Source organism: Sus scrofa, chromosome X (genome assembly GCF_000003025.6).
Source record: "Sus scrofa isolate TJ Tabasco breed Duroc chromosome X, Sscrofa11.1, whole genome shotgun sequence".
Taxonomy (NCBI): domain Eukaryota; kingdom Metazoa; phylum Chordata; class Mammalia; order Artiodactyla; family Suidae; genus Sus; species Sus scrofa.
The window spans coordinates 19,939,312-20,083,490 of NC_010461.5; the positions used below are offsets into that span (position 1 = coordinate 19,939,312).

Below are 144,179 nucleotides of genomic sequence, written 5' to 3' on the forward strand. Positions count from 1 at the left end.
CCCAACCAAAGACTGATTTAGGTCAGGACCTGAATGTCCAGGAGCTAGCCTTGCAAAGGTCCAGGGCAGGGTTGCTCACCTCTGGCACTAATGACATTTGAAGATGGATCATTCTTTGTTGTGTCCTGTGCATTGGAGGAAGTTCAATAGCATATCTGGTCTCTGTCTACAGTATACTAACTCTCCTAAGTTAGACAAACAGAAACATCTCTGACACTGTCAAGAGTCACCTGGGGGGTAGAATCACCTGAGAATCACTGGGCTAAGGCAAGGCATTCCTGGCAGAAAGAACAAGGTCCCTGGGCTGCTTGGCCTTACCGGTTCCAGCTGTCCCTCCCTCTGGGTCAATCTGTCAACTGTGCCAATTGGCAATAGACCTTAAAGATGAAAAGTGTAAACAAGGAAGTGGGAATCCTTCCTGGTTCAATGCTTCAGCATGGGCTGCACTCCTTCCCTTCTCACAGCCTAAAACTGGGGCCAGACAGTATCAGAATACCGGAGGATACAGAATCGAGCAGGTACCACAGGTCTGGGCTCACTTTAGGGCATCACTTCCATGAAGAGGACCCTCCCAGCAGTTCACCAAACCCAGAGAAGGGCCAGCCAGCCACATGGCTATCATTCAAGGTCAGATTTTTAGTTGCTTTTAGCCGCTATCTTGGTTAATTGGAAAAAATAAATGTAAACAATTCTACCTCAAATTTTTATCATGTAAACTCACCATCTCTAAATACCACCTGCTTCTCAGAAATAGGTTAATAAAATTAAATAAGCCACAAATAGATATAATTGAACTCCCTAAGTATATTGATTTTTACTACTTTTTGAGAAATTCTCTCATTTTCATTTCAGAGACTATGAACATGGTAATGGACAGAACAGTGTTGGGGCAGAGTATAAGGGGTGTTGCTCAGGCAATATAGGACAGGTTTTTTAACTTTTAAAATTGTGATAAAAAATTACTATCTTAACCATTTCTAAGTATATATTTTAAGTTCAGGAGTGTTAAGTACATTTACATTGTTATAGAAAAGATCTCCAGAATTTTATTTTGCAAATCTGAAACTGAACCCATTAGACAAGAACTCCTCATTTCCCCCTCATCCCAGTTCATGATTCTTTCTGTTTCTGTGAATTTGACTATAATAGTCCCTGCTCATCGATGGAGGATACATTCTAAGACCTGCAGTGGATGTCTGAAAGAGCAGATAGGACCTAACTCTAAATACAGGTGTACTTCGTCTTATTGTTCTTTGCTTTAATTGTACTGTTTTTGTTTTTTAACACATTGAAGGTTTGTGGCAACCCTGTGTCAAGCAAGTCTATGAGAGCACTTCCAAGCATTTGCTCATTTTCTGTCTCTGTGCCACATTTTGGTAACTCTTGCAGTATTTCAAACTATTTTATTATTATTATACTTGTTATAATAATACTTGTGATCTGTGATCTTTGCTGTTACTATTATAAAAAATTATGATTTGCTGAAGGCTGATGATGGTCAGCTCTTTTTAGTAATATTTTTAAGAGTATTTAAAAAAATTTTTTTTTGTCTTTTTGCCCTCTCTGGGGCTGCTCCAGTGGCATATGGAGGTCTAATCGGAGCTGTAGCCGCCGGCCTACACCAGAGCCACAGCAACGCAGGATCCGAGCCTCATCTGCAACCTACACCACAGCTCATGGCAATGCCAGATCCTTAACCCACTGAGCAAGGCCAGGGGTCAAACCCGCAACCTCATGGTTTCTAGTGGGATTCGTTAACCACTGAGCCACAACGGGAACTCCTTTAAGAGTATTTTTAATTAAGGTATGTACCCTGAGTTTTTAGACAAAATGCTACTGCATTCCTAGTACAGTATAAACATAATTTTTATGTGCAGTGGGAAACCAAAAAATTCATGTGACTTGCCTTATTGTGATATTCACTTTATTGCAGTGGTCTGGAACTGAACTCTGAGGTCTGCCTGTACTGTACTTGAACATGAGGACTGTGGAAGACAGTCTGGTAACTGAGGTGGCTACTAAGTGATTCGTGGGCAGTTAGCATATAGAGTGTAGATAGGCTGGATAAAGGGATGATTCATGTCCTAGGTGGCATGGTGTGATATTTCATTACACTACTCATAATGGTAATCTATAATTTATGAATTGTTTATTTCTGGAATTTTCCATTTAATTTATCTGGACTTTAGTTGACTCTGGGTAACTGAAACTGCAGAAAGTAAAACCGTGTATAAGGAGGTAACTACTGTCCTTTAGATACCATATCAGTGGAATCACATGGTACTTTTGTGACTGATTTATTTCAATTAGAATAATGTCCTCAAAGATCATCCATATTGTATAGCCTGTGACAGGACTTCTTTCCTTTTTAAAAATAATTTTTTTTGTTTTAGATTTCCTTCTTTTTTAAGGCTGAGTTATATTCCATTTTTGGATATAGTATATTTTATTTATCCACACCTTCTGTTGATGCACATTTGGGTTACTTCTACCTCCTGACTATTGTGACTAGTGTTGCTATGAACATGGGTATGCAAATACAGAATCTTTTTTTTTTTTCTTTGGCCTGCAGAGGCTTAATGTGGGATCTCAGTTCCTAGACCAGGGATTGAACCCCAGCTGCAGTAGTGAAAGTGCCAAGTCCTCACCATTAGGCCTCCAGGGGACTTTATTAAAACATCTTTATTGAAACCAGGTCAACACGCTGTACAGTAGAAAATTGACAGAACACTGTAAACCAGCTATAATGAAAAAATAAATAAATAAAAAATAAATAAAACATCTTTATTGAGATATAACCCACAAACCATACAAATCACCTGTTTAAAGTGTACAAGTCAATGGTAATCCATATATTCAGAGTTGTGCAACCATCACCAAGTTTAGAACATTTTCAACACCTCAGAAAGAGAACCATTAGGAGTTCTCTTGTGGCACAGTGGGTTAAGGATCCAGAGTTGTCACTGCAGCAGCTCGGGTCACTGCTGTGGCATGGGTTCAATCCCTGGGCTGGGAACTTTAATGTGCCACAGGAGCAGACAAAAAAAAGAAAAAGAAAAAAGAAAACCATTACCTGTCACTCCCTCTTCATGCCCCATCCCATGATGGTAGTTTTATGTATCAACTGGGCTAGACTACAGTCCCTAGGTATTCAAACGCTAATCTAGGTACTGCAGTGAAAGTTATTTTGTAGGTGTATTAAAGGCCATAATTAGGATGCAACTAGAGATTCTCATACTAAGTAAAGTAAGTCTGAAAGAGAAAGACAAATACCGTATGATATCACTTATATGTGGAATCTAAAATATGGCACAAATGGAGTTCCCTTTGTGGCTCAGTGGTTAATGAACCCAACTAGGATCCATGAGGATTTGGGTCCAATCCCTGGCCTTGATCAGTGGATTAAGGATCTGGCGTTGCCAGAAGCTGAGGTGTAGTTCACAGACACGGCTTGGATCTGGTGTTGCTGTGGCTGTGGTGTAGGCCGGCGGCTATAGCTCCTTTTGACCCCTAACCTGGGAACCTCCATATGCCGCAGGTGCAGACCTAAAACAGCAGGGGGGCATAAATGAACCTGTCTACAGAACAGAAACAGACTCACAGACATGGAGAACAGACCTGTGGTTGCCAAGGAGGACGTGGCAGGGAGTGGGATAGACTGAGTTTGGGGTTAGCAGATGCAAACTATTACATTTAAAATGGATAAGAAATGAGGTCCAATCCTACGCTATAGAACAGGGAACTACATCCAGTCTCTTGTGATAGTCCATGATGGGAGATAACATAAAAAAACGGTGTGTGTGTGCATCTGTAGGACTGGGTCACTCTGCTGTACAGCAGAAAGTGGCACAACATTGCAAATCAACTATACTTTTTTTTTAGGTGTTTATTTTTTCATAATGATTTTTATTTTTTCCATTATAGCTGGTTTACAGTATTCTGCCAATTTTACACAGCAAGGTAACCCAGTTACACATACATGTATACATTCTTTTTTCTCACATTATCACGCTCCATTATAAGTGACTAGATATAGTTCCCAGTTTAACATTATTTTTTTTGTCTTTTTAGGGCCGCACCTGCAGCATATGGAGATTCCTAGGTTGTGGGTCCAATTGGAGCTGTAGCCCCTAGCCGACGCCACAGCCATAGCAATGCCAGATCCAAGCCGTGCCTGTGATCTACACCACAGCTCACAGCAATGTCGGATCCTTAACCCACTGAGCAAGGCCAAGGATAGAACCTGCGTCCTCATGGATACTAGTCAGATTTTGTTTCTGCTGAGCCATGACAGAAACTCAACTATACTTTAATATTAAAAAAAAATGTAGAGAAAAAAAAAAAAGCCAGCCTCACAATGGAACTGACATTGAAACAGGAGTTATAGGAAGAAACATGTCCTTGACAAAACCATCAAGTCCTTGAATGAAACCAACCCTGAGGCCTGAACTGAACGTTCCTGAATGTTTAACTAATAAATCCCCTTCACTGTGTTAAAAAAAAGTCCATAATTATTGACTCTAAGTAGGCTTGATTCAATCAACTGAAAGGCCTAACAGTAGAATTAAGGTTTCCCTAAAGAAGAAATTCCACTTATGGACTGCAGCTTCAGCTCATACCTGAAAGTTCCAGCCCACTCTTCCTGACGGCCTGCCATATGCATTTTGAACTTGCTAAGCTAAACCCTACAATCACCTAAGTCAAATTCTTGCAATTAACCTCTCAATATATACCTCTTACTTGTTTTGTTTCTCTAACGGAACCCTGATTGATATACTCAACTTCACCCTCACCCTCCACAGCCCAAAGCAACCACTAAATTACTTTCTGTCTCTATGGGTTTGCCTATTCTGGACATTTCAAATAAATGGAATCATATGTGATCTTACAACACAATATATGACTGGTTTCTTTCACTTAGCATAAGGTTTTAAAATGTCATCAATGTAGCATGTATCAATATGTCATTACTTTTCATGGCTGAATAATATTCCACTGTATGAAAAAATATTTTATCCATTCATCTGTTGATGGACATTTAGTTGTTTCTACTGTTTGGCTGTTACAGTAATGATGCTACGGTCATTTGTGTACAAGTTTTTATGACCATGTTTTCATTTCTCTTTGGTATATACCTAGGAACGGAATTTCTAGGTCATATGATAACTCTAGGCTCAGTATTTTGAGGAACTGCAGGACTGTTTCCTCTACTTGTTACTGTCTGTCTGTTTCTTAATTAAAGACAACCTAGTAGATGAGAAGTGGTACCTCACTGTGGTTTTCGTTTGTATTGTCCTAATGACTAACGGTGTTGAACATCTTTTTTATATGTTTATTGGCCATTTGTATACCTTCTTTGAAAAAATGGCTGTTCAAGTCTTTTGCCCAGTTTTTATTTATTTTTATTACTTTTATTTTATTTTATTTCTTTTTTGCCTTTTCTAGGGCCACTCCCTCGGCATATGGAGGTTCCCAGGCTAGGGGTCTAATCGGAGCTGTAGCTGCCGGCCTACACCAGAACCACAGCAACATGGGATCTGAGCCACGTTTGCGACCTACACCACAGCTCACAGCAACGCCAGACCCTTAACCCACTGAGCAAGGCCAGGGATCGAACCTGCAACCTCATGGTTCCCAGTGGGATTCGTTAACCACTGAGCCACGACGGGAACTCCCCAGTTTTTAAATTTTTTAAAAATTTATAGCCACATCTGCAGCATATGGAAGTTCCCAGGCCAGGGGCTGAATCAGAGCTGCAGCTGCAGGCCTACACCACAGCCATAGCAACGCCAGATCCTTAATCTACTGAGCAAGGCCAGGGATCGAACCCACAACCTCATGGTTCCTAGTCAGATTCGTTAACCACTGTGCCATGACAGGAACTCCCATTCCCATGATCTTACCCCGACCATGGCTGATGGTCCTCCATCTGGCTTGTTAGAGGCTAGTTCTTAACCCACTGAGCCACAACAGGAACTCCCTTTTGCCCAATTTAATTGGGTTATTTGTCTTTCTATTATTGAGTTGTAAAAGTTGTTTATATATCTGGATGCAGTCTCCTATCAGATACATGTCTTACAAATATTTTCTACACTCAATGGGTTGTCTTTTAATTTTTTGATAGTATTGTCTATAGTACTGAAGTTTTTAAATTTTGAAATAACCCAATTTATCTATTCTGTCACTTGTGTTTTTGGTGCTGTATCAAAGGAAGCATTGCCCAACCAAGGTCATGATTTCCCTCCTTTACCAGGATTTATTCCTATGTTATCATTTGAGAATTTTGGTTTTAGCCCTTACATTCAGGTCTGTGATCCCACACAATCTAAATGTCTTACCTATTTGTTAGTGCTTTCCCAGGGAAATATTTATGGCACCATCGAAAGACAAACAATTAAACTATTGTGTTTAAAACAAAATGTGCAATGTGTGCTCTTTAGCATTCTGATCTAGGCTGAGAACAATATTTGAAACGAGCTAGTGCTCTCTGTGGAGGACAAATAAATACTTTCATAAGTACGTCACTTTTGAATGGAGTGCAGTTTATGACCTATTTACTTATGAACTAGCTCAAACAGCTTGCCTCCATAGCGTGAGGGAAGGAAGAAAGACTCTATTGTGAGAATCAGAAAAAAAAAGAAAATCCAATCACTAATTTGGTCTACATAAGGGAGCTTAGAGTTTTCTGTGGCCCTCAAAAAATACTTTTTGCTTAAGGAAGACAAAAACTTTTTTAATGTCTCATGACCCGGAAATATATAATATAAATAGTCATTTTATTTATGTCTTTTTCTCTAAAGCAGAGGGGAAGATGGCACTACGTAAATAAAATCATCTCAACATGCTCTTTCAGGGGATCCTCAAGATTCTGACACATTCAGCAATTCGCTGAGACGATGCACAGGACTCAGCATACAATTATCTTATGTGTGTTTATCACAGCAAAGGGTACATGTCAAGTCCAGCAAGTGAAAAAGACAAGGGCAGAGTCTGGAGAAATGCATGCACGAGCTTCAGAGGCTCTCTTCCTCTCAGCCTGGAAAGGATACATGAGCAGCAGAAAAACCGCAGCAACACATGTGCAATGCTTCTGACTTAAGGAAGCCCATTATAGAGACTCAGCACCCAAGGTTTGTTTGTTTGTTTGTTTGTTTGTTTTGCTTTTTAGGGCCGTACTTGCAGCATATGGAAGTTCCCTGGCTAGGTGTCAAATCGGAGCTACAGCTGCCAGCCTACACCACAGCCACAGCAACATGGGATCCAAGCCACGTCTGCGAATTACACCACAGTTCATGGCAATGCCAGATCCTTGACCCACTGAGCAAGGCCAAGGATCAAACCTGCATCCTCATGGATACTAGTCGGATTTGTTTCTGCTGCGTTGCAACGGGAACTCTAGCACCCAAGGTTTTTATTGGGGGCTGGTCACACAGGCAGCTCCTGCCCATGAACTACCAAAATTCATGGTCCCCAGAAGGAAATCAGGTTATTGTCTTAAATCACATCGTTTGCAAAATCTATGTGACCTGACAGAGCAGAGCCTGGTGCTCTAGCTTTTATTAGCCTGGAGAACTTTTGAGAAGCTGAGTTTCCTAAGGGCCAACCTTGCAAGCAGGCCTTTCTCAAGAAGGCAATCTTGGGCCTGCTATGTTAACTCTCTTCTGCATAGAGGCCATGGAACTCATTCAAGCTCTAACTTGAAATTTACTTAAGGAAACATTCAAATTTGGTATCTAGTAATATTCTGATTTTGTCATCATTTTAGTGACATGAAGTTTATTCAGTCTATGACTTAAAAATAAGTATATTACAAACAGTAGATATCATATGGTACATGTTTAAGCTAAGAGATTTTTATTTTTATTTTTATTTTTCTGCTTTTTAGGGCTGCAGGTACAGCACATGGAAGTTCCTAGGCTAGAGAACTTCCCACAGCCATAGCAATGCGGGATCCAAGCACCATCTGTGACCTATACCACAGCTGGCAGCAATGCCGGCTCCTTTAAACCACTAAGCGAGGCAAGGGATCAAACCCTCATCCTCATGGATACTAGTCAGGTTGGTAACCACCGAGCCACAGTGGGAACTCCCTAAGCTAAGAGATTTTTAAAGGACAGTAGCATACCTTACGATGCAAACAGGTAGTAATTTTTTAAAATTTATTAATTTTTTTTACATCCATACCTGCGGCATATGGAAGATCCTGGGTTAGTCGAACTGCAGCTATAGCTGCAGGCCTATGCCACAGCCATGGCAACACAAGATACAAGCCACATCTGTGACCCATGCCAAAGCTTGAGGCAATGCTGGATCCTTAATCCACTGAGTGAGGCCAGGGATTGAACCCATATCCTCACGGAGACTATGTCAGATTTTTAACCTGCTGAGCCACAATGGGAACTCACAGATACTAATTTTAAATTGAACACATCTATTCATTAAAGCACAACCTGCAGGATCCCAACTGGTGTTACTCCTATCCAGATGTTTAAGTTCCTATTTATACTGAAAGTAATAAGACATTAAATCTTGTCTATATGCAATGACATTAAGGAATGAGCTAGAAGAGTACATCAAAGGTGCCTCAAAAAAGCTAACTCCTGCTGGACCTGCTGGGGAAGGTGTTCCAAGGGGAAACAGTGATCACACAAAGAGAGCACAAGTTAGGTCCTAACGGAGTAAAAGTAAAATCATCCATCCAATGTTTTCTGTTTTACCAGGCCTGTTTCCTCTGATTACTATTCTTCCTTCTCTAAAAATCTTAGTGTATACACACAAAAAAGGTAAAACCACTGCCTAGGTACATTATATTCAGGTTTTAGACAAATATCCTTGGGTGCTTCTTTGAACAAGACCAATATACAGAATCAATATCTATTAGATAGTTAATCTCTATGTTATGATGCCGCCCTATAATTATTCTGATTGTTTTGTGTACTAGTTTTGTCTTTGCATATGAATTGTAAACTGTATTTCTCCTCCCTGCCTACCATAACAAAATATCTAGACCATGCACTCAACGACTGCTTAATAAATCTAAGAGGGAAAAGTTATAGGGCTTGAAGGCCTTTACAGAGTACCTAACACATCACCTCTGTTTTTAGATTTGGTAGTCAGAAACATTTGAGTATACACTCTCAGATTGGTGGCAGTGAAACAAATCCAATACCTATGGATATCTTCAAAGGCTTGATTGAAACAAGAGTTCACTGAACATACATTTTGCAATGTACACATCAATGCATTAGGTCAGCACCGAGGAAACACTAAAAAGGAAGATACTTGCCCTGGCCTCAGGGAGATTATAGTTTTACTAGAGATCAGGTGTGAACTAACAAGGGTAGAATATACATGAAGCCATAAGAAATCTGGAAAGTGATCCAGGAGTTCAGAGAAAAAAAGGTTTTTATATCTGGAAATTCACTTCTTGAGAACTGAAGGGTGATGGTGAATTCAATTTAACAAGTTAAAAAGGGTTTGCAAGGGTGCAAGGTTTTCTTAAAACTCACCTCCTGCCTAGAAACAAGTAATAAGAAGAGAAGGTGTGCCAAGGGGAAAAGAGCAATCACACAAAGAAATCTATTAGTCATGAGTTAAGCATCTTTAGCTCAATGGGACCACAAATAGCCAGTAACACATAGTGAGGAGTAGAAAACAGTGCCATGTTTGCTTGACAGGATAGAGGGGAGGTACAGAGACACGTTCTCCTCCCCACCCTCACCAACAGGAAGCAAGTGAGGCGCATAAAGTGGGGAAGGCCCTGAGAGCAGCATGGTCACTTCCAGTTCTGAAAAGCCTCAGCAAGGCCAACAATAAACTGAGCAGTTTCTGCTTTTCTTCACGGAAACAACACGACTTCCTATTGCAGAGAACATGCCTCCAAATGCATCACAGCCTCCCTTTTGAGCAGTGCTGCAATGGAGCGTTGCATTCCTGACAAAGAACTCAGAAAATCAATCAGATATATGACCCACAAAATGCCACAAAGACACACGATAACCATCTCAAACTTTAAAAAATGGCGAGAAATGTATCATATTGCATTCATTACAGGAAGGGCCATACTGGACACATGGAACCAAAGTTTACAAAGTCAATATGAGACTTTTGGTATTATCTTCCTTGCTTTTTGTAGAATTTGTTTTTAAACACTTTGGTTCTTTCTATTTTTATCAATGTGATATGAGACTGACTTACAGACTGACTTTGCCAGTGCTGAGTCTGAATACCACTTCACAGTGAGGAGGGTGGGCAGGGAGAAGAGTCATTTCCTTCACTTTTCTTTTGCTTTCAAGTGTCACATCTAAAGTCCAACAGCTAAGCTCTCATTTCAAGAGGCAAACGGTTCCACCAAGTCTACTGCAAAAATAGTCCTATTATCTCCCTCTCCCCAGCCTTTCCTTGTGTGTTTATTCCATTTTAACAATCCCTTTCTTCTTGTCTTCCTAGGTTTTAGGAGAAAGTAATGTATGTATTAAGACTATCATTACCAGGAGGCCATTTTCTCATAATTTAGAAGAGATAGGGAAGATAAATTAGATGGTGGATATTTAAAAGCTGATCCTTTCCCTGTAGGGAACAAAACCATTTAAAATCACTCCTCAAACACTCCAGTTTGAGGTCACTAACAAAATCCCAGGATTGTGTCTTCTAAGCATTTAAAGGACTCACTGTGACTTCACTTCTGAGTGTGGGCATTGGTCTTTGAATACTATATTTTCCTCCATCTTTGCCTATTGCTTGTGCTCCCACATGCCTTGTACACTCCCAAGACAGGCTGGCACTGAAGGGAATCTTCCAGATGCACCTGAAAGGAGAGCTTACAGACTGACTTTGCCAATGCTGAGTCTGAACATCACTTCACAGTGAGGAGGGTGGGCAGGGAGAAGAGTCATTTCCTTCACTTTTCTTTTGGTTTCAAGAGTCACACCTAAAGTTCCAACAGCTAAGCTCTAGAACTATGAAGATAAAGGCCCTTAAATGTGAAACACAGATGACTCACTCAGCAATGTAAGTGAACAAAATGTGAAATAGTGGAACGTTTGTTCATGAAAACAAACTTTTCTCCCACTGAGAAATTTTCTTGGCTATCATTTCATAAACCTAAATAAGCCTGAACTTTGGCCATGGCTGGAGTTTGACCTACTTGTACCTTTAGAACTATGCGCTGGCTAATTATTGACTTGAAATCTAAACCTCCCAGAAGGGAACAAGACATCAGACAGGAGGTGTACAAGCTGAAAACCAAAACCTCAAGCAAGCTTCTTTCAACCAGTGGTGAACAAAACCACAGACGCAAATATTTACTTTTAATTAAAACTGAGCCTCCGATGAGGGTTTAGTCCCACAAATACACTGCTGGTCCCTCTGACACTGGTTTTTGTATTAACTTGGGTGAGTACAATGAATTAAAATGAAAACTTACACTCATGGTAAATTCCTCAGCTTACTTAAATAAGCATGAATGCTGCTGGTCACAAAGAAAAATGTTCCTCTAAATACCCAGCTTTTCCCAAAAGATACGTGCAAAGTGGGTTCATCAAGATAGGACAATGAGGAAAACAATCTCTCTTTTTTTGCTGAACTCAAGCATTCTGAATTTTATCTTTAAACTAATGAAATCATTAATACTCATTAGATGGCCTAATTTTAACTGTCATAGATTTGTTATTTAACCACAAGCAAGTTGCATTTTATATCTCTATATGTGAACACAGGGATTTTACCTTTATTTTGAATTTTCTTTGGGCCACTTGGGTATAATACTGTTGATCCTTTAGGGAAGTGCTTTGCATTACATGGGCCACTAGTGGGCGGGGATCCAGCACTGCACTTAGGACAAAAGCTGCTAACCGAGCAACCCAGCCAGGCACCTGCTACTCCACTGCTCAGGTGGGTGGTCCCTCAGGTGGCCTTGATTCTTCTAGCTACTAATTATTGTGACTATGTCCCAAGGTGTAACACAGGTGATAAGACTGATGAAGGCATTCTTTTAAGTCCCTTTTTGTTCCCATTGAAACAAGGTCTTTTAAATCTTGATTTTTGATTCTTGGGACACATTACCACAGAACAGAACATGCCACATTTGTCTTTTCGGAGGAGCTTAAATCACTCTGTATGGTAGAGAATGTTCCCTCTAAAGCCCTGAAGTTGTTCAAATAGAACTATCCTGATTAAGTTTGAGATAAACTGGATTGAGAGTCACTGTCTTATTGTAAGAAAAAGCGGTCATAAGAAACAGAATAAAAGGTGTAAATTTAAACAGAGTATTATCTCAGGATAGAGAAAAACAGAGTACAAAATACATGGAGGTCAGGAAATAATCCAAGGAAGGAAAGATATAAAATAGCACTTTGAAAAGTATAAAGAGCTAGGGAAATGCAAGATATTATAATATGCAAATTTTATATTCTCTACAGTTCAAAGTTCATGGAAGGCATGCAAAAAGTATTAAATACCAAAAAAACCCAAACAAACAAACAAACAAAAAAAGGCAGCACGGGATACAACCAACCATGAAAGGAAAAGATCACAGTATAAAAGCAACTGAGTTCCCTTGTTACCATAAATATGGCCAGAAACTACTAGGCACTGGCTCCATGAGATGCACTCCCATCTTCCCCTTCTTGCAGGGGGGTTAAGAGGCATTGAGACAATGTTTCAATATGATGAAACTGTTAAAAACAGAAATAATACCTTTCCAGTTGGGAGGTACTGAAACACCTTTTGACTGATGACCTCCAGAGCACACTGTGGTGGGGGCCATTCATTCTTTCATCTTCTCTCGATCAAGCAATCTCCAGAACGAGGAGACTTGTGGATTCTCTACCTTCTGGAGGTAATATAGGAAGCCAAGCGAATGGGAAAAGGCTGAAATAATAACAGTATATTTATAATGAGATATTATAATTTAGGCACAGCTTTAATATATTTGGAGGGTTGATATGGTAACACAAAATTATTTCCATATAAAAGGAAATAAAAGATTTCTGGGTCCCTAGGCAGATTATTTTAGGGACAAATATGCTTCAGCTCATTAATTCAGTAGCAAGGCTGGCACTATTCCTGTCATCTTGGCTCTATCAAGTGTTTTTAACATTAACATGTGCATGTTCCATCTGTGTATTACTGTCTTATCAATTGCTATCAGTTCTGGAAGGTAGGTCAACAATTTAGGAATTAAATTGATGCCGCAAGAATACAAGGATGATTTGTAATTTTTAAGTCTGACTGAAATTTGGAAATTCTCAATTCTCTTTCATATATTGTTCCCCCTCCATCCTTCCTGGCTGGCTGACAAGTCAAGAGACTCCTGCTATTCTCACTAGCACTGGAAAGATGGAGTTCAATGAGGACACAGGCGAACACAAGGCCTACATACAGAGAACCTACACACACAACCACATACCATTCCTCCACTGGCAGAGGCAGAAACTACTTCATTTGTTACACATTCCCTGCTGGCATTCAAAAACCAGAAGATTAGAGAAGCTGGGAGGCACTGGCATACAACAAGGGTCACGGTCACTGTTTTCTTTTGTGTGTCTTCTAATCAGGGTCAGGTAAACTTACTTACAATTTTGTTCATTGTGCTGGTCATCGAGGTGTTGTCTCTCAGCTCCAGAGCCACTCTTCTCAACTCAACCTCTGGAGATTGCCAGCTGATACGGCCCTAAGAAGACCGAATGGTTTTCTTTAACAGACACACACCATGCACATACCGCATACACACGTACATGTACACTCAGACACACACACCATACACACACACAGACACCAGATACACCTCAACTGTCACTTGATAAATAATATCAGAAAATAAAGAGCAGTATGACTTTCTTTTTTAACTTAGAATTTTAATTATATACATAAATAGCAACATGAGAACAAGGAGTTCTAAGGCTTATACATTATCTCTAGGTGAAAGAATTTCAGATTAGTCCTCTTGTAGTATGGCATCACCCAAGATAACAAAAAAGGCCTAGTATACTTTTTCCTGAAGAAGAATGCCAATTTACTACATTCAGTAATGACTTCTCTGCCATTTTCCTGTAGAAATACTGGTTTACCGTATGGAGTTTCCAATGTTTACCTATAACTGAAAGATAAAGAAACATAAATAAACAGTGTCCCCAAAATAAAAACAGCTCTAAAATTTTGCATTTTGAAAATTCTTTTAAGTTTAAATAGAGAAACCGCCTCAAATATTTTTATTACCATTACATGACCATGAGGATCACAATGAGCCAGAGAAAACTATAATTATTCCCATTTTATAAACGGGTACTCTAAAAACCAGAAAGGTTGTGTGTTGACATCAACATTACATGCAGATTCTCAACTGGCTATGTATGTCATCAATAATTAAACAGATGGATGAATAGATTAAAAATAAGTGCCTAAATGGCACACCACATCTCTCTCCTTCTGAAAACCAAACAACTACATTTCCATCCATGTGCTGGAGGAGAGCATGATTATATCATTGCTAGTCTGACGCATAGCCTTCCTCACATCACCCTATCATTCTTTTCTGGAATGAAACACACATCAATACAAAGACATGACGAAGACAAACCGATTCTGTTCCAGATTGCTTTTTTCCTAATTTGTAATGAATCTACTTAGCAATTAGAGGTTTATAAATATTTTAGAGGCCAGTGACTACTCACTTGATATTTTAATGTAAAACTAAAAACTCTTAAACTTGTAAACCACTAGCTTACCTTTTCTATCTCAGTTTCTTAATCTGTTTTGAGCTTCTCTAAAAATTCAACAGATCTACTGCATTGTTAAAAAAAAAAACCTACAAACTGCAAACAGTCTATATTAATAAGGATTCAACAGATCATGGTAGTACATACTAGGAAATTATTAGGAAACTACAGGTGGAAAGAATACCGAGAGAGAAAGATGTACATGACATATTAAGTGAAAAAAAAAAGCCAAGAAGCGAATTCACTCATTCATTCAACACAGCTAAACATAGCACTGGCTACAAAGTGTTCTTATCAAAAAATCTGATTAAGCCTTTAGATCCAACTATCAGTTTAAGGGAAATACAAAGAGAGGAGCCAAGAGATAAACAGAATGACACTAAATGGATGCACTCAGTCACAGCCAGAACATGGAAAATTCTAAAGGACAAATAAACTGTTTTTCGACAAACAGATGGTAAGTGAAAAATGAGGAAGGAGGAACTATTACAGTTTAAAATGGACTTAAGAGACTCATAAATCAAATGCAGTGGGCAGATCTTGGTTGGATCCTGACTCAAACAAACAACTGTAAAAAGTTATTAATGAGACAATCAGGGAAATCTGCATACTGTCTGCATATTAGATGATATTATAGAATTAGTGTTAATTTCTTTAAGTGTGATAATAAAATTATAATATGGGCCTTCACAGAGCTCTCAGTATACTTGCAAAACAGTATAAGAAATATGACCTCATTTTGTCAAAAACCCAAAAGCCTGTATGGATGCATGTGTGCATGTGTGTATATGTGTGTTATACATAGAGAAAAAAGTCTGGAGTGATATACTAAACTATTTTTTTGTTGTTGTTGTTTTGCCTTTTCTAGGGCTGCTCCCTCGGCATATGGAGGTTCCCAGGCTAAGGGTCTAATCTGAGCTGTTGCCGCCGGCCTGCGCCAGAGCCACAGCAACGCGGGATCCGAGCTGCGTCTGCGATCTACACCACAGCTCATGCCAACGCCAGACCCTTAACCCACGGAGGAAGCCCAGGGATTGAACCCGCAACCTCATGGTTCCTAGTCGGAGTCGTTAACCACTGAGCCACGACGGGAACTCCAATATACTAAACTATTAACAGCAACTACCTCTGGGAAAGGAATGGAGGATGAGCGAAGCTTTAAAAATATCTAAAAAAATTTGTGACAAATATGCATTAATTTTATAATTTAAAACTACATCTCTAATACAGAATTTTAAAAAAATGAATGAAATCAAGGTGGTGAACACAGTACAATGAACTCTGGCCCTGAATATTTTTGAAAAATGAAGTGGATATTTACATAGTTTCCCTTTATTTTGTGGCTCATTGCCCTGGTAGAGAAATAGAACCATTTTCAGTATAAAGTCTTTGAAGGACATGTGTGGCTTCCTGCTTGTTTACCCTCTAGTTGCCCTTTTTTTTGTTTGTTTGTTTGTTTTGGGTTTTTTTTTTTTTTTTTTTTTTTTTGGTCTTTTAGGGTTTAACGAACCCTAGTTGGGTTTGTTACTGCTGAGCCACGACGGGAAGTCCCTCTAGTTGCCCTTTTAATAGCACATATGATACACACCTAGTCTCTCTCTCCAGAGGTGCCAATTCTGGGGTGGGGGCCTAAGCCTCTGGCTTTTTAACAAACTCCTCAGCTTAACCTGCATAAGAAAATTTGAGAAATGCTAACTTGGGGTTACTGTATGAAGGGCTGTGATATGACAAAGGATCTGGATTTATTTTCTGTGACCCCTCTAAGGCAAGAACAGGACCATGTGTAGGAGTTATAAGGAAACATATTTTTGCTCAGTATAAGAAACAGCTTCCTGTGCACATTTCATTGACCTGCCTTCTCTTGTATATGTGAGCACTGTTATTTCTTATGTGCTATACAAATAATTAAAGGTTCACTAGCAGTATAACTATATAGTAATGCTGCCAGTCCCCTTCAGACAAATTTAAAAAAAAAATTCAGAATTAGAATTATGTGAAGGGAGTTCCTGTTGTGGTTCAGTGGAAACAAATTTAACTAGTAACCATGAGGATGTGGGTTCGATCCCTGGCATTGCTCAGTGGGTTAAGGAACTGGCGTTGCTGTGAACTGTGATGTAGGTCGCAGAACCAGCTCAGATCCTGAGTTGCTGTGGCTGTAGTGTAGGCCGGCAGCTACAGCTCCCATTTGACCCCTAGCCTGGGAACCTCCATATGCTGTGGGTGTGGCCCTAAAAACACACAAACACACAAAAAGAATTATGTGGAAAAGGGAAATTCAAGCACAATTACTGTTTTTTTTTAATAAGGTAAAAATATCTAGTCCCTTAAATGAAGAAACTAGACAGAAGGGAGAAATAAGCATTAATAAAGATAGCGATGAAATGGTTTGGGAAGTTCCCGTCGTGGCTCAGTGGTTAACGAATCTGACTAGTTACCATGAGGTTGCAGGTTCGATTCCTGGCCTTGCTCAGTGGGTTAAGGATCCAGCGTTGCCGTGAGCTGTGGTGTAAGTTGCAGATGCAGCTCGGATCCCGCGTTGCTGTGGCTGTGGTGTAGGCCGGTGGCTATAGCTCCAATTCGACCCCTAGCCTGGGAACCTCCATATGCCGCAGGAGTGGCCGAAGAAATGGTAAAAAAAAAAAAAAAAATGGTTTTGGTGAACTTAAAAAATTAATCAGATGGAAACCAACGATCAGATTTGTTCAATTCGTCTATCTATCAGTGTTCTTCTGCTTGTAGAATTGCTTAAATAAAATGCCATTCTACATACCATTCTGTATGTGCCTGTGCATCTACTTTAGAAAACATTTTTTAAATTAAAAAAAAAGAGAAAGAAACAGCTTCCTAAAAATTAGAACTGCTCAAAGATGGCTGCCCTGTGGGATGCTTTTCCTATCAGCGGAGGCCAAAAGGTGGGAACACACAGAGCTACAGAGGATTTATGCTACAGGTTGGGGGTTGCGTCAGATGATCCTTTACAAATTCTAAAACTCTATTACCTCTCTGGGTCTCCAAAAATATGGAGACAGGTTGAGGAAGAAAAACCCAGAGCTTTTATTTTTTTATTTTTTAGTCTTTTTAGGGCTGCGCCTGTGGCATATGTACATTCCTAGTCTAGAGGTTGAATCAGAGCTGCAGCTGCCAGCCTACATCACAGCCACAGCAATGCTGGATCCAAGCTTCATCTGTGACCTACACCACAGTTCATGGCAACACCAGATCTTAACCCACTGAACAGGGCAAAGGACTGAACCCACATGGCATAGGCCAGTAGCTGTAGCTCTGATTTGACTCCTAGCCCAGGAACTTCCAGATGTCACACCTGTGGCTCTAAAAAAACAAAACAGGAGTTCTTGTCATGGTGCAGCGGAAACTAATCTGACTAGGAACCATAAGGTTTCGGGTTCAATCCCTGGCCTCACTCAGTGGGTTAAGGATCCAGGGTTGCCATGAGCTGTGGTGTAGGTTGCAGACGCAGCTTAGATCTGGCGTTGCTGTGGCTGTCTGTGGTGTAGGCTGGCAGCTGTAGCTCCGATTAGACCCCTAGCCTGGGAACCTCCATATGCTGAGCGTGGTTGCAGCCCTAAAAAGACAAAAAGACAAAAAAAAAAATTACACCTATGAATTCCCTATCTCACTTACTTTAGATATATAATCTTGAGCTTTTCTGCAACACTCATGCATTCAGCAAATGTTTATTGAATGATTACTAGATGAACACAAGTGTGCTTACTATAGTGAAAGAGTTAAAAAAAAATAAGCCTAGAAAATAATGGCAGGAGTTCCCGCTGTGGCACAATGGGATGGGTGGCAACTCTGGAGCACTGGGACACGGGTTCGGTCTTCGTCCCAGATGGTGGGTTAATGATCTGGCGTTGTTGCAGCTATGGCATAGGTTACAACTGCAGCTTGGGTCTGATCCTTGGCCCGGGAACTCCATATGCTGCGGGGTGGCCAAAATCAAAGTATGGCATTTTTCAAATGTTTGAACTAGGTTTGTAGACAAATCTCAACTTTGAGCTCTAGCTTGTCTAAAAAATCCAGGTACTTCTCAGGAACACACAATTAATAAGTTATGGCACTTAAGCCCACAAATTAAAGATGGAATGAAATATCATCTTGACCCTTATGTTTCCACATGAAGTTGAAATGGCTGTAATTAATTAAATTAAAGACAAGTCATTTCTGTTGGTGCTAATAATGCTAAAAATGAAGAGTTCGCTTGTTCTTTACCTGATTTAAACGGGCAGAGCGTGGAGTATTCTACTTATTTCCAGGTGGATTCTTCACATTTCCTGGCTGGTAAAACAAAAAGTAAGAATTTTCTTTTAAATAATGATTTTTATTTTTTTTCATTATAGCTGGTTTACAGTATTTGGTCAATTTTCTACTGTACAGCATGGTGACCCATTTACACATGCATGTATAGATTCTTTTTTCTCCCATTATCATGCTCCATAATCAGTGACGATATATAGTTCCTAGTGCTCTACAGCAGGATCTCACTGCTTATCCATTCCAAAGGCAATGGTCTGCATCTATTAACCCCAACTTTCCAATCCATCCTGCCCCCTCCCCCTTCCCCTTGGCAACCATGTGTCTATTCTCCAAGTCCATGATCTTCTATAAAAAGAATATTAATGCAGTTGAGAAGAAACAGTGAAACTTCTAAAGAAATAGTTTACCATCTCCAACTGCACATCTTCAGTATTTGGCTGAATTTTATTTAATTTGATGCAAAGTGACCCATATCTCTACAAACTGAAGGAATTACTAGGGCTCCCTGAGGGCCCTGCCATAGAAAGTGACTCAGGCACAGAGTCACAGAGAGCAGGAAATAAAGCTCCATTAAACCTCACTACGGATATTCAGCCAACAGTTGATTCTATAAAAAATCCAATCAATAGTGAAAAGATTTCTACTTTTACTACTTCATGCCACTGCCATTGTTACAGAAGGTTTTACACCTATGGCAATGCTTCCTGCAGGTATGTAGCTAAATATATCATCCACCATAGGGGCCAATCACAAAACATGTTTACTCTGAAAGAGTTTATAACCGGCCAACACCCATTCTACCTGGCCGCCATCTGGGAACATATAATTAGGTCATGTCATCCATGAGAAGTGATGTAGGAAAGATTCTAGTGGGAAAGGCTCATGTGCTAAATGTTTAAGGCCTTACTTTCTTTCTATGTTTTTAAGACTTTAATTCTGAAAACGTTACTAAGACCTGATGCACGTCAAGGTTCTGACAAACACTAGGCCTCAGATGGGTGGGCAATGGGGCTGTGATTCTGTTGTCTAGACTTGGTGCAGGTTCTCCTGGTGACCTTCTAGCAGAGTTGTTCCTGAGTGAAGGGGGGGGAATGTGAGAAAGCAGGAACACATGCCCAACCCTGCAATTTCAGAGCATGGTTTCCAGGCAATGTCAGGCTTACTGGAATGGTTGAAAACTCCTCTTTAAGCACTGTGATCATACATCCTGGCTTCCCAAATTATAGATATCGGTATATACCCACTCTCCCAGCCTAATAGTGCCTCCTTTCACTTGCAAGAGTATCCTCATATGGGTGATAAATTATATGGTCACCCTATCTACAGACCACATCCACTTGACAACAGAGTTCTGGGGAACAAGGCCATACCTACTGCTTGGGAGATCATCACACAACACCCAGGTCTACTTGCTGCTCTGAACAGAGCTCCATGGGATTCAGTGTCTGTAGGCCTTACTCTATTCCTCCAGAGCCACTTTTACTCACTCACTCACTCACACACCGCCCCCACACACAAAGCCCCAGAAGCCTTCTTGCTGTTGCTCTTCCAACTTGCTGAGCTCTTCCCTGAGATAAAACCTTTGCAAAATAAATCTCTTGACTTACCCTGGTCAATTCCAATTTTTGTCTAGCTAAATGCTGTTCATCTTTTAGACCAAGGCTTCTCCCTGTCTGTCCTTCAATTTAGATGAGAACCTTTTATTTACATTCACAGCACCCATGCATTTCCTGATTTGTTTAATTCTTACATTCATGTTTGAATCCTTCACTAATATATGTTTCATGAGGGTACAATATCCCTAGGACCTCTTAGTACACAGCATCCAAACAATTGTTGAATAAACAAATGGAATGAGGTATGAGAGATATAAATATTTAAAAGGAAATTGGGGTACGTGTTAATGAAGAACAAGAAGAGATTAAAAAAAGCTTATGAAGGTAAATGAGATAATCACGTCCAACAATTAGGTCAGTCATAAAAACCATGTAGTTCCCTACCTACCTATTTGTTTTTTTAATTGTTGTTGGCTTTTTTAACTCCATGAATTTCATTATATTTATACTTGTACAACCCAATTTTACAACATTTTCATCCCAAACCCCTAGCCCATCCCTCCCCCCACCCCCAACTGTTTGCTTTGGTAACCATAAGTTTTTCAAAGTCTGTGAGTCAGTTTCTGTTCTTCAAAGTTCATCGTATCCTTTTTTTAGATTCCACATATAAGTGTCTAACTTCACTCAGCATGATAATTTCTAGGTCCATTCATGTTGCTGCAAATGCCATTATTTCTTTCCTTTTTATGGCTGAGTGATATTCCATTGTGTATATGTACCACATCTTCTTGATCTACTCCTCTGTTGATGGACATTTAGGTTGCTTCCATGTCTTGGCCACTGTATATAGTGCTGCAATGAACGCTGGGCCACATGTATCTTTTCAAGTCATGGTTTTCTCTGTATAGATGCCCGGGAGTGGGATTGCAGGATCAAACAGTAATTCTATTTTTATTTTTTTGAGGAATCTCCATATTGTTTTCCATAGTGGTTGCACCAATTTACATTCCCACCAACAGTGTGAGACGGTTCTTTTCTCCACACCCTCTCCAGCATTTACTGTTCGCAGACTTTTTGATGATGGCCATTCTGGCTAGTGTAAAGCAGTGCCTCATAGTAGTTTTGATTTCCATTTCTAGAATAATTAGTGATGTTGAACATCTTTTCATGCTTTTTTTTTGGCCATCTGCATGTCTTTTTTGGAGAATTGTCTGTTTATATCTTCTGCCCATTTTTTCATGGGGTTGTTTTTTTGGTATAGAGCTGGAGGAGGTGTTTATAAATTTTGGAGATTAATCCCTTGTCAATTGATTCATTTGCAAATATTTTCTCCCATTCTGGAGGCCGTCTTTTTGTTTTGTGTAGGGTTTCCTTTGCTGTGCAAAAACTTTTAAGTTTAATTAGGTCCCATTTGTTTATTTTTGTTTTCACTGTCATTACTCTAGGAGGTGGATCTGAGAAGATATTGCTGTGGTTTATGTCAGAGAGTGTTCAGCCTATGTTTTCCTCTAGGAGTTTTATAGTATCTGGTCTTATATTTAGGTCTTTAATCCACTTTGGGTTTATTTTTGTGTATAGTGTTAGGGAGTATTCTAATTTTATTCTTTTACATGTAGCTGTCCAGTTTTCCCAGCATCACTTATTGAAGAGACTGTCTTCTCCATGGTATATTCTTGCCTCCTTTGTCATAGATTAATTGACTGCAGGTGCATGGGTTTAATTCTGGGCTTTCTATCCTGTTCCACTGATCTCTATTTCTGTCTTTGTGCCAGTACCATACTGTTTGGGTGACTGTAGCTTTGTAGTAGTCTGTCAGGGAGCCTGATTCCTCCAGCTCGATTTTTGTCAGGATGGCTTTGGCCATTCTGGGTCTTTTGTGCTTTCAAACAAACTTTAAAATATTTTGCGCTAGTTCTGTGAAAAATGTCCTTGGTAATTTGACAGGGATTGCACTGAATCTGTAGATTGCCTTGGGTAGTACAGTCATTTTGACAATATTGATTCTTCCAATCCAAGACCATGGTATGTCTTTCCATCTATTTGTGTCATCTTTGATTTCTTTTACATCAGTGTCTTGTAGTTTTCAGAGTACAGGTCTTTTGTCTCTTTAGATAGGTTTATTCCTAGGTATTTTATTCTTTTTGATGTGATGGTAAATGGGGTTATTTCTCTAATTTCTCTTTCTGCTCTTTCATTGTTAGTATATAAAAATGCCATTGATTTCTGTGTATTAATTTTGTATGCTGAAACTTTAGCAAATGCATTGATGAGCTCTAACAGTTTTCCGGTAGCATCTTTAGGATTTTCTAGGTATAGTATCATGTCATCTGCAAACAGTGGTAGTTTTACTTCTTCCTTTTCAATCTGGATATCTTTTATTTCTTTTTCTTTTCTGATTTCTGTGGCTAGGGTTTCCAAAACTATGTTGACTAGTAGTGGCAAGACCAGACATCCTTGTCTTATTCCTGATCTTAGTGAGAAGTCTTCCAGCTTTTCACCATTGGGAATGATGTTAACTGTGAGTTTGTCATATATGACCTTTACTATGTTGAGGCAGGTTCCCTCTGTGCCCACTTTCTGGAGGGTTTTTATCAGAAATGGGTGTTGGATTTTGTCAAAAGCTTTTTCTGCATCTACTGAGAGGATCATATGGTTTTTATTCTTCAGTTTGTTAGTGGTGTATGACACTGACTGATTTGCAGATATTGAAAAATCCTTGCATCCTTGTGATAAATCCCTTTTGATATATTGCTGGATTCAATTTGCTAGTATTGTGTTGAAGATTTTTGCATCTATGTTCGTTAGTGATATTGGCCTATAATTTTCTTTTTTGTGGTATCTTAGTCTGGTTTTGGTATCAGAGTGATGGTGGTCTCAAAGAATGAGTTTGGGAGTGTTCCTTCCTCTGCAATTTTTGGAAATAGTTTCAGGATACGTTTTAACTCTTCTCTAAATTCTTGATAGAATTCACCTGTGAGGCCATCTGGTCCTGGACTTTTGTTTTCTGGAAGGTTTTTTTTTTTTTTGTTTTGTTTTTTGTTTTGTCTTTTCAGGGCCACACCCACGGCATATGGAGGTTCCCAGGCTAGGGGTTGAATCAGAGCTGTAGCTGCCAGCCTACGCCAGAGCCACAGCAATGCCAAATTCGAGCCACGTTTGCAACCTACACCACAGCTCACAGCAATGCCGGTTCCTTAACCCCCTGTGTGAGGCCAGGGATCAAACCTGCAACCTCATGGTTCCAAGTCAGATTTGTTTCTGCTGTGCCACAATGAGAACTCCTCCTGGAAGTTTTTTAATCATGGTTTCAACTTCAGTACTTGTGAAGGGCCTGTTCATCTTTTCTAATTCTCTTGGTTTAGTCTTGGACAACTGTACTTTTCTAAGAATTTGTCCATTTCTTCTAGGTTGTCTGCTTTATTGGCATATAGTTGCTTGTAGTAGTCTCTAATGATCCTTTGTATGTCTGTGATGTCTGTTGTAACTTCTTTTTCATTTCTAATTTTATTGAGTCCTCTTTCTTTTTTTCTTGATGAGTCTGCTAAGGGTTTATCAATTTTGTTGATCTTTTTCAAAGAACCAGCTTTTAGTTCCGTTGATCTTTTCTATGGTTTTCTTTGTTTCTATTTCATTGATTTCTGCTCTAATCTTTATGATTTCTTTCATTCTGCTAACTTTGGGTTTTGTCTGTTCTTTCTCCAGTTGCTTTAGGTATAAAGTTAGATTGTTTATTTGACCTTTTTCTTATTTCCTGAGGTAGGCTTGTATTGCTATAAACCTCCTCCTTAGAACTGCTTTTGCCATAGGTTTTGGATTGTTCTATCTTTGTTGTAATTTGTTTCTAGGTATTTTTTAATTTCCTCTTTGATTTCTTCAATGATCCTTTGGTTGTTTAGTAGCATGTTGTTTAGTCTACAGGTGTTGGTGTTTTTTTTTGCAGTTTTTTTTCTTGTTGATTTCTAGTCATACAGCATTCTGGTTGAAAAAGATGCTTGATATGATTTCAATTTTCTTAAGTTTACCAAGGCTTGATTTGTGGCCCACAATGTGATCAATCCTAGAAAGTTCCATGTGCACTTGAGAAGAATGTGTATTCTGCTGCTTTTAGATAGAATGTTCTATAAATATCTATTAAGTCCATCTGGTCTAATGCATCATTTAAGGCCTGTGTTTCCTTGTTGATTTTCTGTCTGGATGATCTGTCCATTGCTGTAAGTGGGTTGTTGAAGTCCTCCACTATTATTATGTTATTGTTAGTTTCTCCTTTTAAGGTTGCTAGCAGTTGCCTTATATATTGAGGTGATCCTATGTTTGGTGCATATATATTTACAATTGTATCTTCTTCTTGGATTGATCCTTTGGTCATTATGTAATGTCCTTCTTTGTCTCTTATAATATTCTTTATTTTAAGGCCTATTTTGTCTGATATGAGTATTGTTACTCCAGCTTTCTTTTGATTACCATTTGCATGGAATATTTTCTTCCATTCTCTCACTTTTAATTTGTATGTGTCCCTAGAACTGAAGTGGGTCTCCTGAAGACAGCATATATATGAGTCTTGTTTTTGTATCCATTCAGCCAGTCTATGTCTTTTGGTTGGGGCATTTAGTCCATTTACATTTAAGGTAATTATTGATATGTATGTTCTTAATGCCATTTTTATTAATTGTTTTGGATTTGCTTCTGTTGGTCTTTTTTCTTCCCTTCTTCGCTTGTTCTCTTCTCTTGTGGTTTGATGGCTATCTTTGGTGTTGTGTTTGGACTGCTTTTTCTTTTCTTCTTTTTTTTTTTTTTTTTTTTTTTGGTCTTTTTTAGGGCCGTACCCATGGCATATGGAGGTCCCCAGGCTAGGGGTCTAATTGGAGCTGTAGCTGCCGGCCTACACCACAGTCACAGCAATGCCAGATCTGAGCCACGTCTGTGACCTACACCACAGCTCAAGGCAATGCCAGATCCTTGACCCGCTGAGCGAGGCCAGGGATCGAACCTGCAACCTCATGGTTCCCAGTTGGATTCGTTTCTGCTACACCATGATGGGAACTCCTGGCTTGCTTTTTCTTATTTGTGTGTGTTATCTATTGTAGATATTTGGTTTGCAGTTACCATGAAGTTCTGATATAGAGGAGTCTATATATAAACAAGATTGTTTAAAGTTGTTGGTCTCTTTAACTGTAAGTGCAGCTCCATTATCCTGTATTTGTACCCTACTCTTCTCATGATTTCTGGTTTTGGAAGCATATTTGTGTGTGGATGATTTCATACCTTTGCCTTTATTGGTGAGCCTTGTCATTTGCAATAGTTTTCATTTGCAGTTGTGGCCTTTTCTTTTCCACCTAGAAAAGTTCCATTAGTATTTGGTGTAAAGCTGGTTTAATGGTGCTGAATTCTCTTAGCTTTTGCTTGTCTGCAAAGCTTTTGATTTCTCCTTCAAACATGAATGACAGCTTTGCTGGGTAGAGTAATCTTGGTTGGAGGTTTTTTCTTTTCATCACTTTGAGTACATAGTGTCACTCCTTTCTGGCCTGCAGAGTTTCTGCTGAAAAAAAAAATCAGCCAATAACCTTATCAGGGTTCCCTTGTATGTTATTTGTTTCTTTTCCCTAGCTGCTTTCACTATTTTCTCTTTGTCTTTAATTTTGGTCAGTTTGATGAATACGTGTCTTGGGGTATTCCTCCTTGGGTTTATTTTTTATGGTTTGAGTGATTCCTTTCCTATGTTAGGGAAGTCTTTCAGCTATTATCTCTTCAAATGTTCTCTCTGGCACTTTCTCTCTTCCACTTCTGGCACCCTATAATACAGATGTGGTGCATTTAACACTGTCCCAGAGTTCTCTTAGACTGTCTTCATTTCTTTTCAATCTTATTTCACTTTTATGTCCCACATCAATGATTTCCACTAGCCTGTCTTCCACCTCTCTTACTCATTCTTCTGCCTCCTGTATTCTGCTGTTGGTTCCTTCTAGTGAATATTTTATTTCAGTTACTGTATTTTGCATCTCTGCTTGTTTAATCCATAAATATTCTATTTCTTTGCTCAATGTTTCTTACAATTTATCAATCTTTGCCTCCAGTTTATTTCCAAGATCTTGAATCACCTTTACTATCATTAGTCTAAAGTGTTTTTCATGGAGGTTAGTAATCTCCAGATCACTTAGCTGTTTTTCTGGGTTTTTTCTTGTTCCCTTATCTGAGTCATAATTCTCTGCCTTTTCATTTTGTATAGATTTTTGGTGTGGTCTCCTTTTTGCAGACAATAGGGTTGTGGCCTCTCTTGCTTCTGATGTCTGCTTCCCTTTGCTAAATATATTTTAGATCTGAATTACCTTAACATAATGCTTGTCAAGTACTTCTAGTGATTTTCTTGTGTATTCTACTACCTATATTTGCCAGCATCTCAATCTTAAAAATATAAGCTTCTAAATTCACAAGGTTGTTAATCTTTTGGACATTAAGAAAATGAGCACATAAAAACATTCTTCTGATTGAAGAAAACAACTCTGTTGCTAGGAAATTTTTCTTTTTTGATTAAATATCACTTATAGTATAACAAAATAGGATAGTCAAATATCTCACTAAATATTGAGCTCATCCACCCTATTACAAATCAGATCTCTCTTGGCAGAAACCATCATGATTTCAGCAAGACAACATTCTGACTTCAAAAGACAGTTCGTGGAGTTCCCGTCGTGGCGCAGTGGTTAACGAATCCGACTAGGAACCATGAGGTTGCGGGTTCGGTCCCTGCCCTTGCTCAGTGGGTTAACGATCCGGTGTTGCCGTGAGCTGTGGTGTAGGTTGCAGACGTGGCTCGGATCCTGTGTTGCTGTGCCTCTGGCGTAGGCCGGTGGCTACAGCTCCGATTCGACCCCTAGCCTGGGAACCTCCATATGCCGCGGGAGCGGCCCAAGAAATAGCAACAACAACAACAACAACAACAAAAAAAGACAAAAAGACAAAAGACAAAAAAAAAAAAAAAAGACAGTTCGTGATTTTGCACGAGCCAGAAGTCATTTTTTTTTGTATGTTCATAGAGTTTCACTTAAAATATTTTACAGCAAAATATTTGCGACCAGTCTCCTCATGATCTAATTTTAATATGCATTGGGTTTCACTGCGTTTTTTTTTGAGGGGGGCCACACCCACAGAATATGGAAGTTCCTGATCCAGGAACTGAATCCCATCCACAGCTGTGACCTACACCACTGCTTCGGCAATGCCAGATCCTTAACCTACTGCACTGGACCAGGGACTGAACCCATGCAACCAGAGACAATGCCAGCTCTTAACCACTGAGCCACAGGAAAACTCCTCACTGGGTTTTTTTTTAAAGTGATCAATACATTTTATTTAACCCAACATATTTAAAATACTATTATTTCAACATGTAATCAATATAAAAACAATCAACATTAAGATTATGAGATAGCTTACAATCTTTTTATTTGTACCATGTGTTCTATATTTGGTGTGAATTTGCACTTATAGCACACCTCAGTTCAGAGTAGCTACACTACACAAACTCAAGAGCTAGTGCCTGCCATTGGACTGAAAAGGCCTAGAGGAATAAGCTAAACAGTACTGCACTATGAAGGTTAGTTTCATCTGACAAATTAGCTAAGCTACAGTAGAAAATGTATTTTCTTACCATGTCTACAAACATGAATGATAATTTCTACTAGTAAAATTGAAACATTTGTTTTTTTATTTTAATCAGAATAGAGTTGATTTACAGTGTTGTGTCAATTTCTGCTGTGGAAATATTTGTTTTAGCAACCAGAGTCAAGCTCGCAGCAAGTGCTCAATAAACAATACTTACCCCATGTTTTTTGATGAGGAAATACAAGGTAAGAATAAATGACCAGTTAAAGATCCCAATGAAATTCCAGTTCACTGGATGTGGTCAACAGAATAACAGCCCCTCCAAAGATGCAGCCTAATCCTGGAACTTGTGACTGTGCTACCTTACATGGCAAAGGAGAATTACAGTAGCACTGGAATGAAGTTTGCTAATCAGCTGATCTTACCATAGGGAGATTATCTTGGATTATCTGGGTGGATTCCTTTAGTCTAAGAAGGAAGCAGAGGACAGAAGACAAGGTCAAAGAAATGGGCAGTGAAAAGGATCTTCAGTGGCTGGCTTTGAAGATGGAGGAAGAGGGCTGGGAGGCAAGGAATGTTGCAGCATCTAGAAGCTGGGAACAGTCCTTGGTGGATAGCCAGCAAAACAGACCTTGGTCCTGTAACTACCAAGAAATGTAATTCTGCCAACAACCTGAATAAGCAGGAAGTAGATTCTCCCCCTAGAACCTCCAGAAAGGAATGCAGCCCTGCTGACACTTGATTTAGCACCAGACTCCTGACCTACAGAGTCCAAGATAATAAATTTGTGTTACTTTCAGCCAGTAAATTTGTGGTTGTTTGTTATGGCAGCAATAGGAAACTAAAAGACTGATAAGAGGACTTTTGACTAGTGAGTATAATACGCCCTATGGCTCCATTTTCCATTGGGAGGTATTACCCTCTCCTGTACAGAAGTCACATGACATCTACCATTGCTATCATGTGCTAAAGTTTACATTTTCTGTGCTTCTCACATGGATAAACTTAGTCCTTTAAACAACCCCATGAGGTACTACCCTCATTTTCCAGAGCACCACAGCGATTTCCCAAGGTTTCAAGGCTTGTAAAAGGTGGGGTGGGCTGGGAGTAGGGGGAGAGCCTGGTGTGTCCACTCGAGTCCACTCTCTTGGCCACCAGGCCACACTGCATTTTGCCTTGTCCACCTTTTCTAATACTGAAAGTGTATGCCATTCAAAAAAGGAGCTTTTTTCCCAGAATTCCTTGCTTTTTTTTTTTTTGCTAAGTAATGATTTAAGAAAAAAACAAAAAAGAAAAATCATTGCCTAGTACCTTCATTTCTTCAAATTTTAAACAGCAAAAACTGAAAGGACAGAAATTCAGAACAAATTTTGCTTTATGGAAAAGCCACCACATTGTCCTTTTAATTTTATTGTGGTAAGAACATGCAACATGAGATCTGACCTTCTGACAAAATTTTAAGAATACAGTACAGTGTTGTTAATTGTAGGCATTATATTGTACAGCAGATCTCCAGAATGTATTCATCTTGCGTAACTGAAACTTTGCACCCACTGAACAACTCCCCATTTCCCCCTCCCCCCAGACCCTGGCAATCACCATTCTACTACTATCTGCTTCTATAAATTTGACTATTTTAGATACATCAGGTAAGTGGAATCATAAAGTATTTATCCTTCTGTGACTGCCTTATTTCAAAGATAATCATTTTTAAATCATATAACTTACTCACAGCTAAACTTGAGTGTATTTGGAAAGCTGAGGAATTTCAAATGGAGGAAGAGAAAGCAGGACACATTTAGTCAGGATGATGGCTGTTGCTTCCCTTTTTTTTCTCTGCTGAGCCAGCAAAGAAGTGAATACAACTACTGAAAGATCAGCTTTAGAAGTTCTGCTCAGTTTTCATGTTAGTAATGGGTTTACATTTATTTTATGTATTTTACTGCCCTTCAAAGCATTAAGAGTTTTCTTTTTAGTTACTGTTGTCCTTTAACAGTCATTCTGCAATTCTTTGATAGTAACTTGTTATATATATATATTTTAAACCTAATAAAAACTAAACATGACATTTACTGAGATACACTGCTGTGTCTGGCTAATTTAGAAGAGAAAGACGTACTCCAAGAGCCATCTGCGACTCCGGGGCCTGACGCCCACAACTGACTTTGTGCTGAGACTATCTGAAAGGGTTTCAGATTAGCAATGGATAATCAATAAACAGTTTCATGGGAGTTCCCTGGTGGCCTTGGGGTCAGGACTCAGCACTTTCATCAGTGCAGCCTGGGTTCTGTCCCTGGTCTGGGAACTGAGATGCCTCATCAATTTGCTGCATACTGTGGGAAAAATAAATAGATACAAGCTTAAAATAAATAAATAGATTCATGCTTTTATTAAGTTCCTAGAGTCAAAGAGTGAAAACCATAATGGAAAAGATCAGTAAATTAACTACATTAAGAACCTGTGATCATCAAAAGACAAGAAAAGTGAAAAGACAAGCCTCAAACTGGGAGAAGACATCTGCAAACATGTGACCAAAAATATTAGTATCTAGGAAAAAATAAAGATCCCATATAAATCATTAAGAAAGGAACTAACAACCCCACACCCAAAAAAATGGTCAAAAGACAATGAACAGGCTTTTCAAGAAGAAACCAATAAACGTGATAAGATGCTCAACCTCACTAGTAATCAAAGAAACATACATTAAAACAACAATGAGAAATTCTGAGACCATTTTGACATACCAGACAGTGAGGAAACTATTGTAGACTACTTGCATCATATCAAAGGAAGCAGAGCCAACTCTACTAGCCAAAATGAGACAATCTGAACTCAACAAGGATAGGAATGACAAAGCATTCAAACCCAAATATGTTTAAATCTACAAAATTAATAAGGATTTTTTTCCTGTTTTTTTTTTCTTTATTGTCCCATCCATGGCATATAGAGTTCCTGGGCCAGGGATCAGATCTGAGTCATAGTTTTGACCTACGCCACAGCTGTGGCAATGCCAGATCCTTTAACCCACTGCCCCAGGTCAGGGATCGAACTTGCTTCCTGTCACTACAGAGATGCTGCTGATCCAGTTGCGCCATGGCAAGAATTCCCATGATTCTTAAAGAAAAACCCAACTAATCAGTGACCTTCTGAGGATAAGAATTATTTTGAAAACCATATTAAATAAGAGGAAAAAACAGCATTTATCCTATCTTTCCTATAAAGAGTAACTACCATAGTACATGAGGGGAAGTAGTTCCGTATTAAAGTGTTATAGTTAATATGTGAAAATGAAATGACAGAAGCAGAATATCAACATTTTCCAACTCACAGTGCATCAGTGGGTCTAGGCATTGAGCCTCAACAGCCAGTAACACCAAAATGGTGAAGTGAAGCAAAAACTTAGGTGCCAACACAGACCTATAGCCTTGCAAAGGGGATCAAACACAAACGTGATCAAGCAGCCTCTGGATCCAGCAGCCAATGTGCAGGAAATGTAGAGAGGAGAGGAACATGTTCAACTCCACTGTAAATGCTGAATCAGCATGCCCAAACGCCAGGTTCTTTTAACAGATACAGTGTAAGGAAAATAAGAGAAAAGAAGTGGAATCTGTAGATTAAAAGTGACTTAAAAGGGAAAAAAGACATAAAAGGAATAGCAAATCAGAAATAAGAATGGCCAAGACTAAAGTGACAAGGATAAATACTTAGGTAATAAAGCTAAGGGAGTTCCTTACTATTATAAAAGTCAGGCTAGTATGCAGTTTTGGATGGAGAGAGAGGACTGTGACTGGGATGAGCTACATGGAAGGGCTTCTGGGGAAGCTGGCAAAATTTTGAGGGTTTTTTTTGTCCTAGATGAAGTTACAATGTTGTGTGCCTTATAATAACTCACTCAGCTATAAAAAAGTTAAAAATTGTTGGAGGAAAGCACATTATTGGGGCAAGTAGGAAAATTTGACTATGGACTATAAATATTAGGTAATGCTTATATAAACAATAAAATGTCAACTTTCCTGAATATGATATGATATGGTAGGTTATTATATTAATAAATGTTCATATTCTTTGGAAATACATGCTCAATTAGATATGGGTAGAAAGCACATCTACAACTAATCTCAAATGTTCAGAAAAATAAAATACACATTATGTGTGAGTACATGAGTATGTATAAAAAGGCAGACAAAGCAAATGTAGCAAAATATTAATTGGTGAATCTAAGTGAAGGGTATGCTCATTACATTATTCTTGTAACTATTCTACAGTTTATAAAATTTTTCAAGCTACAAATTGGGGAACAAAGTAAAGCCAACACACACACACCTAACAGTGAAAAACTTTTAAAACCACCAGACTGGCAAAAAAGGAAAACTTGGAGCTCCTACTGTGGCTCAGCAGGTTAAGAAACTGACATAGTGTCTGTGAGGATGCAGGTTCGATCCGTGGCCTCACTCAGTGGGTTAAGGATCCAGCATTGCTGCAGGTTTTGTCGTAAGTTGCAGATGTGGCTCGGATCCAATGCTGCTGTGGCTGTGGTGTAGGCCTGCAGCTGTAGCTCTGACTCGACCCCTAGCCTAGGAACTTCCATATGCTGCAGATGTGGCCATACAAAAAAAAAAAAAAAAAAAAGAAAGAAAGAAAAAGAAAACTTGTAATTATCTAGTAAAATTGACTTGTAGAACCTATGAACTAGGCATCCTGGCCTAGAAAAACCCTTAATAAACCATAATACATATATAAAAATATGTTCACAGCTGTGTATGCAACACGAATATACTGAAAACCACCCAACTAGCCATCAACGTGGGTATTTTCCCACAAAGAAATACTCCATAGCAGCGAAAATTAATAAACTACAGCCATACACAGCCCATAAACATATTCAGGGAATAAAACAACCTGTAAAATAATGCATATAGTACGACTCCAACTAGATAAACTATATATTTATCTATATGTACGTTTGATACAGTTATTCATGTTATAAAGGCAAAAACCAGGCAGATCCAACCAGTGTTTTAGAATAAGTATGTATGTGGTTAAACTATAGGTTTAAAGAAAAACAAGGGAATGAAAAGCACAAAATTCTGGATAGTGGTTCTCCCTGGGGAGACAGAGGGGCCCATGGAGAACTTGGAAGACAGTAGAAATTTCCTGTTTTTAAAGACGAATGGTTGGTTGGTATACACGTGGTCATTATATTGTTGTATTTTAAACAATGTGTGTGTGTACACAGTTATTATCTTTATATACGTTATATTTATATCATATATACGTTATATTTATATACGTTATATATCTTTATATACGTTATATACGTTATCTTTATATACGTTATATTTATATCATATATATGCTCCTTTATCTCAAAAAGGAAAAAAAGGGAGTTCCCGTCGTGGCGCAGTGGTTAACGAATCCGACTAGGAACCATGAGATTGCTGCGGGTTCAGTCCCTGCCCTTGCTCAGTGGGTTAACGATCCAGCATTGCCATGAGCTGTGATGTAGGTCACAGACGTGGCTCGGATGCCGCGTTGCTGTGGCTCTGGCGTAGGCCTGCGGCTACAGCTCTGATTCGACCCCTAGCCTGGGAACCTCCATATGCCGCGGGAGCGGCCCAAGAAATGGCAAAAAGACCAAAAAAAAAAAAAAAAAGGAAAAAAAGATCTAGACCCACTACAATGACAGTGTTTCTAGACAAACCTATTTTGCTTTATAGTTCTGATAAAAAAAAATCATTTTAGCTGAAGCAGATAAATTCCTCTTCACTGACCAAGGACAGAACTGAAGGACCACCTCATTCAAACCTCAGTACAAACATTTAGAATTAATTCCTAAAAGGGAAAGGGATATGGCATAGCAAAAGATGCCATAGACTTACTTGGGGTTTCTGAGAGTAATATAGATCCCTGGGAAATAATATAATTGCGAACTGAACTATCATTTATACTACTTAAAATTTTAGGGCCTCATTTTAAACACAATGTCCACAAATTTCTTTGACTACTTACAACCAATTTGTTACATTATTATAGTACAAACAATTATGAATGAGATTGCACTTAACTGATACCAGAATTAAAACCTAACTTGAAAACCACTATGGAAAACAGTATGGAGGTTCCTTAGAAAACTAAATATAGAACTACCATATGATCTAGCAATCCCACTCCTAAGCATATATCTGGACAAAACTTTCATTCAAAAAGATACATGTACCTCTATGTTCATTGCAGCACTATTTGCAATAGCCAAGACATGGAAACAACCTAAATGTCCATTGACAGATAAATGGATTAAGAAGATGTGGGGGGAAAAAAAAAAAGAATAACTTCCAAAAAAAAAGAAGATGTGGTACAGGAGTTCCCATTGTGGTGCAGCGGAAACTAATCTGACTGGGAACCATGAGGCTGCAGATTCGATCCCTGGCCTCACTCAGTGGGTTAAGGATCCAATGTTGCTATGAGCTGTGGTGTAGGTTGCAGATGTGGTTTGGATCCTGAGTTGCTGTGGCACAGGCCGGCAGCTACAGCTCCGATTCGACCCCTAGCCTGGGAACCTCCACATGCCGTGGGGGCTGCCCTAAAAAGTAAAAAAAAAAAAAAAAAAAAAAAAAAAAAGGTACATATACACAATGGAGTACTACTCAGCCATGAAAAAGAACAAAATAATGCTATCTGCAGCAACATGGATGCAACTAGGGATTCTCATACTAAGTGAAGTAAGTCAGAAAGAGTAAGACAAAAACCATATGATATCACATGTGTTTGCCAAGGGTGGTGGAGCGGGGGGAGTAGGATGGACCAGGAGTTTGGGGTTAACAGATGCAACTATTACATTTATAATGGATAAGCAATGAAGTCCTGCTATATAGTACAGGGATCTATATCCAATCACTTGTGATAGAACATAATGGAAGATAATGTGAGAAAAAGAGTGTATACATATATGTACGACTAGGTTACTTTGCCGTACAGCAGAATTGACACAACATTGTAAATCAACTATGATAAAAAAATAAAATAAACAAATAAAATTGCTGATACTCATTTTAAAAAGAAAGAAAACCAATGCCCAAACAAACTAAGAAATAAACAAAAATCCCCTTCATGAAGGGTTCCCAATTCCCTCCAGAGAGTTCCTGGGCCCCAAAAGATTCCTGTTTCAGGGTGGCTTAAATCTTTGCTATCATTAATAAAGCAAAAAAAAACCCAAAACAAAAACCTGAAACAAAATCCAGCAGCAGGGAAATCAATAAAAAACAATGGCATTTCACTATCAAATAATTCCCAAAATCTAAGTAACATCAAATCTTGAATTAATAGGGTCTTAGGCTATTTTTCATTTAAAACTTGTGCTAATATTTAAATAGTCAATATCCATTTTATTACCTTCTATTCAGAACAGATAGCTGTCAGGAGAATTGTGCTTTGAGAGTAAACGGAAGAACACGAATTTCTCAGCAATGGTGAAGAGGGCAAGGGCATAGAGAGAAGACCAGAGGAAGCCATGGAGGCCAATCCTGGGCTAATTAAGGCATCTTTACTAGCTCAGCTCCTTAGAGACTCGCATGTAAATTTAAGAGCTTTAATATCCAACATTTTTAAATGACCATAAATAGCTGGCCTGCTTAGCTTGCATTCCCACCACAGTTCCACTGGTGTGCACACTCTGCCTAACACACACTGAGTGCTCAGAGGCTCCCAGGGGACGCCCTCATGGCTTTCGTTCACACCAGTTCTCTGTAGACACAACAGTGAGCACTCAGAACTGAGGCTGAGTTTCATTTTCCACATTTCTTTCTAAGGCTGTGTACAGCTTTCCTGACATTCTATTTCCTTTCCCATATTAAACTCACTGTGGACTTAAGAAATTTTTTAAACAGGAAAGAAAGCTTCTAAAGAAAATGTCAAAGAAATGAAAATAAAACTTTGAGTGTTTATTCTTTAAAAAGGATTGCCAAAGGGCACTTGATATTAATATAGGACTTCCTACTCAAGACCTAGTTTAAACAGGCTTGATAGACACTAATTCCTTTAGAAATCACCAGGACAAAAATTAGTCTTACGATTTCACTGGAAGATTATTTATGTAACTAATGAGGAGGGCTTATAATTTATTCTATACGATTACTTCCAAATTCTAGATCAAAATCCTGGATTTTAATGTTGAGATAGATATTTGTATTTTTAAAGAGGATTCTGATTTGAGATGACAGAAGGAAAAAGTGGTCTATGATATAGAAGGTATGTTTTTTTTAAAAAAAAAACCTAATTCTTCCTTATTGAGCTGTGCCTCTGAGTGCTTGGAGGAGACATGATACCTTGATCTATATTCACTCTTCCTTATCAGAGGAAAGAGACAATGTCCCAGCAAACATCGGCAACATTTAATCAGCTAAGTGGCTGCGAGAAGAGATGAAAAATGACATGCCCTTATAATTACACAACCTCCTCCTTTTTGCCACTTGTCCACCAGTCAGCATAGGGGATGTGGCCTGTAACGCCATGGCTTATGCCGTTAACTGGGCCCAGAAGGCTAGGGGATGAACAGATACAGTACTGATAGAGCAAAGGATGAAGCCTGTGATGGGTGAAATAGCAAGAGGAGGAGTTTGGGTTACTTGTCTTTTGCTGGGAGCATAGCATATTCTCTTTGAATCTACTTTTGATAAAATTTTCAGATAATATGCAACACTTTGAGCAAACTGCAAATATAATACAGTGGAAACTATGCTCTTAGATTGAGGTGGAAGGCATTTTATGGTCACCATTTATTCAGCCCTGCTGAAAATAATCAAATGCACAAAAGTTCTATTCCTTCTCCAATAAAGGCCACCAGAGAATCTGAGATAGAAGCAACAATGAAAAAAACAAACAAACAAAAAAACCCAGAAAAATGCAAGAGCAAGCAGCAGGATTATCAAGAATTTTATAAAACCCTAGGGCAGCCACATATTTAAACCAGAAGTAAGATAATGAAGAAGATCTTCCTTACCTTTTGAAAGTTTTCCTTCCACAAATCTTCTACGACTATGTATCCTCGTAAACCCCAGTCATATAATTTCTCTCCACTGACCTTGAAACAAAATATAAAAGATCCATTGCTGTTCCATATATGAAGTGGTAAGGAAGAGAATTTTCTGTTTTCTTTTGTCCTGTTTCCAAAAGAACTCTATTTAAGCATAAGACAACCACAGAAATCTTGGGACAAACACATTAAAACTGGGCAATGTAAGCAAATAAAAAAGAGTAAGAATGGATACAATGGATATATGTATATGCATAACTGATTCACTTGCTGTACACCTGAAAATAATGCATTGTAAATAAACTATACCCCAATAAAAATTTTTCAAAAAGACAATAAGAAAAAAAATTTGGCCATGTATAGTTACTGTTTAAAATAATTTGCCATAAATTATAGGTGTACCTTTCAAACTTTCACAATTTCAAGAAAAAAAAATGTAGATCACTGCTGACAGAGGATATTCCTGAAAATCAGACAAGAAAGAAACACTTCAAGTTTCTACCTTATATCTAGCACATAACAGCCAACCAAGTCACATTTGCCAAGCTGAATGAAATCAATCATTCATTTTAGGGGCTAGGTTAAAAAAAACAGGTGAACCCAGTAAAGTGCTCTCAGTTTTCCCAGATTCCCCAAAACATAATCTGAGTTTCTACAGGGACTTTGCCTCCTGCTCCAAAATTCTTTCTACAACATCCTAAGAGGTAGACCTCAGGGCCAAAGAATATTTTGGGGTCAGTGAGCTCACTACCTTAAAATGCACTTGTCCACCTCTGGCCTACAGGCTTTAACTGTTGGGAACTTTTTAAAGTACTGAGCTTTCTTTTAAAAAAATGCTTCTAATAACTTGCATTCATTGGTCCTACTTAGGTAGGACAATACTGATTTTTCTTCTAGATGACAGCACTTCAAGTTTCTGAAAGCAGTTATTATTCTCTTAATTTTTATAATTTGTCTGTAGATAGCATTTCAGTTTAAAAAAGCATATTCACATGATTTATCTCTATTTGATATAACAACCCTATGTGGTAAGTAGGCAGAGATTACAGGGAAATATTCAGAGGCCAAGTGACTTGTCCAAGGCCACAGTGCTAGTAAATCCAGTGGTTGTTGCAACATGCTGGTCTCTCACAAGTTATAGTTTTTCAGTTGTTCCAACTGTTCTTTTTTTGTTTATAATGATTTTTATTTTTTCTATTATAGTTGGTTTACAGTGTTCTGTCAATTGTCTACTGTACAGCAAGGTGACCCAGTCTCTCACTCTCTCTCTCTCTCTCACACGCACACACATTCTTTTTCTCACATTATCCTCCATCACACGTGATTAGACATAAGTTTCCAGTGCTATACAGCAGGATCTCATTGCTTATCCATTCCAAATGCAATAGTCTGCATCTATTAACCCATGTGGCTCACAACATAACTGCTCCAACTGTTCTTAAAATATGGTATGATATGATTCTCAGACTCACTGGTAGACATACCAAGCATTTACCGCACTGTTCTTGGTGTTTTACATTTCTGAGAGAAAAATAATATTCGCCATCACTTTAAGGGTTTTCTTACAGTACTTCTGCCCAAACACTACTGAACAGAAAATAGAATGTAAATGATTAAGCAGCTTGTCCAAAGTCATGACATTCATGAAAAAAAAAAAAAAAGGGACAAAATGGGCTCTAAAAGAAATTAAACAGTATCAGAAATTTTCTTTCAGTCACTGATGTTTTTTGTTTTATTGTAGCAAAATACACATAAAACAAAATTTACCATTTTAACCATTTTTAGGTGTATAATTCAGTGGCATTAATTACATTCACAATGTCATGCACCTATCACCACCATCCAGATTCAGAACTTTTCATCATCCCAAACAGATCAGTAATGTTTTTTGTAGTGAAAATGGTTAATTGCAGAGTTCCCGTCGTGGCGCAGTGGTTAACGAATCCGACTAGGAACCCTGAGGTTGCAGCTTCGGTCCCTGGCCTTGCTCAGTGGGTTAAGGATCCAGCGTTGCCATGAGCTGTGGTGTAGGTTGCAGATGCGGCTCGGATCCCGCGTTGCTGTGGCTCTGGTGTAGGCCAGTGGCTACAGCTCCGATTGGACCCCTAGCCTGGGAACCTCCATATGCCGCGGGAGCGGCCCAAGAAATGGCAAAAGGACAAAAAAAAAAAGTTAATTGCTTTGTTCTGGCTTGCTCTGGGTACAAAATAAAAGACAACACTCCATCCCACTGACTTTAAAAATAAATCAGAATATAATTCAGATCTGCATTCTACTGTTACTTGCGGATACAAAAAATCTTTTGCAACATATGCTGTAGCATATAGGATAGAAAAGACCTCTACTCAGAAGCCACATATGCTTCTCAACCAGCAGCCAAGCCGACCCTCTCCACCTATTCAACTGTGACAGAGTGAGATGATGTTTGATTATTTTTATGACTTAGGGCAGGCCGACACGATTCACTGTTTCAGAGCTGGGGCTGAAGCAGGCAGAGGAACAGTAATTGTCTGCCTCCGGGACTGCTATAAACAATGTCAAACCCATGCTAGAAAGATCTTACTGGTATTTGCCGCCAAAGCCAACAATTGTGTACAGCTGGAGTCAATGGGCTCCCACCTACAACTGCAGTGCCGTCCAGGAATCTAGACTCAATCCTGTCACAAGGACTCCAGGGAGCTCAGTGTCAGGTCAGTTTGGCTCAGAGCCCTCAGAGCCCAATTCTGCTGATGGCACTGCTATTCTTTCCAGGACCAAGTCTCAGTATGATGGCAATTCTAGCAAATGGGTCCCTGTCTTCCTAGGCTGTCTAGGACCTCAAAACCTAGAGTTTACCTTGCTCCTGCCAGTTTTCCCAGGGATTCTACGTGCAGAGTCCCACTAATTACAGACACTGCTGCCCTGAAGGAGTCGTCTTTATCAGTGGTTCTCAAATATCATGGGTTTGTTAAGAATTCCCCAGAGGGTTTGCTGAAACACAGATTGCTGGCCCTAATCCTCAGAGTGTCTGAGTCAGCAGGTCTGGGTTGGGGCCTGAAAATTTGCATTTCTAACAAGTTCCTAGGTGATCCTGATGCTACTGGTCCAGGAACTACACTCAGAACTGCTGGTCCAGCTGTGAACTGAATTGTGTCCCCACCAAATGCTGTGTTGAAGCCCTAACCCACAATGTGACTGCATCTGGAGACAGGAACTTTAAAGAGATAATTAAATCATAAAGGTGGAGCTCTAATCCAATATAACTGCTGTCATTATATACCAGGGAAGTGTGCACACAGTGACAAGGCCATGGGAGGACACAGTGAGAAGGTGGCCATCTGCAAGCCAAGGAGAGAGGCTTCAGGAGAAACCAAACTTGTTGACACCGTGATCTGGACTTTGAGCCTCCAGGACTGTGAGAAAATAAATTTCTGTTATTTAGGCCTCACAATCTATGGTATCTTGTTAAGGCACCTCGAGCTGACTAAGGCATCAGCTTTACCCATGTTTTTGCCACTGTGCTCTACTTGCCAGGATGCCATCAAACTGAGGCCTAAAGGGTAGGAAAAGAGCAGCCAGCAGGCAACCCTTAGAAGAGCATTCCCAGCAGAGGTGACTGCACTCCCTGAAGTTCCAGGCAAGAAAAGTGAGGCTGGCACCAGGACGAGGGAGAAGGCGCAGAAGGCCAGAGCACAAGCCCATGCCTGCAGCTCCAAGGAGGGCAGGTTGTGACCAGATATGCCCATAGTGAGAATGACCCATAACTGTCACCTTTGTAATTAGCATCTCTAGCCTTCCATGTAATTATGCAAAAAAAATTATATTAAGTTTTCTTGGAGATTTATTCAAATTAACATGCATTCTCTGAATACTGACATTGGAAGGAAGGCTAGAACTGAGGTTTTTAGTGGAGAAAAACATTAATGTGCTAATGAATTTTAGTCCAGCGCTATAAAGGCTGCAAAATAAAACTAAGCAGTAAACTCACACATGCATAAGCAAGAATGAGGGGCACACTAGCTGCCTAGATGTAACTTACCTGGGCAAATACGATGGCTTGTTGTGGATAATAAAGAGAGGCAGCTAATCCCATGAAACCAGGTGGATACACCAGCTTCTTTATTTTCGAACCTATTAAATAAAAAGTAGTGAACACCATGAGATGATTCATTGTCTTCACCATCACAGTTTGCCTTGTACATGAATAAGGCTTCTTCTTTTTTTTTTTTTAGGGCTGCACCTGTGGCATATGTAAGTTCCTGGGCTAGGGGTCGAATTGGAGCTACAGCTTCCAGACTAATGCCACAGCCACAGCAACACAGGATCTGAGCCGTGTGGAACCTATGCCACAGCTTGCAACAACGCTGGATCCTTAACCTACTGAGTGAGGCCAAGGATCAAACCCACATCCTCATGGATACTAGGCGGATTCTTAACCCACTAAGCCACAATGGGAACTCCCTAAATAAGACTTCTTTGGTCCTAGACTGACAAGAAAATGTGCCTAATATCACATGCATCGAAAAAGACCACCACATTTTCACTGCTTTAGCGAGATATAACTCACACAATCCACCCACTTAAAATGTACCATTCAATGGCTTCTAGTGTATTCACAGAGGTGTGCAGCCATCACCACAATCAATTTTAGAGTATTTTCATCACCCAAAAAGAAACTTCATGTCAGTTAGCAATCACCTACCCCCCAATTTCTCCATTACCCCCAGCCTTAGGAAAGCACTAATCTACTTTCAATCTCTATGGATTTGCCTATTCTGGACATTTCATATAAGTGGAATTAAATAATACATAGTCTTGCACCTGGCCTTTTTCATCAGTACAATATTTTCAAAAGAACCACTATTTCTAAGGGAACAGGGAAAAAAGATTGTTTTGAAAAGAACCACACATTATTTTGGTTTCTAAGGTTTATATTCTTTTATAGGAAACTGGCTTCCTATTTAAAGACTGAAAGCAAGCATTCCTTTCTTCTCCCTTTTAATGTCCCATAAAAATAACAGCAAAGAATAAAATACAGATTTTACACACAATTAAGAGAAAATGTATGGAGTGGCAATAGGCTATTAAAAAGTGTCAGAAAATGGAGAGTGGCTGAGAGCAAGAGGACACACAGCCTTGAAGTTCTTGCCACAGCAGAGGAGGGAGCAGAATGTCCCTGGCAGTCTACAAATGGCAGGTCCCATGGAGGGTGGAGAGGGCAACCATGGATCAAGATGGGGACAAATACAGATCCTGTGCACGGACCATGCCATGCTCCTCCTTTCTCCATGCCAGGCCAGTGCAAGGCTGCCTGGGACTAGACCATCTCTCCAGACAAAAATCTTAAAAGGGGCAGGGTATCTCTAAAGCAATGCCATGGACTTCCTGCTGAGAATGGAGATAGCTGGTGTGAGCGCATATGTGTGTTAGTGCCAGAGAGCAGAGCCTTCCTCAGCTGGGCACCAGGCAGAGTCACACCCCCCCCCATCTAAGGTTAGTTCCCTTTCAGCTCACTCTGAGGGCAAACCTGCTTGCCAGCAAGCCCCGTCTATATGCAAAAAGTTCTCACTAGAGTTTCAATCACCTTGTTGTTAAACATGACTGCACAACTGAGGTTCACTAGTCCTTTGGGGAAAGCGTGCAATGTAAAAGAGAAGATCAAGAAAAGCAAGAAGGAAAAATGACCCCAAAAGAAACAGAACTTAAAACCAAACCTGTTAATAAGTATCATCAATAAATTCAGGAAGCTATTGCATTGAAAGAAAAATGCAAAAAATATTTTCTATGAAAAAGAAACATGCAGAGAGCAAAAAAGAGCTCTTGAAAATGACCAAAGTAAAACATTTCAAGAGGAATAAAATAAAATAATCAAGAAAATATAAGAGCTATGTGGGGTCATTTAAATAGCTCAATCACGAATTCGAGTTCACAAAAGAAAGACAGTAAATTCTCAAATAAATACCTTCCCACAGCTGAGGGCTACAAGCCACTAAAATGCCAACCAAGGAATGAAAACATGTGTATGTAGTCATAGCACCACAGAAGTTCAGAAAAATGAAGAAGATTCTCAAAGCTTCCAGAAAAAAAATACTTCAGAAGGAAAAAGCATGTAGACTGGCTGCTGTCTCTCACGTCGGCAATGCTGGATGCTACAAGACACACCCTTCAAAGTTTCGATGGCAAACAATATCTATGCCCAAACTATCACCTGGTATGAGTATTTTCAGACTTGCAAAAACCTGGCAAGTTTACCCCCAACACAGCCTTTTTTGAAATTCTTCCTTTTTTTTTTTCTTCTTTTTTGGCCACCCCTTCACATATGCAGTTCCTGGGTCAGGGATCAGATCCCAGCCTCAGTTGCGACCTAAGCCACAGCTGCAGTAACACTGGATCCTTAACCCACTGTACTGGGCCAGGGATCAAATCTGCGTCCTGCTGCTCCAGAGACACCGTCAATCCTGTTGTGCTACAGCGGGAACTCCCAACGCAGGCTTTTTGGAAAGTGACATGAGCATATAGTTCAACAGTATGGCAGGGCAAATGTAAAGAAAACATGGAACCCAAGCAAAAGGGGTCAAACCCTAGAGAGCATGAAGCCACATCCCAAGATAACAGCTGAACTGAATGAATCTCACTTAGACTGTGGGAAATAGAAATGAACAGAACAGACAGTAGAATGGAAAGCTGGGAGAAACTTGGGAATGAGGTTAAGAAAACTTGTAGAGGAGTTCCTGCTATGGCACAGTGGGATTGGTGGTGTCTCTGGAGTGCAGGGATGCAGGTTGGTCCCCAGGTCAAATCAGTGGGTTAAGGATCCAGGGCTGCCTAAGCTGTGGCATAGGTAGCTAGTAAAGCTGGGATCTTCCCTGGCTCAGGAACTCCATGTGCAGTGTGGTGACCAAAAAAGGGGAAAAAAATCCATACTATTAAAAAAAAGAAAACTGGTAGAGGGTAAAACAGAAGAACACATTAAAAATGGACTTGACATAAGAAATAGTCTCACTGAGAGGCACAGTGTTTTTGAAATGGTACGCATATGGATGCTTGTGCAAGCATGTTACAAACATTTACACAGAAGAATATGGTGCTGTTCACTGGTTTTACAAAAAAGAATACAAATACTATCAATCTAGATTCTTTTTGTTGTTGTTGTTGGGTTTTTTAAATTATATTTATTTATTTTTGCTTTTTAGGGCTGTACCCGAGGCACACAGAGGTTCCCAGTCTAGGAGTTGAATCAGAGCTAGAGCTGCCAGCCTACGCCACAGACACAGCAACGCAGGATGCGAGCGGCATCTTCAACCTATACCACAGCTCACGACAACGTCGGATCCTTAACCCACTGAACGGGGCCAGGGATGGAACCCGAAACCTCATGGTTCCTAGTCGGCTTCGTTTCCACTGTGCCACAACGGGAACTCCTCAATATAGATTCTTAATAATGTTTCTCTCCCTCTCCTACTGCCTTGACTGAAAGGATATAATTACTCTAGAAGAGTAAAGTCTCTTTTACCCCTGGGATCCCACCTGTACACTTGAAGCTTTAAGCGCCTGGGCAGCTTACGAAGGTGAGGACCAGGTGAAGGACAGCAAACACTCCAGCCATGTTTCACTCTTCTAGGGAAAGTAGATAAGCTGCAGCTCTTGGGCCACTAGCTCCTACTGGTTCACACAATGAGTTGGGAGGGTCCCAGAACTTCTGGAAGAAAAAGTGCAATGCCCTGCGCACACGTGTGCACACACACACACACACACACATACACCCCTCCCCCGCCTATCCCCATGTCCACACCTCACAAGAAGCCAGTGGTGTAGACTGAACTCTCAGCAATGCCAGAGTGGAACCACTGGCTGCCAGTGCTGGAGGGAGCCACCAGAAGGCAACAATAGTGGGCAACAACCACCTGCCACCTTTGAGCAGCCTGGCTGGGCCTACTTCCCCTGAATGACCATCTACTCATCTCTCTTCCAGAGAGGTACCTCTTGTCATCACCACAGTCCTGGCCACCCTCATCACCACTGTCTGCTATATGCTCAAGAAACCCTATCCATTCTTTCCAGCAATCCCTCTTCTGGGACTATATCTAAAGGAAATGAGATCAGTGCCTTGAAGTATCCTACATTCACTGCAGCAGTATTCATAATAGGCAAGGCATGAAAACAACCTAGAGGTCTGTCAGTGGAGGAATGAATAAAGAAATTATGGTACATATTTACAATGGAGTATTATTCAGCCTTTAAAAAGGACTTCCTACCATGTGTAAAGATAGGGATGGACCTGGAGGATAATTATATGAAGTGAAATAAGCCAGACAGAGAAAGAAAAAAAAAGTGCATAATCTCATTGACATGGATAATCTAAAAAAGTCAAATATCTATAGAAGCAGAGAGTAAAAGGGAGTATCAGGAGTGGCGGTGGGGGAAATGCGGAGATAGCAGTCAAAGGGTACAGAGATGCAGCTATGCAGGATGAATAAGTCTAGAGATCTAATATACAGCATGATGACTACACTTAATAACATTGAACCCTGGACATTTACTAAGAGAGGAGATTTCAGGTGCTCTCATCACAAAAAAAGATAATTATGTGAAAAGATATATTAATTTGCTCAAGTCTAGTAATCATTTCACTATGTATATGTATATTAAAACATCATGCTGTAAACCTTAAATATATATATAATTTTTATAAAAAAAATAAATAAGATGCTAGACTGAAAAAAAAAAAAAGACACGCCACTAGGAGGGACCTTCTGAGCCCATCCTATTGCTGCCAGCATAGGGGGACCATCTACCTGGAGGGGGGTCTGCAAACTACTCTGACAGCCCATAAACATACCTACCCTCCCACTCATCTTGGACCCCCTGACAACATTTTACCTCAGGCCCTTGTACCCTAGTACCCACAGGAAAAGATCTGTTGTTTGATATGTGCTCACGAGTATGTGTGTGTGTGTGTGTGTGTGTGTGTGTGTGTGTGTGTGTGTGTGTGTGTACTTTTCTGATAAAGAATTACCATTTTAAATTATTTTAACACTACCAGTCCCTCTCAGGAAAAGGACAAAGAGAGAGGAACATATCAACAAACAAGCTAACAAAAACAAAGGAGGAGGATTCGCAGTAGTGGGTGTCCTGACGCTGCTGTTCTGCCCAGGAGGGCAGAGTCCTCAGTCCTCCTCAGGATGGTCACCCCAGTGTATATGCAAGAGATAAAGACAGTGTAAAATGCATGCACGGCACAGGGAGTTTTCCTTAGGGCTGTAAGATTCTTGCACAAGCTCTACCCACAGAGAGGAAAGGAGGAGGCTAATCTCACTTAATTCCACACTGCTAACACCCAGGCAACATTCCAAAGCCCTGGCCTTGGGAATCTTCATCAATTCTAAACACTATCTAAATAAGATAAGAATGCTTTTTTGGACAGCTTTACGGAAGGACAAAGAGTTGGTTCAACTATTGCCAAGTTAATGAGTAAAAATAAACTCTAAATTTAATTCTTATATATTCTGCACAAGATGGGAGGAGAGCACAGAAACCACAACAAGACATTCATTCCATAGGTTGGGGGTGGCACCAGGGCAGCATTCCTCTAGAACTGTTAAGGCACGTATAGAAAAAGTTTTTACTATTGGACAAATAGGTACCAAACTAGTCTCTATACTTATCTTCTATGGGGACCTGATTACAGGGTTCACAATCTTTCTATTTTAGTAATTTTTGTGTAGTCTGAATTTTACAATCAGTGAAACTTCAAGTAGTCCATGACAAATTCATCTCATCACAGTGAAGTATTTTATCATCCCGTATTTCCCATAAATGTTTTGTAATCCAACAGTGAAGTATAATAATATTTTAACTTGATATTTGTTAGCTTTTAATCCTAAGGGGTTTTTCTTGTTTTGTTTTCTTTTTTTGGCTACACCTACAGCATGTGGAAGTTCCTGGGCCAGGAGCCAGATTCTTAATCCACTGGGCCACCAAGGAACTCCTAATTTTAAGTACTTTAAAAGTTTTTTTTTAACATCACTGACCAAAGCTATAAGACCTCAGACATTAATAAAATCTTATGAAATCACTGTTCTAGCTACTACAGTTAATAGTCTGATCTTAACACTGAAACATATAGAAACAGTTTCTCAGCTATAATAGATTTTGGTTAATGACAGTTCACTCTTTCTGTATAAAGAGTAATAAGAATTTGACCAAATAAATACGCCTATAAAGGATAACTACTTTATTTTTTTAACCAAGAGTACATAATTTCTTTCTTTTTTTTTTTTTTACAATTTCTATATGTTTAAAATCAAATTTACTAAATGGAGTTCCCATTGTGGTACAGCAGAAACGAATTCAACTAGTATCCATGAAGATTCAGGTTCAATCCCTGGCCTCGCTCAGTGGGTTAAGGATCTGGCATTGCCATGAGCTGGTGTGTAGGTTGCAGATGCAGCTCAGATCTGGCAGTGCTGTGGCTGTGGCACAGGCCAGCAGCTGTAGCTCCTATTCGACCCCTAGGCCTGGGAATTTCCATATGCTGTGCGTACGGCCCTAAAAAGCAAAAAAAAAAAAAAAATTCATTATTATAAACATTGGTAAATGAAAGAAAGAGGAGTTGTTGTTTTTTTTTTGTCTTTTTGCCTTTTCTAGGGCCGCTCCCGCGGCATACGGAGGTTCCCAGGCTAGGGGTCGAATCAGAGCTGTAGCCACCAGCCTAAGCCAGAGCCACAGCAATGTGGGATCTGAGCCACGTCTGCGACCTACACCACAGCTCATGGCAACGCCAGATCCTTAACCCACTGAGCAAGGCCAGGGATCGAACCCGCAACCTCATGGTTCCTAGTTGGATTCGTTAACCACTGAGCCACGACGGGAACTCCAAAAGAGGAGTTTTCTTGTGGTGCAACAGGTTAAGGATCTGGCATTGTCACTGCAGCAGCTCAGGTTCAAGCCCTGGTTCAGGAACTTCTAAATGCCACAGTACGGCAAAAAAAAAAAAAAAGAGAGAGAGAGAGAACCAAATATACATTTTACTTTTTTTTATTTTTATGGCCGCACATGCAGGATATGGAAACTCCTGGGCTAGGGGTCAAATCTGAGCTGCATCTGTGACCTACAAAGCTGGTTAAGCCACTGAGCAAGGGATTGAACCTAAATCCTCACAGACACCATGCTGGGTTCTTAAGCCACTAAGTCACAATGGGAACTATGCAAATACATATCGTATCTCTTCCTTATGAATTGTTTTTAAAAAACTACAAAATTGTACCGACCTCTAGCCAAAAGGAGTCCAACAACTCCAGCAAAACCAATAACGCCAAGTCTTGGAAAAAATCCAGGAGGTGCATTTTGGAGATATTCATAGCTGTCTACAATAGAATCAAGACAGGGAAACAGTTCCATAAATTGCTCATTAAGAAACAAGACATGTACATCAACTATATTTCAATTAAAAATAAATAAAAACAAAAAGAACAAAACAAAAAAAGTCACATATAACTAGCATATGTAGTATCATGCATTTCAAATAATATATTCTTTGCTTTTGTTAATATGCTTTCGACAAGTTCTTTTTATGTGAGATATAAATACCATTTACTAGTCACACAGCAAGTATCTAATTTTTAAAACTTTTTAGTCTGATGACATTCTGGCAATAAAGTAATGTTAGATCACATTCATGTTCCTGAAGGCAAACGATCTGAATCAATTATTCATAAGGGGAGAAGTACAAATATAGGGATCCCTTGCTATCCAAACACAGAAACAGAATAAATGTGGATAAATCTTTGGATAGAGCTGTCACTATCTGAAGATTTGTGGCTTGCTCTCTGAAACTCAGGAACCAAATACATTAGACTCAGGGGGAAAAAATGTATCCTTTGCCATCTGAATTCATTTTTCAGACTCAAGAACAGAATAAATCTGGATAATGAAGGAAACTTGCAGTGCAAGTATACGCGGGAAATAGTCACTGTTGATAATCGAACAAACGCAACACGTGAGCCCATTTGCCATGCCCTAACATGCCTGATGACCTCATTTGCATGATGCCTCCTCTCTTCTCCTTTTCACTGAGCCAATGCCACCAAGTAAGAACCAGCTTAAGTCCAACCTCCTTACAAAAGCCTTTCCTACATTGATCAGCCCACACCTCTCTTTCTCCTAAGTACCACCATATTTAATTTCTGTACCATCATTTGGTACCTGATTGTATACTCTTGTGTTTAGTTATTCAGAGGTGAATTTTAATATCTCCTCAAACAGAATATCTGCTCCTTAATGGTGGACTGCTTAGACTTGTATGTCATTTCCCTCCAGGGGTAACTGGAGTTCCCGTCATGGCTCAGTGGTTAACGAACTAGTATCCACAAGGACGCAGGTTCAATCCCTGGCCTCGATCAGTAGGTTAAGGGTCCAGCGTTGCAGTGAGCTGTGGTGTAGGTCGCAGGCATGGCTCAGATCCCACGTTGCTATGGCTGTGGTGTAGGCTGGCAGCTACAGCTCCAATTCGACCTTAGCCTGGGAACTTCCATATGCCACAAATGCGGCCCTAAAAAGCAAAATATATGTATTTTCACTCAACAGATATTTATCAAAAACTCTGCTAGAAGTTTATGGAGACTGAATGAATTAACAAAGGGATTTCAGCTAGGTCATGACTTGAAAAGCCTTCACGTCTTTCAGCCTCATCTTCGGCACTCCTGTCTGCTTCTAGTTCTAGGCACATACAACACTGAGTCACTGCTCCAAGCCTCAGTCATGCTGTGCCCTCTGTATGGAATGCCACCCAAGTCCCACCCCCACCTTTTGGTGTGGCTAACTCTGTTCCTTCAAGACTCATCTCAGAACTCCTCCCCTGACTGCTGCCATCTCCCTTAATCTCTGTTAAACTGGTCTCCTTCCTCTGTACTTTCGATGGTGGTCTACGACTATCTCTGCATGTCTGCTAGTACTGAACACTTAATTATACACATCTCAGTGGCTGTGACCACTGTCTCAATCAGCCTCTCTCTTCAATGCCTGCCATGATGGTGAGTTAACAAATGTCAATGGATCTGAACTAACTGGAACACTCGGCTATTCTCTCCTCCAGATAACACTAGACATGTGCCAGTTTTCATTTTCTTGAATTCTCTGGAAAATGTGGTCATCCTTTTAAATACGATTATAGGGCTTGTGTTGTCTGCACTAACTCTTGTTTGGCCTTTTACTTATTTTGCTTTTAACTTGGTTTTAACTTTTCAACCTCTTGTCTGGGTAATTTGAGGCAATTTTCTACTTCCCTTTATTTTTGCCCATCAGCATGGTATTTTCAATTCCAGACATGTACACAGCGCAGGTGATAGAAGGACACCCAGATGGCTTAGTGAGCTGAGCCCAAGTGGGTAAATCACAAAGAAATGGGAAAGAAATACGCTGTAACACTGCACTGAAGCCGAAGCCTAGCTTCCAGCAACACGTCTTGGCTGTGACTGCTAGGAAATGGACTGGTTGCCTTGGCAGAAAACAATGCAATTCATAATGGAACATGTCTTCTTAAAAATCTTTGCAGTAATTATCAGTACAGGAAATGAGAAAAAAAGGACTCATATTGCAAATAATGCCTATGGCTCTGAATCAATGGGAAATGCCAGGTGACAATGAAGAGACCACATCAGTCACACATACAGATAAATGCTCAGGATTTCTTTAGTTTTCTCAGGTAAAAAAACTAGGTAACAAAGTACCTAACTGCCAGGGTTATTATGAGGATTCTACATAAATTAATACTTTCAAAGCACTTAGACTAGTTCTTGATACATAATAAGCACAAAATAAGCTTTTTTAAAATTAAAATATTAGGAGTCCCTGCTGCGGCACAGTGAGTTAAGACTCCGACTGCATGAGTTCCCGTCATGGCTCAACGGAAATGAATCTGACTAGTATCCATGAGGACACGGGTTCGATCCCTGGCCTCACTCAGTAGGTTAAGGTTCCAACGTTGCCATGAGGTGTGGTGTAAGTTGCAGACTTGGCTCAGATTCTGTGTTACTGTGGCTGTAGCATAGGCCAGCGGCTATGGCTCCGATTCGACCCCTAGCCTAGGAACTTCCATAATGCCACAGGTGCTGCCCTAAAAAAATTAAAAAAATTAAAAAAAAAAAATCTGACTGCAGTGGCTCAGGTCACTACAGAGGTGTGGTTTTGATCCCTGGCCCAGCACAGTGGCTTAAAGGATCCAGCATTGCTGTACCTCTGGCATAGGTTTCAGCTGTGGCTCAGATTCAATCCCTGGCCTGAGAATTCCATATGTCACAGGTGCAGTCAAAAAATTAAGATATTAATTCATATACATGAATAATTTAAAGAACTGGTAAGCTACTAATATGTCTGTCATCAAGTGAAAAATTTATCTGGTAATCTCAGGGGTATCAGCACATCAACACTGTATGATGATCTTCACAAAGAAATTAACTGTACTCATGTTTATTTTATTCTGTCATGGAAACAAACACTTGCAAAAATAAGAGGTTGACTGGCTGAGATGCCCAATTGGGGGACAAAATATGATCAACATCTATTAATTTACCGGTTCCTGAGATTATTTAGAACACAGACTGTGAACCCAGATTACAACTGTATGTGGTAGGTGAATGTGAAAAACAATTAAAGGCAATAAAAAACAAGTGTAAACATAGGAACACTATGGATTATATAATAAAGCCTTTCCTAGGCACACCAACCCAGTTCCATCCTGCCTCTAAACTTATACAATATGTGTTACTAGCCATGCCGAAGAGCTATCTAGATTCTGAAAACCTACTGATGAGTACTACACCTGGAAAAAGATTTAAAGAAAGAAAATCCAATGTATCTGCACTTGCTAGGCCAACAATCCTAAAGATCCTGACAAGACTTACCTGAGTGTTTGGAGATCCTAGTTCTCTGAAATCTGAAGAAAAATTTTTTTAGAAAAATCCAGGAGTTCCCGTCGTGGCTCAGTGGTTAACGAATCCGACTAGGAACCAAGAGGTTGTGGGTTCGATCCCCGGCCTTGCTCAGTGGGTTAAGGATCCGGCATTGTCGTGAGCTGTGGTGTAGGCTTAAGACTCGGTTCGGATCCCACATTACTGTGGCTCTGCTGTAGGCCGGTGGCTACAGCTCTGATTAGACCCCTAGCCTGGGAACCTCCATATGCCGCAGGAGCAGCCCAAGAAATGACAAAAAGACAAAAAAAAATAAAGAAAGAAAGAAAAAAAATCCAAATAGCTCTAGAATTCTATATACAATTTTAAAGAATTTCACAGATCTCCTGGAGCCCATCCACAGAATCCCAGATAAAGAGTTCAATGTCAAACAAACTGATTATATCTAATTAAAAATCAACTTACCTAACCCCCACTGAACCAAACTTTGCATCTTGGGCTTAGTTTGGGAGTACATTTCCTGAAAAGATTAAAAAAAAAAAAAAGAATGAATAGGATTTGCCGATTAGAAAGTAACAATAAATATATCTGTCTAGTGAATACATTATCATGTTATTAGCACTTTTTGAACAAAGGCATATACTGTATCTGGGCTTTTTTGTGTTGTTTTTTTCTTTTGTAATTTCCTCTTCACTGCAAATTGCTCAGCAGAATGGCTTATTATTGCCACAGGAAGCAAAGATTTCAAGCAAAGTGGTTTCAACAACCCAGCCTTTTCGTTCTTCTGTAGAAACTGAAAGGAATGGGGAGAAAAAATCTCCTTGATAATTGAAGTGGAAATCCTTTCCCTGTGAGATTAAATCTTGCCTATTAGGTCTATTTTCTGATTTGCCATATATTAGAGCCTCTATCTGAAAACTGCCCATTTGAAGCAGGAATGACTGGCTTTAATGGGCAAAGGAGTCTACACTCAAGTTTGGAGAGATACCCCAATCTGGAGCAAATGAAATACTAATATTCCCTTAGCAATAATATAAAGGCTTTGTACATGAACATCAGATGATCCTAAAGAAAATAAAGCACCAGCTAGAAGGCATACACCTTCAAGAATTCTACAGTAAAGATGGGAAAAGAGATATGTAAGGGAAGGTATCAGAACCAGTTGCCACTTGGAAAAAGATTTGTTTTATTTAATTCAGTTAAATTAATTCAGAGCAAGTTATCTTAATACTGGTAAGTGGCCTTAAATAATAAATGCTGAATGTGAGGGAGGACATAAAGAACATTACAAAAAACTGACCACTGCTTCATTAAAATCCATTCTTGGTTTTTGGTGCACATAAGAAAAGAAAAACTACAGACCAATGTCTAGAGTGACCTCCCATTTCTTTTGCTAGCAAAATTTGTTTACTATGAAGAAAAACTAAATCAGTTCTTAAAAAAAGGGACTAGAACTTGTAGGCCTAAAGAAAGAGCTAGGAATCAGAAATATTTTCATTCATGAAGACTTTATAGGAAAATAAAACCAGTACAATCACAAAAAAAGGCTTTTTATTTAGAAGTAGTACAAATGAACATGTTAACTATTCTATCAGCTACAAAGGCATTTTGCTGCACTAAGCATCATGCACAAATGAAGTAAAAAACAAAAAGCAACCTAGGTTGAAAAGCAAAGAGACAAAGTACTTTTATAACCACAAAAAAAGAGCAAGAGAGAAATAACAGTAGACATGTCTACATGATACAAAAATATTTGCAAATCTGCTAAGCTTATCTTAAACACCATTGGATGGCTTAAAAATCATCTAGAACACGAGAATAAAGTCTATTACAACACATTATGAGTAAAGTCTTTAGGTGTTTCATAACTCAATAATATGGTTACGATACTCTAGTATAATGGCCTAATTTATATTATTGACAGAATCTATGCTTACTATTTTCTTTCTAAATTGGTGAACAAAAGTTCAGCACTGGCAGAGACAGTGAAAATTTAAAAATTTTTTAAAAAGTTCTGGATGAAAATTGAGTTTATAAGTCTCAAGCAGAGTAAATCTAGACCATGTCACACACATCTACATACTTCTACTTTATCAACAATTTTCAAAATCAAGATCAAGTATGACAACTATGTGTATCAAAGCCCAGGAAAGCATTGTGCAGAACGTAAACTTCAGTTTCAGATGTTAAAAGTCGCAGACATGCTTTCATGAAATAATGATAAATGCCTGATCTAAAACCTGAGCAGTAACAGTCAATCTGCATATGTAGTTCTGTGATCACTGGGGCAAAGAGTTCAGTACTAAAGTATGTAATTACCCCCTCTTTTAGTTATCTACCCTCCCATTATAGCAGTCAAAATGCTCTGTACCCATTCCTATTTCAAGTGGTACTGGCTTGTAGAATCTCTGTAGGGAGAGAAACTTCCTAATTTTGATATAAATGTTTACACTGTATCCTTTTCCTTCTACTGAAGTTCCAGCCCTATATCATCCCCTGGTGGACAGTAATGTTTTCATAGCCTTGACCAAGGAGATAGGTACCACTGTCCTCTGATCTCTAGTCAAGGAGCTACACGCCATCCAGGGGGAAGGAAATTATCTCTGCAGCTATGGCAACAGCTGCCACCAGGAAGCGAGGGCTCTCTGCTACCCACCCCGCAGAGATGACACTGATAAACATTTTTAAGCCTGGCACTATTAGGGTGGGGCGGTTTATTGTGCCTTTTTCTGAAAACATGCAGCCAATATAGACTTTTCACTATTGACTCTAAACAGAAATACATTCACTCCATTTTCAGAAAAGCTATACCTGACACCAACTTGTATATGGTTCGCAATAATGTCGGAGATGGGAGATGTTTTCTTCAAGTTGGGTCCTTGGCTCTTCCACATATTTAGATTGACCCTCAGGAACAGAGTAGAGAGAAAGCTGCAGAGATTGAAAAACAAAACAAAAAGAAATTAAGAAGCGTATACAGTAATGAGGTAACAATCAATTATCAAATTTGGTTTTGTTGTGTTTGTCTTTTTAGAGCCACACCCATGGCATATGGAGGTTCCCAGGCTAGGGGTCAAATCGGAGATGCAACTGCTAGCCTACACCACAGCCACAGCAACGGTGGATCCGAGCCACATCTGCGACGTGCACCACAGCTCACAGAAACACCGGATCCTTAACCCACTGAGCGAAGCCAGGGATCAAACCCATGACCTCATGGATACTAGTCGGGTTCATTAAAGCTGAACCACGACAGGAACTCCCAATTATCAAATTTGTAAACATCGTATTTCTAATAATTCATAAGCTAAAATGACTAAGGGTTATGTGCACCCTGAAAACTGCTTCAGAGGATCTTTGCACTTTACTTATTTCCTTACTCAATAAGGACAAGGTCCAGAGAGCAGGGCTCTGAGGTGACCTAGCCTCCTGTACTCTCCTGGTAGCAGATGAAGCAACCCCCCTTTACTTGTTCTGTATACTGGTATTTGATATTCCACCTTAGATTTAGTATGGAAAAAGGATTCTATTACTCTAAAGTGTGGGTGGGAGGTGGGATAGGAAAAAAAAGCTTGAGAGTAACTGAAGAGCATGTGACTTAGTCCTAATGATCAGCCTAGTGCTAATCAAAGCAGGATAGCAGGTTTGTCCCCCACTCAAAGAGGAAACGTTTCACAGCCACCACTGGCTGCCTTTTTCACTCTCAAATATGCCACTGTCTTAAGGCCTGCAAAGAGTAAAGGGCAAAAAAATAAGCTATTTAGCTTTATGTAAACATTATTCAAATGACCCTGCTCATGACTGAAGGTAGATCTTTATGACATTTCAATGCAACTCAAAAGAAACTAAATATCCAAAATAATCAGTGGGAGCTATAGACAAAAATAGAATGTAAACAATAGAGAGTTGATTTCTTATTTATTTAGTATTTATTAAGAATCTACTTATGAGCCTCTAATCCAGTGAAGAAGCAATATGAGCCCAAGTCTTCAATTTCTTAAGAAAGGAAAAAATGTGAATGTTTTCCTGGCTCGATAACCAGTCTAGAAATCAGGCAGATCACTTAGAAGTGACTCGTGCTTACAATCTTCTGGGACATGGCAGATTCCCCACAAAAAATCTAGGCAATATCCTTAACTATGTCCTTAGCTAAAGTACCATTAATTAAAGTTGAAAAAGTCATAGTTTAGCAGCTTCCCACAAAGAAAACCAAAACTACAAGGAAATATATTTCCTCCTTTAAGTATCTTCTGAACTGTCATATCTTCCTGATATTCAATTTGTATGCTTCCCATAGTCACTAAATCAGACATTCAAAATATATCACATGTTACCTCGTTAACCTTCACAGCAGCTTTGTGAGGTGAGTCCTTTTTTGGTGATGCATAGACCTTGAAAGTGAGCAGACTCAGGCTGGCCGGCCCCATGGACCTCTGTATTACCTAAAACACAGAAGCAGTCTGAAGCCTTCTCTCAATGTTGCAAACAACATGCATAATATCAGCACATCTGTAACCTGTTACTCCTGCCCTGAAAGGCTTATTGCATGTTATGAGAAATAAATGTATTCCTGAGGTCTTATGGAAGTTAGAACCTAAGAAACATGTTCTCACAGACTTAAAATTCCAGATCAACTTTATCTTCATTTCCAAAACACATTAGTTCCTAAGGTTTTCCATTTAGCCTTTTAAATAAAATAAAACACACACACACACACACACACACGTGCATTTTTAGAATAGAGAAAATGGGAGTTCCTGTTGTGGCGCAGTGGAAACGAATCCAACTAGGAACCATGAGGCTTCGGGTTTGATCCCTGCCCTTGCTCAGTGGGTTAAGGATCGGGCATTGCCGTGAGCTGTGGTGTAGGTCGCAGACACAGCTCGGATCTGGCGTTGCTGTGGCTCCAGAGTAGGCCGGCAACAACAGCTCTGATTGGACCCCTAGCCTGGGAATCTCCATATGCCACAGGTGCGGCCGTCTAAAGACAAAAGACCAAAAAAAAAAAAAAAAAAAAAAAAAAAAATAGAGAAAACGCTATGGAATGTATTTAAAACTATAAAATAGTCGTGGTATCTCTCTCTCTCTCACACACCCCAATAAGAAGAAGGGAAGGAGTTTTTTAAATGACCTCAGCTAGTGATTCATTAAACAGAGTGAAGATTTTTTTTTTTTTGTCTTTTTGCCTTTTCTTGAACCGCTCCTGCGGCATATGGAGGTTCCCAGGGTTGAATCAGAACTGTAGCCGCTGGCCTACACCAGAGCCACAGCAACGAGGGATCTGAGCTGCATCTGTGACCTACACCACAGCTCACGGCAACACCGGATCCTTAACCCACTGAGCAAGGCCAGGGATCGAACCTGCAACCTCATGGTTCCTAGTCGGATTCGTTAACCACTGCGCCACGACGGGAACTCCAAAGATTCTTTTTGTAATTCTAATAATCAAATTTTCAGAAGCTCTCCCTTTCCATTCCCACCCAGAGCCAGTCTCCTCTAATTTCAGTTCCTGAACTGTCTTTCTATGCCTTGCTCTCCCTGACTGGGTCACTCATGCCCACAGCTTCAACAGGATGCCCCTGACCCCCATATGCAGCTCCAGCCCAGAGCTCTCTTCTGAGTTCCCAGCTCACTTATCCTATCACTTCTGCACATCTCCAATTGGATGGGACACAAGCTTCCTACCTACACCAAACACACCCAAATCCAACCCAATGGGATCCTGTCTGTGCCTCCAAGTCCACACTAGGCGTGATGGGTCGGTGTGTGCTGTGGAATCAAGAAAGCTTTTTTAAAAATAATATATTTTTAAAATGTACTACATAGCACTTGATCATCTAGCATCTTTCCCCAAAAAAATCCTCTTCTACTTCTCTCAGGAATGGTGCCACCATCCAACCAGACAACCCAATCATAAACTCTGAGGTCATCTTCACCACAATCCCCATCCTATTGGTCATTAAGTCCTGGTAATTCTACCTATTAAGTGACCTCAATTCACTCTCCTCTCTATCTCCTCCTGTACAATCTTCCTTTGGGCCCTTGTTTCTTTCCTGGATTGTTTCGACCATTTAATTCTAACTGTTCACCTGGCCCTTGGATGACTCAAACAACCACACTACAAAAGAATGATCTTTCTCAACTGCAAATCTGAGTATCCTCCATTCTTATTTGAGATCCTTTGGTATTTACTACCTAGAACTTTAATGTGAACCAAACAAGGCCTATTTATTATCTGACCCCAAAAAAGAAACAAACAAAAAATAAATATGATCTGACCCCAACAACCTTCTTAATTTTATCTCCATGTCACTCTGCCTTTTCCCAAAAAACCTGAACTCCCTATATTTCTGCCATGTTCCTTCCTAGCTTCATAGGTTTATACATGCTGATTCCTCTGCCTAGAATGGTCTATACTTGCTGTGTTGTTCTGTACAAATCCCTAAGAGCAGGGAGATTTATTGCTTTTCCTTTCTTATTTATCCATTTATTCATGCTGATCAAGTTCTCCCTCTCAAACTGGAAGCCCCTTCAAAAGAATGGAATTGTGTCTTACCCTGTATTCCTAGTGCCTATAAGTATACCTAACATATACGAACTACTCAAGAACTATTTATTGCCTGCATGAATGGACAAAAGAGAGGCAAAAAAAAAAAATGAGTGTTCGACTTGTTCTAACTACTTAAGCATGATTTAGTATCACAGAAATTATATTCCTGAGATTTGCAGTGCATATAATGTGAAAGATTAGGCTACCCTGAAATACAAAATACATAATGCTAAATAAAACCTTAAGAGGTCTGTTGAAACATATGCCTGGAGTCATACACAAAAAAGAAAGTTCCCATATTTCAGAAGCAAATAAAGAGCTAGAAGCTACTTTTCTTTTCGCGGCCACACCCACAGCATATGGAAGTTTCCATACCAGATATTGAATTCCAGTGGCAGGTGCAACCTACACCACAGCTATGGCAAAGCCAGGTCCTTTAACTCACTGCACCAGGCCAGGGATCAAATCCATGCCTCTGCAGGGACCAGAGCCACTGCAGATGGATTCTTAACCCACTGTGCCACAGCGGGAACTCCTAGAAGCTATTTTTAAAATAAGTGGTTATAACTTAAACTGCTTTAAAAATAATTAATACACCCTAAAGCATTAAGTGGAATACTTGAAAGGTAGTAACTTCCAGAAAATATAGCCACTAATTGCTTTTGCTTCCAGGATAAAGGATATTGAGCCACTGCCAAGTCAGTGTAGTCCCTCCCCACTCTCCTGGAAAGGGCCTATTAGGCTGCTGGTATCTGGAGGTGCCAACTCAGTGTTCTTTTGTCCTCTGGGTCTGTTCACAACCTACCGACAACACTGCTTAAAGTGGGGACTTTCCACTGAGCCAGCTGGGTAGCCCTGCCCCAACTTTGATTCAGATTCCTTTCCTTATCAGCAACAACTAGTGCCCTACCCCTTTTCCCAGTCTCCCATTCAGGCATTCTGGATTCATATTGTCCCCTATTTCATCTTCACTTGATATAATGCCTTCTTGTGCTGACCTTTTTAATTCTTTTAGTTTTTTTTTTTTTCTTAAGGTCTGCACCTGCAGCATATGGAGGTTCCCAGGCAAGGGGTCAAAATGGAGCTGTAGCCACTGGCCTATGCCACAGCCACAGCGATGCCAGATCCAAGCCGCATCTGTGACCAACACCACAGCTCACGGCATCGCCAGAACCTTAACCCACTGAGCGAGGCCAGGGATTGAACCTACGTCCTCATGGATGCTTAGTCAGACACATTTTCGCTGAACCACGATGAGAAATCCATGGCCTTTTTTTTTTTTTGCTTTTTAGGGCTGCACTCGTGGCTAGGGGTCTAATTGGAGCTAGAGTTGCCAGCCTACACTACAGCCACAGCAACGCAGGATCCTGAACCCACTGAGCGAGGCCAGGGATCAAACCCACAACCTCATGGTTCCTAGTCGGATTCGTTTCCGCTGTGCCATGATGGGAACTCCTGACCTTTTTAATTCTTAATTCCTACTTTCAATTTTTAATCCTACTTTTCACATATTTCATTTTTCATCTCATAGCCTTCTACTGTTTTAATTCATATTTTCACTTTTATGTTCTTAATGATTATTCTCTTATTTTCAATCTGAACTCACTTTTTAAATTTAACATTTTATTGGATTTTTATGCATTTTTCCAGTTTTATTGAGAAATAACTGACACACATTACTGTACAAGTTTAAGGTGTACAGCTTGATGGTATGATTAACATATATTGTGAATTACCTAAATAGATTCAGCTAAGGTCCACCTTCGCATATACAACTTCTTAGAAAAAAAATTCTTGTGATAAGAACTTTTAGGAGTAACACTCTTTTTTTTTTTTTTTTTTTTGGTCTTTTTGCTATTTCTTGGGCCGCTTCCGCGACATATGGAGATTCCCAGGATAGGGGTCCAATCGGAGCTGTAGCCACTGGCCTACGCCAGAGCCACAGCAACGTGGGATCGGGATCTGAGCCGCGTCTGCAACCTACACCACAGCTCACGGCAACGCCGGATCGTTAACCCACTGAGCAAGTGCAGGGACCGAACCCGCAACCTCATGGTTCCTAGTCGGATTCGTTAACCACTGCGCCACGACGGGAACTCCAGGAGTAACACTCTTAATAACTTTCCTATATATTGGGTTTTTTAAAATTTTTTTTTCGTCTTTTTGTCTTTTCCAGGGCCGCACCCTCGGCATATGGAGGTTCCCAGGCTAGGGGTCGAATCAGAGCCACAGCAACACGGGATCTGAGCCGCGTCTGCGACCTACACCACAGCTCATGGCAATGCCAGATCCTTAACCCACTGAGCAAGGCCAGGGATTGAACCTGCAACCGCATGGTTCCTAGTCAGATTCGTTGACTACTGAGCCACAACGAGAACTCCACTTTCCTATATATTGTAAGCAGTATAATTCTTTTAATTTTTTTGAAGAACTTCCATACTGTTTTCCATAGTAGCTGTACCAATTTACAATCCCACTAACAGTGCCCAAGTATTCCCTTTTCTCCACATTCATGCCAGCATTTATCTCTTGTCTTTTTGATAATGGCCACTATAATAGGAGTGAGGTGAGATCTCACTGTGGTTTTAATTTGCATTTCCCCAATGACTCGTGATGTTGAGTACTTTCACTGTACCTTCTGGCCTTTTGTTTATCTTCTTTGGAGAAATGTCTATTCAGGTCCTTTGTCCATTTTTTAATTGGGTTATCTGGTTTTTTGCTATTGGGTTATATGTGTTCTTTATATATTTTGGACATTAACTCCTTATCAGATATATGGTTTGCAAATATTTTTTCCATTCCATTATCTTTTCACTATGTTGATGGTTTCTTTTGCTGTGCAGAGGTTTCTCAGTTTGATATAGTCTCACTTGTTTATTGTTGATTTCATTGCTTGTACTTTAGGTGTCATTAATTTCTACTTTATTTTTCCCTCTTGCCCATTTTTCTAGTTTTAATACTAGAATGCCACCACGGCATTAAAGGCTTTACTTCTTACTATTTCCACTGGAGCTCATCAAGGACTGAGAACAAAACAAATCTGGATAGATAAGTAGGGTTATATATGATATAACAATTAGAAGAGGCCAACTAGAATTTTATTTCAAAAACAAACATTTATTACATACCTATTACATATCTGGCACAGTGTTAGACTTAAGCAGACATGGTCTCTGCCCTTACAGAGTTTCTAGGAAGTTTATGAGTTTACTCAAAAAGACTGAGGTCACAATTAAAAAAAAATTTTAAGACTCAGGCATAAGATCAAATTTAGCCTTCAATGCTAAAAGCAAGGGGCAAATTCTTTTACACCAGTTAACCAAGATATGAATCGGGGTGAGGTCACACTTAGATCATAATGGGTATCCGGAAAGCTAAACTGTCCTTGTTTTGCAAATAAAAATATACTGCCCAGAACTCTAGCTCCAGAACCACTTTCTGACTATGTCCTAATAAAACTGCTTTAAGGACACATAAAAACCTCAAGCTAAATAAGCCACCTTCAGAATTATTCAAGGACACTCAGAAACAGTGGGGCTCAAAACCCTGACAACTTGCTTTCTTTATCAACTTTACGGAAAACCCAGTATACAGCCTCTCTCATTATTAAAAAGGGTAAACCTTAATTCTCTCACCTTTACAGATCTATTATCTTATTAGACCTTCCATTAAAAATATATGCCAGTTTCCATTTCAATAAAACGTAAGCCTCACTTTGCAGGCCTGTGTACACAAAAGGTTTCAGGATCACCTGGGGAGGTTTTTTTTAGAATCTCAGATTCCAATACCTTCCCCTAGACTGTCTGATTCAGTAAACCTAAGAGAGTCCCAAGAATCTATTCCCACGATCAGCCAAGTTTAGAAAACCACTATTCCACAAGCAGATGCTTGAGGAGCAGTTATTCAACTTAAGTTTACATAAACACTCAGTAGTACTTACTTTTATTTTATTTATTTATTTATTTATTTTGTCTTTTTGCCTTTTCTAGGGCCTCTTCCCACGGCATGTGGAAGTTCCCAGGCTAGGGGTCTAATCAGAGCTGTAGCCGCAGGCCTACGCCACAGCCACAGCAACGCGGGATGCAAGCTGCGTCTGTGACCTACACCACAGCTCACAGCAACGCCAGATCCTTAACCCACTGAGCAAGGCTAGGGATTGAACCCGCAACCTCATGGTTCCTAGTCGGATTTGTTAACCACTGCGCCACAACGGGAACTCCAGTACTTACTTTTAAAAAACATTTGCAAGAATGAAATGAAAATTGCCCTAAACACAAAAAGAAACAGTGACTGGCCACCCACTAGAGAACTTATGGGATTTATTTACATTCAAGAACATCTTTCCCATCTTAAACACAACACAAACAACACCCTCCACCCCTACTCCCCATTCTAACTACCACCCTATCCTTTTATCTCCCTCCACTGACAAATTTATTTTTTAAAAAAGACTGGCTAGAAGGCAGAATAGTGCATACCCCTTAGCAAGCTGAGGAGTGACTAGAAAGGCCCTGGTGACTTCTTGAGCTAGATGTACTAGTATGGTCAGTTCGTGAAAATTCTTGTGAACTGTGCGCTTTCCTGTATTTACCTTGTATGTCAACACAAGGTTAGAAAGGAGATTCTGTCTGCTTTCTCTATTTTATTCCTTCCTTCTCTCACTACTCAAGATATCTAAAACTGTCCTTCCCAAGGCTACCAATGGCCTCCCAGTTACCAAACTTCAGTGGACATCTGGCAGCTTAGTTGTACCCTGAAACTGGTGTCCACTCCATCATCTTCAAACACTCTTTTCCTTTGGTTTCCAAAATTCTACTCTAGCTCCTTCCTATAAGCTTTGTAGGACACTCTATCTTCCTTTGGACCTTCTCTTTCTCTGCCCATCTCTTCAAGGTTGATGAATCAGAGTAGTATTCAACCCTCTTCTCTTCTCACTCTAAAGCAATTTCATTTAAACTTAAGTCTTCAACTCCCACCATATGCTACTGATACCCCCAGTCTTCCCAGGCCTAGCCTTGCCCTAAGCCTCGGGCTCATGTGTCTAACTCCCTATGGACATCTCCACTAGGTTTTTCAATTGCTACCTCACAATGAATCCTCTTTCTCCAAAAACTTGTTTTTCTCTGAGTTTCCCTACCTCATTTAATAGCCTTACAAGTTACACAATCAAAGGACAACATCAAAGTGACTCTTTAATGAAACAATGGAAATAGACTTCAAAGATAGTAAGACATGGTGGTGGCCTTCACAATCTAATAAAGTGAATAAACGAGTAGTTACACCATTTATAATAAGAGCACAAAGGACTGGAGTAACACAGGAAAAGGAATAATGTACTACAACTAGAAATTCTGGGAAACAACTGTAGAGAGAAGGCAGAACTAACAATCAGAAAGTTAATGCCTTTCTGCCTGCCCCTCTGCTTTCCTTTTTTCGCCACCCCATAGCATACAGAGTTCCTGGGCCAGAGATCAAATCCAAGCCAGAGTTGTGACCTATAGCTGTGGCAATGCCAGATTCTTAACTCGCTGCACCGGGCCAGGGATCAAACCCAGATACCGGCCACTGCAGAGACACCATCAATCCCACTGCATCACAGCAAGAACTCCACCTTCCTTCCTTTTTTAAGCGAAGCCACCAAACAGACTCAGACCTGTTGACACTGATGTTAACTCAGTGTCAACAGGAACAGCATCTGTAAAGAGCAGTAACAAATGAAACCAAAGGTTTGGAACATGAGGGTGATTTCTGACACACTACAATCTTTTCTGCTACTTTCATAAGGTGCTACAATCTCTAGATGAAGCAAATATAGGCAACCATAAACCATGGCTGCTACATATCAACATTCTCAATCTAGAAGTTTCCTTTTAATATCAACATCAGATGGGGGTTCAGCGATAATCTACTCAAAAGAACTTGGTAGCAAAAACTGCATAAATAAATCTAGCTCTTTAATTACTATATTTTAGTTATTATATAACTTAGCTGTCATGTAACCTGTACACTAAAATGTGCAGCTATTTCCAAGTTATTGCATAACATCATTTTTATATCTATCACTGTGGGTGGAAAATAAATGCATTTGAGGACATTTTAAAAGTAAATGTCATTTAAAATTAGATATTTCTCTATTTACAGGAAATGAGGCACAATTATGTATCTTTTGCCCAAATGTTATACTGTTTCTTTGAGCTCCAATCAAGCTTTTCTGCAAGAATTTCCATCTAAAAGCATTTTTCATTTAAAAACAAAATGATTTTAATCTGATTCTTTTCAGTTGTTTAAGAGGTAAAAACCTGAAATGGATTTTTTAAAAATGTTTATGAAAACTGACAATACTTTTAAGGTTATTCTTGTTCTAAAAAAAGAACATAAAAAATAAATTATGTGAAAGAATTTAGAGTAAAACAAAACGATGAAAACCATCAACAATTTTGCCCAAATCAGGCTGCACTGCTATCCTTAGTAATGTGTCATAAACTAAATTAAAAATAAAGAGAAATTAAATGAGTCCATATTCTCCAAACATCAAAAGAATATGTCTCCCTGCATAATGAGCATTCAGTACAGTACCTACATTTTATATAATCCTTATTAATCTGAAGGGCCACACACCAAACCGGTAACAGAGGCTTTCTCTGAGAAGGGGGTTAGAGGCAAGCAGATGATGGGAACCAGATAATTATCTTAACTTCACTGTTTGACTTTTTACAAGGAAAAAGTGTTTCAGCATTACCTACACAATTTTTAAAATAGGTATTTTCTCACCTCACACCCCTCAGGATGGCCACTATCAAAAAAGAGAAAATGACAAGTGTTGGAGAGGATACAGAGAAACTGGAATCCTTGTGCACTGTTGGTAGGATTATAAAATGGTGCAATTACTAAGGAAAACAATACGGAGGTTCTTCAAAAAATGTTTTTATAAAAAAAGGAGTCCCCGTCGTGGCGCAGTGGAAATGAATCCGACTAGCAACCATGAGGTTGTGGGTTTGAGCCCTGGCCTCGCTCAGTGGGTTAAGGATCCGGCGTTGCTGTGAGCTGTGGTGTAGGTCACAGTTATGGCTCAGATCTCAGGTGGTGTGGCTGTGGCGTAGGCAGGCGGCTACAGCTCAGATTCGACCCCTAGTCTGGGATCTCCATATATGTGCTGCGGGTGCAGCCCTAAAAAGAAAAAAAGCAAAAGCAAAACAAAAAAACAAACAGAATTGAAAGTAGGGTCTCAAGGATATATGTGCACATCCAAGTTCATAGCAACATTATTCACAATAGCCAAAAGGTGAAAGTAACCCAAGGGTCCATGGCCAGAGGAATGGACAAACAAAATGTAGTATATACACACAATGGAATATTAGAGCCTTGAAGATATTATGCTAAATGAAATAAGCCAGTCACAAAAGACAAATACTGTATGATTTTATCTATATTAAGTAGTTAAATTCATAGAAACAGAAAGGAGAATGGTGGTTACAAGGGGCTGGGGACAGGGAGGAGGAAATGGGGAGTTGTTTAAGGGCTACAGAGTTTCAGTGTGGCAACATGAAAAAGTTCTGGCGATCTTGTCCACAGCAATGTGAATATATTTAATACAACTGAACTATACAGTTAAAAATGGTTAAGATGGTAAATTTTTTGTTGTATTTTTTTTTGTCACTACAATTAAAAACAATGGAACTAAAAAAGAAAAAAATGCAGTCAGAGAAAAAATATACAGTATACCTCCTCCTCAAAAGAAAAAAAAAAAGTATTTTCTCTCCAAAGTAGTAACCTTGAGATACCACAATTTATTGTAACTATTTATACAACAAATAAAATAAATTACTTTTAATATGTCATCATATGGCTTCCATTTCTAAATGCCTTCAGGTCAAATTTTAAGCCTATAAGAAAATCAGTCTCAATATATTTGAAATAAAAGATTAGAAAATGAAATAAATTAAGATTGTTTTTAAGGGGGGGCAATCTGAGGTTTTTGAAAATGTCAAACTAAGGGTATATGTAAGTATACCCAGAAATGAGTCCGAAAAAAGATGTTAACAGTGGTTATGTATAGGTGGTGGGATTAAGGGTGATTCTTTTAATCTGAATTTCCTGAAGTTTTTACAGTGAGTAGTGATTTGTTTTGTAACATGCAAGAAACAAAAATGGCTGGCTCCCAAGGATATTCTAAAGAATCTGCCAGAGAGTATGAAGATAACTCCAAACGAAAAGTGACAGAAATGTTTTGATCAGGGTTGATAGTTTTGGAATAAATATATTGATCAGTGACCATGTATTCGGAAGAGACGTATTGACAAGGTAATCAAATCTGTCCTCTCAAAACAACTGTTTTGACAGGCATTCATTTGGATCTATAAATCTGAGAGCACTTACACGTCAACATTAAGAGAAACCACAATCATTTCAAGCTGTTTCATAGTGAAGGGATTATGAAGCCAATATTTTAAGAATTCAGACTTCAACCAATGAGAAAAAAAAAACTGTTTTTCAACTATGACAAACACAGATATTTTATGAGAAATTTTCAATTCTGTAGTTCTGTTCTAGAGCAACTGCTATTTCCTAGCTCTTCCTTATCCACAATAAACACACTGTAATCTAAAGAGATAAGTGAAGAAAAAAACAGGCTGTTTTCAAGATGAACATTATCTTTTTTTTAACAGAAAACCAGCTTCTAAATTATCTTTGGAGGGCATTCACCACAAAATTATAAAAGCAAGGCAAATATGTTTCATTTGCAATTGTTTCATTTTCTACTCTTTAAAAACTGTTATTAGATTACATATAAAAAATTTTAAATAGCTATCAGATTTTGTTAAATTCATGTAAAAAATAATAATCATAAACTTATCTGATAAACAGGAAGGAAACCTCAGAGCCAAAGAGTGAGATAATTGTTAGCTGAGGCATGTTTTTAGTCATGTGGTTGGGCTGTACTGGTTTCACAGACTTGGAACACAGATGACATATAATTTACCATGTTGCAAATATATCTGAACTTCCTCATTCAGACAGAAACTTAACAGTGCTTACCTAAAACTCCAAAATATATATATTTCTTTTATCTCTTGGAATGGCATCCCAAAATCCAGTCAATCTTTTCTGAGTTAAGGAAATACAGGAAGGAAAAAAAAATACAGGGGAACATTTACTTTGAGATTTGCCTTTCCAATGCTTCTACATTTTCAAACAACTAAAAAAAATTTTCCACTTTCTAAGAGGAAGAGCTACTCTGTCAAAGCAAAGTCTATCTAGATCCAGGTTTCATTTCCTAATGACACTGTGTGCACAGAGAACGCTGAACTCACTGACAGCAAGTGCTTTCAACCTCATCTCAGTTATTTGTGGCCTTTGTCTTCTTTAAGGAAACTAAAATTCTTTTGGAAAAAAATCATGTGCAAGGCTCAATTCAGCTGAAGACAATCTGGATTCACAATGAAAATCTCTGCAAAAATAAGGACAAAAACAAGAAAAGACAGCATTTGGACTAAACACAGCAACTTTTAACAGTGCTCCCGAATGATGTGACTCCACAAACAGGCTCAGAGTCAATATTTGCCAAGCGAGGTAAGCCATCAACAAACTATTCAGGAAACTTGTTGAAGTCCTTGTATCACCTGGCGCGTACTTACTCACCAGTTTAAACCTACGACACAATCATACTACAACACAGGAAGCAGCACCTCTAATGGGACAAGAGATTCATTTCAACAAGCATAAAGAAAAACAGGCTGTAAATTCACAAGGACTGACATCTGTGGGATGAGGGAAAAAAGAAAAATGAATCTTCCTTATATTCGTATGTCCTACTTAAAAACACTATTCAAAGGAATGAAGAGGTGCATTTGAAAAATGAAACCACTGGGTACCCCTCCCAACTAAAGCAATGAACATGAACTTGTGAACCTATCTCTCCTCATCCTCACCCAACCAAAGACGTCCTTAAATTGGAGCCAGTGTGGACTTCCAACAAAACACACCGCACAGCTTCAAAGAGTTAGAAAGAAGGAGGAAGACAAAGGGTGACTGTGTTCGAAGTGCCTTCAAAACAATATTCATTCAAAATCCAACTTATTGTCTATCATGAAAATACAGCTTAATATTCAAAGTTATAGGCTTTGAGCATAGTGAAAATTCTACAACTATTGCTTCAAATTCTTACCTCCACAAGTTTTAGTGCACAATATAAACACAAGTTTTAAAACCCTTTATATTAAGAAATTGGCACTGTTAGAGTTTTCTAATAAAACTGGAATGAGGCCATGCAAATATCAGGAAAAACTCAGCAGAATGGAAAAAAAAATAGCTTGCAAATTCTAAAATATATCTCTAGACTGAGGGGTTTTTTTTCCCCTGAAAATATCCACATAAAGTTTCAGGTGTATGTACTAACCATAAAATTCCACTCATGCATTACTGGGGAAAATCAACTGATACAAACTCTTTTCATTCCTTTGTTAAAAAAAATCTTTTGGCACTTTCCTGTCATAAATAAGTCAACTTTCAGGTTTTTGAAACAGATACATACCTTTGCTAGAGAGACTTCTTTCTTTTCTTTCTTTCTTTTTTTTTTTTTTTTTTTTTTGGTCTTTTGGCCTTTTCTGGGGCTGCTTCCTGCGGCATATGGAGGTTTCCAGACTAGGGGTCTAATCGGAGCTGTAGCCACCGGCCTACGCCAGAGCCACAGCAATGCCAGAACCAAGCTGTGTCAGTGACCTACACCACAGCTCATGGCAACGCCAGATCCTTAACCCACTGAGCGAGGCCAGGGATCGAACCCGCAACCTCATGGTTCCTAGTCGGATTCGTCTCCACTGTGCCACGATGGGAACTCCTAGAGAGATTTCTTATGCATCTAATTACCTGCAATAATTTTAAATGTACCATGCAAACAAATATCAAAGTTCATTTCTTAGCCTCGAAGAAGTCCCAGGCTAGCCTAGAAAGAACACAGGTGTGAAGCACATATACACACAGATTAAAAATTAAACCTTTAAATCATAATGAAGTCTATAAATAAGCACAGGCTTCACAGTGATAAACTCAACATAAATGTCTAGTGCATTATCTGCTCCTGCTTCCCATTTGTCTCTGCTCCCCATTCTGTTAAGGTATAATGCATCTACTGCTTTGTTCTTCTCTTCCAGTGCTAGCTGCACGGGAGAGGCTATCTGCATTCTAGAAGTAGATGGGAGAGTGTTACTGAGCAGAATTCAGTTCCAAATGACAAGTGAATTTACCCAAGTTTGAGCTACTTTTTACAGTCTAAGTCCACAGTGCTAACCTGAAACTCTTGATCATTTCAGTGGAAAGGTGTAATGCAGAAGGGATCAAAAATACCTCACATTCCTATAGTGCTTTGTAGTTTACCAGTCTTACATATTATCGCATCTGAACCTTCCAACAACCTTTGTGCCATATGAAAAGGCATGTTACTGTTCCCACAGTTCCTTGATGAGAGGACTCTGAGAGATTAAGAAACCTCACTAAGATCGCTCAGCCAGAAACCAAAAATGCTACAAGTAGAACCCGGGCCTGTGCTTTCTGACTGCAGCCAGTGGTGAGGGCAGCTTTTCCTTCATGTTCTACACCCAACATCTTTGAAGGGTAAGAAAGGAAGAACATCCAATTAGTTCTGCATGTAAATATGTATTTATGTGAGTAAAAATGTAGTCACTGTAACTCCTCAAGGAGAATTCCTCCAGAGGATGCTTAAATTATAAGGGGAAAAATATCATCTTTCAAAATATGTGACATTTAAAATAATATTCGGAGTTCCCGTCATGGCTCATAGGTAACGAATCTGACTAGCATCCATGAGGACACAGGTTTGATCCCTGGCCTTGCTCAGTGGGTTAAGGATCCGGCGTTGCTATGTAGATCACAGATGCGGCTTGGATCCCGCGTTGCTGTGGCTCTGGCGTAGGCCAGCGTCTACAGCTCTGATTAGACCCCTAGCCTGGGAACCTCTATATGCTACAGGTGCAGCCCTAAAAAGACAAAAGACAAAAATAAATAAAATTAAATAATATTCAAGGAAAATAAAGTTACAGTACTTTTTTTCCAATTTACAGATGACTTTCCTTTTCCACTTAGCAGTGTAATTCTCCCCTTGGTTTGTACTACATACAATTATTCATGATAAGAAAATTTATTTCAGAAAGATAGGCAATAAAGGCATTACATCAAAACCAAACAGCCACAAAGAATATGCAAGGTAATAATGCTCTAGAGTCAAGGCTATGGTCAACTCAGGCTCCTCTGAGTGGTGAGCTCTGAGTACAGGTCACATTTCTGTCCTTCAGGAAGAAACTGACACAGACCAGCTTTCGATAGGCCATCTTCTGGCCCTTGAAGCATCTGATGATTCCCCCAACTCCAGCCTATATCCCTCTCATGAAAACTCCACACTCTTGAGTTCCATGTCAATTGAATACCACCTCTTAATATCCCCAGATACTTCAAGCCCAACCTGTTCAAAAGCAAGTTATCACCTCCCCCAAACCAAATTCAGCCTTCTTCCACTTTCCTATCTCAACAGTTCTAACAGACCCTCAATTTTCTAAGCCAAAAGCCTGGGCAGCATCCTTAAACTCTCTCTCTTTCTCCTAACTCTGCCACATCTAATCAACTAACAGGTTTGGATACTAACAAATACTTTCGGAAAGCCCCGAGATTGTGCACCACCCTGACACTACTGTAGCAGCCTCTACAAGTTGCCATTAAAAGTAAATAATACCTCACATTTATGGAACACTTACTTTGTACCAAACACTGTGCTCAAACTTCAAGTCTGAGTTAATTTAATCCACACAACAATTTATGGTTGGTACTAGTCTTATCCTTGCTTTACAGATAAGGACACAGCTACAGAGAACTTGAGTATCTCACCCTAGGTAACACGGTGAAGCCCAAGATTTTAATCTGGCACTGAACTTCTGTATACCTACATGCGCTTTTCCACTTTGCTTGGAAGGCCCTTTCGGCCTTGTCTGCTCAGCTTCAAAGGCCAGGGCTAGCATGTTCTCTACAAAGTCTCGTGATGCCCCCTGCTGGTGCTCATTCCTTGAAGTCTGAAATTCTCAGGGTTGTCTACATGCCCTACAAACTAGATGCCTAGATCTCAGCTCTAGAGATTCTGCTGGCTTTGGCAGGGGTGCAGCCTGACCATAGGGGCTTATAAAAACTTCCCACGTGACTCTAATATGCAGTCAAGGTTGAGACCTACCGCTCTATATTTTCCCAACCCTTTTACTCCAGAGCACTTATCCCACTGCATGTGAATGAACTGTTCTGATCTGTGCCACTAACTGCATTGTGAGGTCCTGAAACCCAAGTTTCACAGTTACCTGGGGGGCTTTTTTAAAACTAGAGGTTCCTGAAGAGTTCCCTGGTAACTCAGTGGGTTAAGGTCAGGGGTTGTCATTACTGTGGTTCAGGTTCAAGTCCTTGCCTGGGAACTTCTGCAAGCCATGGGTATGGCCAAAACGAAACAAAAAACAAAGAAACTAGAGGTTCGTGGATGTCACTTAAAAACGAAATTAGACCCATAGGCAGGGCCTTGGAAATGGTCTCACAAATAATTCTGATGTGTAGCCAAATTTGGGGACTTTCTCTTAGGTAAAAAATGGGTCCTTACATTTATATCCACCAAGTACAGCAGAGTGCCTAACCCACGGCTGAACTGTGATAAATATTCATGCAATGAATGAAATCTAGTAACATGAATCTGGAGACTGGGTATATGCAGTCAATATTCAAACTTCCTGCAGCAGCACCTGGGAAAGTTACTTCCTGCAATAGAATCCAAATACAGGGCAGCTTTTCAAATGTATTTTGTAATCCACCAGTGCCCCCTACTGATTTGAAGATGGACTGCTAAATCAAAATGATGGTTAGAGTTTAAATATTTTATTGTATATGTACAAAACTAGCCTCGCACACTGTACTTTTTTCACCAATACCTATACTATCAACTCTTTTGCCTTCCGGTCCTAGTTGACCCAAGCTGGTAACTCTCAAACCCTACCATTTGCTCATCCCCACTCCCAGGCTGCAGTCATGATAGATCACAGGTAATAGCTCTCAGCAGAGCCCTCAAAGCCTCTCACCTATCTTCTTGTAGTGTATACAAGTGTAGTGTAGTGTATACAAAATGATAAGCCTTTTTTTTTTTTTTTAGGACTGCACCCACAGCATATGGAAGTTCCCAGGCTAGGGGTCAAATCGGAGCTGTAGCTGCCGGCCTATACCACAGCCAAAGAAACTCAGGATCTGAGCCACACCTGTGACCTATGCTGCAGCTCAAGGCAATGCCAGATCCTTAACCCACTGAGGGAGACCAGGGATCAAATCTGCACCTTCATGGATACCAGTTGGATTCATTATTGCTGAGCCACAATAGGAACTTCTCACATATCTTCTGTTCTCTGGTCAATGTCTCTTCCAAATCCTACCAAGCTCATGATACCACTCACCTCAAAAACACAAACCATCTATCTACTAATTTGCCTCAGTTCTTGCTATTCAAAGTATGCTAGGAGATGAGCAGCATCTATATCACTCAGGAGCTTGTTAAAAAATGGAAACTCTGGAGTTCCTGTTGTGGCTCAGTGGTTAATGAACCTGACTAGCATCCATGAAGACTTGGGTTCCATCCCTGGCCTCGCTCAGTGGGTTAAGGATCCGGTATTACTGTGAGCTGCAGTCAAGGTCGCAGACATGGCTCAGATCTGGCGTTGATGTGGCTCTGGCGTAGGCAGCGGTAGCTCCGATTCTATCCCTAGCCTGGGAACCTCCCTATGCCGTGGGTGCAGCCCTAAAAAGACAAAAAAAAAAAAAAAAAAAAAAAGGAGACTCTGAGGCCCCTACCCAGACCTACTAGATCAGAATCTGCATTTCAACAAGAGTCACATCCACATTAAAGTCTGTGAAGGAGTTCCAGCTCAGTAGGTTACAAATCTCACTAGTATCCATGAAGATGCGGGTTTGATCCCTGGTCTCGCTCAGTGGGTTAAGGATCCAGCATTGCTATGAGCTGTGGTGTAGGCCGGCAGCTGCAGCTCCAATTCAACCCCCAGCCTGAGAACTTCCATAAGCTCCAAGTGCAGCCATAAAAAGCAAAAATGAAGAAAAAAAAAGTCTGTGAAGCACTGGTTCTCACCTATAAGACCTAACAATGCCATTTTATGACAAGTAATTTTCTTTCTTGCTTGCTGCAGTGTGTAGAAAACTAGACAAATAATTTTTTAAATAAGTCTTGCTGGAGTTCCCGTTGTGGTACAGTGGTTAACGAATCCGACTGGGAACCATGAGGTTGCTGGTTCGAGCCCTGCCCTTGCTCAGTGGGTTAACGATCCAGCGTTGCCGTGAGCTGTGGTGTAGGTCGCAGACGCGGCTCGGATCCCTCATTGCTGTGGCTGTGGTGTAAGCCGGCATCTACAGCTCCGATTAGACCCCTAGCCTGGGAACCTCCATATGCCGCGGGAGCGGCCCTAGAAAAGGCAAAAAGACAAAAAATAAATAAAATAAATAAGTTTTATTATCTTGAAGCAAAATTCATCACCTACCTACACATGTAAGTCTAAAAAAAAAGAGAGACAGTATATTTATTTTATGGTAACACAACAGACAACAAACAGGAAAGATTTATATGCATTATATTTCCATATATAAATAAATGTTCAACACAAATAAAAATGTGAAGAGTCACCCAAGTTTCTAAGACATACCTGAGGCAGGTGGTACCATCCAGTTGAGGACCATTAGTCTTTAATCACTCCCACCCTTCCTTCCCTTCCATCTCATTAGTAGAAGGGAATATCCTTTTTTAAAGCCAAGGGAGTCTCTTTTATAAAAGTTCCCTTCCCACATTCCTCCAGAGGCCATAAGCATTGCCAAATCTCACAAAACGACTTTAGAATCTTGACCAAGCATGTCCTTCTAGCTACCACATTCCCCCTCCTTCTGTTGATAGTCAAGCTTATAAACCTCATTTACTCAGCTTTCAGTCACCAACCCATATTAATCTAGCTTTCACTACCATCATGAAAGCTTTCCAAATTGCCCAAATCAGCAAACACTTCTCCAAGCTCATCTAACTCATCCTTCCTAATAGACATTGTTGTTACACATCCAGTCTCCACTACCCCATTGTGCTCAAGGAATCATTTCTCTCCAAGTTGATTAAGGTAAACTGACCCCATCCTGGGCTGATTCTGCTTAGTCTAGGCACATCAGGGCATGGCATTCCCCTAGCACTAGCTATTGGGTCAGGGCCAAATACCTGACCTAAGTTGGTCCAATCAGATTGAAGGGAAACTGTAGTTCAAGCCTGGGAGTTTTATTCTCTCTCTTACTCTAGTGAATGGGAAAGCATGTGTTACTGGCAATCTTACAACCACAAGGAGAACCAGTCTAACTGTGGAAAGCCAAGAAAAGAGATGGGGACCTTGAAAACAATGTTGACCCAGTAAAGTCCACCCTTCCTCTGCATTTTGTGAAAAAAAATTCCTTACTATTTAAGCAGTTGGATTTTCCCACCTGAGAGCATTCTAACATAGCCTGCCCTTGAAACTTCCCTCCCTTAATTGTTTAAACATCACTCTGGTGCTCCTACTTCTACTTATCAGGTTGCTTCTCAAAATCTCTGGGCTCCCCTCTTCCTCATACTCCTCCTTAAATTTTGGTATCCAACAAGGTCTGCTGTGAGCTTTTCGACTCAAAGTACATGTTTCAACAATTTCAGCTCCCTTTATCTTTCCCTTGATACAGAAGAACTGATCTACCAGCACTTCCCCCATGGAGTACCACTGCTGCTGTTCCGTGGCTCATCCACCTGAGGAACTCCTGGCTTTCAAAACTTGCCTCACCTGAAGTCCCCAGGGGTTCATTGCCTTTTTTGTGCCACCATCTTCTTTGGCAGTCTGGTAAGCCCTAGGGACCCCTTCTCAAAATAATGCTTCTAACTGCATTTTATAAATGCCAATTATATTGCAATATAGTTGTTTTTAAAACCCCAAATCTGATATAGTAATGTGTACTTCTTTATTAGCTCTTTAAGTTAAAAAAACCTATTAGAGAGTCTTATAACTACTATAATCTTTTTCTTTTTCTTTTTTTTTTTTTTTTTTTGTCTTTTTGCCATTTCTTGGGCCGCTCCGGCGGCATATGGAGGTTCCCAGGCTAGGGGTCCAATTGGAGCTGTAGCCACCAGCCTACGCCAGAGCCACAGCAACGCAGGATCCGAGCCGCGTCTGCGAGCTACACCACAGCTCACGGCAACGCCGGATCGTTAACCCACTGAGCAAGGGCAGGGATCGAACCAGCAACCTCATGGTTCCTAGTCGGATTGTTACCACTACGCCACGACGGGAAGTCCCATAACTACTATAATCTTAAAGCAGTGATAAGCATAAATATCTTGAGATCTGGAACCACTGTAATGTGATATGAAAATGTCTGTGACATGCATTGGTCCTGCTGACTTCTATTGGTGACTACCACTAGTTTGTGGCTGTAGTAACTTAATTAATTGCTCCCCATGAACCACATGTTCTCGTATCTGTGCTGTTCTGTAACCTCACACCATACTGACTCGGGCCTTGGCCATGTGACTTGTTTTGACATCAGCAAATGCGATATAAGCATGTGTTTATGCACCGGGACTAGGCTTCTTAGAACCCAGTAACCATGTAAGGGAGCCCAAAACAGCCACATTGAGGGGCCCCAGGCCCACTGATATGAGAGTAAGGCTACCTCATAGTATAGCCACCAGTTGAATTCTGTCACTAGAGGATGCCGGCAGAACTGTCCAGACAACCTATAGATGGTGAGAAGTAATAAATCACTGTTGTTTTAAGGTCATTATCTGGAAACTGGTAATTGAAACTGTTAACCTACATTCATAACTGAAAGAAATGCTAAATTTCAGCAGATTAATGAAACTGATTTTTTTTTTCCCTGCCAGAATTTAAAGATCCTCTTAATTCTATCCAGACCTTCTAAGGGGCCAAGAACCACAGCTTAAGAACCCTTGGTAAAACAGAGGAGATGATACTCTCCTTTTCACCACCACAGAACACTGCTGATAACCATATGAAATGATCACAGCATACTCTTTATTGTCGCAACACAGTGTACCCTTTGTTGTTGCAACCCTCAAACTAAGCCAGGCTCCTAGCACATAATAGGTATTCAACACAAATTTATCAAACAAAACCAAGTTGCTTATGAGATCTGTTGTCCTAACTAAACTGTGAGCTACCTGAAAACAAAATAAAAGCAAATACCTGGATGTCACTTCTATGTGCCAGGGCCTCTTACAAATTCTTTACACATACTAACTTATTTATTCCTTATAACAAGCCTACAGGTAAATGTTGTTTCCCTAACTTCACCAATAAAAAAACAGGCTCAGAGAGGTTAAGTGACTTGCTCAAGGTCACACATCTAGAACGTGGCAACTCCAGGAATGGAAGGCCAAACCCACATTCTGACTTTAGAGCCTGTCCCAGTGTACCCAAAGCACGTTGTAGGCACTCAATAAAACTTTTAAGGAGTTCCCGTCGTGGCTCAGGGGTAAACGAATCCGACTAGGAACTATGAGGTTTCAGGTTCGATCCCTGGCCTTGCTCAGTAGATTAAGGATCCTGAGTTGCCCTGAGCTATGGTGTAGGTCGCAGACGCGGCTCAGGTCCCGTTGCTGTGGCTATGGCGTAGACCGGCAGCTACAGCTCTGATTAGACCCCTCGCCTGGGAACCTCCATATGCCACAGGAGCGGCCCTGGAAAAAGGCAAAAAAAAAAAAAAAAAAAAAAAAAACACTTTTAAATGAGTAGTATAATTCTGAGATTTCATTAGCAGTCTTTTATGGGTACAATGCTTCTTGACTCAATTTTGTAGACTCATTTCTGGTAGCTTGCGATTTGTTCTTCATTATAAAAAATATCATTTACTTTTTTTGAAGGAGAATAATGGCTTCATGTTAAAATGCAGATTTTCGAAACAGTCTTCACTGTAAAAGTCTTTCAAAGGACACGAGTTCAAAAACTGTAAAGAAGGGGCTCGACCTGTCCATACTATATAATGTTCACTGGGGAGGAGAAAGTCCAGCTTCTTCCCCTAACCCAGCCGTTCCATTCCCATGCCAGTCTCCCCGACTTCCTGCAGGAGCTTCGCCGAAGGTGACCTCCCCCATTCATACCAGGTTCTAAAACCTGACCTTGCCCGGCACAACCAAAGCCGAACCCCGCGGTGCCCTAAGCTGGCCTAACCCTACTCACGAACTCAAGAGGGCACCAGCCAGAGTGTGGATACTGTGAGGGATACTTTAACTTTTTAAAACATTTTATTCCCGAGAGCACGACCAAAGGGCCCAACCCACCACCCTCGAATCTCCCGCCTCCTGTGCCTCAACCGCAAACTCCAGGCGGACCGGTGAATGACCCTCGGGACCGGGACACAGGCAGCCCGGAGGCGGGAAAAGCCTCAAAGCGAGCCAGTTCTGGTTCCCAGAGAGGCCCAAAAGAGCGCGGGGAGAGCTGCAGGCGGCCGGGAAGGGGCGGTGACAGTTGTGACCCGGCTCGACACTCTCACCTTGAACATGTCGCTGGCAGCGGCGGCTCCGGCGGGGTCACCCGGCCTCGGCCACGCCCACTATAGAGAGGTAACTACGGCGGCCGATTAGGGCCCGATTCCTCCGACCGCAAGCGGGCCGCGGTGCGGGTAACAGGCGTACAGCCAATTCGATCCCGCTAAGGCTTAACTCGGAAGCTTGGGCTGCTAGCAGCGTCGTTGAGCTGCAGCGCGTCGCGCCTCAGGCGGCGAACACAAGCCCCGCCTTCCGGAGGCTCCGCCCCTGCGCCGGCGGTTGCTAGGCGGCGGGAAAGCGCCAGCTCAGTGTGGGCGGCACGCGGGGGCGCTAGGAGGGAGGCGCCGAGCGCAGAGCCGTGCTGGGAATTGGCCTTCGCCGCCGTGATTGGGCGCCAGCAGCGTGGGTTGGGAAGCCTGTGTGCGGAGGCCGCCGGGCGGGGGCGCTCGGCAGGCCTCTGGTGGCTTCGAAAGCCTCGCAGCCGGAAGCTACCGACCTCGGGGGCCTGGATTTACCTCACAAAAGGTTTTTAGTTTTGTGGGGTTTTTTTTTTCACCCTTGTTTAGCCATTTCCAAGATTTTAAATTTAAACTAATTTGCCTTGTCCTTTAGTCTTGAAAGAGCCCGACATTTTTTTCTTCTTTAAAATGCTTAAGCGTATGTTTCTCACAGGGAATCAAATGTTTGTCCTTTAATTAGAGTAGAAATAAGTAATAATGACAAAAATTATCTTATTAACAAGAATAGCAACCACCAACAGCGTTTACTATGTAACTTGCTCTGATGTAAACTCCTTACACATACTCTTCTTTCCAACAACCCAAGTAGGTGGGCACGATTATTATCTCCCGTCAAATACATGAAGAAACCGAGGCTCAGAGAAGTAATATGTGGAAGGTCATACAGAAGGAAAGTGGGAAGCCAGGATTCAAACCTCAGTAGCCTGGCTTTAAAGCCTGTGATCGCAAGTAAACAACTGTTGTAGTGTCTCATACCGGGGTTGTATTTCATGTTTCATTCTGTATTTCATTCTAATCCCGCAGCAAATGTAAGCCCATCCGGGGCAGGCATCCAGAAGATTTTGGGAGTTTGGTGCGGTGTCACTGCTCTCCAGCCAAGATCACTAAGAATACTGTAGTTGAACAAGCTGAGTTCATTTCTCTTTGGTGCCAGGAGAACGCACCCTTGGGAAACGGTGGGGCATCTCAGTAAGAGGGTGTTAGATTTATTCTAGGATTTGGGGCTTTGGTTGGGGGGTTTGCGGGTGAGTTCAGGGAAGCGAGTCCTTGTTCTGGATTGGGTGGTGCTAGGAAGCCAGGGCTAACACGAAAGCCCAGGTGTGGGTGCCAGGCCAGCTCCCAGATGTTAAGGGCTACTTTTCTCTTTCTCAAGAGAATTGTATATCCCTAGCCTTCCCTATACCTAAGGAGAACTATTTAGGAGACTCTGAAGGCTCTGCATCAGTAATGGAATGTCATATGTGTATAAGAGTGTGACTTATAAATGGTAAGTTAGGGCAGAAATTCTTAATTCTGGAGGTACATGAACTTGGGGAAAAATTACAACTTTATTTTCACTAACCTATAACTGAACTTTAACAGTTCTTTAAATTGTGGTGTAGGTAACCACAGTAGTTCAGCGGTACCTATGACTTTGTCATCAGTAGAAAGCACAGATATTTTCATATCATATTATAGTCACAGCAGATTTCTTGAAATATCATTTCTGCTCATTACCACTTCACAAGTACTGTAATTATTAGAGCTCTCATTTTTTATTTTATTTAATGCATAAAGAAGACATTTCTATAATTTTGTTTTTGAAAATATTTTTACAATGATTTCAATATAATTGAAGTCTTTTGTAACCCTATATATTTTAGATTATGGGTTTAAAAAAACATAATTCTTATTCAATATCCCGTGTTAAACCATAATGGAAAAGAATATGAAAAAGAATATATATGTGTGTGTGTATCTGTATGTACACATATATGTGTATAACTGAATCACTTTGTTGTACAGCAGAAATTAATACAACAATGTAAATCAACTATCCTTCAATTAAACGAAAAACATAGTTCTTAGAAGGAGTTTGTCCATAGGGGTCCACAGCACCAAAAGAAAAGATAAAGAGGCCCTGGTTTAGTACAAGACACTAGGCAGTTACTAAGAATTGGAAACTGCTTCCAAATTGGAGTAATGTATCAAAGGATAGAAAATCAGAGGTGGAATCAGATCACTTACTACACATGCTCTCACTTTACTAGGCAAGGAACTGAGCTACTGAGAGATTAAGGGACTTGCCCATAGTCTCACAGATGTTCCGTGATAAAACTAGGATGAAAAGCTTTTAGAAAGCATGTAAAAACCCTCCACTCTTCTAGGCATTGGGAATTTCATAGTTAGCAGGATGCCTCCTGCCTTCAACATGCTTGTTGGGGTGACAGCCAAGAAACAAAATTTTGATGCAATGTGAGAGGTAATGTAAATGAAAAACACATACAGTATTATGGGACCTTGGAGACACCAGTGAGTAGTTCTGTAAAAAATAGAAGGAGGAGAATTTCAAAGAAGAGGCATCAATTACCTCGGGTCCTAAAGGATGAATTGATGTTTACTGGTGGTAGGGAAGTCAATCTAGGTGGAAAAAAATGTCATGATCAGCGGCACAGAATTACAAAACATTAATTTTGGTAAGTTCTTGTTCTCACAGATGGTATAGAAAGGATGCTGATGGAAAGTTGGTATTTTGAGATTTGAAAGAGAGTGAAACTAGATTGTGAAAAGACATAAATGCATTTCTCTTTTTTTGGCCTCGTCCCTGGCATATGGATGTTCCCAGGCTAGGGCTCGAACCCACACCATGGCAGTGACCTAAGCAGTGAAAATGCCAGATCCTTAACCTACTACACCACAAGAGAACTCCTTGAATGCACTTCTAAGGAGTCTAGACTTTAGCTTGGAGGAAATGGGGGTCCCTAAAAGATTTTTTTTTTGTCTTTTTGCCATTTCTTGGGCCGCTCCTGTGGCATATGGAGGTTCCCAGGCTAGGGGTCCAATCGGAGCTATAGCCGCCAGCCTACGTCAGAGCCACAGCAACGTGGGATCCGAGCCGCGTCTGCAACCTACACCACAGCTCATGGCAACACTGGATCGTTAACCCACTGAGCAAGGGCAGGGATCGAACCCAAAACCTCATGGTTCCTAGTCGGATTCGTTAACCACTGCACCACAACGGGAACTCCCCTAAAAGATTTTAAATTGAGATTTTAAGTTTGGATTATTGCTCTAAAAAGTTAACTCCAGCTGTCGAGTAGAGGATGACTAGGAGGTTGAAGACTGGAAACGAGGAGACCGCATAGGCGGCTATGGATAGATCCATTTGTCTTTCCCATATATATATCATATTGTTTTTAGTACAGAAAGAATGTAAGCAACATTAAGAGATCCATGAAACCTTACTTTTTCAAGGGTTCTGGAATTAGCTCAATAATCGTATGCCACTTGAGTCTCATCCAGACAGTGTAATAATATAGATTACGACTTCAAATGTTTAATTTATATACTTTCAGAGTACTTCATTGTAAGGAAAATGAGTCGTTCCATGAAGACGTCAGTTACTGGTGTTCCAAAATCAGAAAATCCAGCCTTGGGAAAAGGTCCCAAAGTACCTTTGTCAAATACTGTAAAGACAAAGGGAAAACAACAGTAAGTAGCTGTCTTTCACCTTGTATCATTTTCCACAACTGGACAGTTTCCATATAGTATTTACCCAGCTAACATCAAACACTTCTTGTTTTGTAAATTAGAGGGGTTTTGTGTGTTTTAAAATTACTTTTGAATTTAAGAATAATTATTATAATTATAGTATTTCATAACTAACAAAGCATGTTAACACACATCTCTTTGATCCTGACACAACCCTGTGATGCAGTCTTATTATTACATTTCATAAGTGAGCAAGCAGCAACTAGGAGAAGGTAATTGATTTGCAAAAGGTTAAACAGCTAATAAATGGCATTGGCTAGTATCGAAGGGTATGTTTCCATACTTGAGGTCTTTTCTATTCAACATCTTATCATCTGCATTTTGCGAGTCAACAGTGGCATTAAACAGGAGTGCCTACCCCCTTCGCATGTAGCCATGTGAGGTGTAATGATGGGGTTCAAAGGGGCTAGTTCTTGGAGAGTGAGATCCCTACAGTCTGCCCGTGTTGGGACATGATGAAAAGTAGAAAAATACTCTGACCTGACTGAGAAGACCCTGGTTCAAACAAAGATCAGAGAAGGGAGTTTCCTTTTTTAGGGCATGGTCATTCACTCCCAGAAGAAAATTGGGCCTACTGTAGCTTCACCTATTGTATGTTCTATTCTCATAGCACTTCAACTAGTTGGATAGTGTTGGTTTTTGTTTTTGTTTTTGTTTGTCTTTTTGCCTTTTTTAGGGCCGCTCCCAAGGCATATGGAGGTTCCCAGGCTAGGGGTCTAATAGGAGCTGTAGCCACCAGCCTACACCAGAGCCACAGCAACATGGGATCCAAGCTGCGTCTGCAACCTACACCACAGCTCACGGCAATGCCAGATCGTTAACCCACTGAGCCAGGCCAGGGATTGAACACGCAACCTCATGGTTCCTAGTCGGATTCGTTAACCACTGCTCCACGATGGGAACTCCTGGACAGTGTTTTTAAGAATGAACAATAATGGGATCATTTTAGGTCATGAATCATTTTATAAAGCACATTTGTTTCTGTGTGTTCGTGTATGTGTGTGTGTGTGCACGTGTGCCTTTTGATAATAAAGTTTTAGCCAGGACTTTTGTTAATCTCAAGGTAAATATTCTCAAGTATTTTATATCTTCATTCTGACTAGATTCTGCAGTTGACTAGTTCTAATCACCAGATCCAAATGTTCCTCATTAGGTCAGTCCTAGGGTGGGGGATGAGGAGGTACAGGAGGAGGAAGTATAAATTCAGAATTCCCAAAGATTTTAGGAAAATGAAAACTACTTCACAAACCTCAATGTATTTTTTTCCTTTCAGAAATAAAGATATTTCAGCTTACAGGATACAGAGAGCTTGGTTATCTCATCTGGACAAAACAATGTTTCAACTACTTAAGCACACAATTTGTGCAGCAGTATGTATTTTGCTTTTTGTTTGCTCTGACAGATATAATTACTTATCAAGGTAAAAGGTGTGTTAAGTAGCAATAGAATATATAACCTTCTGGAGTTCCCGTCGTGGCGTAGTGGTTAACGAATCCAACTAGGAACCACAAGGTTGCGGTTTGGTCCCTGGCCTCGCTCAGTGGGTTAAGGATCTGGTGTTCTGTGAGCTGTGGTGTAGGTCAAAGACGAGGCTCGGATCCTGCATTGCTGTGTCTCTGGCAAAGGCTAGTGGCTACAGCTCTGATTAGACCCCTAGCCTGGGAACCTCCATATGCCACAGGAGCGGTCCTAGAAAAGGCAAAAAGACAAAAAAAAAAAAAAGAAAAGAATATATAACCTTTTAAAATCTCTTTTATTTGAATCTAATAATATTGCATGCAGTTGTGGGATTTCTTCCTTGGTTAACTCTAAACGAATATTTCTGGATTTTTTTTGATCCCCTTCCAGGCCAGGGATCAAACCCTAGCCATAGCAGCGACCCGAGCTGCTGAAGTGACAATGCCAGATCCTTAACCCACTGGACCACAAGGGAACTCCTGGATTTATATTTAGCATAGATAACTATTATTTCTTCTTCTGAGGCCAATGTGATTTTTTAAAATAAATTTTATTGGAGTAAAGTTGACTTACAAGTTGTATTAGTTTCAGGGGTACAGCAAAGTAAATCAGGTATACATGTATCCCTTTTCAGATTATTTTCCCATATAGGTTATATACAGTATTGAATAGTTTACCCTGTACTATGCAGTAGGTTCTTGGTACCTATTTATTTTATGTATAGTAGTGTGTATATATCAATCCCGCCCCCCAATTTATCCCTCCCTCGCTACATTTCTCCTTTGGTAACCATAAATTTGGTTTCAAAATGGTTGAGTATGGAGTTCCCATCATGGCGCAGCAGAAACGAATCCGACTAGGAACCATGAGGTTGTGGGGTTCGATCCCTGGCCTCGCTTAGTGGGTTAAGGATCTGGCGTTGCTGTGGCTCTGGCCTAGGCTGGTAGCAACAGTTCCGATTCAAACCCTAGCCTGGAATCTCCATATGCAGCGGGTGCAGCCCTAAAAAGACCAAAAAAAAAACAAAAACAAAAACAAAAACGGTTGAGTATGTTTTTGTTTTATAAGTTCTTTTGTATCATTTTTTATTAGATTCCACATATTAGTGATCTCATATGATACTTGTTTTTCTCTGTCTGACTTACTTCATTCATTTAGTATGATAATTTCTAGGTCCATCCATGTTGCTGCAAATGACAATATTTCATTCTTCTTTGTGGCTGAGTAATTTTCCGTTGTATATATGTGCCACATGTTCTTTATCCAATCCTCTGTTGATTTACATTTAGGTTGCTTCCATGTCTTGGATATTGTAAATAGTACTGCAGTGAACATTGGGATAGATGTATCTTTTCAAACTATGATTTTCTCTGGGTATATTCCCAGGACTGGCATTGCTGGATCATATGGAGCAAAGGACACCAGAAACAAAATAAAAAGACAGCCCACAGAATGGGAGAAAATCTTTGCAAACGTAGTGACTAACAAAGGATTTATCTCCAAAATATACAAATACCTCATACAGCTTTATAACAGAAAAACAAACAACCCAATTAAAAATGGTCAGAAGATCTAAACAGACATTTCTCCACAGAAAACAGACAGATGGCCGGAGTTCCCGTCGTGGCGCAGTGGTTAATGAATCCGACTAGGAACCATGAGGTTGTGGGTTCGGTCCCTGCCCTTGCTCAGTGGGTTAACAATCCGGTGTTGCGGTGAGCTATGGTGTAGGTTGCAGACGCGGCTCGGATCCCGCGTTGCTATGGCTCTGCCGTAGGCCGGTGGCTACAGCTCCGATTCAACCCCTAGCCTGGGAACCTCCATATGCCACAGGAGTGGCCCAAGAAATAGCAAAAAAGACAAAAAAAAAAAAAAAAGAAAGAAAGAAAAAAGAAAACAGACAGATGGCCAAAAAGCACATGAAAAGATGCTCAACATCACTAATTATTAGAGAAATGCAAATCGAAACTACAATGAGACATCACCTCACACCACTCAGAATGGCCATTATCAAAAAGTCTACCATCAATAAATGCTGGAGAGGGGCGTTCCCATTGTGGTGCAGTGGAAATGAATCCGACTAGTATCCATGAGAATGCGGGTTCGATCCCTCCCCTTGCTTGCCGAGAGCCATGGTGTAGGTAGCAGATATGGCGTGGATCCTGAGTTGCTGTAGCTGTGGTGTAGGCCTGCAGCTGTAGCTCTCATTTGACACCTAGCCAGGGAACTTCCATATGCCAAGGGTGCAGCCCTGAAAAAAAAAAAAAGCAATAAATAAATAAATAAATGCTGGAGAGGGTGTAGAGAAAAGGGAACCCTCCCACACTATTGGTGGGAATGTTAACTGGTGTGACCACTATGGAGACTAATGTGATTTTTTAAAATTCAGTTTCTTGGAGTTCCTGTTGTTAAGAACACAACTAGTATCCATGAGGTTGTGGGTTTGATCCCTGGTCTTGCTCAGTGGGTTAAGGATCCGGCATTGCCTCAAGCGGTGTAGGCTACAATTGCAGTTAGGATCTGGTGTGGCTGTGGCGTAGGCTGTGGCATAGTCTGACACCTGCAGCTGTGATTCGACTCCTTGCCTGAGAACTTCCATGTGCCGCAAGTACGGCCCTAAAAAGGAAAAAAGACATCAGTTTCTTATTTGAAGATGTGACACAGTGATCCAACAATAAAAATCTCTGAATTAAAAGTGCCTTTGCCTCCCGCCCAACGATTTCACTTCTAGGTGTCCATTCTACATATATGTTTAATTCCACTGCAGTATTATTTGCAACAACAAAAAAGTAAATCCTATGATGTCTGGTCTCTTATGATGGAGCATGATAATAGGAGAAAAAAGAATGTATACATGTACGTATAACTGGGTCACCATGCTGTACAATAGAAAAAAAATTGTATTGGGGAAATAACAATTAAAAAATTTTTTTAAAAATCTATAATGTCCATCAATATGATGCTGGTTGAATAAATGTTGGTGCTTTCATACTGTTAAGCCTTGCACCCTTGCTTATGATGCTGCAATAGAAAGGTAGCTAAAATACCTCATTAGTGAAAAAGGCAAGTACAGAACATTATGAATAATATAGTCCTGCCTGAACAAAAACAAACGAAAAGTGCATACCCTGCCACTCCCTAAAAAAATAACTCTGGCAACCCTAGCAGAGTATTAATCCTTCTTTCATGTAGTGTTAAATATTCTCCTAGTAAAATCACCCATTATTACAATAGTCTATAATTAGTAATAGTCACATTAAGGGAATTTTAGCAGCTCCAAAAAGCATCATAAACTCTGAGAAATATATACACTTTAACCATCTGACCCACAGACCCATTTCTGGTATCAGTAAAAAAGCAGAATACCTCAGAGAAAACCCACCCAGGTAAACCTGTGACATTTCAGGTCCATTGTCTATTGTCTTCATACATGGAACTTGTATTTAATTACACAGTGCTGGTTTGTCATAATTTTACACTCTCTTAGTAACAGAAATTAATTCTTTTTTATCTATTACCCTAATATTTCAAGTTACTACCTTATATTTAAAATGCTTTGTTGAAGTTCCCGTTGTGGCTCAGCAGTAATGAACCTGAGGACACGGGTTGAATCCCTGGCCTCACTTGGTGGGTTAAGGATCCGGCGTTGCCATGAGCTGTGCTGTAGGTTGCAGATATGCCTCTGATCCCACGTTGCTGTGGCTGCGGTGTAGGCTGGCAGCTGCAGCTCCTATTTGACTCCTAACCTGGGAACTTCCATATGCCGCAGGTGCGGCCCTAAAAAGACAACAAAACAAAAATAAAATGCTTTGTCATTTAAAAAGCCCTTTGGGGTACATTTTTATGTGATTGTCATAGGTGTAAAGGTTGGGTGGGGTCAAGTGGGGGGAAAGTGGGGGCTTTAGAATCAAACAGATCTAAGTTTGAATCCTAGCTTCTCTGTTTACTACCTTTATGCCTTTGGATGAGTTACAGACACTCCCAGAGCCTCAGCCCCACTCATTTGTAAAATGGGAATGACAACATTCAAATAATATTTCTTTTTTGTTTTGTATTTTTAAGGCTGCACCCATGGCATGTGGAAGTGTTCAGGCTAGAGGTTGAATTGGAGCTATAGCTGCCAGCCTCCGCCACATCCAAAGGAATGCTGGATCCTTAACCAACTGAGTGAGACCAGGGATCAAACCCAAAACTTCATGGTTACTAGTTGGATTCATTTCTGCTGCGCCACCACAGGAACTCCCAAATAATATTTCTGAGTTGTAATAATTAAATTTTATATATAAGGCAATTAACATAGTATGTGGTATATAAGGCATTTAAGCGCTGAGAACATTTCTATTATCATTTTCATTCTCATTTTAAAGTGAATTGCTCAATATCAAATACTTGTTAAACAATTGCTGTATTCCAGGCACTGTGCTAGATACTAGGAATACAATGGTAAAGAAGATACTGCCCCTACCTTTATGAAGCTTACAGTCTAATAGGAAACACAGACACATTTATAGTTAGCTACGACACATTTTGAAAAGTGTTGTCCGAGGGAAAGAACAGTGCCTGGGATCTCAAGGAGGGATACATACCCAAACTTGGAGGCCAAAAGTTAGAAGTAACTAACTCAAGGCTACATAGATGGTAAGTGGGGAAGCCAAGACCAGAATTTGGATCTTTAGAATTCCAAGTCTGGTGTACTTTCACTTTACCATGCCCCCTCTGTTATTTGTAGAAAATTGTGCCCTGGGGAGGAACCTCTTGAGTCTCCAAGGGCCCTGCTACCCGCCCAAGACCCCAGGGGGTGCTGAGAACCAAGTGAAATCTGCTACCATCGTGGGGTGGACCTCCCAGTCCTGTCTCCCCTCAGGAAGTCCTCCTTTGCTTCAAAGAAACACTGTTAGTCCCATCAACACTCCAGAAAAGCCACACTGCCTCAAAAAAAGATTGACCAACAACGACAGCCCTCAGGAAATATTCCAGGGCAGTGACAAGGCAAACACTACCCGATAACGGAGAGTACAACTCCCTCAGGAGAAAGAAGACAACAAGCAAGATGAAGAAGCTGAGAAACCACCCCCAGTCAAACCAACAGGAGAACTCACCTAAAACAGTCAACAATGAAACTGATCTCTGCAGTCTGACAGACCTGGAGTTCAAAAGAGAAATAGTGAAAATACTGAAGGAATTAAGAGAAGATATGAACAGCAATGCAGATACCCTCAGAAAGGAGCTAGAAAATATAAGGAGGAGCCAAGAAAAACTAGAACATTCATTTGCAGAGATGCAAACTGAACTAGGGGCAGTAAAAACCAGAATGAATAATGCAGAAGAACGAATCAGTGATATGGAAGATAGAATAATGGAAATCACTCAATCTGGTCAACAGACAGAAAACCGAATCAAAAAACTGGAAAGCAATATAAGAGACCTATGGGATAATATAAAACGGGCCAATCTACGCATAATAGGAATTCCAGAAGGAGTAGAAAAAGATAAGGGAATGGAAAATATATTTGAAGAAATTATCGCTGGAAACTTCCCAAATCTAAAGGATACTGGATTCAAGATACAAGAAGCACAGAGGGCCCCAAACAAACTGAACCCAAACAGACCCACACCAAGACACATCATAATAAAAATGGCAAAAGTTAGTGATAAAGAGAGGATCCTAAAGGCAGCAAGAGAAAAACAGAATGTTACCTACAAGGGAACCCCCATAAGAATATCAGCTGATTTCTCTACAGAAACACTACAGGCCAGGAGGGAATGGCAAGAGATATTTAAAGTGCTCAAAGGAAAAAATATGCAACCTAGAATACTTTATCCAGCAAGAATATCATTTAAAATAGAAGGGGAAATAAAAATTTTTCCCAACAAACAAAAACTTAAAGAATACAGCAACACAAAACCCAGGTTAAAGGAAATATTGAAAGGGCTTCTCTAAACCAAAAAGAAAGGAAGGAAAGGGAAGAAAAAAAAAAAAAAAAAAGAAGAAGAAGAAGAGGAAGAACTAGGATTGAGGAAACCGTAATCAGAGAGCAGTCACTCAAATAAGCCAGCATACAGATTTAATCATGAACATGCTTCAAACAAAATAAAATTAAAAAGAAAAAAATAAAAGAGTCATCAAAACCATAAAATGTGGGCAAGGGATGTTAGGAGGTAAATAATCCTTTTTGTTTGTATATATGTCTCTCTTCTTAATTTTAATATAATAATGAAGTGTTTGAACTTACAGGACCATCAGGCTAAAACACACAATTATGGGAAGGGGTTAGCATACTTAAAAAACAGGGCAACCACAAGCCAAAACCAAATATTGCATTTGCAAAAAATGAAAAAAAAAAATACACTCAAGCAGATAATAACAGGAGACCATCCAACCAAAAAAAAAAAAAAAAAAAAAAAAAAGAAGAATGGAGAACCATAGAATCAACTGGAACACGAGGATCAAATGGCAATAAATAATCATCTATCAATTATCACCTTAAATGTCAATGGACTGAATGCCCCAATCAAAAGACACAGAATGGCTGAGTGGATAAAACGGCAAAAACCTTCAATATGCTGCCTACAAGAAACTCACCTTAGGACAAAAGATACATATAGATTGAAAGTGAAAGGCTGGGGAAAAGTATTTCATGCCAATAGACATGACAGAAAAGCAGGAGTTGCAACGCTCATATCAGACAAAATAGACTTTAAAACAAAAGACATAAAGAAAGACAAAGAAGGACACTATTTAATGATTAAGGGATCCATCCAAGGAGAGGATGTTACTATCGTCAACATATATGCCCCAAATACAGGAGCACCCAGATACACACAACAAATATTAACAGACATAAAGGGAGATATTGATGAGAATACAATCATAGTAGGAGACCTAAATACCCCCCTCACATCAATGGACAGATCCTCTAGACAGAAAACCAATAAAGCAACAGAGATCCTAAAGGAAACAATAGAAAAGTTAGACTTAATTGATATCTTCAGGACACTACATCCAAAAAAATCAGAATACACATTCTTCTCAAATGCTCATGGAACATTCTCAAGAATCGACCACATATTGGGACATAAAGCGAATCTCAATAAATTTAGGAGCATAGAAATTATCTCAAGTATCTTCTCTGACCACAATGCCATGAAATTAGAAATCAACCATGGGAAAAGGAAAGAGAAAAAACCTACTCCATGGAGACTAAACAACATGCTACTAAAAAACCAATGGGTCAATGAGGAAATCAAGAAGGAAATTAAAAACTATCTTGAAACAAATGATAATGAAGACACAACCTCTCAAAATCTATGGGATGCTGCGAAAGCAGTGCTCAGAGGGAAATTTATAGCAATCCAGGCCTTTCTCAAAAAAGAAGAAAGATCCCAAATTGACAACTTAACCCTCCACCTAAATGAATTAGAAAAAGAAGAACAAAGAAGTCCTAAAGTCAGCAGAAGGAAGGAAATTGTAAAGATCAAAGAAGAAATCAATAAAATAGAGACTCAAAAAACAATAGAGAAAATTAATAAAACCAAGAGCTGGTTCTTTGAAAAGGTGAACAAAATTGATAAACCCCTGGCCAGACTCACTAAAAAGAGGAGAGAAAGAACCCAAATCACCAAAATTATAAATGAAAAAGGAGAAATCACAACGGATACAGCAGAAATACAAAAAACCATAAGAGAATACTATGAACAACTATATGGCAATAAGTTTGACAATCTGGAAGAAATGGACAATTTTCTAGAATCTTACAGCCTGCCAAAACTGAATCAAGCAGAAACAGACCAACTGAACAGACCAATCACCAGAAATGAAATTGAAGAGGTCATAAAATCACTCCCTACAAATAAAAGCCCAGGACCAGATGGCTTCACAGGTGAATTTTATCAAACATATAAAGAGGAATTGGTGCCCATCCTCCTTAAACTCTTTCAAAAGGTTGAAGAAGAAGGAAAACTCCCAAAGACATTCTATGAGGCCACCATCACCCTCATTCCAAAACCAGGCAGAGATACCACCAAAAAAGAAAACTATCGCCCAATATCATTGATGAATATAGATGCAAAAATTCTCAACAAAATCTTAGCCAACCGAATCCAACAACATATCAAAAAAATTATACACCATGACCAGGTTGGGTTCATCCCAGGTTCACAAGGATGGTTCAACATACGCAAATCAATCAACGTCATACACCACATTAACAAAAAAAAAGTCAAAAATCATATGATCATCTCAATAGATGCAGAAAAAGCATTTGACAAAGTTCAACATCCATTCATGATCAAGACCCTCGCCAAAGTGGGTATAGAGGGAACATTCCTGAATATAATCAAAGCCATTTATGATAAACCCACAGCAAATATAATCCTCAATGGGGAAAAACTGAAAGCCTTCTCACTCAAATCTGGAACAAGACAGGGATGCCCACTCTCACCACTGCTCTTCAACATAGTTTTGGAAGTCTTAGCCACAGCAATTAGACAAACAAAAGAAATCAAAGGCATCCATATAGGAAGAGAAGAGATCAAACTGTCACTGTATGCAGATGACATGATTCTATACCTAGAAAACCCTAAGGACTCAACCCCAAAACTCCTTGAACTGATTAATAAATTCAGCAAAGTGGCAGGATATAAGATTAACATTCAGAAGTCAGTTGCATTTCTGTATACCAGCAATGAAACATTAGAAAAGGAATACAAAAATATGATACCTTTTAAAATTGTACCTCACAAAATCAAATACCTCGGAATACACCTAACCAAAGAGGTAAAGGACCTATATGCCGAGAACTATAAAACCTTAATCAAAGAAATCAAAGAAGATGTAAAAAAATGGAAAGATATTCCATGTTCCTGGATTGGAAAAATCAATATTGTGAAAATGGCCATCCTACCCAAAGCAATCTACAGATTCAATGCAATCCCTATCAAATTACCCATGACATTGTTCACAGAACTAGAACAAACAATCCAAACATTTATATGGAACCACAAAAGACCGAGAATCGCCAAAGCAATCCTGAGAAACAAAAACCAAGCAGGAGGCATCACTCTCCCAGACTTCAAGAAATACTACAAAGCCACAGTCATCAAAACAGTGTGGTACTGGTATCAAAACAGACAGACAGACCAATGGAACAGAATAGAGAATCCGGAAATAAACCCTGACACCTATGGTCAATTAATCTTTGACAAGGGAGGCAAGAACATCAAATGGGAAAAGGAAAGTCTATTCAGCAAGCATTGCTGGGAAACCTGGACAGCTGTATGCAAAGCAATGAAACTAGAACACACCCTCACACCATGCACAAAAATAAACTCCAAATGGCTGAAAGACTTAAATATACGACAGGACACCATCAAACTCCTAGAAGAAAACATAGGCAAAACACTCTCTGACATCAACATCATGAATATTTTCTCAGGTCAGTCTCCCAAAGCAATAGAAATTAGAGCAAAAATAAACCCATGGGACCTCATCAAACTGAAAAGCTTTTGCACAGCAAAGGAAACCCAAAAGAAAACAAAAAGACAACTTACAGAATGGGAGAAAATAGTTTCAAATGATGCAACTGACAAGGGCTTAATCTCTAGAATATACAAGCAACTTATACAACTCAACAGCAAAAAAACCAATCAATCAATGGAAAAATGGGCAAAAGACCTGAATAGACATTTCTCCAAGGAAGATATACAGATGGCCAACAAACACATGAAAAAATGCTCAACATCGCTGATTATAAGAGAAATGCAAATCAAAACTACCATGAGATACCACCTCACACCAGTCAGAATGGCCATCATTAATAAATCCACAAATAACAAGTGCTGGAGGGGCTGTGGAGAAAAGGGAACCCTCCTGCACTGTTGGTGGGAATGTAAACTGGTACAGCCACTATGGAGAACAGTTTGGAGATACCTTAGAAATCTATACATAGAACTTCCATATGACCCCGCAATCCCACTCTTGGGCATCTATCCGGACAAAGCTCTACTTAAAAGAGACACATGCACCCGCATGTTCATTGCAGCACTATTCACAATAGCCAGGACATGGAAACAATCCAAATGTCCATCGACAGAGGATTGGATTCGGAAGATGTGGTATATATACACGATGGAATACTACTCAGCCATAAAAAAGGATGACATCATGCCATTTGCAGCAACATGGATGGAACTAGAGAATCTCATACTGAGTGAAATGAGCCAGAAAGACAAAGACAAATACCATATGACATCACTTATAACTGGAATCTAATATCCAGCACAAATGAACATCTCCTCAGAAAAGAAAATCATGGACTTGGAGAAGAGACTTGTGGTTGCCTGATGGGAGGGGGAGGGAGTGGGAGGGATCGGGAGCTTGGGCTTATCAGTCACAACGTAGAATAGATTTACAAGGAGATCCCGCTGAATAGCATTGAGAACTATGTCTAGATACTCATGTTGCAACAGAAGAAATGGTGGGGGAAAAACTGTAATTGTAATGTATACATGTAAGGATAACCTGACCCCCTTGCTGTACAGTGGGAAAATAAAATTAAAAAAAAAAATTAAAAATAAAGCTTAAAAGATGTAATCTAAAAAAAAAAAAAAAAAAAAAAAAAAAAAAAGAAAATTGTGCCTGGACAGGGTACTGCTTTCTGTTAATAGCATAATCTATTTCAGGAACATCACGTGACATATGAAATTTTGAAGAAAGTGAGCCCCTTAGAGGCTGAACTTGTTAAAGATCCTTGCATGAAGTGTAAAGTTAGATTCAGGTAATTTTTTATGCTGATTTATTTCAAGGAGTTAATATGAAGAAATCTTAGAAATTTGTTTTCTTTCCTTTTTTTGTCTTTTTTTTTTTTTTTTATCTTTTCTAGGGCTGCACCGGCAGCATATGGAGGTTCCCAGGCTAGGGATCTAATCAGAGCTGTGACCGCCGGCCTACGCCAGAGCCACAGCAATGGGGGATCCGAGCCGCGTCTGCAACCTACACCACAGCTCACCGCAACGCCAGATCATTAACCCACTGAGCAAGGGCATGGACCAAACCCGCAACCTCATGGTTCCTAGTCGAATTCATTAACCGCTGAGCCCCAACAGGAACTCCAGAAATTTATTTTCTTAAGTCTTCATAACTTCTCAGGTTGTAATTGCACAGTAAATATGTTGTTCTTATTTATATTTATTTGGAGAGACTGAGGCATGACTCTTGGGCCAAAAACTGCCTTGAGAGTGGCTCTTATCTCCCATGATGTGTTCAGCCTAATACACATATGAGAACAGTCGAGAGCACACCTGCCAAAGTGAGGCTCTTTCATCCTCTGTGATCTGTTTCATTACCAATTCTTTTTATGCTCTAGCATAGCCTTTACCCTGCATGCAAGAAACTATGTGAACAATCTTAAGTACAAAGGAGAGAAGTAACTGAGCCCCAACCCTGATACCAAATAACTAACTTTTGGTTTTTATTTCAGATTCAGTGGTGAAAAATTTCCACCTTTCATCGTGTTTAAAATTTTTCTTCAAACTGAAGGCCATGGTTACAAGTATTTCAGCGGAAAAAATTATTAAAGCCATCAAGTGAGGTGATGTTTCATGATGTACAGTTTATGTTTGTGTTAATTTAGCTTCCTAACATCTATGTAAGTATATGAATTGCATTTAAAGTGTACAGACTGTTATTTCACCATGAAACAGCCCAGCAGGCAGGTAGTATTTTTTTAAGCATCATATTTCAAAGGGTCTCTGTTTATTAGCTAAAAAAATTATTTGGAATAAATTACTTATATAAAGCCCTAGAAAATATCCATCTGTTTTTGTATGAAAATTGTGGTTTGGGAGTTCCCGTTGTGGCGCAGCAGAAATGCATCCGACTAGTAACCATGATGTTGCAGATTGGATCCCTGGCCTCACTCAGTGGGTTAAGGATCCAGCATTGCTGTAAGCTGTGGTCTAGGCTGCAGATGCGGCACGGATCCCATGTTGCCGTGGCTGTGGCGTAGGCCAGCAGCTGTAGCTCCGATTAGACCCCTAGCCTGGGAACCTCCATATGACCTAAAAAAGGGAAGGTGTGGCCCTAAAAAAAAAAGAAAAGAAAAGAAAGAAAAGAAAAAAGAAAATTGTGGTTTATTAATAGTGAATCACAGTAGCCTATTGGTAAGGGCTTTTTAATTATGCAAAACATTTGATGCAATTTTGTTTTAATGGCATTTTATCAGTGTTCCTTTGATTCTGATAATATATTGAAAAACAATGTGCTAGAGTTTAAAAATGAACTTTTAAAATATTTATCCTTTTTTGCATTTCTCATACTTTTAAGTTTCATGAATATTCATCATAATTGTGTCTACAACATAGAACTCACCTAAGGACCTTGTTAAAATGTAGTTTCTGATTCAGTAGATCTGGAACGGGTCCTGAGATTCTGCATTTCTACTCAGCTCCCAGGTGCTGCCACTGCTGCTGATCTATGGACCATATTTTAATAGCAAGAATCTGCAGCATAGGTTTATTCCTTTGACACTTGCACCTGACTGTAATTGAGAAAAAAGTGTACATTCTCATATTTAGCCTTTTATAAACCATACATCAAAGTTTATTTTGCTGTAGCCCTCTAGAAGTATTTTAGGTGAAAATTATGACCCATCTGAAATCATCAGGAATGGCACTAAAGATAGAAGACTGCACAGCATGGCAATTTCTGATCAGATCCAGCATGTGCAGCATTTATTCTATGAAGAATATTAGCAAAGGAAAAGAGACTGCTTTTCTCCGTCTTTTCAGGCACTATCAGAGAAAATTTAACTTAGTTTCAGAAATATATCAAAGACTAGTGGTTTCATGTGGAATATGGTATTTCAGAAACATTAATATTTGTTCATTTATGTAGAATGACTTCAGATGTGAAAGTAGATATTTATTCTGCGTTCAAGAGATAAATTCATGCCACATTTACCTACAGAATAAGCTTATAGTTGTCCATATAAAACGTCATAAATTGTTGCTTTTCTGAGATTATATAATGGGGCTTTTTTAGATAGTGACATTTTCCTGAGACTACTCCTAGTGGCCCCTGATATCCCCAGGGTAGAGTAAATGAGAACCTTAGAGGCCATGACTGGAAAGCACTGTTTATACATCAAAATGCATTAAAATGCTGTATGATAACTTAAATTTTATTTAAATTTTATTTAAATTTTATGCTTCTTAAATTCTAGTCTGATTGGCTGCTCTCCTGGAATACTTGTCTAGTTTTCACCCTTCCACTTCTCCTGGGACTGGGCTCTTCCTCCCCAACACAGTAACTGTTGAAAAAAAGAAGTAGCACAGAAGTTTTTTTAAAAAGGAAAATATGCCGTCATGCCTTTCTTCTCTGTGCTGCAACTGTCACTCACCTGGAGTGATCTCTGTTAATAGTTTGTTGTGTATCCTTCAATTTTTGATAAAAATACACAGGTATTTTTAAATTTTTTGTTCTTATTTTTAAAATATGATCATACTATTCAGCTTGAGTTTTTCACTAAACATTTTAAGGGGTTTTAATGATCAGAACATACTCAGCTTGGAGAGAACAGTTTAGGGTTCATTTTGCCCTTTAGGTCAGCTTCAAAACAAGCTGGTGATACTTAGATTCATGGTTAATAGAAAGCCTGTAGAAATGGAAATTTTCTCACTCTAAGTTCACTCAACTTTTTTGCTCTTTGAAGGTAGATGTGGAGTTCCCACTGGGGCTCAGTGGAAACGAAATCTGACTAGCATCCATGAGGACACAGGTTTGATCCCTGGCCTTGCTCAGTGGGTTAAGGATCCAGCATTGCCATGAGCTGTGATGTAGGTTGCAGACACAGCTTGGATCCCTCATTGCTGTGGCTGTGGCCTAGGCCAGCAGCTACAGCTCTGATTAGACCCCTAGCCTGGGAACTTCCATATGCCACGGGTGCAGCCCTAAAAAGACCAAAAAAAAAAAAAAAAGAAAAGAAAAAAAAAGTTTTAGTCCATTCAGATGTTTAATCTAAGTTCATATATAAAGGAAGGGAGTTTCACAAATTCTTCTCTCTCTTTTTTTTTTTTTTTTTTTTTTTTGCCTTTTTAGGGCCGCACCCATGGCATATGGAAGTTCCCAGGCTAGGGGTAAAATTGGAGCTGTAGCTGCTGGCTTAGGCCACAGCCACGGCAACACCAGACCCAAGCCGCTTCTATGACCTACACCACAGCTCACAGCAACACTGGATTCTTAACCCACTGAGCGAGGCCAGGGATAGAATGCGTCCTCATGGATCCTAGTTGAGTTTGTTACCGCTGAGCCACGACAGGAACTCCCACAAATTCTCTCTTGTTTCATCTTTTCCCATAAATCCATTTCTCATACATTTTGTTATCATTTTTCAACAACATTTCTCATATATTCACCAAAAAAATATCCCACAAAACGCAAAAACAACTGAAAGGATGTAGACTAGCCTAAACAACTTTGAGAAGAACAATTTAGACAATTTACGCTGCCTAATTTCAAGACTTAAAAAGCTACTGTAATAATCCTGAGAGTGTAGTGATGGCAAAAAGATAGACATGTAGATAAGTGTGATGGAATAGACAGTTCAGAAATAGACCCAGGCATATATGATTGATTGTTCTTCATCAAATTTGTGAAGGCACTTCAAATGGTGCTAAAACAATTGGATAGCCATGTGTATAAAAAAGAGATCTCACTTCACTTACCTACTTCTATGATCTATTTTCAGAGCAATGCTTATTTACAGAGGGTTGTCACTATACTAGTCCATCAACTATATTTCGAATATTCTAAAGCCTTGCTTCCCAAAGTGTGGTCTGTAGACCTTTGGCAATGGCATCCCCAGGAACTTAATTAGAAATGCAGGCTCAGAGTTCCCATTGTGGTTCAGTGGGTTAAGAAACCCAAAGTTATCTCTGTGGGAATTCCGGTTCAATCCCTGCCCTTGCTCAGGGGTTAAGGATCTGGCATTCCCACAAGCTGTGGCTTAGGTCATAAATGCAGCTCTGATTTGACCCCTGGCCTGGGAACTTCCATATGTCACAGGTGCATCTGTAAAAAGAAAATAAATAAATGGAGTTCCAGTCGTGGCTCAGTGGTTAATGAATCCGACTAGGAACCATGAGGTTGCGGGTTCGATCCCTGCCCTTGCTCAGTGGGTTAAGGATCCAGCATTGCCGTGAGCTGTGGTGTAGGTCGCAGAGTCGCCTCGGATCCCACATTGCTGTGGCTGTGGCGTAGGCCATCGGCTACAGCTCTGATTAGACCCCTAGCCTGGGAACTTCCATATGCAGCGGGTATGGCCCTAGAAAAGACAAAAAAAAAAAAAAAAGAAAGAAAGAAAGAAAGAAAGAAAGAAAGAAAGAAAAGAAATAAATAAATTAGAAATGCAGGCTCTCAGGCCCTACCTCAGACCCACTGAATCAACATCTGCATTTTAACAAGACCCCCCCCCAGGTGATCCTAGGCACAATACAGTTTGACAAGCACTGTCCTGAAGGTGCCACCCCCATAGCCTGGACACTTTTGGGCAGTTGACAGTTCTTAAACATTAATGTCCAGCAACTGTCATTTTAAGTTGAAGATCCCTGTTCTTTTTGAGGATTAGGCATTTATGTAAAAAGGAAAAACATTATTAGTAATAGCTACTCTTACTGAGCACTATCGAGTATGATGTTAAACATTTTATGTGCATTATCATTTAATTCTCACAAACTCTAGGATGTAGATTCTGTTAATTATTTTTAAAAGACTGACTTGGGAGTTCCCATCATGGCACAGCAGAAACAAATCCGACTAGGAAACATGAGGTTGTGGGTTCGATCCCTGGCCTCACTCAGTGGGTTAAGGATCTGGCATTGCTGTGGGCTGTGGCATAGGCCAGCAGCTGTAGCTCTGATTAGACCCATAGCCTGGGAACTTCCATATGCTGTGGGAGCAGCCCTAAAAAAGCAAAAACAAACAAACAAACAAGCAAAAGAATAAGTAACTTGCTTAAGGTTTCACAACTACAAAGTGAAAGAACTGACATCAAGACTCAGGGAGCCTGGGAGTTCCTGCTGGGTCGAAGTGGGTTAAGACTCCAACTGCAGTGCCTTGGGTAGCTACAGAGGCACAGTGGTTAAAGGGTCCAGCATTGCCACAGTTGTGATGTATGTCGCAGCTGCGGCTTGGATTCATCCCGGGCCCAGGCATTTCCATATGCCATGGGTGCAGCCATAAAAAGATAAAAAAGAAAAAAAGAGAAAAAAAGACCCAGAGAGCCTGACTCCAGAGCCCATGCTCTTAACCACTTCTGAGTCAGGAACCCCACTAAGTACATTGTCTTATATGGCCCCTGGATAACTCTGATAAGGTGCATGTCATTCTCATTTTGCCTTTGTGAAAGCTGGAACTTGGAGAGGCTCATCAGAGCCAGAACTGAGAATAGAACACTTCTCCGTATTTCCACTGTACTGTGTACACTTCAAGGTTAAAACAATGTCAGCAGTCATGGCGGTTTTGTTAATTCTGAGCCTGTATTTAACTGAACGGTTCCAAAACAAGAAACCTCATTCCCATTCAGAGATACCAGTTGTTACTATCTTCATGAGTGAGAATTTCCGGCCAGGCAGGGAAGTGCCTTGAGATATTAGGGTAACTTGACATGATCAACTGTAGCTCTAGGCCAACAAGTAGCTGCAGGGTTGTGAGGACTTCTGGGCCACAGTGATGCTAGGTATTCAGAGACCTGTCAAATATAGAGATGCCCCCCTTGGACCCTTTGAGTCACCCACCAAGAATGGAACCTGCCTCTTGAATCCTAGTCTGATTGGCTGCTCTCCTGGAATCCTTGCCTACTTTTCACCCTTCCCTTTCTCCTGGGGCTGGGCTCTTCATTCCTATCCCTTACTATCCAGAAGGACTTTCCTGAATCTGGTCATACATGGCCAATGTCTGAGAAAGAAAATCTTGGCCACTGGAGGGCAAACTTTTTTCAAACCCCTGTCGCAAGTGGGCAGTGAGCCTGCCCTGTGCTGCCAGGCTGGGGTTTTTTTGGCTGAGAGACCAGGATGGGCCTGACACAGCTGAGCCACAGAGCTGAGGCACTGTACATACAGGAAACTGGGGCTTGGAGAGCTTGGTGCTGACGCTGAGCGGAGTAGAGTAGGGAAGAACTGACAAGAAATACCTTTTTAAGTAACTTGAGCAAAAGTAAACTATAGTTATATCTAAAGAAATTCTCTAGGCAGGAATTATATGGTTTTAAGACCTGTTCAGTGTACAACTGTTTGTTTTTACCTTTAGTGTCGCTGTGGAGATGGTTAATTAGAACCCACAGGAAATTAATTGCAAGAAAGCATAGTGGAGATACGTGCCAATACTTACTTTTCTTTAGATGTATAGTGTGTGAAGAAACTAATGAAGCAGAAAACAAAAATGATCTGCCTAAAGGAAGGTTCCATCACATTTTTAGTAAGCTGTTTCTGTCCTTTCAGTTTAGTGCATTAGGAATAAAACTGCAGCCATTTGAATATTTTCTTTCATTTCCCATATGTGTCTGTGCTCTAAGCTTTGGAATTTAAATAAAGAAATTTTCTGGATAACAAAAGTGAGAATCAAAATAGAAAATATATTAAGGTTTGCTGTTGTATTGTGTGTTAAGTAAAAAGAATAGAAATTCTGAGTTTCAGTCCTGTCTCAACCACTCTTCTACAGCCTTATATCATCATCAGAATGCAGAGTTCCCATACTTTCACAGTATCACATTCTGAGTCACAAAGGAAAAAGAAGCTGAACCAGAATCTACTCCAGTCTCCCTTCACATAAGCATAACCTTTATGGCCAGAAGCACAGATATGTAATATAAAAATATGTAGTGAAAGAGTCAGCACATACTCATGGGGGCTGGGAAGGAGGGTGGGGAGCACATGAGTCTCCATTCACGGTCTATGCAGAGCTCTAAACACAAGTATAGGTATACGTGGAAGGGTATGGTGCAAATAGAGCCAGATAGGATTCGAGCCTCCATGTTTTCTGTGATCCTTCTGTCTCTGCCCTCTCAGGTGCTTTTCTTGAGTACAAAATGTTAATATTTGGGAGAGGAAAAAACTCTTTGTTTGCTACTCTTTCAGTACTGAGAATGAAGCCTGAAGGAGAGGGAGGTCTCAGCACTCTCAAACGTACATGTTTCCATTTGGGGGCGATGTATGAACTACCACATAAAAGGGAGCTGGCCCCAGACTTTTCATTGCGGTTCCTAGGGCAACCTGCTTAATAACCAGATGAGTTTTCTCTGCATTGACAGCATGAACGACGTTAGAGGTTTGGTTTATTTTTTAAAGGGAAATCATGTTTTTTAAGGGGAAAGAAGCAGATTTAAAAATAAAATGAAACAAAACTGTGGTCCTCTGAGGATTGTAGACTCAGGTACTCCTCTAGCTACATTCTAAAACTATGTAGATGGTGATGGAAACAAATTTTAAGTGGTTTAAAAATCCTATATATTCCCTTCTTTTAAATACAATCTTTTTGAATAGCAAGCTACAGAAGAAAGGAACAGTATTTGATGTATTTGTCACAAAAAATATGTAAAGTGTATGCTGATAGTTATTGCTATTATACTACTGTTTTAAAAGTATTTTCTTTTCCCTTTATAGGCAGTGGTTGATGTTTGCAAAATAATGGGGAAAAAGAAATTTTATCATCAAATTATGGAAGATGAACGTCTTTTCCAGAAGTTCAAAATAACTGATGAAATAGATATTGTCACTCTGAAAGATTACATGCAGGTATGGAACTTAGATTTAGAGCTTGAAAACAGACAAACAACAAAATAAGCTTTCTTCCTCCTGTCCTCTAGGAAGACTCATACAATAGTTTATTGTGATAAAATAAATACATATAATATAAAATGTACCATTTTAAATTGTACAATTCAGTAGTATTAAGTACATTCACAGTGTTGTGCAAACATCACTACCATCTAGTTTAAGAATCTTTTTATCACCCCAAAGGAAACCTCATATCTATTAAGTGGTCACTCCCCATTCCTCCATCACTCCAGCCCCTATCAACCACTAATCTGCTTTCTGTCCCTCTGGGTGTTTCATATTAATGGAATCATATAATATGTGGCTTTTTGTCTCTAGGGAATGATAGCTAAGCAATGTGGGATTTCTTTTGGGGTGATAAAAACATTTTGGAATTAATAGTAATATATACCATGATTTACTAAAAACCACAGAATTTTATACTTCAAAATGGTAAATTTTATACTATGTGAATGTTTTTTTCTTTTTTTGGCTGCCCTGCAGCATATGTAGTTCCCAGGCCAGGGATCAGATCCGAGCCACAGTTGAGACATACTGTGGCAACACCAGATCCTTTAACCCACTGTGCTGGGTCAGGGATTGAACCTGCATCCTGGTGCTGTGGCGACACTGCTGATCCTATGGTACCACAGCAGGAATACTTGAATTTTTATCTCAAGAAAACAAAAATTAAAAATAAATACATAGTGCTAAAAAGAGTGCATGACAGATATTTGATCTAGTAAGGAAGGGTTCCATTATGGTTTGGATGCTTTCTGCTACAAGTAACAGAATATCCCAACCACAAGAGGCTTAAATAATAAAGGACATTTATTGTCACATGGAGGAAGTCCCTGGATAGGATAGCTAATGCTGTAGCTCAAGGACATCAGGGTTGTGGGTCAGCTTCTCTACAGTACTTTTGGCTTCCTTTATACAGTAACAAGCTGACTATCACATTCTCAATTATATTGAAAGGCAGGAAGAAGGGGACTCCTAGTGTCCTTTTCTTTTTATCTCAAGAAGAAAACTCTGGAGTTCCCGTCGTGGCGCAGTGGTTAACGAATCCGACTAGGAACCATGAGGTTGCGGGTTCGAACCCTGCCCTTGCTCAGGGGGTTAACAATCCGGCGTTGCCGTGAGCTGTGGTGTAGGTTGCAGACGCGGCTCGGATCCCGCGTTGCTGTGGCTCTGGCGTAGGCCGGTGGCTACAGCTCTGATTCAACCCCTAGCCTGGGAACCTCCATATGCCGCGGGAGCGGCCCAAGAAATAGCAACAATAACAACAACAACAACAAAAGACAAAAGACAAAAAAAAAAAAAAAAAAAAAAAAAAAGAAGAAAACTCTTTCCCAAAAGCCCCCAACAAGTTACTTCTCAAGTCCCATTGGTCAGAACTGGATCATGTGCTCCCCCTAAACCAATCACTGTAAAGAGAAATGGGATCATTTCCCACAATTGACTTCAATCAACCACAATTGTGGTTCTTGTGCTGGGGCCCTCCTTCCAGGAGCATGTATATCTGTTCCATACCTGGAAAACAAAACAAAACAGGGCTCCATGAGTAAAGGAGAAGTGGGAAATGGTTGATAGGCAGGCACTCAACAATGTGTCACAGCCTCAGTCTGGGGCTGAGCAGGTGGTGCACCCTAGACAAAGGCTCTGTGTCAAAGATGAGCTGCAGGGCCTGAAAACAGGTTTGTGGGCCTAAAGAAGAGAGACCACAAGAGGTATGGTACGAAGTCAGGCTGGAGGACTGGTTAGAGCTCATGCAGGGCTTTTGACCATAGTAAGGTTTTTGTTTTTTGTTTTTTTTTCCTCCTGGATTCTGTGCACAGTGAGAAGCTGGTGCAGTGTTTCAGAAAATGAGGTGATCTAATAAGTGAAGAGATCTGTCTGGCTGCAGTGTAGAGAATGGATTAGAGGACAGTGAGAGCCTTCTCTTAGTTAGGAGGTCCCCGTAGTATTTTAGGAGAGATGGTAGTTTCTTGGCTTAGAGCTGTGAGGCTGGAGATTAGCTGTAAGAGATAATTAGAAAATAAAAGCAGTGGGCCTTGAGGACATGGAGATAAGCTAGAGGAAGGTGTCTAACACTGCTCCTAGGTTTCTGGTTTGCATATGGTCAGTTAGCAGTGCTGAATCAGGGAACTTAAACTAAATACCTGAATAGTAATAGCTAATGCTGATCTAATACCTCCTTTTATTCTCATAATAACCCTAAGAAGTAGGTATTATTGTCACCCCTGCTTTCTAAATTCTAAAGAAACAAGGGATCTCAAAACTCTAGCTAATAATAATAATAATAATATATGACCACTCAGTTGCTTCCATGTGAACTGTGAAATTAATGCAGTGCTTTGGAGACTCCCAATGGTGCTTTCTGTCTTTTAGAGCCTTAACCTAGAAGATTAGGGAACTGAACCAGGAAATAAGTAGAGCTTGGGAATGCCAAGTATCTTTGCTAAGAACATGAGCCACATACTTGAGGGTTGTGACTATGCCAAGGATTGGTGTCATAGAAAAAATTCCCCAGATAGACATATTGGAAGAGAGTGATATGATGATTGCTGACATTTATTGAGCCCTTTATGGACACCGCATTGTTTTTAGCTCCTTATATGCATATTGTCTCCTTTAATCTTCAAGTCTGTAAATTATGTTACCCTTTAACAGATAAGAAAAATAGAGTTTAATGAGATTTTTTAAAACTTGCCCAAGGTCATATAGCTAGTAAGTGCAGAGCAAATCATTGACAGTTCTGAGATGTTTACCCATTTTACCACTCCATTCTCAGGAAGTGAAATAAACAGGCAGTCTTCATTTTGCACGGTAGTACAGGGCCATAAAAATGACCTTGTGAGCTGAAACCATGAAGAGCAAACTTAATGATCAATAGGAAAAATCATGATTGTTCCATGCCTTTAAAAAATCTTGTAAAAACATTAAAAACTATTACTGTCTGTTATAAATACATAGGAAAATGAAAAAAACACTTATTTAGTGTACTGTAATTTAAAACATTAGAAACAGTGAGAATTAAAGTGTTTTACTTCTTTGTAAAAAGCTTGTCAACTGTAAATATACTAAAAACCATTGAATTATACATTTTAAATGGATGAATTGTATGAGATGTGAATCTCAATAAATATAAAAAACAAAAACTCATTTTACTTAGTAGTTTAAACAGTGCTCACCTTCTTGTTTTTGGTTTTGGTTTTTTTTGTCTTTTTGCCTTTGCTGGGGCTGCTCCCGTGGCATATGGAGATTCCGAGGCTAGGGGTCTAATCGGAGCCGTAGCCACTGGCCTATGCCACAGCCACAGCAACGCGGGATCCGAGCTGTGTCTGCAACCTACACCACAGCTCACGGCAACATCAGATTGTTCATCCACTGAGCAAGGGCAGGGACCGAACCCGCAACCCCATGGTTCCTAGTTGGATTCGTTAACCACTGCGCCATGATGGGAACTCCTTCTTTCTTTCTTTTTTTTTTTTTCTTTTTTGTCTTTTTGCCATTTCTTGGGCCACTCCTGTGGCATATAGAGGTTCCCAGGCTAGGGCTTGAATTGGAGCTGTAGCCACTGGCCTACACCAGAGCCACAGCAATGCGGGATCCGAGGCGAGTCTGTGACCTACACCACAGCTCACGGCAATGCTGGATCCTTAACCCACTGAGCAAGGCCAGGGATCGAACCCGAAACCTCATGGTTCCTAGTCGGATTCATTAACCACTGAGCCACAACAGGAACTCCTTTTTTGTTCTTCTATATAACTTACAACAAGGAGTGGGCATCTTTTCTGTATCCTGGCAGATTGTCATACTCCTTTCTAAGTTTGAATCACCTGCCAATATTTTATCCTTTGTACCTGAAGTGAAATATCTCAGAGCTCCTTCAATATAAAGTTCTTTTTTGCCAACATTACTTCCTCTGAGAAAACATCATCCTTTTCGTCACAGCCATTTTCTTCATTTATATCAATAAGTGCACCTTCACCAAGTTCCTCTAGTAGCCTAGCTACAGTCTCTTGAAGGATGACAGTGTCACCATCCCCACGGTCGCCTGTTTCTTCTCAAACTCTATTTACGTTCAAGTTGGATTTCACTTCCAGCTTTACCACTTTTTGTTTCTTTGGTGGACTTTTCCCTCTTTCGATTATTTTTATTTGTAAAATGTCACATGGGTTTATCACTGGAAGACTAAGAGGCAACACAATTACATACTTCGCTGTCTGTGTGTGAACTAAATAGGAGATCTATAGTGACCAATCACTGACACACCTTGAAAGAAGTGGCATGATTTGTCATCTACCACCATGCACATCTGTTATTTTGTGGTAATCTATGGATGGAAGAGATAGCAGCTGAGTTTATACTTTATGCATTTACTCAGTTCTACTGTGGTAATTGAAATTTGAACTTTTTTTCTTTTAGGGCTGCACCGCGGCATATGGAAACCCAGGCTAGGAGTTGAATTAGAGCTACAGCTGCTGGCCTACTCCACGGTCATAGCAACTTGGGATCTGAGCCAACGTCTGTGACCTACACCACAGCTCACAGCAACAATGGGATCCTTAACCCAGTGAGTGAGGCCAGGGATCAAACCTGCATCCTCATGGATACTAGTCGGATTTGTTTCCACTGCTCCACAATGGGAACTCCCTGAACTATATCATTGAAGGACTGAGCTTATTTGACTAAATGGTGGTAATTAAAATTTGTGCATGCCTAAATGATTTAAAGGAGACTGCTTGTGTGTGTGTGTGTGTGTGTGTATGGCATACCCTAAATGCCTAGGTATTATTCCATTTCCAAGCATCATAGCTCCTCTTACCCTATTCCTGTCTCTTAAATGAAGGTTGCAAGCTGCTGCATGCCACAGCAAGAGGAAAAAAAGAATATTGATAAGGGTGAATTCATTATATATATTTACATATTATAATTCCTTATTATTCTAAATTTTTAAAAAAGAAAAGTCCAAATACTCCAAATAAAGACAATGAACTTCACCACTTAGCACCAGAGATGAACTGATTATTTCTAAAAAGGTTTGTGCAAATGTCCTCTTAATGCAAGCATGTCACAAACAAGCACTGCCAGGTATGTAAATCACACAACTATTTTCAGTTTTTAGGCCCATCCTCAGTTTAATTTATCTGAGTTATGTCTGCCTTGAAGGCTTAATCTTTATGCCTTAAATAAATATTTAGTGCATTAAATAAATACTAATGTTTAAGCATTAAATAAATAGTGAATGTGGTACTATGTGCATGACTCTGTGTGACAAGGATCCTGCCTTCTAGTAGGGGAGCTAAAATATACACAAATAGCTAGAACATCAAGTAGTCGTTAAGAAGAGTCATCAGGGAGTTCCCGTCGTGGTACAGTGGTTAACGAATCCAACTAGGAACCATGAGGTTGCGGGTTCGGTCCCTGCCCTTGCTCAGTGGGTTAATGATTCGGCGTTGCCGTGAGCTGTGGTGTAGGTTGCAAACGCGGCTCGGATCCTGCGTTGCTGTGGCTCTGGCGTAGGCGGGTGGCTACAGCTCCGATTCAACCCCTAGCCTGGGAACCTCCATATGCCGCGGGAGTGGCCCAAGAAATAGCAAAAAGACAAAAAAAAAAAAAAAAAAAAAAAAAAAAAAAAGAAGAGTCATCAGAGATGTCAATAAAATTCACAGATGAGATTGAGGAATGCTTTTTGGATGAAGTAACATTTGAGTGAAACTTTAGGAAATGTGTCTAAAAACATTCTAGAGCACCATAGCCAATCATGTTTAATTGTTTTTTCCATATAGTATTCCAGTCTTCTGGATGAGACCCCTGCATCTTCTGGTGGCAGAAATAACTATTGGCGAAGATTAAACCTCGAAAACATTCCCAGGACAATGATAATGTATGACATAGTTGATTACGCGGAGACTGGAATAATCTCAAACCGTCTGAAAAAAGAAATGAAGTATCTATTGCAAAGAACGAAAACGGAAGAGATTCATCAGCGCCAGCTACAGATTGTTTCTGAAGTTAGGTAACAATGATCTTTCACTGGGTTACAATACTAGGAGCATTTCTGGAAATGTTCACATTCTGCCAAATAGCTCACGAAAGATAACAGAGAATATGGGAAAAACAGTGTTGGGGCAGATTGCTCAAAATTATGCAACTTTGGGAGTTCCCGTGGTGGCTCAGTGGTTATCAAACCCAACTAGCATCCGTGAGGACTCGGGTTTGATCCCTCTCATTGCCGTGAGCTGTGGTGTAGGTTGCAGACGTGGCTAGGATCCCGCGTTGCTGTGGCTGTGGCGTAGGCCGGTGGCTACAACTCCGATTGGACCCCTAGCCTGGCAACCTCCACATGCTGCGGGTGCATCCTTAAAAAGATTAAAAAAAAAATTATGCAACTTTGTAAACAGAGCACTAAGAAAAAGGCCAGTTGATACCTGGGGAGATAACTTATACCACCAGACAGGCCACCACAGCATATATAAAAAATCTACGACAGAATGAAAATGCTGGTGACCCTTGGTTTAGAGCAGGTAGTAGGCACCAAGACAGTGCAGATGAAAGTGGAGCCCTGGGCCAGTGTGGTGGCCTTTTAAGTGGACACGAGAGGCACTGTGACCTGCCAAGAACCATGAACCACCCAAGGTAGGGATTACAATAGAAGGTAATAAGGGTGGATTGTGTCGGGGGAGTGCCTCTCTGAGGAGAGACCCCTAAGTGCTGGTGCTAAATCTTGTTTTCTTTCGGGGGGGGGTTGCTTTTTAGGGCCACACTCGTGGCACATGGAGGTTCCCAGGCTAGGGGTCAAATCGGAGCTACAGCTGCTGGCCTACACTACAGCTCATGGCAACGCCATATCCTTAACCCACTGAGCGAGGGCCAGAGACTGAACCTGCAACCTCATGGTTCCTAGTCGGATTCATTTCCCCTGCACCACGACAGCAACTCCAATTCTTGTTTTCATAAATGCAGCCAAGAGGGCTTCCTTTGCTCATGCTATGCAGAGAAGGACTTTTTCCTTTTCTACTGAAGGTTATAATTCTACTCTTGCTATTCTGGCTCCCTTTGCCGAGGATAAATTGCATATAAATTGCAGTCACATTATTCTCTTCTTTACCAATAACATGTGAGCCAATTCACATTATAGAAAAGTGTGTCATAGCAAAATAGTCTCTATTATGACCTAAAACCACATAGACAGACTATGACTGCGCCAATTATATTCCTTTTTCTTTTCCATTGCCAAGTCTCACCTAGCCCATCTTATTTACAGATTAAGCTTTTTTTCCCTTAAAAATAAGAGATAATAAGACTGACAAGGACCTGTTGGTAGTCTATTTCACACAGTCATATTTGAAATGAAAAATAGTCTTGTAATACATGAAGAGACACTGATGACCCTCTGTCAGGCAACGCACTGGGAGTAGAGATGAGTGGGTGCCGACCCAATAACATAATTTAGCCCATTTATTTTATGATCAAGGCTATACATTTGCCAGACAGATGGCCTGGTGTAGAGCACAGTCTGTCATCATGAAATAGATTTTCTCTAACTCATCCATGTAAGCACTGAATATGGAACTTAACCCTATTACCACCAAGGTCAAATAAATGATGTAATTTTCTCTGCCACCATATATAACTATAAGTTCCCTGCTATTTAGACTCCTGCTACTGATTATCCAAGAATGGGTCACTTAAAGAACCAAATAAGTAGCCAAATTCTAAGTCAATTGAAGAGGGAAAAGTACTCTGTTAAAGGCTTTTTTTGAATGCAGCCTTAGTTTGGACTCTTCCAGAAGCAAACCCTGAGATAAGGATTTGAGTATGAGTAGTTTATTTGGGGGGTGATCCTGGAAACCACTGATGAAAGGAGGCAGAGAAGTGAAACGGGAAGTGCAGGCAGCCGAAACAGTGTTATATTAACAAACAAGTTATCACTGTGGGTAACTGGGGCTTAATCCCTTCTGGGACTGTCGTAGCCAGTGTAGATGTGCAAATCAGGTGATCCCTCAGCAGGCGAGGGAGTTGGGATATTTGTATATCAACACCCATTAGTCATTGGTTAAGGCTGGCTTAGGAGGAGAAGTGTTAATTCTGGGATGCTTTCCCTGCACATGAGCTCTTGTTTTCATAAGAAAGCTCCAGACTGGAGTTCCCTAGTGGCTCAGCAGGTTAAGGACCTGATGTTATCACTGCTATAGCTTGGGTCACTGCTGTGGCATGGGTTAGATCCTTGGCCCAGGGAACTTCTGCATGCCTCAGGCATGGCCAAAAAGAAAAAAGACAGAGAGAGAGAGAAAGCTCTAAGGCTAAGTGAGGCTGATGCTTGCAGTTGGAAGTTGAGCCTGTGTGCCCTGCAGTGGTAAGCCAAGGGAACTATGAACATGGCACCAACTGTGTCTGGTCCCAACACTGATAAAAACAACTTGTTTCAGCTGTTATGAAATTTAATACTTTTTGGTGTTATTAGTATATGATATATATTTCCAAAAAAATTCAAATGGCTACTACAGTTTTCCAGTAAAACTGATTTTATTTTATTTTATTTTAGTCTTTTTGCCTTTTCTAGGACCGCTCCCGCGGCATATGGAGGTTCCCAGGCTAGGGGTCGAATCGGAGCTATAGCTGCCGGCCAACACCAGAGCCACAGCAACACGGGACCCGAGCCGTGCCTTCACCACAGCTCACGGCAACGCCAGATCCTTAACCCACTGAGCAAGGCCAGGGATCGAACCTGCAACCTCATGGTTCCTAGTCAGATTCGTTAACCACTGCGCCACGACGGGAACTCCAGGAAAACTGATTTTAAATTGCTGCCACACTTTATCATTTTCACCACCATCATAGGTAAAGAACTATGCTATGTGAGTCAAGCAAAAAAGGTAACTTTGGCCTAAAAACTTACATGCAATATTGCTCTAAGCACTGAGGTTTATGATATATTTGCTAGAGGATGCTTTAATGAAATTTGGAACTTGCTTTACATTTAAATTTTACTTTGTGCAATTTTTTCTGTTTGTACTACAAATATTCTTAGGCGCCCTTCATGCTTCTCAAGTCTTCACCCTTTGTATCGACCCTACCAACAGCAAAGTCAAATTAAACATCTGGGTCGTCGATCCAAGCAAGCTCAAATGAAAGTTGAAAAAATGAAAAAAGCTTATAAGATGGCTAAAGAAAAAGATGCTTCTGCAGGAACTGTAAGTTTAATTTGTACTGAATTCATTGTTTTGGACAATATTCAAAGTGTAAGTAATTCTACTTCCTTAAGTAGAATTTTCCTAATCTAAAAGTTCAAGGATGAAACACAGACATTTGGTATATACATGGAGAGTATAAAGCTACATTCCCCTTGGTAACACATATTTTAAAAATTCTTAATATAAGTAGCTATTCTAATAAATACCAGCCATTTTGGCTCCACATCAGCATGAGTTGGCAAAAAACCCCTATTGTTTCTGTATGTTGACAGTGTTGGTTCAGCACATCTCTAATGGTGCTTTTCTTAAAATGGAAGTCATTTCTATCTACACTTACTAAGAACTAGAGTGTAGAAAATCAGCTTCAGTATACTACCTTGCAGAAATATTTACAGTGAACATGTATTCACGTTTTACTTTGCCGATTAAAAAAAATCTGCTATAAGTTTTTTGAGATGAGGCTAAGTATGAACAGTCAAATATAAAAACCTTTCTGCTTTTATTTATAATTCTACCTAGGAACCGCAAAAGGACATACCGGGCCCAAAGCAAAAACAGTCAATCATCCTCTCCACCCCATCTTTTGACATTGTGAAAGTTAGTGAACTGATGTCAGATGACGAATTGGAAAAAGAGGAAAAGGAATTATTTGCCTGGTGTCAAGAGTTGTATGTTAATAATTCTCCATCAAGTTAATGCACAACTAATTGACAGGAAACCAAGTTATTCAACAATCTGCTTGTCTTTCCATAAATGATGAGTATGTGCATAAAGGAACAGAAAATACAAACGAGCCCTCAGTATGCTCTCTTAACCAAATGTGAGACAGATTTTAAAGCCTTTTTATATTTCCATAGGTACAAATATTTTTTACTGACAGAATTTTAATCTAAATAAATAATTTCAGCTAGATGCCCTCAACCTAGCTATATACGGCTTTGTTCAAGAAATAATGAGTATTGAGTCCCTGGAATTTTATTCAATTTTTATTTTCCTTCATTAAGAAAAAATATCTGAACAGGCCGTGCTTAGCATAAATATTAGAATTCACAGAATAAAAAGCTGCTCTTGAGTCAGCCTCCAGTGTCTTTTTTTTTTAGTAGCATGTTGTTTTTACAAAACAGCTTGTGATTGACCTACTCTGAATTATAATAAAAATAATAGTGAATTTGTTGTTGCTACAGTAGGCATGACCTAGCATACCTAATCATTATTGAGCATTGTAAGCACCTGGGGCAGAATGTTGCCTCTGCTTCAATGTTGTACTTTGTATATTTTTTAGGTATAAAGACAGTTTTGAGTAATATTGATCAGTTTCCTTTTGAACTGATAAATTCTCATTCCTAATATTGTACAAATTATTGATTTTTTTTTGTGATCCAGGCTATTATATCAAACCTTACCTGAGGCTGTGATAATTAAAGCACATTATTTATTGAACTTTAAAAATACAATTTTTGATTTTGCTTAACATTTAAAATGTGGAGGTTGATTCCTGATTAACTCAGGCAAAGCAGCCTATAAAAGGATCTCATCCTCTGCTAAAACATTGTCTAAAATTATAAAGAAAACTAGGGGGGAGTGTGTATAATTCCCACTAGAATATATTTGACATAAATGTGTACTCTTCAATATTAACATATCCTCTTTCAATTTCCAAAAATAAGATTGCTAATCCTTTTGTTTTCAGAGCTTGTACTGGACAGTGGCTGAATAGAAAAAACACATTTGTCCTCATGAGTCACACATACTCTCATTCATTAAACTAGAATGCAGTTCCTCTTCCAATCAAATGCATATCAGATCCAGTTCACCCATAGCATGTGCAATAACAAAGCTAAGAAAGATTCCAGGTAATGAGGTGAGATGAAGAAAAAGATCAAAGGAAGGATAGATTCTTTACATTTAAGGGCACCCTCTTTTCAGATTTCATTAACTATGACTGTCCCATCATAAACCCTAGCAACAAAGCTGGGAAATATTCTTTTTTTTTTTTTTTTTGTCTTTTTGCCATTTCTTGGGCCGCTCCCGCGGCATATGGAGGTTCCCAGGCTAGGGGTCTAATCGGAGCTGTAGCCACTAGCCTACACCAGAGCCACAGGAACGTGGGATCCGAGCCACATCTGCGACGTACACCACAGCCCTCGGCAACGCTGGATCGTTAACCCACTGAGCAAGGCCAGAGATCAAACCCAAAACCTCGTGGTTCCTAGTCGGATTTGTTAACCACTGCACCATGACGGAAACTCCAGAAATATTCTTGTTTAGGGCAATTATGTACCCAGCTAAAAATCTGATTGTTGTAAAAGAAAGGGATAATGGATATCAGCTGCCAGAGATGTGTCTTCTATTCTTTTAATACACATTAAACAATATAACCACATCACAAAAAAAAATCCTTTTTTTTTTTTTTTTGGCTTTTTAGGGCCACACCCGCGGCATATGGAGGTTCCCAGGCTAGGGGTCAAATTGGAGTTGCAGCTGCTGGCCTATGCCACAGCCACAGCAACTCAGGATCTGAGCGATGTCTGCAACCTACACTAAAACTCACAGCAACACTGGATCCTTAACCTTCTGAATGAGGCCAGGGACAGAACCCGTGTCCTCATAGATGCTAGTCAGATTCGTTAACCAGTGAGCCACAATGGGAACTCCACACAAAAAATCCTTTTAAAAGTAGAATTACAGGAGTTCCCTTGTGGCACAGTGGGCTAAGGATCCGATGTGTGACTGCAGTGGCTTGGGTTGCTGCTGTGCTGCAGGTTTGATCCCTGGCCCAGGAACTTCCACATGCCCTGGATGGGATGGGCAAAAAAAAGATAAAAGTAAAATGACATATAATCTTATCTCTATAACAACCGCTTTAATTTGCTCATATCTTTCTAATCTGTCAAAATGCACACGTCATAATCATAAGTAATACAGATTCTATGTTTTCATTTAATATTATATCTTAAATATGATTTATTTCAAAATTAGTAATTTTTAATGGCCACGTGACACCCCATTGGGTTGATGAGGCATAATTTACTTAATCAAGCCCACATCACTGGATATTTCATTGATCCTAATTTTTTACTATTGTAGGTAATTAACACTAGAGTGAGGAGGAACATCTTCATACATGTTCTGCTTTCTTTTGGTTATCTTTCTGTTATTTATTTTTAACCCATTTGCACTGTAATTAGAGAATATGATTTGTCTGATACTGATTCTGGGAAACTTGTTGAGGCTTACTGTAGCCAAGTATATGGTCAGTATTTATGTCTTTCTTATATTCTTGAGAAAAATGTGCATTCTCTATAGTTAGGATACAATATTCTATATATGTCATTTTTTCTGAAGCATGCAGAAGTTCTCAGGCCAGGGATCTAACCCAAGCCACAGCAGTGACAATGCTGAATCCTTGACCGATAGGCTACCAGCGAACTCCTAGTGCATGTCCTTTTGATCAAGCTTATCAATTGTGTTATTTATATTTTCTATACTACGCTACTAAGTTTCGGTCTGTGTGACATCAATTACTGAGAAAGATTTGTTGTATCCTATGGTGGTGGTGGACATGTTGATTTCTCCTCATGATTCTGTCAATTTTTGTTTTATGTTATTTGAAGATATCTTTAGGTACATATATAATTTCAGAAATTGCATCTCTTCCTGGCAAATTGAATCTCTTATCACTATGTATTTCCTATCTTTATTCCTAATAACACATTTTTCTTTGCAGACTATTTTGTCCATTATGAACAGAGCTTTTTCTGGTTAGTGTCTACCTGGCGTATCCTTTTCCATTTTTTCTTATTTTCAACATTTTTGTGTCAGAGACTGGCTAGGTGCTCACTAATTCCATTTCTTCTTCCTGGGAACACAAAACTACATTTCCTAGCTCTTTTTACAGTAATAATGGGACCACCAGAAGAATATAGGCAGAAGTGATATAGAGACTTCTACATTTGGCCCCTAAATGTCATAGATGGTCTTCGATGCATTCTTCCCCCTGCTCACATGGCATGGAGAAAAAAAAAAACCTACAAAATGGTAGAACCAGGATTGAAAGATCTTGATTCCTGTGTCACCGATTGAAGGAGTAACAGTCAAAGAAGCCCTCTGACATGATGAACTGTGATGTGAGCAAGAAATAAACTTTGTTGTGTTAAGCCCCAGGGAACTTAAGGGTCGTTTGTTAGGACAGCTATCATTAATTATTCTAATATACCATGTCTTTGGGTTTCATGTTTTTTCTAGGATAACAGTAAGTATCTGGATTGATTTGTTTTAATCCAATCTAAGGATAGCTTTCTTTTATTTAACTGGTCAGTTTGGACCATTTATACTTTATTGTGATTTTAATTAATTACTGATATGTGGAATTATCTTTACCATTTCATTTTGTGCTATCTGTCCTGATTTTTCTGTCTCTTCCCCCCTTCCTGTTTTCTTTCAGATTGTTCTTTTGATTCCACATTTTCCCCTTGATTATTTTGGAAATTATAGCTCTATGTCTAGTCTTAGTGATTACTCTTAAAGTTTAGCATGTGTACTTAAAATCTGAATCAATAGCTCCACCCCCTCTCCCAAACTATCCAAGGGCTTTAGAATGCTATTCACCATCCTCTTGTCTTAAAAGTTATTGTTATCCTTTTTTTTTTTTTTTGTCTTTTTGCCATTGCCATGGCCGTTCCCATGGCATATGGAGGTTCCCAGGCTAGGGATCGAATCAGAGCTGTAGCCACTGGTCTATGCCAGAGCCACAGCAACGAGGGATCCGAGTTGTGTCTGCAACCTGCACCACAGCTCACAGCAACACCGGATCCTTAACCCACTGAGCAAGGCCAGGGATAGAACCTGCAACCTCATGGTTCCTAGTCGGATTTGTTAACCACTGAGCCATGACAGGAACTACTGTTATCCAATATTTTAGCACCACTGTTTTTAACCTTCAAATTAAGTATTATTTTTTTTATAAATTTTAAGACTTTTTTTCTGGAATCATTTTTCTTTATCCTGGTGAATACTCTTGAAAGTTCCTTTAATGAGCATCTTTTGGTGATGACTCGGTTTTTGGTTTTCTGAAAATGTCCTTATTTCACCCTTATTCTTAAATACATAATTTCAGTAGGTATCAATTTCTATGTTAACAATGATTTTCTCTCAGCAATCCGAAGTTATTGTTCCACTGTTGCAGCCAGTCTAGTTGTTGTTCCTTTCAGATGCTCTCTTTTCCCTCTTGAAACTGTAAAGATTTTCTCTTTGTATTTTGTGCTCTTCAGTTAGACTGAAGAAATTGGCTGTCCTGCATGCTCTCTCTTCTGTCTCCATTTTGTTTCACCTTACTGTCCTGTGAGAACCTAGCTTTATGCTGAGGTCTCAATTCCAGCCTTACCTGAGCCCAAGAGCTTGTCTCCCACAGATGTGAGGTCACTAAAACCCAAAACTTTAGTTTCCTGGGAGTGACAAATGTGTACAGGGTCACCAGTCACTTACCATGCTAGTGTGTAGCTCCCTTTTATTTTTCACTCCTGAGGATTGTCCTTCTTACAAGCTCGACTATACTTTTTAAAATATAGAGTTCCCATCGTGGCTTAGTAGTTAATCAACCCAACTAGGATCCATAAGAATGCGGGTTCGATCCCTGACCTCGCTCAATGGGTTAAGGATCCATCCAGCATTGCTGTGAGCTGTGCTGTAGTTCACAGACATGGCTTGGACCTAGCCTTTTGTGGCTATGGTGTAGGCTGGCAGCTCCAATTTGACCCCTAGCCTGGGAACTTCCATATGCTGTAGGCGTAGCCCTAAAAAGCAAAAAAGAAAAAAGGAGGGGGGGCATTTCATCTGGGGTTTCTGGGGTTTTTGCAGTAATGGGTTTTTTTCAGAATATTTAGTCTGTGGTTTTCTCATAAATGAAAGTCCATATTGCCATTTAATTCTGTTGAATTATATCCTTAGAATAAAATATTGAGAGGCATACTACTAACTGCATCAGAGATTTTAAACATTTTATAGCTGTTCATATGCATTGTCAGATTGCTTTCCAGCCCTTCTCTTTTTGAGTGGTACTATATTGATGTTTGTTTATCCACTTCATGGAAGCAGAGTAGATCAGAGAATATGGGTTTAAATCAACCAAATCTGATTCTCTCTTTCTCTTCCCCATCTCTCTCTATCCCTCCACTATTCACACACATAGAGATTAGAGGAACTGTTTGCTTAAAAAAAAGTATTGTTGTGGTTTGAGACGCAAGAGAATTAAGAAAGAAGGCACCATTTGAGAAGGAGAGGATTAAGATACATGTAGAAGAACTTCTGGCTTAAATGTGCTGGCTTGAATATCTATCTTAGTCTCTGCTGCCCTCTCAAACTCCACTAAAATAACAGTAAAGAGATTTTTGTAAATGCATAAACCTTCAATAATAAAGAGAGATCAGAGAAAACTGGAAAATGTTATCAGTTGGAAAACTTATGAGTGGTAGTTGATGGAGCATATCTGAGAATACTGTATCTTAAACTGGCTAAGGAAAGCTAAGAAACAAACCAATTTACACTGTGCGACCCCTAGAAGACTCGGGAATTGGCAACAGCTAACAGGTTATTTTTGGAAGTGAGAGGTGAAGTGGAAGTAAGGAGAAGGAAATGGCTGAAAATCTGTTTAAGAAGCATTAAAACACCAAATCCCTTTCCCACTGTTATGAATTGAGTTGTGTCCTATCCTCTTCCTTGAAAAATATGTATTGAAGTCCTAACCCCCAGTACTTCAGAATGTGACCTTATTTGGAAATAGAGTTGTTGCAGATGTAATTACTTAAGATGAGGTCATACTAGAGTAGGGTGGGTCTCTAATCCAATAGGACTGTATCTATAAGAAGACAGCCATGAAGAGAGTTCTCATTATGGCTCAGCAGAAACGAATATGACTAGTATTCATAAGGGCACAGGTTTGATCCCTGGCCTAGCTCAGTGGGTTAAGGATCCGGTGTTGCTGGGAGCTGTGGGGTAGGTCAAAGATGCAGCTCGGATCCTGCATTGCTGTGGCTGTGGCATAGGCTGGCAGCTACAGCTCCAATTCAACCCCTAGCCTGGGAACCTCCATATGCCGCAGGTGGCCCTAAAAAAACAAAAATAAAAAATAAAGAAGACAGCCAGGTAAAGCCAGAATCAGCTAAAAGAATTAAAATGGTTGCCTCTAAAGATCAGAAAATGGGGGAAAGAGAAGCATCCTAGTGAATTTTACAGCAATCACTGTAGAACTATTTGACTTTTAAAGCTCTGTGCAAGCATACATTTGATTTTTTGTTGTTGTTGGTCTTTTTGCCTTTTCTAGGGCCGCTCCCACAGCATATGGAGGTTCCCAGGCTAGGGGTCGAATCGGAGCTGTAGCCGTCAGCCTACACCAGAGCCACAGGAACGCGGGATCCGAGCCACGTCTGCGATGTACACCACAGCTCACGGCAACGCCGGATCCTTAACCCCCCGAGCAAGGCCAGGGATCGAACCTGCAACCTCATGGTTCCTAGTCGGATTCGTTAACAACTGCACCACCAAGGGAACTCCAAGCATACATTTGATTTTTTAAAAAAATATTTAGTACAAGAAAACAGGAGAATTGTTGGGATGCAGACAGGAGTGTGCCAGAGCAGCTTAGGCTTAGCTTGCTCAAACTATTGTTAAATTTTCAGGAATTTTGTGAGCCATTTGTTAGATATAGCCATTAATTAGAATAAAAGCATATAAGCTTACAGTTAAATAAACTATTATATTAAAAGAGCAGTTAGTTACTCAAAACTCATTATTTTACATTTTACTATGATCTATGACTTTGCTCTTATTTATATCTATTGTATCTATCTGACAGAAATACTATACAATGGTGTGCTACTGGACATCTCAACGCTATGTTGAGGTATCATGTTGGTAACTAAGTTGAAAATATATGTATTTCTTGTTTATTTCTTATACTTTTTAATGTTAAATATAATACATCTGTAGAAAATTATATAAAACTAACACATAATTTACCAAATTATTGGAAGCAAAGACAGCTTTGTAACTATCATCCATGTCAGAAGAAGAACCATGGCTGACCACCCCAGAAGCTCTCCACCTCCTCCGCTTCTCCTAAGAGTAACCATACTTCTGACTTCTATGGTAATCACTTCATTGCTTAATAGTTTCATCACCTAAGCATGCATTAACAAAAATATTAATTCAGCAAATATATATTGAACATTTATTACATGTCTGAATGAAAAGTAAATTTTAATGACTTTTATTATTTTCAGGCAACTTACAGAATCTTCTTGAGGGACAAATTGTTATACTTCACTCTATAGTATTAGCTTGGTCACCAAGTCAGGAGGTATCTCCAAAAGTGTTAGGTCTTATATATGAAATATATATTAAAAGACAAAGGGATTCTTGAAAATAGCATAGAAGTAGTGCAACAATGCCTTCTTGAAGAAATTATGAACTGCATAACCACTTGTATAGAAACCTGTCTGATTTTCAAGATTAGTACATTTACCAAGCACCACCGGTAGTGACTGCAGATTTTATAGGAACAGTTTGTAGGAACTTAGCGATAAAGGGTTTTCTAAAAGAAGAAGCAGAAATTTGATTATATAGTTCTAAATAATCAGAAGCTTAAGTTTTTAAAAAGGACACAGGAGTAGTCCTGTGATGTAGTGGGTTAAGGATCTGGCATTGTCACTGCAACAGCTCTGGTTGCTGCTGTGGCATGGGTCTGATCCCTGGCCCAGGAACTTCCACATGCCACAGGTACAGCCAAAAGAAAGGATTAATATTCTAGAATTTTATACTCTCTAACTTTTTCCTATGATGAACCAATAATACAGTCTCCCTAACCAATAGTAATTATATCTAGAATAATATTGACAACTCGTAGATCTGATTTACTTTTTTTTTTTTTTTTTTTTTTTTGCTTTCCAGGGCCGCACCTGTGGCATATGGAAGTTCCCAGGCTAGGGGTCGAATTGGAGCTACAGCTGCTGGCCTACACCACAGCCACAGCAACAAGGGATCCAAACCATGTCTGCAACCTACGCCGCAGCTCACAACAACGCCAAATCCCTAACCCACTGAGCCAGGCCAAGGATCGAACCCAAAACCTCATGGTTCCCAGTCGGATTTGTTTCTGCTGTGCCACAATGGGAACTCCTGATTTACTTTAACTCAGACATCAAGGCTTCCTGTTCATAAGCAGTGGTTGGCTAAATTATTTTAAGGGTGGTTTAATTTAGAATAGTTTTATGGCTTATTTTCGTAGTGCACTAGTGAATGTTTTACATATATATCATGCTTATAAAACTAAGGAAGTTTTAGTAACAAGAATTTACTTCACCTCTAATGTTCAATCTTTGTTTGGAAGTAAGGTGAGATGCTCAGATTTGTGGAACAGAAGGATAAGAAAGAAAGAAGATAACCCAAATACCAAACAATTTCACCCTTGCTCTATAAATTTACAGTATTATATCCAGCTATGATTCATAGAAATGACATTAAGTTTAAAATATTCATGTGTATCATTTTTTAAAGTTCTCCAAGAGTAAGGCATTTCCTTCTGTATTTTTGGAAAAGTGAATATTCATTTCTCCCTGGTAATATTAAACTGTGACAATCTTTGGCATTGAAATTAACCTGTCAAATTATATTCTCCAACATTCGCAGAGATATGAGAAACTTCTAAAAGTGAAAATATCAAGATACGATTGGTATGGACCAGACTAAAAAAATAAATAGCAAAAATTATACCATTCCATCATGGAAAAATAAGAACCAAACACATCATTTTCTTATTTTGGATCAATTATTACAAGTTTCTATAAATAAAAATCTTCCATTGTTAAAAGATGTTGGATGAGCATTTCTGGAAATCTGTGACTAATGCCATTATACTATCTGTCCCAGGGAGTTTTATTATGACATCATCTCTTGAGAAACTTTAAATTTTAATTCATAGGTTGTTCTCGGCATGCAATCCATTACTTTTTTTCTCGTTAAGAGTACTTTCTCGGAGTTCCAGTCATGGCGCGGTGGTTAACGAATCTGACTAGGAACCATGAGGTTGCAGGTTCTATCCCTGGCCTTGCTCAGTGGGTTAAGGATCCGGCGTTGCCGTGAGCTGTGGTGTAGGTTGCAGACGCGGCTCGGATCCCTCGTTGCTGTGGCTCTGGCGTAGGCCGGTGGCTGCAGCTCCGATTCGACCCCTAATCTGGGAACCTCCATATGCCGTGGGGGCAGCCCTAGAAAAGGCAAAAAAAAAAAAAAAAAGTGTACTTTCTCATCATTTAGGGCAAATAAGTTGATGTAATTCTTTTAACATGCTAAATAGGATCAGATGATGATATTCAGGCTCACATCAATTTAAAGTGAAAAAGGAGTTCCCACTGTGGCACAGGGGGTTAAAGATCTGGCATCCTTGTAGCCGTTGCATAGGTTGAAGCTGCAGCTTGAATTCAGTCCCTGGCCCAGGAACTTCTATATGTCATGGGTGCAACCAAGAAAAAAATGTGAGTAAAAATGCTCTGTGCAAAAATTATGCCTTGGGAATTCCTGTCACGGTGCAGTGGAAACAAATCTGACTAAGAACCATGAGGTTGTGGGTTCGATCCCTGGCCTCACTCAATGGGTTAAGGATCTGACGTTACTGTGAGCTGTGGTATAGGTTGCAGACTTGGCTTGGATCTGGCGCTACTGTGGCTATGGCTGTGGCTGTGGCTGTGGCGTAGGCTGGCAGCTGTAGCTCTAATTGGACCCCTAGCCTGGGAACCTCCATATGCTGCAAGTGCGGCCTTCAAAAGCAAAAACAACAACAACAACAAAGACTATGCCTTGCCAGCCCTTTCTTGCCCTCACAGATTATTTCTGAAGGCACAGCATCGAAGGAATATTATTGACAGAAACGTTACAGCACCATTCCCAAGAATATATTTCTGTAGTTTGAGTAATTTTGGAATAAATCATGATATTCATATTTTCCTTCTAAAATCACACAAATCCTTCTCCAGAAGGTAATATCACTGTCTCCAAAATGTGATCCCCTTCCCAGCTATGGCAGATGCTGTAGATGTGCCACGTTTCCCTTCGCATTTCCCAATTCCGTACACACAGCCTGACTTCCTGCTTACCAATCCCTGACCACCTTTTTTCCTCTTATTCATTAAATTGTGTCTTCATACTTAATAGCGTCATTAGGAAGACCACAGCAATGCACTAATGGTAAAAAATTTTTTAAATTTAAAACCAGGAAAATGTAATTTTGTGAATTGTTGGTACAGAGAGATGAAAAACCACAAAAAGAAGAGAAAAATGGATTAAGAAAGGAATGCAAAACCTGGAAAAATAATAAATATTGGGACCAACAGGTAAAACTGTTGCTTTTGTTTTTGGAGTGTGTGTGTGTGTGTGTGTTTGGCTTTTTGTTTGATAAGCAGGTTGACCTTTGTTTAGGCCATTCTGCTGCTGTTTTTTACATAGCAGGCCAGAAGTGCCAGGGAATTAATGCCCCTCAAGAGCGACGCTAACTCAGTGCCCGAAATAACATTGGTATATACATATCTCATCTCCTTCTGTCTTTGGTAGAGTAACTGAGGTTTGTGTGTGCCTTACTCTGGTTCTCAGAATTTCCCCAGCACAGTTATAGTTCCAATCACCTACAGTTGCAGTGAACTTAATCCACTCTTTTGGCTGCTCTGCCTTCCTTGTCTTACTTTCCCAATAACTTTCTCATTCTCCTGCTGAGGTATTTGTTTTTATACCTTCTAAATAAGCTACTTGCACTGGAATCCTTGCCTCAGAGTCAGCTTTTGGGGAAAACCAACCAAAGACCGCCCTTACTGTTTTGGTCATTCTTTCCTCAACATTTGAATTCATTTGTCATTTCCTGGTTCTATAGTGCAATAAAGAGAACAAATATCAGCTTCGTTAGGAAATGACTTTTCAGCTCTTTCTGGACATACTGTCTTCTTTTTATTTCATGTCAAGAATAGTCATTTTTTTTTTGGCCACACCTGCAGCATGCAGACGTTCCCAGGCCAGGGATTGAACCCACACCACAGCTGTGACCCAAGCCAAAGTAGTGACAATGCCAGATGCTTAGCTCACTAGGCCACCAGGGAACTCCAAGAATAGTCATTTTAATTCCTTTGCTAATCCTCCAAGGTATAGACATCTGCAATTGAATTTGGCTACATGGAGAAAAAAATAGAGTCTCTAGTGTCCCTATAGTCAAACTCAGGTCCCAGTCAGTAGTCATTGATTTCAAAGATGCCTTCCAGCTTTAAAATTCTATGAGTTTTAGCACCAATTCTACAAAAGCTACTCCAGAAAACCAAAGAGGAAGAAATGCTTCCCAACTTATTTTGAGGAAAATATAATAATATCCAAACCAGACAAAAGCATTGTAAAAAATAAAACTACAAAATAATATCACTCATAAACTTAGACACAAAAAGTCCTTAAAACGAATCCCCACTGTGGTGCAGTAGGTTAAAAATCCTAATGCAGAAGCTTGGGTCACTGTGGAGGCATGGATTCAATCCTAGCCTGCCTCAGTGGGTTAAAGGATCCAGCATTGCCACAGCTGCGGCATAGGTCACAGCTGCAACTCAGATTCAATCCCTGGCCCAGGAACTTCCGTATGCTACAGGCGCAACCATTAAAAAAAAAAAAAAAAAAAAAAAAAAACCTCAAAAAAATTTAGCAGATTGAATCCTGCAATATACAAAAAGAAGTAAGTACACCACAACAAAGTGAGGTTTTTTTCCAGGATATAAAGGTAAAATATGGAGTTCCCATCGTGGCGCAGCGGAAACGAATCCGACTAGGAACCATGAGGTTGCTGGTTTGATCCCTGGCCTCTCTCAGTGGGTTAAGTATCAAGCGTTGCCATGAGCTGTGGTGTAGGTTGCAGATGTGGCTCCAATCTGGCATTGTTGTGGCTTTGGTGTAGGCCAGCAGCTGTAGCTCCGATTGGACCCCTAGCCTGGGAACCTCCATATGCTGCAGGTGCGGCCCTAAAAAAAGCAAAAAAAAAAAAAAAAAAAAAAAAAAAAAAACCAAAAAAAACAAAGGTAAAGTATTAAAATCAGTATAATCCAGAGTTCCCACTGTGGTGCAGTGGGTTAAGAATCCAACTGCAGCAGCTTGGTTTGCTGCAGAGGTACAGGTTAGATCCCCTGCCTGGAGCAGTAGATTAAAGAATCTGGTGTTGCCATAGCTGCAGCGTAGATCACAGCTGTGGCCTGGATTCAATCCCTGGCCCAGGAACTTCCATATGCCACAAGTACGGCCATTAAAAAAAAATGTAGTATAATCCATCATATCAACACGCTAAACTAGAATAATCACATATAATTGATGCAGAAGAAGCATTTAACAAAATTAAACACTTGCTCATAATAACACCCAGGAAATTAGGAATATAATAGGGGAACTTCCTTACCTTGATAAAGAGCACTGAAAAAAAAAAAAAAACCTATAGCTAACATCATGCTTAATGTTGAAAAACTGAATGCTTTCTCTCTAAAGACCAGGAACAAGGCAAGCATGTCCACTCTCCCCACTCTTATTTAACATGGCACTGGGAGTCCTAGCCAGTGCAATAAAACAAGAAAAGGAAATTAGAGGCATACAGATCAGAAAGAAAGAATGAAAACTATTTGTATTTACAGATGGCATGATTATCTGCATAGAAAACCCCAAGAAATCTACAATAAAACCCTTATAGAACCAATGAGTTCAGGAGTTCCCGTCATGGCGCAGCAGAAACTAATCTGACTAGGAGCCATGAGGTTGCAGGTTTGATCCCTGGCCTTGCTCGGTGGGTTGAGGATCTGGCGTTGCCGCGAACTGTGGTATAGGTTACAGACGTAGCTTGGATCTGGCATTGCTGTGGCTGTAGCATCTGCTGGCGGCTACAGCTCTGACTAGACCCCTAGCCTGGGAACCTCCATATGCCACCAGTGAAGCCCTAAAAAGACAAAAAAAAAAAAAAAAACTAATGAATTCAACAGGATTGCTGAGTACAAGATAAATACAAAAAATCAGTCTATTCCTATATACTAGCAATAAACATGTGGAAACTGAAAAATGATACCATTTAAAATCACTAGCAAAAGTAAAACACCTAGGTACAGAACTTAAAAATCAGGTAAAGGATCTATATCCTGAAATTTTTTAAATATTGATGAAAGAAATCAAATATTTAAAGAAACGAAGAGAGAGTTCCTGTTGTGGCTCAGCGGAAAGGAACCCAACTAGTATCCAAGAGGATGCCAGTTCAACCTCTGGTTAAGGAACTGACATTGCTGTGGCTGTGGCATAGGCCGGCAGCCACATCTCCAATTCGACCCCTAGCCTGGGAACTTTTGCGGGTGTGTCCCTGAAAAGCAAAAATAAATAAAAAATGGAGAGACGTACTGTGTTCATGAATTGGTAGACAATATAGTAAAAATGTGAATTATCTCTAAATTGATACACAGGTTTAACACAATTCCTGTCGAAATCCCAGAAAAACTTTTTTGTAGATATGGACAGGCTTATTATAAAAGTTATATGTAAAGGCAAAGGAATGTAGAATAGCTACGATGTTTTGAAAAAAAGGAATAAAGTGGTAATAACCACTCTACCTAATGTTAACATATTATATAGCTACAGTAATCAAAACAGTGATATTGGTGGAGGAATAGACGTATCAAAGGAGCAAAACAGAACTCAGAAATAAACCAAAATAAATACCCAAACTGATTTTTTACAAACATGACAAAGCAATCAATGGAGGAAGAATAGTCTTTTCAACAAATGGTACTTGAACAACTGGACATCCATGAGCAAAAATAAAAGAACATTGACTTGAACCTCACAGCACAGTTTCCCATATTTGGAGCTGGCTTCATTGTGCTTAATTTTTTTTCTTTTGTTCTTTTTAGGGCCACACCCACAGCATATGGAAGTTCCCAGGCCAGGGGTTGAATTGGAGTTGTAGCTGCTGGCCTACACCACAGCTCACGGCAACGCAGGATCCTTGAGCAGGGCCAGGGATCGAACCAGCAACCTCATGGATACTAGTTGGGTTTGTTACCTCTGAGCCACGACAGGAACTCCTCATTATGCTTAATTTTTTCATATGCCATTATTATTGCTTCCAGTTGTCTTTTCAGAAAGGTATATGACTCCTTAAATATCTAAAATGTTAGCCTTCGCACGTGAAAAATAGCTAGAACAAAGGATGAATTATAGTTACATTTCTTTTTTGACAGAACTCCATTTTTTTTCTATCATTTGGTTCTAGATGTGAAGCTCCATGCTCGTAAAATTAATAATATGTAATAGTATTTTGGTCAGATTGAGATGAAAGATCAACAATGGACAAAGTATGATAGAATTTTTTAAAATTAAGTTTTATGATTTATCTTTCATTTATTTCCTTCCTGACTTTACCAAAATGTTTCACATTTTAGCCAAATGTTAAAGTGCATTGATTGGAGGTTTAACTCTCCAAGTAAAAAGATAACTTTCAAAGAGGAGAAAAATAACTTAGCCTTTTAATCCCTGTTTTTTGGCCTCTGAAAAGTAATAAATGGTGAGCACCTAGTCAAGTATGACTATGGTTATGATCTTCACATAGAAAATCGGGCCAGGGAAAATGTTCTCAATACACAATATGCAAATATTAATTTTAAAAAATTCAGTTGCTTTGTTGAGGTATAATAAATTTATGGTAAATTATACATATTGAAAGAATGATTCAAGAAGTTCTGATGTATGTATATATCCATAAAACCATAATCAAAATAGTGAACATATCTTTCATCATCCTCTTAAGTTTCTTCAAGCCACTTTAGCCCCTCCCTTTTGCCTTTGCCAGCCCTTGTCTCCAAGCAACCACTGATCTGCTTTCAGTCAGTATAAATTAATTTGCATTTTCTAGAGTTCTACATAAGTGGAATCAAATAGCATGTGTTCTTTTTTTGTCTGGCTTTTTTCACTCAACATAATTATTTTGCGATTCGTCCATGTTGTTGTATGTATGAGTAGTTCATCTGAGTAGTATTCCACTGTTTGGACAGACCACAGGTTGTTCATCCATGTTGGATAGTTCACCTGTATGTGGACATTTGAGTTGTATCCAGGTTTTGGCTATTACAAATAAAACTACTACTCTGAATATTTATGTACAGTCTTTGTGTGGACTTAGACCTTCATTTCCTTTGTAATCATCAGTTTTTAATTTTAGCCATTCTAATAAGTATGAATTGTATCTCACTGTGGTTTAATATGCAATTGCTCAAGGACTAACAATGTCGAACATCTTTTCATGTGCTTATTTGCAATTCGCGTATCTTCTTTGGTGAGGTATCTTGCCACATCTTTTGCCCATATTTTTACTGGGCTATTTGTTTTCTTATTGTTGGATATGGAGAGTTTTTATATACTCTGGATACAAATCCTTTATCAGATATATTCTTTGCAGAGATTTTCTCCCAGTCTCTGGCATTCTTTTCATTCTATCACAAGTGTCTTTGAAGAGCAGTTCTTAATTTGGATGAAGTCTAACTTATCAGTTTGGTTTTTAATGGATTATGCTTTTCTCCTAAGAAATCTTCACCTAACTCAGGGTCACAAAGATATTCTCCTATGTCTTCTTTTAGCTTCTAGTTATAGGTTTTAAATTCTTTGGGGGGGGGGTGTTGCACATAGACAGCCAATTATTACAGTACCATTTGTTGAAAAGGCTATTCTTTCTCCACTACATTGCTTTCGCACCCTTGTAAAAAAAAATAAGTTGTTCGTGTAAGCGTGGATTTATTCCTGAAGTCTCTATTCTATTCTGTTAATGCATTTGTCAATTTTTTTTACCCCCCCCCCGAAACGCCTACTATGACTTTGGGGTTGCATTCAATCTATAGATCATTGTGGGAAGGAATTACTGTCTTCATATTGAGTCTTCAGCCCAGGAACTAGGCTCTCACCATTAATTTAGTCTTTTTAAATTAAATATCTCTCTCAAAAATATTTTGTAGTTTTTCAATGTTCAGGTCTTCTGCATCTTTTGACAAGTTTATCCCCAAGTAGTTAATATTTTTATGCTATTATAATTTTTTCAAAATTTCAATTTTCAACTCTTAATTGTGATATTGAAATAAAATTGATGTTTTATATTGCTCTTGTATCCTACTACCTTGCTAAACCCACTTATTAGTATTGCTTTTCTGAGGCTTCCATAAGATGCCGTAGATAGTCTTGTATGAGACCATTTAACTTCCTTTTTCCAATCTGGAAAAAAACAGCCTAGGGAGTTCCTGTTATGGCTTGGCGGTACCAAACCCAGCTAGGATCCATGAAGATGCCAGTTCGCTCCTTGTCCTGCTCAGTGGGTTAAGGATCTGGCATTGCCGTGAGTTGTGGTTGCATATGCGTCTCGGATCCCACATTGCTGTGGCTGTGGTGTAGGCTGGCAGCTATAGCTCTGATTCAACCCCTAGCCTGCTAATTTCCATATGCCACAGGTGCGACCCTAAAAAGAAAAAAGAAAAGAAAGCTTAATTGAGATACAATTCACCTGCCATACAATTAACTCATTTCAGGTGTACAACTTGGCGTTCCCTTGTGATACAGGTTAAGGATCCAGCGTTGTCACTGCAGTGGCTTGGGCCACTATTGTGGCACAGATTCAGACCCTGGCCCAGGAACTTCCAGATGCCATAGGCGCAGCCAAAAAATTTTTTTAAAGTTAAGTGTACAATTTGATAGTTATTAATATATTCACAGAGTTGTACAACCATCACTGCAATCAATTCTAGAACATTCTCATGCTGCAAAAGGAAATCTCATACCCATTAGCAGTCACTCTCCATTTACTCCCTACCACTGCCCTCACCCCTAGTCCTAGGCAACCAGGAATCTGCTTTATGTCTCTATAAATTTGCTTATTCTGGGCATTTCACATAAATGGAGTCATGCAGTATGTGACCTTTTATGTCTGACTTTTTTTACTTAGCATCATGTTTTCACGGTTAATCATGTTGTAGCATGTATTGTATTTCATTCCTTCCCCCCCCCCAATGTTTGTATTGTGGTAAAAGGCACATAAGATAAATTTACCGTTTTAGCAATTTTTATGATGAAGTACAGTTTAGTGGTATTAAGTATATTCATAATGTTATGCTACCATCATCAGCACTAAACAGTGTCTGTACCCATTAAACACTATCTCCCCATTCCTGAGTCCCACTCTTCTGCCCCTACCTCCACCAAGCCCCTGGCAACCACCATTCTATTTTCTTTCTCTATGGTTTTATTTATTTATTTATTTATTTTCCGCCGTACAGCATGGGGACCAAGTTACACATACATGTATACATACTTTTTCCTCCCATTGTTGTGTTGCGATGTAAGTGTCTAGACATAGTTCTCAATGCTACACAGCAGGATCTCATTGTAAATCCATTCCAAGAGCAATAGATTGCATCCATTAACCTCAAGCTCCTGATCCCTCCCACTCCCTCCCTCTCCCCCCAGGCAGCCACAAGTCTGTTCTCCAAGTTTATGATTTTCTTTTCTGTGGAAACTTCATTTGTGCTGTATATTAGATTCCAGTTATAAGTGATATCATATGGTATTTGCCTTTCTCTTTCGGACTTATTTCGCTCAGGATGAGAGTCTCTGGTTCCATCCATGTTGCTGCAAATGGCATGATGTCATTCTTTTTTATGGCTGAGTAGTATTCCCTTGTGTATGTATACCACATCTTCCTAATCCAATCATCTGTATGGACATTTGGGTTGTTTCCATGTCATGGCTATTGTGAAGAGTGCTGCAATGAAAGGCATGTGCATGTGTCTTTTTCAAGGAAAGCTTTGTCTGGATATATGCCCAAGAGTGGGACTGCTGGGTCATATGGAAGTTCTATGTATAGATTTCTACGGTACCTCCATACTGTTCTCCACAGTGGCTGTACCAGCTTACATTCCCACCAGCAGTGCAGGAGTGTTCCCTTTTCTCCACACCCTCTCCAGTACTTGTTATTTGTGGACTTATGAATGATGGCCATTCTTACCAGTGTGAGGTGGTATCTCATGGTAGTTTTGATTTGCATTTCTCTAATAATTAGGGATGTTGAGAATTTTTTTCATGTGCTTGTTGGCTGTCTCTATGATTTTTGACTACTCAAAGTATATTTCATATAAGTAGAATCATACAGTATTTTTCTTTTTGCGATTGGCTTATTTCACTAAGCATAAATTACCAAGCCCAAGCTCATACTGTTCACCACAGACAGGCCAATAAATTGAGAAAGGAGTTGTTGGAGCAAGGAATAACAACTTTATTCAGAAATCCAAAAGACTGAGAAGACAGTAGACTAGTGTCCCAAAGAACCATCTTCCCCACGTTAGCAATCAGGCTTCTTTTATACTAAAAGGGGAGAGAGTAAAGCCAGTCATTTCCTGATTCTGGTCAGCTTCCAGAGAAGATGCGTTAATTTTTTCCTTCCTGCAGTCATTCACAGGTGGGCCTGGTCAGGATGTTTCCTGTGAGCTAAACAAGGTATTTTAGCTTAATGCTCATTACCTGGGAGGCAGGGTTCCCAGAGACGGGCCATTATATAAAATTTAAACTTATAGGCAACGTCCCTTTAGTAATTAACTTGTAATAGAATACAAACGTTCTTACCTATTATGCACAGTATCTGTATATATAGTGTCTGTCCTCAAGATTCATACATGTAGCCTATGTCAGTATAGTACTTCAGTCCTTTTATTGCTGAATAATATTCCATTGTACGGGTATACATACACCACATTTTTCATCCATTTATCAATTGATGGACATGAATAGTTTTCACCTTTTGGTTATTAAAGAATAATGCAGTTATGTGGAGTTCCCCATGTGGCACAGTGGATTAATGATCCAGCTTATCTCTGTGGAGGAACGGGTTCGATCCCCAGCCAAGCGCAGTGGGTTAAGGATCTGGCGTTGTTTCAGCTGTGGCATAGGATTTGATCCTTGGCCCAGGAACTTCCATATGCCACAGAGGGTGGCCTAAAAAGAAAAAAATAATAATAATACTACAAATATTTGTGTACTACTTTACCCCTTACCTATGGAAACCACTGATCTCTATTCTGTCTTTATAGTTTTGCCTTTTTCCAGAATGCCATATGAATGGAATCACACAGTGTGTAGCTTTATGAAGCTAGCTGCTTTCACTTACCATAATGCATGTGAGATTCTTCTATAATGTTGCATGCATCAGTAGTTTGTTCCTTTTTAATGCTGAGTATTCAATTGTATTGATGGTTTATCCACTCACTGGTACAATATCTGAGTTGTATCCAGTTTTTGACAATTGTAAATAATGCTACCTACACATTGGCATGTAGGGTTTTGTCTAAACATATGTTTTCATTTCTCTTGGGTAAATGAGTGGGATTGCAGAGTGTTATGGCAAGTTGTATTAGTTTCCTATTGCTACTGCAACAAATTACCACAAATTTAGTGGCTTAGAACAACATATACTTATTCTCTTACGGTTCTGGAGGTCACAAGTCCAAAATGAATCTTAAGTGGCTAAAATCAAGATGTCACTAGGACTGATTTCTTCTGGAAGCTCTGAGGAGAGAATCCTTTTCCTTGCCTTTTTCAGTTTCCAGTTGCCACTTGTATTCCTTCTTCAGGTGGAAAACAGGAGGATGGATGGAAGCCCCTTCTTCCATCTTCAAAGCTCATCACTCCAATCTCAGCTTCCATCATCATATTACCTTCTCCTCTTAACTCTGACTCCTCTTGTGTCCCTCTTATAAATACTGTTGTGATTACGTCAGACCCACCCAGGTAATCCAGGATAATCTCCTCATCCCAGTAGCTTTAATTTAAGCACATCTGCAACTTGTTCCTTTTACCATGTAAAGTAACTTTCATAAATTCCAGAATTAGAATGTGAGCACATTTGCAAGGCCATTATTCAGCCTATGTTATGTTTAACTTTGTAAGTGTATGTTTAACTTTATAAGAAACTGCCAAACTGTTTTCCAAAGTGGCTGTAACATTTTGCATTCCCACCAGCAGCATATAAGAGCTCTCTTTGCCCCACTGTCCTTGCTTTGCACTTGATGTTAGTCTTTTCTAATCTTAGCCAGACTAGAGGGAGTAGAGTGCTATTTCATTATGGTTTTAATTTGTATTTCCCGAATAACTAATGATGTCAAGTAGCTTTTCTTGGGCTTCTTGTCATCCATATATCTTCTTTAGTAAGTGTCTGTTCAAGTATTTTGACCATTTTTTAGTTGGGTTGTTTGTGTCCTTACTGAGTTTTGAGAGTTCCTTATGTATTCTGCCTGCAATTCCTTTATCAGAAATGTATTTTGGAAAAAAAAAATAAAAAAAATAAAAAGGGAGTTCCCGTCGTGGCGCAGTGGTTAACGAATCCGACTAGGAACCATGAGGTTGAGGGTTCGATCCCTGCCCTTGCTCAGTGGGTTAACGATCCAGCGTTGCCGTGAGCTGTGGTGTAGGTTGCAGACGCGGCTTGGATCCTACGTTGCTGTGGCTCTAGCGTAGGCTGGCAGCTACAGTTCCGATTCGACCCCTAGCCTGGGAACCTCCATATGCCGCGGAAGCGGCCCAAGAAATGGCAAAAAGACAAAAAAAAAAAAAAAAAAAAAAGAAATGTATTTTGGAAATATTTTTCTGACTATGGTTTGTCTGTTTCCTTTTCTTAAAAGCGTTTTTCAAAGAACAGAATTTTGGAGTTCCCTTGTAGCTCAGCAGGTTAAGGATCTGGTGTTGTTACTGTAGGGGCTCAGATTCAATCCCTGGCCTGGAACTTTTGCATACCATGGGTGAGGCACGAAAGAAAGAAAAGCAGAATTTTAGTGAAGCCCAATTTATCAGTTTTCTATAGATTGTCCTTTTAGTGTCAGAGATAAGAAATCTTTAACATAAGTTACAAAGATTTAATTCTAAAAGTTTTATTGTTTTAGATTTTATATCTAGTTCTATAATCTATGCTTAGTTCATTTGTGTATATGATGTTAGGTATACAATGAGATTCTCTTATTTGTTTTTGCTTGTGAATGTTCAGTGGTTCCAGCAAATTTGTTGAAGAGATTATCTATTTAAAAACTGCCTTTGGGAGTTCCTGTCATGGTGCAGCAGAAAGAATCCACTAGGAACCATGAGGTTGCAGGTTCGATCCCTGGCCTCACTCAGTGGGTTAAGGATCTGGCATTGCTGTGAAGACTTGGCTCGGATCTGGCGTTGCTCTGGCTGTGGTGTAGGCCGGCAGTTGTACCTCCGATTGGAGCCCTTACCTGGGAACCTCCATGTGCCACAGGTGCGGCCCTGAAAAGCAAAAAAAAAAACAAAACAACTGCCTTTGAAAGTTCCCATTGTGGTTCAGAGGTAACAAACTCAACAGGCATAGTATCCATGAGGACACAGGTTCAATCCCTGACCCAGATCAGGGGGTTAAGGATCTGGCATTGCCATGAGCAGTATAGGTTCCAAATGTGGCTTGGATCCTGCATTGCTGTGGCTGTGGTGTAGGCCAGCAGCTGAAGCTCTGCTTCAACCCTAGCCTGGGAACTTTCATATGCCACAGGTGCGGCCCTTAAAAATAGACTAAAATAAAATAATAAAAATACAAATTACCTTTGCGCCTATATCAAAAATCAATTGACTATAGATGTGTGGATTTTTTTTCTGAACTCTGTATAGGTCTATCTTTTTGCCAATACCACACACTTAATTAGCTTTATATCACATCTTGAAATCAGGCACTGTTGAGTCCTCTAGTTTTGTCCTTCTTTTTCAAAACTGTTTTAACTATTCTAGTTCCTTTGCTTTTACTATATCAATTTTAGAGGAAGCTTGACAGTTTCTACAACAAGTCTTTCTGATATTTTGGTTGGGATTGCATGGAATCTATCAATCAATTTGGGGAAGATTGAAATTTTATTATTTATCACTACATAACAAACTACCCTAAAATTGAGCAATCTACACCATCAAATATTTATTACCTCACAGTCTGTGTGGATCAGATGTCTTAGCTTACTGAGTTGCCTCTGCCTCGAGGTCTTTCACCAGATTGCAATCAAGTTGTCAGCCAGGGCTTAGCTGAAGGCTCAATTTGGGGAGGTCCTCCTTCCAATCTTACTCATGTGGTTGTTGGCGAGATTCAGTTCCTTTTGGGTTATTGGCTGGAAGCCTCCTTCAGTTCCTTTACCTGTGTGCCTTTCTGCAGAGCAGCTCACATGGCAGCTAGCTTTCCTCAGAGCAAGAGGGTGAGAGAGCACTCGAGACAAGACCATAGAATCTGCAACTTAGTCTAGGAAGCAACAACACTTTTGCTCATTAGATGTGCATGTCCTGGTGTTACCCAACTTCAAGGGGAGCAATTTGTGCAAGGGCATGAATACCAGAAGGCAGAGATCATTAAGGGGCATCTTAAAGGCAACATACCAGAAACATCTTAACAACGAGTCTTCCGATTTATGAAGATAGTATAGCATTACGTATTTAGGTCTTTGGTTTGTTTCACTGATGTTTTGTAATTTTTAGCATATAGATCTTGCCCGTATTTTGTAAGAATCATAACTAAAGATTTCATATTTCTGGTGTTCTTATAAATAGTAATTTTTTAAGTTTTCAATTTCCAATTGTTTATTGCTAGTATATGGAAATATAGTTGATTGTTGTATGATGACTTGTTCCATGACCTTGATAAACTCACTTAACTGGTTTTAGTAGTTTTTTGGTAGACTCTGGGTTTTTGTACATGGAACCGTTATTTGTAAATATAACCAATTTTATTTCTTTTCTGATATGTATGCTTTTTATTTATTTTTCTTGCTTTTTCTCACTGGCAATGTCAAAGATGTTCATCCTAAAATCATTTTTATCCTTCTGGGATATGTTCTTTAAAAGTTCTTTTATGTTTATGTCTGAAAGTATCTCTATTTCACCCTCATTCATAAAAGTTTACTTGCTGGGAGAGTTCCCACTGTGGTGCAGCAGAAATGAATCCAACTAGGAACCATGAGGTTTTCGGGTTCAATCCCTGGCCTCACTCAGTGGGTTAAGGATCCGGCGTTGCTGTGAGCTGTGTGTGGGTGGCAGACTCAGCTTGGATCTGGCATGGCTGTGACTGTGGTGTAGGCCAGCAGCTGTAGCTCCGATTGGACCCCTAGCCTGGGAATCTCCATAATCCTCAGGTGTAGTCCTAACAAGCGGAAAAAAAAAATTTACTTGGTGGCTATGAAATTCTAAGTTGACAGTTTTATCTCTTGCCACTTCAAAGATACTCTTTTACTGTCTGCTGGCTACCATTACTAGAAAGTCTGCTTGTCTTTGATATTCTGAAGTTTTAGTACTATTTGTGTGAATTTATTTTAATTATCTTTTCAGAATACTTGGGTTTCTGCATCTGAATATTGGTCGTCTTTTCATAAGACAACCTTATCTCTTTGTAAATTGCCTTTTCCTCTATTACCATTCCTCTCTCCTGGCATTCCACTTGGAACATATATTGGACCATCTTCATGCTATATTTCTTTTAACTTCTAATTAATATTTTCTATCATTACTTTTTTTCTATATTGGTAATTTATTTAGATCTACAAATTCTCTAATTTTATCTTTAGTTCTATCTGCTGTTTTATAACATCCTTTGAGTTTCTAATTTTTTTTTTATTTTCTTGCTTTTTTTTTTCAGGGTCACACCCGAGGCATATGGAGGTTCCCAGGCTAGGGGTCCAGTCAGAGCTACAGCTGCCAGCCTACACCACAGCCACAGCAACACCAGATCCGAGCTGAGTCTGCAACCTGCACCTTGCTCAGCTTAACTCACTGATCGAGGCCAGGGATCGAACCCGCAACCTTATGCTTCCTAGTCGGACTCATTTCCACTGCGCCACAAGGGGAACTCCTGAGTTTCTAATTTAAATTTTTACTTTTTTATTGTTAGACTCCTATTTGATTTTCTTTCAGATTTACCCTAGTCAGCTTTGATAGTCTCTGTGCCCTTATTCTGTTAACCTTATTTTTAATTCTTTATATACAAAAAGTTATTACTTGGGGAGTTCCCGTCGTGGCTCAGCAGTTAACAAACCCGACTAGTGTTCATGGGGACGCGGGTTCTATCCCTGGTCTCAATCAGTCGGTTCAGGATCTGGTGTTGCCATGAGCTGTGGTGTAGGTCTCAGACTTGGCTCAGATGCAGCATTGCTATGGCTGTGGTGTAGGCCGGCGGCTTCAGCTCTGATTGGACCCCTAGCCTGGGAACCTCCATATGCCGCAGGTGCAGCCCTAAAAAAAAATTATTTCTTTATAATCGATATCTGAATATTCCATATCTATTATTTTATGTGTGTATGTACCTGATTCTGAATTGTGGTGTTTATGTTGACTTTCATGTATTTAGTGATTTACTTATTATTCTGAATTAGTAACTTTATGGTAACTTTTTAAAGTTGGTAAATGTATTTCTCCAAAGAAAAATTTTCGTTTTCTTCTAGCAGTTTTCAGAGGACACTGCCAAGGACCACTTTGAACTCTCTTTTGGACATAGGATTTATCTTGGTCCCAGCAATTCGGGTTTAGATCTGGCCCACACCCATGTGAGTTTGCTTATGCTTGGCTGTTCCCATGAAGTTTACATCCCCCAGCTCCATCTGCAGGTTGGACTTTTTCCAGTTGAACTTCTTGAGGCTGTTGCCGTTGGTTCTCCTGCCTTTATGCAAGCATCTCCATCCTGACCTATCACACTGCTTGGCTTTGTCTCTCATCCCCATAGCAATGACTTATTAAAACCTGATTCTAAGAGTTCCCTTATGATGCAGGTTAAGGATTTGGCATTGTTACTCACAGAGGCTCAGTTCGCTGGTTCGATCCCTGGCCAGGGGAACTTATATATGCTGTGGGTGTAACCAAAACAAAACAAAAACCTGGCTCTAGGCCATCAGAAATCAGCAGATACTTCCCGAGTGTTATAATACTTAACTAGGACTTGTGCTTTCCTACCATTCCTGCTGCCACCTCAGGAATTCCCTTACTTTCCCACCACTACCTTATGTATTAAAAAATTAAAACTTTTTTTTAAATTTATTTTTTTGTCTTTTTGCCTTTTCTAGGGCCGCTCCTGTGGCATACGGAGGTTCCCAGGCTAGGGGTCGAATCAGAGCTGTAGCCACCAGCCTACGCCAGAGCCACAGCAATGCCAGATCTGAGCCGCATCTGAGACCTACACCACAGCTCACGGCAACACCGGATCCTTAACCCACTGAGCGAGGCCAGGGATCAAAGCCACAATCTCATGGTTCCTAGTCGGATTCATTAACCACTGAGCCACGGTGGGAACTCCATAAAATATTAAAACTTCTTTCTTGGCATTTAATGTGTTCTGAACTAGGGGTTTCTCTAAATATCTACTTCAGCATATTGTTGGAAACACAAGTTCTGCTGTTAAATTATTAGTGTTTTCCTTTATAGAAAATTTTCTGTGCCGATATATAATCTGCATAATAAGAAAACACCATGCGTACTGCTTTGTAACCTGCTGCTGTGTCATTTAGCAATATATTTTGAACATCTTTTTTATGTGAATAAATCTGTCAGCGGTGCTGCGGATGGGGTTCCCCAGGAAATGGTCTTTGAGAGATTTGAGTGCAGGAAGTTTATTAGGGGCTATTCTTAAGATCAACACCATCGGGAAAGGGAATAAAGTAGGATTAGGCAGAAGGGGAAGTTGGGCAATGGTGTAGTAGTCAAAAGAACTCCAGCTCCGGAGCTGAGAGGGCCCTGCAAATTGAAGAAAGAAGGCTGGGCCTTTCCACTTCTATGGAGAGGTTGATGTGAGATGCCTCCGAGGAGGACACGTGACATAGGGCAAGGCAGCCAGCTTCAACTGAGTGCAGTTCCTGGAGGTAGCTGGCAGGTGAAGATGGGCAGCCTGGAGCACTCCCAGTGTCTGGGAGCCCTGAAGGGGGATCTGAGGAAGCACATCACACAGCACCCACCACAGCACAGAACGACACCTTAGGCTCCACAGAACAGAAACGTCAACCAACTCTTGCTTAACAAATAGTTAAATTTTTCTCCCTTAGGTATAAGTTCTGCAGTAGATGATTGTTGGCATCAGCAGAATCTTTCCCTTATGTTAGGAAAGCAAAAAACTTTCTCAAAGACCCCTAGTAGACGTCTTACATTTCATTGACCAGAACAGGATCACATAGCCACTCCTGTGTTCAAGGGAAGCTGGGAAAGTGGGAACAGGATTGTCATGATTTTATGCCTGGAAAGTGAGCATTGCTGCCTTGAACAATATCTGGATTCTGCCACTACAGGAGAAGAGGAAGGACGATTTTAGACAGGCAACTAATAAAGCCTGCCACGATAGACCTCTACAAAATTATTTTTAATAATTATACATGGATATAACTTACTGAAGTAGTCCCATCTTGCTGGATATTTTTATTGTTTCCAATATTTTTCTATTATACACTGTACTGCAATAAATATCCTTGCCTGCCCATATCTTCAATTATTTCCTCAAAATGAAACGCCAAATATGTGACTTCTGGCCCAAGAGAATGTGCCTTCTTAAGGATTTTGATATAGATTACCAAGATGTACCTGAGAAAAGATGTACACATTTATGTTTCCAGGAGCAGTAAATGAAGAGGCTACTTCCCCTGGGTTCTTATTGATGCTAGATATTAGCATTCTTGTTAATTTTCATCAGACTTATATTCTCAAAAAGTACCTTATTATAATTTGCATTTTGATTACTTTGTACTCATCATATTTATTCATTTTCTGAATTGTGGTCCAAAAATAGAGTTTGTATGGTTTCAGCATCCTGGAAAATTATTGAGTTACACTTTGTGTTTTGCTATTGCACTGTGAAGGTTAATCACAGCCAATCTGCAATTAACCTGAGCTGTTTGGTTAAATCAAAGCCCCTGCTTGATACTGACTGACTCCTGGTCAAAGCATGAAACATCGATGTATAGTGTCTCTGTGTAACCATGAGTCCAAAGAGTTTCAGAGTATTTTGACCCAGCTTATCAGCCTTGTTTATTAATAACAATGAGATTGAAGAGTCGCACCTGGTCTAGGTGTGATACTCCCCAGCCCCTGCCCCAGGGTTCTGCTGGTTCTGCAACAGAGATATACCTAGGCAATGAGCAAAATATAAACCATCTCAGCAAAGACTTTTTAGTCTCCCTGGTTCCAAAGTGTTCTGTGCATACATCAGTGGTCTCTGGTCCACGAGATATCTGGCCTGCCTTACAGCAAGAGGACAGTAAGAGCCTGCACCTGGCCTCTCCAGACCCCAGCTGTGAGTCATATGCTCTGATGTATGTTCTGACTTTCAGGCTCTGGCTAGAGCATGTCCTTTCCCTATAGTAAGTTGTACATTTGTAATCTTTGCCATTTTAGGTCCTGCAGATCTTGTTCTGCAATTGAAACCTGGTTAAGTGCCACTGTTAGTGAAGCTAAATATTCAGTTTTTCTAAGTGTTCCATGGGCACTAGGAAAAAGGGTGTATTGTCTTGTATACATGTTTCTTTCTAGGAAGCTATTAAATAAGACCTTTTTTTTCTTTTTTTGCTTTTGCTTTTTGCTTTTTAGGGCCACACCCTCGGCATATGGAAGTTCCCAGGCTAGGGGTCTAATAGGAGCTACAGCTACCAGCCTACAGCACAGCCACAGCAACGCAGGATCTGAGCCACGTCTGCGATCTACACCACAGCTCACAACAACGCCGGATCCTGAACCCACTGAGTGAGACTAGGGATTGAACCCACATCCTCATGGATGCTAATCAGATTCGTTTCCACTGAGCCACAATGGGAACTCCTGTTTCATTTTTTTTTTCTATGCTATTTTTAAGGGTTTTTTGTTTGCTTTGTTTTGTTTTTTACCATTCCTTTGGTTCATGATTTGTTTTCCTCTATGAGTATTTCTTTTGCTTTTATCTTCTTCATGCTTTGGAAGGCATATATACTCCTTTCAGGACTAGTAAGTCTGAACTTTAAGCATTCTGTTTGTCTGGGGAAGGACACATACAAGGTGTTTTGATAGCAGTAAAACTATCAGAGATTACTAGATCATGGTAAAAGGAGTCAGGAGCCAACTTCAAGTTCCCACTGGTCAGAATGGGAATACTTTGGCTTATATTTCTTTCTTTCTTTTTTTAGGTCTGCACTCAGGGCATATGGAAGTTCTCAGGCCTGGAATCAAACCCCAGCCACAGTAGTGACAATGCCAAATCCTTAACTGCTAAGCTACCAGGAACTCCTTTATCTGGTTTTCTATTTTCTTGAACTTTGGTTTTCCTGTTACTCTCCTGTTATATGACATATATATATATATATATATATATATATATATATATATATTTTGTCTTTTTGCCTTTTCTAGGACCACTCCCGCAGCATATGGAGGTTCCCAGGCTAGGGGTCTAATCGGAGCTGTAGCCACTGGCCTACCCCAGAGCCACAGCAACGCGGGATCCGAGCCGCGTCTGCAACCTACACCACAGCTCACGGCAACGACAGATCCTTAACCCACTGAGCAAGGCTAGGGATTGAACCTGCAACCTCATGGTTCCTAGTCGGATTCGTTAACCACTGCGCCACAACAAGAACTCCATATGATATATACTTTTAATAATTTTGTTCAAAAGCATATGTTGAGATATGCTTTTGAATCCTGAGCATATGGAAGAGCAGTTCCCAGCATAGGCTTGGAAGATCAGATTGCCTGAGCACCATCCTGGCACTTAGATAAGGTACTTAATCTCTCTGGGCTTCAGTTTCCTCATCTGTAAAGTGAATATAATAAGAAATTCTGTCTTACAGGGTGGTCCATGAGTGAATGAGTAAGTATATCTGAAACACTTAGAACAGTGCCTGTCACGCAGTGTGTGTTTAATATCTGTTACCTATTTTTGTGAAAGACAGTTTGACAGAGCACACAGCTTTTTCTCCAAAAAGTCTAGCCGTTGCTCCATTTTCTTCTGAGAGCCAGTGTTGCAGAGGGATCTGAAACCAAACTGACTTTTCTGCCTTGTAGCTTAGTGGTTAAGACCTCTGGTCAGACTGCCTTGGTTTGGGTCCTGGCTCTTCACCTTACCCTGCATGTGTGACCTTGACCTTGGGCAAGTTACTCGACCTCTCTAATCCTTCCTGTCATCATCTGTAAAGTGGGGCAGCTCACAGACGTCCCTGTCGTGGACCCTTTGCATGTGTCAGCCAAGCCTCCTTCCTCTCTTTTGTCCTTTTTTTCTCATGCCAACCTCTTCATTCTGGTGGGACTTCTAATCCTAGTACCCTCAGCCCCTGGCCACATGTCTTACTCCATCCTCCTGGCCACCAGGATGGATCCAAGGGTGAGGGCAGAACATGAAGACAACCAGTGCCCTTCTGCGGTGAAGCCAGGAGAGGGCCCGTCTCTTTCTTCTGGGGTAACCGAGCCGGGACAGTGGGAGCCCGGAGCTGCCTGTGCGGCGTCTGGGGGAGGCCTGCCTGCTCCCACGCGGAAGGAGAGCTGAAGCAGCTGGAGAGCAGCGGGATCCTGACAAGGCCGTCCAGTTTCTGCATCCAGTCCACTGAAAGGCCGGCACCACCACGTTATTGGAGTGCTCTGAGCGTTACATGAGGGGATTCGTGGAAAGCACCAGGTAGCCTGCCGAACTCCAGGTAAGCCCTCAAGTAATGAGGACTCCTTTCCTCCAGTCTTAACGACTGCAGGGACCCCCCCTCCCCCGAGGTTAAAAGTTGTTGCCAAACTGTTTTCTGTGAGCAGGTGGTTCATGTTCCCTGAGACGTGGTGAGTTCTTTTGGTCTGCAGATACAGATCTTCCTCGAGCTTAGGCAAACCTTTTCCTAAAATCTTTCCTCGTTGCATCTCTTGGCTAGGAACAGCGAGTCCCTGCGGGCTGGTGCGGGTGTGGACGAGGGTGGAAGTGGTCCTCCCACTAGCCGTGGACTCCTTCTCGTTCTACCCCCAACCCTCCTGGGGCTAGAAGCCCCTGGCTGCCCCAAGCCAGCCCCTTTACCTGCAGGGTTGCTCGGGGAATGGACTTCTGCCACTTCCCAGGTACCTGCCATACAGACTTCGCAGTGAGAGACTCAGGCAAAGTCTGAAGGGGTGGGGGGGAGGGGAGGGAGCAGAGGCTCCGCAGGATCCCCCAGAGCCCTGGGAGCTCCTTGGAAATGCAGAATCTCAGGCCCCATCCTGGAGCGTTTGCACAACATTCCCAGTCAATGTGTTTGCCCATGAACGTTTGAGAAGCTCTGCTCCAGAGCAGAGGCTTTAACCCTTTTCTTCATAATGCATGTTGGCGGGGGCGGAGGGTTGGGGGGGGGTGTCTACCCACCAAGTCATTCTTTACAGCAAAAACCTTCCCAAACTCATCACCAGACCAGATCAAGTCCTGTTCTGACTCTTTACTGCTTACTTCATTTTCATGCGAATTTTCCCTTAATGTAATGCTATTGTCATAAAGTGGGGGCTCCATTGCTGGGGACTAGGAGCCTGATAGCCACAATTCACATGTTACTGAAACTTTAGTTTTACTAGGTTTCTGCTGTGTCCTTGGCTGGCCTCATCTTTTGGAGAATTCCAAAACTTGCCATAGTTGTGTGAGCAGCTTCTGGTTAGTTCTTCTCTCCATAAGAGCTCAATGATCGGAATGATTTGGAGTTTAGAAACTTAATTCAGTTTATTTCCATTCACTAACCTTGATATAGCTTCCTTCTCCAATATTGGATCAATATTGCCTACCCAACAATAACAAAGTATCTGTGGCTAACATTCATTACTGCACACCATTGACACGGTAAATCTCATTTTCTTCTTCGTGTAATAACTCTGTGAGGCAGGCTCCAATATTCCCAATATGTGGATGAGGAAACTCAGTGGGAGTTGGCTTCTTTCTCTCTTTAAGATACTTACCATTCTTATGACATTCTCATGACAAAATATCGTGTATGCCATGATGAATATGTAGAAATTCAGTATACTGTTTTGTCTACTTTTATGTATCTTTGAATATTTTCATCAAGAAAAGGTACATAAAACCAACGTAAGTGAGTACTATCTGTAATAGTGGATAACTGTCCAATGTATCCCTCCAGCTCTGACATCTCTTCTGAACTTCATCTCCAGGATGGGGCCTGAGATTCTACATTTCCAAGGAGCTCCCTAGATACAAATTTAGGGGCTATTATGACTTCTTCACTCTTGGACACCTCTCAAGCATCCGAGACCTGATGGGCCTGAACCTGCACTCCTGCTCTTCCCTCCCCAAATAGTTCTTCTACCCATCTTCCCCATTGTAATTTATGGCATCATCATGTGTCCCATCAAGATGGTCCCCTCTCCAGCACCTCTCATCCCAACTCATCAGCAAGCTTTGCCAGTTGTAACCTCCAGAGCATGTCATAACTCTTTTTGCTTCTCTGCAGTGTCAACCACCATTGTTGTCCAAGTCACCATCACCATCACACTTCCCTTTCAGTGAAATTCCCAGTTTTATCCTTATCCCCATTTGGGGACCAGACAACCCTTTAAAGCATAAATCATATCAGTCACCTACTTAGAATCTTTCAGTGACTTCCCATTTCCCTTACAATAAAATACAAACTCCTCACCTAGCCTTAGGTGGACTTGTGTGACCTGGCCCTAGCACCTCTCCCATCACATCTTA

General features: G+C 40.0%; 2 protein-coding genes across 2 annotated transcripts; one reads left to right on the forward strand and one right to left on the reverse strand.

Annotated features, from left to right (window-relative positions):
• APOO (apolipoprotein O) lies at positions 13,836 to 78,473 on the reverse strand. Its single transcript, XM_005674464.3, has 9 exons — positions 78,213 to 78,473; positions 56,398 to 56,505; positions 54,875 to 54,994; positions 52,529 to 52,583; positions 48,428 to 48,523; positions 41,197 to 41,288; positions 37,146 to 37,226; positions 18,951 to 19,016; positions 13,836 to 14,098 (listed from the first exon to the last, which is right to left on the reverse strand). The coding sequence occupies exons 1-8, from the start codon at positions 78,219 to 78,221 to the stop codon at positions 18,981 to 18,983; spliced, it is 597 nt and encodes a 198-aa protein (XP_005674521.2). The 5' UTR covers positions 78,222 to 78,473; the 3' UTR covers positions 13,836 to 14,098; positions 18,951 to 18,980.
• On the forward strand, positions 81,435 to 112,508 carry CXHXorf58 (chromosome X CXorf58 homolog). Its single transcript, XM_021080584.1, is given in 9 exon segments — positions 81,435 to 81,917; positions 83,251 to 83,347; positions 94,116 to 94,210; positions 94,913 to 95,001; positions 95,004 to 95,023; positions 102,090 to 102,221; positions 108,038 to 108,267; positions 111,283 to 111,445; positions 111,965 to 112,508. Coding segments are annotated over 9 exon segments (1,119 nt in total). The 5' UTR covers positions 81,435 to 81,801; the 3' UTR covers positions 112,142 to 112,508.

Excerpts from the sequence above, each read along its gene's own strand:
- APOO (XM_005674464.3), bottom strand. Across the intron at positions 48,524-52,528 it reads TTTGGTTCAGTGGGGGTTAG|ACAGCTATGAATATCTCCAA; the intron begins GTAAGTTGATTT and ends ATTCTATTGTAG. Across the intron at positions 41,289-48,427 it reads TGGACTCCTTTTGGCTAGAG|GTTCGAAAATAAAGAAGCTG; the intron begins GTCGGTACAATT and ends TTTATTTAATAG.